Source organism: Mobula birostris, chromosome 5 (assembly GCF_030028105.1).
Source record: "Mobula birostris isolate sMobBir1 chromosome 5, sMobBir1.hap1, whole genome shotgun sequence".
Taxonomy (NCBI): domain Eukaryota; kingdom Metazoa; phylum Chordata; class Chondrichthyes; order Myliobatiformes; family Myliobatidae; genus Mobula; species Mobula birostris.
The window spans coordinates 31781852-31926030 of NC_092374.1; the positions used below are offsets into that span (position 1 = coordinate 31781852).

The following is a 144179-nucleotide window of genomic DNA, read 5'->3' on the forward strand; positions in this document are numbered from 1 at the left end:
CAATCAATGAGAGAGCTGGTAAGAAGCTAAATAGTAAGATATTAGCAATGAAAGTGAGAATGGATGATCCTTTTGCCAGCTTCCATACATCCAGATGGATGCCTTTGAAGCATTTGAATCATCCTTGAATCATCAGCAACCAGCATACAACGTCCACATTACAGAGGCATCTACTTTTTCCATCTGTTTGTTATTGTTTGAAAAGAATCTAATCATACAGAAATTGCTGATACTGGATTTTCTGGACATTTGTGGCTACTGGCTATTCAGTGGAGTTAGTTGCGAAAACCTCTTGTTAACTTTGCTGTAAGCAGCGGTACATGCCAATTGTCAGCATGTCATTTGTGTTACTCAGAGCGTGGTGCCTGTCTGTAAGGGCTGCTTCACTGTGGGGGGATCTGTACATGAAGGTGGTGATCATAATGTTGGTAGCAAATTCCTTCATCCTTCTGAATGTTTTTACTGAAGAAAGATAACTGGTGAAGGACTTATAGATTGATCTGCTAATGCATGATCTCAACAGAAATATGCTGGGACTCTTGCAATTGTTCTTCAATGTTAATTTTAACATTGAAGAGATGATTGGATAGGGAGATAGATGGGAAATGTATGGAGGGCTATAGTCTGGGTACAGGTAGATGGGACATGAAAGAAAGCCAAGCTAGCAGTGACTAGATAGGTTAAAAGACTGTTTCTGTGCTATGGTGCTCTCTGAGTCTATGACTTATCAATAGTAGTCTTCTATGGAGTCAAGATGAGTCCGGTCACAGAGGAACTTCCCTATGATCCCCAAAGAGATTAATTTTGTCATGGTCCTTGACCCCATACTAATTAGGATATTGCTTTGATTGCATAGGTAACTGCCTTCATTTTTCTTCTGGCATTCAATTCTTGAATGAATTTAAGTTTAGAACACAGTGGTGATGATCTATCAAACTGAGTCATTCTAACAGAACTAAACATTAGGAGACAGCTATGTTTAATGTTGGGGGATTTCGCTAACTTTCCTTCATTTTCTCTCACCAATCCAACACAACACAGGCTGATGGCTTTAAAGTCCCTGTGAATGCATATGTAAGAGGTAGTCTTCCGTAAAAAGCAGCAATGAAAGTGAGAATGAGTAATCCTATTGCTGGCCATCCATACAGATGCCTTTGAAGCATTTGGATCAACCTGGTGGCAACCAGCATGCAATGTCCACATTACAGAGGCATTAAGGAAAACCTTGGCTGCATACGTGTCCGCAGTTCCAACTAAGAGATTGTTTCTAAGACATTTAAATCTCCTTCTCTCAGGGTTTTGCTGGGACAGCTCAGTGCCATGAATACTCAAAAAATCCATGATTATTTTATCACACGCATGACAGAATGCGAACTGGCTGGACTGTATGCATCTAACAATTGGGTATTCCTACCTCCAGTTTCCCACTAGCCAGCTGCCCACCGCCTAACATGGTGGTCATGTACTCAAATGGTGGCGCTGTCCCTTTGCATTCAGTGAAAGTGTACCCTTCATTAGTTCCCTCCAATGCCGGTAGAGATAGTTGATAGGAATCACAGCCAGTCGGGAAATACAGTCCACCTCAACTAGTGACTTGGCTGTTTGATATAACGTCATCCTATTGCTGAATGTTACACTTAAAAGGAGCACTAAATTAGGGTTGATTTATGCTAAATGAGGCTACTGAGAGGAAGTATGGTGCAGAAGACACAAGGCAAATTGCTGTAAAATCATCACATTTGCAATGAATTTATTTCCATTCCAACCAAATGTTTTGGCAAGATTTGGTGGTGCATGAGAAGACACAGAGAGGGGTCAGTTTTGATATATTTGTAACAAGAAGGGGAGAAAGAGGCTCAATTGTTCTTGAAATAGGTCAACACAAGGGATATTGTAAGTTCTCATATATTGAACTGATTGTGGTTTTTTTTTCCAGCTAAAAATAACTGCATATCCTCATGATACCCCAGTTGCCATCATAGTTACTTTGCAAGGTGCCCTGAGTTTTCTCATAAAACAAAGGTCTGCAGGATGCTTTAAGAGTATAAATTCAAAACTGAAAACACTCTGTGATAACCCTGTTTCAGATTTCCAAGATATGCAGTTTTTAAAAAAAAGTTTATTTGCTATATTAATGACCAACTGATGTCTTGGAATAATACAAAAACATCTTAAGGACTCCAGGTCATATCAGCTTATTTAGCGGTTGTCTGATTTATAATTGGGAAGGTCTGAAGGCGTGTCCATGGACTAAAATAGCTTTTGGTAAAGAACTTCAGTCAGGCTAATGTGGTAAGTATAGCTTGTGATAATGTATAGGGCCAGGCGGCATCTGTGGAGAGAGAAACAAAGTTAGCATTTCAAGATCATCAAGAGAAGTGCAGTCATTGCGTCATACAATAGTACTGGGCACAACCTGATCACTTTCTCAGCAGCAATGTGAAGAAAACTCTCTTCTGATGCATTCAGGTAGGAGTGGATGTAAAAATCTTGCACCTTCATTTTACTCATACAAGACTTAGGCAGCTAAAGCGATTCCTAATGTCTCCTGAAATATATGTGTTCAGTTATGTAGAAAGTGAAGATCTGTGACGCAGAGGTAACAGGATAAAGATTAAGATAAACTCTGTAAGTCCGTGAGTCTAGGTCATGGACTGGAAGTTGGAGGCTCGATGTCTCTGAGTCTGGGAGTCTGAGGCCAAGGACTGGAGACCTGGGGGTACCTTGTCCTGGGACTGGAGGTCTGTGTGTGTGTGTGGGAGAATGGGAAAGGAGTTTGTTTTGCTGCTATTGTTGCTGCTGCCTGTAATAGTCTAAAACTTTGACAAGTTTTTATAGATGCACTATTGTGAGTATCCTGACTGGTTGCATCACAGCCTGGTATGAAAACACCAATGTCCAGGAATGGAAAAGCCTACAAAAGCGGTGGATACGGCCCAGTTCATCACAGGAAAAGCCCTCCCCACCACTGAGCACATCAACAAGGAGCGCTGCCACAAAAAAGCAGCATCTATCACCATCCAGGCCATTCTCTCTCTCACTGCTGACTGCTGCCATCGGGAAGGAGGCACAGGAGTCTTAGGTTTCACACTACCACATTCAGGAACAGTTGTTACCCTTCAAACATTAGGCTATCGAACCAGCATGGATAATCTCACTCAGCTCAACTCTGAACTGATTCCACAACCTATGGACTTGCCTTTAAGGACTCTACAACTCATGATCTCAGTATTATTTACTTATTATTTATTTTGTATTTGCAGTTTCTCTTCTTTTGCACATTGGTTGTTTGTCAGTCCTTGGAGTTTTTTGTTGATTTTATTGTATTTCTTTGTTCTACTTTGGAGGCTGCAAGAAACTGAAGCTCAAGACACACACCTACTTTGATAACACTTTGATTTACCTTGAATTTACTTACTTTACATTGTGGACGTGCTAAATTGGCACCAGGATATGAAGATGACATTTGCAGGCTGCCCCCGGCACAACCCTTGGATGCATTGGTTGTTAACAGAAACAACGCACTTCACTGTATGTTTCGATGTACGTGGGAAGGTTTAGAGATTTCATTATAGAAGGAGATTTAAGTTCCCATGCACAGAAAAATACTGCATTAACCGGAGGGGCAATGTTATTTTAACCTGCTGACCAGGCCAGCCAGGCACTTTTGGTCTTGTGAACAGCTTGTCATGTGGCAGCTGTAATTGAGATTGCACTCTTAATTCATGCCAGAAACTCAAGGGTTAAGGTGCTGCCTATGTCTCTGGCTGATGATTCAATGTCGAGCAGAGGAAGTGCTGTTTTATAGGGCCCTATCTACCGTCTTCATACCTAAATGGTGTCCTGGCCAGTATTTGTCTTTTAGCCAACAACTTAACACTTACCATCTTCTCATTAATTCATTACCCCTGCTGAAGTTGTTGCCCCCAAGCTGGCTGTTGCTTTTCCATTGTTACAAGGTGTGAGTATGGTTAACACTGGCTGCTAGGCACCTTTGGACTATATTTGGTTGTAAGAGGCACAATATAAGCACAGCTATTTTCTATTTTACAGCTGAGGTGATTATCAGAGCTGGAGGTATGCCCGAAATTGTAAAGTTCAGCACTGGTGCCTCATTATAATGGAGACTTAAAACTGATGAAGTGTGCATATGCCTATAGCGTGGACTTATTCTGTTCCTGTGCCTATAACTCCCTCATCACAAAATTAATTGATGCCTTGTGTCTGTCAGTACTTCAACTTCATACTATCACCAGAGCATTGTAAAAAATCAGTGCTCAGATTTGTAGCTGACATAACAATTTTCTCAAATTTATCTCGCTGAGAATGTATGGGCAACATACATTGTCTCTGTGTTTCACTTCAGGTTCGAGACTTCTGGCACAGCAGCTGCGAGTGATTTTTCATGCACTCAAGTACTGGATTGGAAGGGCTCCATGAACCCCAAAGGTTTTAATTTATTTTTTAAATACTGATTTATGACACATCATCAAATGTCATTCCAAGCTGAAGGAACACAAATCTTCTGTGGCATAAAAAAACCCTGCATAATGAGACAATTGCAAGAAAGAGACTGAAATACTGTGGAGGTCCGGCAGCATCATCACTGCTGATACAAGAAGTCTGGCAGATGCTGGAAATCCAGGGCAACACACACAGAACTCAGCAGGTCAGGCAGCATCTATGGAGCAACTAAACAGTCAACATTTAGGGCTGAGACCCTTTATCAGGAATAATTCATTAGTGATACATAGATAGATTCATATTTAAATAAAGGAAAGGATTGTTTTTAGACTTAGAAATTGGGAATTGGTGTTTTTTTCTGTATTTCTGTACTCCAGATTCAGTTTCGACAATGACAATACACATAATGTTCTGGAGGAGCTCAGCAGGTCAGGCAGCATCTATCGATGGGAATGAACAGTCGAAGTCTCGGGCTGAGACCCTTCAACAGCACACGAAAGGAAGGGGAAAGAGGTCAGAATAAGAAGGTGGGGGAGGGGAGGAAGAAGTACAAGGTGGCAGGTGATAGGCGAAACTGGGAGAGGGGAAAGGTGAAGTAAAGAGCTGGGAAGTTGATTGGTTAAAGGGCTGAAGAAGGGGAAATGTGGTAGGCGAGGACAGAAGACTAAGGAAGAATGGGAAGTGGGGGGAACAACAGAGGAGGTGAGGAGAGAAGGTGTGAGAGAGAATCAAGAATGGGGAATGGTGAAAGAGAGGAGGGGGTTGTAATTACCAGAAGTTTAAGAAATTGATGCTCATACCATCAGGTTGGAGGCTACCGAGACGGAATACAAGTTGTTGCTCCTCCAACGTGAGCATGGCCTTATCACAGTAGTGGAGGAGGCCATGGATTGACATGTTAGAATGGGAATGGGAATGATAAAAATGGCAGGAGCTGCATCTGGTAAACTCAATGAATGTGAAACAAGTTATGCAGTGCAGGCAGGTGGAATGAAAAGCCAATGTCCAACCATCTTTAGATGTTTCTTCAGCGATTTACTTTCCTTGATGTCATTCAGCTCACTATTGTCCAGTAGCACTCGCATCAATGGTGATGAAATGCTTTGAGAGGTTGGTCATAGCTAGAATCAACTCGTGTCTCAGCAAGGACCGGGACCCACTGCAATTTTCCTATTGCCCCAGTAGGTTTACAGTGGGCACAATCTCATTGGCTATTCACGCAGCCTTGTATCATCTAGACAATATAAGTACCTATGTCAGGATGCATACAAGTACTGAAGTCACAAAAACAAAGGAGCTGGTTGCGGACGACAGGAGGAACGGAGACAGGCTAACCCCCTATTGACATTAATGGATCTGGGGTTGAAAGGGTGAACAGCTTTAAGTTCCTCAGCACACACATCACCGAGGATCTCACATGGTCTGTACATACCGGCTGTGTGGTGAAAAAAGCACAATAGCGCCTCTTTCACCTCAGACGGTTGAAGAAATCTGGTATGGGCCCCCAAATTCTAAGAACTTTCTACAGGGGCACAATTGAGAGCATCCTGACGGGCTGTATCACTGCCTGGTATGGGAACTGTATTTCCTTCAGTTGCAGAACTCTGCACAGAGTGGTGCAGACAGCCCAGCGCATCTGTAGATATGAACTTCCCATTATTCAGAACATTTAGACCATAAGACCATAAGACAGAATTAGGCCATCTGGCCCATCGAGTCTGCTCCGCCATTCAATCATGGCTGATCCTTTTTTCTCCCCCTCCTCAACCCCAGTTCCCGGCCTTCTCCCCGTAACCTTTGATGCCACATCCAATCAAGAACCTATCAATCTCTGCCTTATATACACCCAATTACCTGGCCTCCACACCTGCATGTGGCAATAAATTCCACAAATTCACCACCCTTCAGTGAAAGAAATGTCTCCGCATCTCTGTTTTGAAAGGGCGCCCCTCTATCCAGAGGCTGTGCCCTCTTGTCCCAGACTCTCCCACCATGGGAAACATCTTTTCCACATCTACTCTGTCTAGGCTTTTCAACATTCAAAAGGTTTCAATGAGATCCCCCCTCATCCTTCTGAATTCCAATTCCAGAACCATCAAATGTTCCTCGTATGATAACCTTTTCATTCCCGGAATCATCCTTGTGAACCTCCTCTGGACCCCCTCCAATGCCAGCATATTGTTTTAAGATGAGGAGCCCAAAACTGTCACAATACTCAAGGTGAGGCCTCACCAGAGCCTTATGAAGCCTCAGCATCACATCCCTGTTCTTGTATTCAACACCTCTTGAAATGAATGCTAACATGGCATTTGTCTTCTTCACCACCGACTCGACCTGCAAGTTAACCTTTAGGGTTTTCTGCACAAGGACTCCCAAGCCCCCTTGCATCTCAGATTTTTGGATTTTCTTCCTGTTTATAAATAGTCCGCACATTTATTTCTTTACCAAAGTGCATGACCATGCATTTTCCAACATTGTATTTGATGTGTCACTTTCTCGCCCATTATCCTAATTTGTCTAATTCCTTCTGCATCCTACCTGTTTCCTCAACACTATATGCCCCTTCCCCAATCTTCGTATCATTTATAAACTTGGCAACAAAGCCATCTATTCCATCATCTAAATCATTTATATACAGCACAAAAAGAAGTGGTCCCGACACCGACCCCTGCGGAACACTACTAGTCGCTGGCAGCCAACCAGAAAAGAATCCTTTTATTCCCACTCACTGCCTTCTACCAATCAGACAATGCTCTAACCATGCCAGTGACTTTCTTGTAATCCAATGGGCTCTTAACTTGGTAAGCAGCCTCATGTGAAGCACCTTGTCAAAGGCCTTCTGAAAGTCCAAATATACAACATCCACTGCATCCCCTTTATCTATTCTATTTGTAATCTCCTCAAAGAATTCCAACAGGTTCGTCAGGCAGGATTTTCCCTGAAGGAAACTATGCTGACTTTGTATTACCTTGTCCTTTGTCACCAAGTACTCCACCACCTCATCCTTGACAATTGACTCTAACATCTCCCCAACCACTAAGGTCAGGCTAACTGGTTTATAATTTCCTTTCTGCTGCCTTTCTCCTTTCTTAAAGAGTGGAGTGACATTTGCAATTTTCCGGTCCTCTGGCACCATGCCAGAGTCCAATGGTTTTTGAAAGATCATTTCTAATGCCACCACAATCTCTAATGCTATCTCTTTCAGAACCTGAGGGTGCAGTTCATCTGGTCCGGGTGACTTATGTACCTTTAGGTCTTTCAGCTTTTTGAACCTTCTCCTTTGTCTTAGTAACTGTACCCACTTCTCTTCCTTCACACACTATAACATCAGGCCTACTGCCAGTGTCTTCCAGTGAAGACTGATGCAAAATACTAATTTAGTTCATCTGCCATCTCCTTGTCCCCCATTATTATTTCTCCTGCCCCATTTTCTTTCGGCCTTATATCCACTCTCATTTCTCTTTTATTTTTAACATACCTGAAAAAAACTTTTACTATCCACTTTGATATTATTTGCTAGCTTGCTTTCATTTTTCATCTTTTCCCCTCTAATGATTCTTTTAGTTGCTCTCTGTAGGTTTTTAAAAACTTCCCAATCCTCGTCTTCCCACTAATTTTTGCTTTGTTGTATGCCCTCTCTTTTGCTTTTCCAATAGCTTTGACTTCCCTTGTCAGCCACAATTATACTATTTTACCATTTGAGTATTTCTTCATTTTTGGAATACATATATCCTGCACCTTCCTCATTTTTCCCAGAAATGCAAACCTTTACTACTCTGCTGACATCCCTGCCAGCAGCTCCTTCCAATTTTTTTTGACCAACTCCTCTCTCATATCTCATACCACTGTAATTTCCCTTACTCTACTGAAATACTGCTACATCAGACTTTACTTTCTCCCTATCAAATTTCAAGTTGAACTCTATCATATTTACAAAGACAGGTGGGTAAAAAGGGCCCAAAGGATCATTGGGGACCTGAGTCACCCCAACCACAAACTGGTCCAGCTGCTACCATCCGGGAAACGGTCCTGCAGCATAAAAGCCAGGACCAACAGGATCTGGGACAGCTTCTTCCACCAAGCCATCAGACTGATTAATTCATGCTGATACAATTGTATTTATATGTTATATTGCCTGTCCTGTTGTACACACTATTTATTATAAATTACTATAAATTCACATTGCACATTTAGACAGAGATGTAACGTAAAGATTTTTTACTCCTCGTTTATGTGATGGATGGAAGAAATAAAGTCAATTCAATTCAATGCTGTTGACAGACCACAGCTCAGTGTTTAACACCATTGTTCCTACAGTCCTGATTGAAAAGCTCCAGAACCTAGGCCTCTGTACCTCTTTCTGCAACTGGATCCTTGACTTCCTAACCGGAAGTCCACAATTTGTGCAGACTGGAAATAACATCCCCACCTTGCTGACAACTACCTCAGGGGTGTGTGCTTAGCCCACTGCTCTACTCTCTCTACACCCATAAATTTGTGGCTAGGCACGGCTCAGATGGCATCTATAAGTTTGCTGACGATACAACCATTGTTGGCAGAATCTCAGATGGTGACAAGAGAGTGTACTGGAGTGAGATATACCAGGTAGTTAAGTGGTTTTACAGCCACAGCCTTGCAGTCAACATCAGTAAGGCCAAAGAACTGATTGTGGACTTCACAAAGGGTAAGATGAGGGAACACACACCAGTCCTCATAGAGGGATCAGAGGTGGAAAGAGTGAGCAGTTTCAAGTTCCTGGGTGTTAATTCTCTGAGGACCTAACCTAGACTCAATATATAGATGCAGCCATAAAGAAGACAAGACAGAAGCTATATTTCATTAGGAGTTTGAGGAGATTAGTTATGTCACAAAAAACACTCGCATACTTCTACAGATGTACTATGGAGAACATTCTAACTGGCTGCATCACTGTTTAGTATGGGTGGCGGGTGGGGCGCTACTATACAGGATCAGTCCATCTTTAAAGTTCCCCACCACCCAGGTCATGCCCTCTTCTCATTGCCACCATCAGGAAGGAGGTACAGAAGCCTGAAGGCCCACATTCAGTGATTCAAGAACAGCTTCTTCCCCTCTGCCATCAGGTTTCTGAATGAACTTTGAACCCATGAATACTACCTATTTTTTAATTTCCTATTTTTTGCACTGCTTATTTAATGATTTTATATCTATATATTGTAATTCTGATTTTTTTTCCCTCTATTATTATATATTGCACTCTACTGTTAACAAATTTCACGACATATGCGGGTAATAGTAAACCTGATTCTGATTCTGCTTGGTACTACATCCATCACCCTAAGTATTTGTTCCATCTATTAGAAGCGCACTGTGGTTACAACGTGTGCCAACTATAATATCACCATGATCATCATTCACTATGTGCCATGTTGTATGACATGGGCAATCATGGCCCACGACCATATTTGTTCTAGGCAAATTCTACAGAAGTGGTTTGTCGTTGCCGCCTTCTGGGCAGTGTCTTTACAAAACGGGTGACCCCAGCCATTATCCATACTCTTCAGAGGTTGGCCGCTTGGCATCAGTAGTCACTTAACCAGGATTGTGATATGCACCAGCTGTTCATATGACCATCTACCACCTGCTCCCATGGCTTCATGTGACCCTGATCTGGAGATTAAGCATGTGCTACACCTTGCCCAAGGGTGACCTGCAGGCTAGTGGAGGGAAGGAGCTCCTTACACCTCCTTTTGTAGAGACATAACTCCACCCTACCACCCAAACCACAAAATGCAGAGTGATAACTCATGTAGGCTACCTTGACAGTACCTCAAAAGCCTGAACCTTTACTACCGAGAAGGACGAGGGCTTCTGATACCTCAGGACATCACCACTTGCCCTCCCTCCTTCAAATCAAACTCAATACTGGAACTATATCAACACTTCTTATTGGTTGCTGGGTCTACAGCATTGTGGTTCTCATTCACCAGAGGTTCTACAAGATGGCTAACCCCCACCAACCATAGGACAATAGAGGGTAGGAAAGAAATATTGTGCCCATCAGTGATACCAAACTCTCAGCAAAGTATCTCCATGCATTCAAATGGACTGGCCAGGTGATACAGCCAGTAGAGCTGTTACCTTCAAACCTTAGCAACTCGGGTTCAATCCTCTGTCTGCGTAAAGTTTGCATATTCTCCCTGAGATCGTCTCGGTCAGGTGCTCTGGTTTCATCCCGTATCCTGAAGTTGTGCAGATACTAGAAACGGCAGATACTTGAATCAGGAGCAAAGAAGCCGTTGGAGGAATTCAGTAGGGCAGTTCAAAGATGTGCAGCTTGGCTGAATAATCGGCCACTCTTAATTGCCCCAAGTGTGTAGGCGAGCGCGAGAATCTAGAGGAAGTTGATGGACAGTAGTACAAATTCTGAGGAGAATGAAACTTCTCTGAGTCAGCATAGATTTAATGGGCTAAAATGATTCTTTCTATATTGTAAGGTAGTATGAAAATGAGAAAAAGAAATCTCCCGGCCATTTTCATTCTTTCTATATATTGAACTTCTCTTGGTAAGAAATTTGTAGACTTATCAGCTGATGAACTTTTTTCTGGTCACCATGTTGAATGTTTTTTTTCCAATTCAGGATCAATTAGATATGGGGAGTGAACTCTAAATCTCTCTGACTGTCCGCAGAGTGCGGCACAAAACTCTGCTGGTCCTGGAATGCTGTAGCAAGGCTGGTTGTAATGAGAGAAGGGGACAGAGTGAAAACAAAAATCCGCCCTTTGTAAATTGTTTTCAGTACGTGGGACTCTCTATTGTGTGTCTATTAGGCAAGTCATGGTAACCCATTAAACCTGAATTCTGCCTGCTCCAAAATGTTTACCAATCATTCTCTACTTGCATGGCCGTTCCCCAGTTGTATAAATGCTCACTCTTTTTTACACAACAATCTAGGCAACACACAAAATGCTGCAGAAGGAAACTTTAAGCTCTTTTGAGTAATAATGTTTTGGCAAAGATTTTACCAAGCTTAAAACTTATTCTTCTGTTAGGGTTCTTTCCTAACAAGTTGTTAGATTGGTAAAATGATCAATTTGAATTGATAAGTTAATCTATCACATGTACTGAGGAAAGTTTGGATAGTTTTGTTTTGCATGCTGTCCATACAGATCATTTCATCCCATTAAGGGAATACAAGGGAAAAGCATTAGCAGAATGCAGAATAAATATTGCAGTTGTGTTACAGCTACAGAAAGTGCAGTGCAAGCAGACAATAAGATGCAAGGACATGGCGGGGTAGATTGTAAGGCTGCAAGTTCATCTTTATTGTGGAGGGGGATCATTTAAGAGTACTGCTCAAGAGTTAACCATTGCCCACTCCTTCTTGTTGCAGGTTTTCAGTCATTTCACAAATTGCTTTTTCACCTGCAGCTTGTTTTCTGCTTGCTGGCTTTGTCTTTTGTGTGAACAGTGATCTTCAGTGCTGATGTACCCTTCTGAGACTGTGCCTGGGTTACTGATGCTCTGCAGACTTTGGGTTCCATCCTACCGCTCAACTTCTTTTGACTTACTCATCCTTTCCCTTCAGAAATACTGGTCGATGCAAGGTCCCAGCCTTGTCTCCTTCAAGCACTTCATCCTGTCCTGGTGTATCTTCAAGCCCCTAGCTGATGTTACTTTGGACCAGCCACGGATGAAGCTCTGGAGTGTGCTTCCTGCTGATGTCACTGACTCGAGTACTATACTGCCTAAGTTTCTCATAGTTGAAGTCATGCCATGTTGTGTTACCGAAATATCCGTCCTTGAGTGATCTTGTGCCCCCGCTCTCGCTGACTCTGGGGGTATTTTTCTTTTTGTAGTTCTTGTAGCCATCAATGGTTGACCCCTATAATCTACTCAGGCAAGAGGAGTCTACTGCAATGGGTAGCTAGCCCATGGCAATCCCAATGGGGTCTTTCCCTCCTGTCATCTGTCTTTCCAAGATGTCACCAGGACTTTCCCTGGTTGTTGGCTGCTTTTTCACATCAGTCACTGTTGAATCAGATTTATAGTTCGAGCTCATAGGACCAGAAGTTTCAATCCCTTTGATAAGCAGATCCTAGCTTGGGTCATAGCGTCAAGATCTTGAGGTGGGTGGTAGATGCTTCCCAGGGTCATTGGGGGACACCCTCCTTCTTATGCGTTTTTGTCAATTTAAGCCCACTGCATTTCCAGAGGGCTCAACAGTGCAACCCGGTGTCCCAAGAGCACCGCCTTCACATCTGGCTGCCCATGGGTCCTTTTAGGGCCCAGCTACCATCTCTCCTCTTCATCCATAACCAGATGGATAGAAGCAGTCCTTGAGCATGTTAGCACATGCTTTTAGGCTTTTGTATGCTTGAAGGGAGGGAGGAGAAGGAGAACGTTTGGGTTAGTGCCATTGGCCAAATATATAGATGAAACAAAGGGTATGTATAATAGATGTCATCTTAATATATGGGAGCTAATGACAAAACAAGAATAGAACTGTGTCTGTTATAAAAGGCATTCCAAAGCCTTGGTGCTGACATTAATAGTAAAAGGATCGTTAAAGATATAGTGACAAGGGAACAAACTATCTGAGGAAGCAAAATTCTTTAGTGAAGTGCAGTGTGAATTGTATTTATCCAAGTTGATCACCACTGATTAAGTACATTGTTAAGATTAACTTCACAGGCCAGTATTGTGAACATCATTAAGACAAGGCCAGCACAAGGAGAAAATGTTCACCCCAATTGATCTCATACTTCCACTGTCTTCTAATTAACACAACTGCCTCTTTCTTGAATGAACCTACTATCCTGGACTTGAGCTTATTCCAGGCAAACTTTTACAGCTGCTGTACTTGCATGTATCTGTGCAAAGAAATACTTCTTGGCATTTCTCCTAAATTTGGTCTTCAGGACATTAAACCCATCCTCTGCAGTCCAAAGACAGGTAAAATATTGTTCCAGATTTGCATGAACCTGAACTAATGTTGGGAATATGCCCAATTTCATCCAATGTGGGGTGAACCTTTAAATTTGCCACCTAATGAGGATAATAGATCATCAAACAATTGCAGATTAGAACCATTGCTGATCAGGAAATTCTCCAGAAGATTAAAATTTTAAAAAATACTAAAAATAAAGTTATAAAAATACAGATAATTTCAATTTTTATGTTTGGTGTTTCAAATTTTATGAAGTTAAGAGTGGCATAGATAGAGTAGATAGTCAAAATCTCTTTCCAGGTATTTGGGAGTGTAAAACTAGAAGACATAGGTTTAAAACATAGAAGAGCACAGCACAGGAATAGGCCTTGCAGCACACAATATCAGAATCTAAGTCAGAATCAGGTTTAATATCACTGGCATTTATCGTGAAATTAGTTTTGTGGCAAGCATACATTGAATACATAATAATTCTTAAAAGCTATAAATTACAGTAAGAAATTTAAATTAGATGCTGTAAGTCGAGCGAGCTAATGTTCATGGATTCATTGTCCATTCGGAAATCTGATGGCAGAGAGCAAGAAGCTGTTCCTGAAACATTGACTGTGTATTCTCAGGCTCCTGTGCCACCTCCTTGATGGTAGCAACGAGAAGAGGGCATGTTCTGGGTGATGGGAGTCCTTAAGGAAGGATGCCACGTTCTTGAGGCAGTGCTGACCATGATGCCATTTTAAACTGCTTGTGCACAGTACAACAGCACAAGAACAGGCCAGACACATTAAATAGGAATACTGCAGAAAGGCCTATTGACTGCATCTAATTCTCATCATAACACTTCGCAAAGGTCCTCATATCCGCCCTTAGCATCCTGCCCTGTGACATATGGCTACCCAGTCTGTGACCTGGCCAAGATCTTCTTTCAGTTCTGCAGTTGTGACCTCTACTCCCATCCCTGGATGCCCACCATGCACAATTATGAGTAATTTGTATTTGTGGTTTCTCCTACAAGCAAACTACTTTTGTGTCAGGGTCAAAGTTCAGAAGAGCAGTTGTCCTACTTTGCCTGAAACAAGTGGGCTAGATTCTCAGTTTCTGTAATTCCACTTCTGTAGGGGAGAACGATCAATCACCAGATCAAAAGAAGCAGTATGTGTTTAGGATGTTTAGGAAATCTGAAAATATTGCCAATTCCAGCTGAAAGCTTAATGGGTCAATTGGCCTTCTTGTGAGTTGTCACAGTTCTCCGATTCTGTCAATGTAATGTCACAATCACTCAAAGACTGGTGGATTTTTCAGAGTTTGTTGTATTGGACATCACTGTAGCTTCATGACCGAAAAACTCTTGGCATGAACTCAACGTTGATTGGATGGCAAACACCATCTTGAAACCATATTTCATTTTAACTTTGGAAACTCAAATGTTAATTATTTTTTTAAGTTATATTAAATGATGCACTCATAGATTGCCAGAGTTATACAGCATAGAAGCAGGCCCCTTGGCCTAACTCATTCATGCGAAGCATTCAGTAACCATTTACACTAATTCCTATTTATCAGAACTTGGTCTGCAGTTTTCTGTCTCTCAGTGCTTCAAATGCCTGTGTAGATACGACTTAAATGTTGCAATGGTCTTAGTCCCCACCACTCTCTCAGGCAGTGAGCTCCAGATTACAACGACCCTGTAAGTGACCCCCTCTGAACCTTCTAACCTTACTGTAAATCTATGCCCCTAGTTTTAGATATCTCTGTTGTGGGAAAAGTTTCCAATTTCCTGTACACATCCCTCACATTTTACGTACGAGTCAGCTTCCCGCACCGCGCCACCCCCCTTTTCTCCTCTGCTCTAAGTAAAACAAGCCCTGCCTATACAATATTTCCTCATAACTGAAATCTCCACTTTAGGTAAGATTCTGATGAACCTCTGCACCCTCTCCAGTATATCCACATCCATCACACCCATCCACCTTCCCCCTCACCTGGTCCCACCCATCACCTACCAGCATGTACGGTCACACCTTCCCCATCACCTGACAGCACGTACTCCTTCCCCTTCTCCCACCTTCTTATTCTGGCTTTTGCTCCCTTCCTTTCTGGACCTGATGAAGGGCCTCGGCCCGAAATGTTGACTGCTTATCCCCTTTCATAGATGCTGCCTGATCTGCTGGGTTCCTCCAGTATCGTTCCTATAATGTGGCAACCAGGACAGCATAGAGGACTTCAGTTGTGAACTGATCAATATTGTATAAACTTATACCTCCCAAGTGAATATCACAGTATCTTTATAAAAAGGCTTCCTGAAGTCCATGTCAACTGCACTAAGTGTATTGCCTTCCACAATACATATTGTTACCCTCTGAAAATTTCAATTTAATTGATCAGATAGGATCTCCTCTGAAGAAATTTTGACAAACTTTGCCTTTCCAAGTGTATATATTTTTCCTGAAGCTTGCATCAGATGCACAGACCTGTAAAACACCTCACTTATTCCTCACGTCCCCCATGCCGGATGCACTGTCAATAACTCCAAAAGACTGGAAGTAGAGTAAATACTGAAAGGCTTTTATTAGCAGTAAAATGTGACCTCCACCATGCTGAGTGTCTGCCCCTGGACTGTGGGAGGAGCAATGGCGCAATCGCCTTTATTCAGGAAACTGTGGGAGGAGCCACAGGGGCAGTCAGCAGAGGGCCGTGTCCAGACAGTTAACCCAGTTACAACATATATATATATATATATGGATTACCACATTCACCCCTCCTTTTTTTGAAAATAGTCCCGCAGGGTGAAGTGACCGACAATATTTACAAGAAGTATACTTACAGGTCAAGTCTATCAGGCGGTCGAGTCCGTCACTGTGATCTACATAGCACCGGTGGTGATTGCATCGGTGACGGCGGTTGTGCTGGCTCCGGCCTGACTTGAGGTGCCAGCACGTTAGGCGTTGTTAATCCCTCGTGCACGTGGTATGGGAGTGTCATGTGGTGTCTGTGTAGGGCTTGGAGTGTGCGGTGTCTCGTGGGTACATACATAGGTGGGTACGGGGTCAGTAGTCACCACGGAGTGTTCAGGGTAGGGACCTGGTGCTCCTGCGGGCGCCAGGTCGCGGATGGAGACTGTGTCCTCCCGCCCATCAGGTAAAACCACGTAGGCATACTGAGGGTTTACATGAAGTAAGTGAACCCTCTCGACCATCGGAGAGTATTTATTGCTCCTTGCATGTTTCCAGAGCAGCACTGGCCCCAGGGACGTCAGCCAAGATGGTAGGGTGGTTCCAGTGGTCGACTTTCTGGGAAAAGAAAAGAGCCGCTCATGAGGAGTGGCATTGGTGGCCGTGCATAACAGGGAGCGGATGGAGTGGCGTGCCTCGGGAAGGACCTCCTGCCAGTGGGAGACCGGCAGTCCCTTTGACCTGAGGGCTAAGAGTGTGGCTTTCCACACCGTGGCATTCTCCTTCTCCACCTGTCCATTCCCCCGGGGATTATAGCTCGTAGTCCTACTAGTTGCAATTCCCCTAGCCAGTAGGTATTGGCACAGCTCGTCACTCACAAATGAGTACCCTCTGTCACTGTGGATATAGCATGGGTATCCGAACAGAGTGAAGAGCTTGCGCAGGGCTTTTATAACTGACGTGGTAGTGGTGTCGGGGCAGGGGATGGCGAAGGGAAACTGCAAGTACTTGTCGATAACGTTAAGAAAGTACACATTGTGGTCGGTGGAGGGAAGGGGCCCTTAAAGTCAACACTCAGTCGCTCAAAGGGGCGGGTGGCCTTGATGAATTGTGCCTTTTCAGGTCAGTAAAAGTGCGGTTTGCACTCTGCACAGACTTGGCAGTCCCTGGTCATCATCCTGATCTCCTCAAGGGAGTAAGGCAGGTACCGGGCTTTCACGAAGTGGAAAAGCCGGGTGACCCCCGGGTGGCAAAGGTCCACATGTAGGGCGTACAGCCGGTCGATCTGCGCGCTGCTGCACGTTCCCTGGGATAAGGCATCGGAGGGCTCGTTGAGCTTCCCAGGCCTGTACATGATGTCATAGTTGCAGGTGGAGAGTTCGATTCTCCACCTCAGAATTTTATCATTTTTGATTTTGCCCCGCTGTTGGTTACTAAACATGAATGCGACTGAGCGCTGGTCAGTTAGCAGGGTGAACCTTTTGCCGGCGAGTTAGTGCCTCCAGTGCCTAATAGCTTCCACTATGGCCTGGGCCTCTTTCTCCACTGCGGAGTGCCGAATTTCAGGGCCTTGAAGGGTACGGGAGAAGAACGCCACTGGTCTTCCCGCCTGGTTGAGGGTAGCAGCCAGTGTGAAGTTGGAGGCGTCACTCTCTACTTGGAAGGGAATGGCCTCATCCACCGCATGCATTGCTGCTTTGGCAATGTCCCCTTTTATGCGGTTGAAGGCCGCGCGGGCCTCAGCTGAGAGGGGGAATGTGGTGGACTTGACCAGGGGGCGGGCCTTATCTGCGTAGTTAGAGACCCATTGGGCGTAATATGAAGAGAAGCCCAGGCACCTTTTGAGGGCTCTGAGGGTGTTGGAAAGAGGGAGTTCCAACAGGGGGTGCATATGGTCAGGGTCAGGGCCAATGACTCCATTCTCCACGACACACCCAAGGATAGCAAGTCGGGTGGTTCTGAACACACACTTGTCCTTGTTATAGGTGAGACTGAAAGCTTTGGCCACTTGGAAAAACTTTTGGAGATTGTTGTCGTGAACCTGCCAGTCGTGACCCCAGATGGTGATGTTATCCAGATATGGGAACGTGGCCTTCAGTTGGCACTGGTCTACCATCCGGTCCATCGCCCTCTGGAAGACAGATACACCATTCGTGACACCGAAGGGGACACGCAGGAATTGATAAAGCCTGCCGTCCACCTCGAAGGCAGTGTAAGGGCGGATCTCCCGGTGGATGGGGAGCTGATGGTAAGCGGATTTTAGGTCTATGGTCGAGTACACCCTGTACTGTGCTATCTGATTGACCATATCCGCGATGCGGGGTAGAGGGTACACGTCGAGCTGTGTGAACCTATTGATGGTCTGGCTATAGTCCATGACCATCCTATTCTTCTCCCCGTTCCAAACAACGACCACCTGCGCCCTCCAAGGCCTTGTGCTTGCCTCAATGACCCCCTCCCTGAACAGCCGCTGCACCTCCGACTTAATGAAAGCTCTGTCCCCCGCACTGTACCTCCTGCTTTTAGTTGCCACAGGTTTACAGTCGGGGGTCAGGTTGGCGAACAGCGGTGGGGCAGGGATCCTGAGGGTGGAGAGGCCGCAAGTGGTGTCAGTAGTGCGGCATTTGGCATGGTGCTGGGTGGGATGTGCGTGTCAGTGTGTGTGTGTGGTCAGTAGTGGGGTATGTGACATATTCCTACAAAACTGAGGATTTCTGACAGTGATTGGTGGGAGGGGCCCATCATACTCCATTGTCACGCTTTTCAGGTGGCTCTGGAAGTCGAGCCCCAATAGCACAGGGGCTCACAGTTCAGGCATGACCGGTAATGTAAAGTCTCGATATTCTCTGCCCTGCACCACTAGCGTCGCTATACAACCCCCCCAGATGTCTGTTGTATGCGACCCGGAAGCCATGGCGATCCTCTGACTTACTGGCTGTATCAACTCAGCATTGTGGAGGTCACATTTTACTGCTAATAAAATTGATGCACTATCAATAACTCCAAAATACTGGCAGTAGAGTAAATACTGAAAGGCTTTTATTAGCAGTAAAATGTGACCTCGACCATGCTGAGTATCTGCCCCTGGACTGAGAAGAGGAGCAGTGGCACAGTCGCCTTTATTCAGGGGTCTGTGGGAGGAGCCACAGGAGCAGTCAGCAGAAGGGCGTGTCCAGACAGGTAACCCAGTTACAACATATATATATATGGTTTAGCACAATGCCCATTATATGTATTCCAATCAGCTAGGAACTCAACTGTAGCCAATTTAAAAACTGTCAGAGTCCTGGCTGTCTCCTCCTTCCCTCACATTCCATAACAGTCTGAGATCCATCTCATCAGATTTACGGCAAATTATCTACTTTGGGTTAAAACATCAAAAGCCTGCTCCTTTTTATTGTTCCAGTATCTTATTGTCACCTTCCCGCAATTCTCCAACCGCAATTTCCTTATCCTTGGAAAACAGGCATGTATTCATTTAAGACCTCTGTGACATTCTTTGGCTCCATGCACAGAATTCCCTTTTGGATCCTAATGGGCCCTACCCTTTCCCTGCTTACCCTCTTGTTTAAAATAGATTTCTGAAGTGCTTTGTGATTTTCCTCAATCCTATGCATGAGGCATGTTTCATGTCCTCTCTTTGTCCACTTAATTTCTGTTTCACGTTGAGTCTCTTCTATTAGCAGTTATCTGTACTTGCCATATGCTTCTTTTTCTTTATAACCAACTCTCACTATCCTATTGCATCCAGGATTCCTTGTGCTTGTTGGATTTACCTTTCATCCTTACAGGAACACCTTGGCACTGAGGTCTGTTCAGTTTTGAATTACTCCCACTTGTCAGATGTAGACTTATCTACAACAGCTGCTGCTAGTAGACTTTTGCCAACTCCTGTCATATGATAATGAAATTGGCCAAAACATTGTCAAAACACATATAGAATTCCATTCAACTCAATGCATGTCCATAAGTTCCAGGACATAATGAGAACCTGGAACTGATTTGTGTCTGTAAGAGAACAATGGCATCAGTAAAATTTGACTTTTGGCTGCAGAAAGTGAAGGTTTATCTACAAGGGAATATTGTGTTGAATTTATAGGCTGAGAATAGGTGCCTGGAATGCACTGCATGTGGCGGTGGTGGTGCAGGGGAATATGATAGAGGGACTTAAGAGGCTCTAAGATAGCCGGATGAATGTGCAGGAAGTGAAAGGATATTGACATTGTGGAGTCAGAAGGCTAGTTTAGTTGGACATTTGATAACTAATTTAATTTGTCCGGCACAACACTGTAGACCAAAGGGTCTCTTCCTGTTATATCACAATCATAAGAAAATCTGCAGATGCTGGAAACCCGAAGCACAGACACGAGACCCCCCGAAGAAGGGTGTCGGCCCGAAACGTCGACTGTTTATTCTTTTCCACAGATGCTGCCTGGCCTGCTGAGCTTGTGGCCGCACTGTTCTATGTTCTTTGCTGTTGTTAGGGTCATGGATTGGTGTGGCTGGGAAGCAAGCTCTTCCATCCACTGAGTCTGCACTGACCATTAACACCACTCCAGCATTAACCCCGTCTTCCCTAGCCATATCATCAACCCCCCTCAGATTATCCCACTCACCTACACACCACGGACAACTTAGAGTGACCATTTAACTGACCAACCTGCACAAGGGGAAACCAGAGCATTGGGGAAAACCCACACGGTCACCAGGAGAATGTCCATACTTCACACAGACATATCAGGGACTGCAAGCCAAAGAGTTATGGGGCAGTACAGCACAGAAACACACAATACTCTATATCAAACAGTTATTCTGCCTAGTCCATCGACCTGCTGTGGGACCATAGCCCTCTGTAACTCTCCCATCCATGTATTTATTCAAACTTCTCTTCAGTGTTCCACTCAAACCTGCATCCACCGCTTCCATCGGCAACTTGTTCCACATTCTCACGACCCTCTGCGTGAAGATGTTTCCCTTTAGGTTCCCTTAAATATTTAACCTTTCACCCTAAGCCTATGACCTCTAGTTCTCGTCTTGCCCAGCCTCAGTGGAAGCAGGCTGCTTTCATTTACCCTGTTTATACCCCTTATAAGTTTGTATATCTCTATTAAGTTTTCCTTCATTTTCCTACGCTCCAGGGAAAAAGTCGCAACCTATTCAACCTTTCCCTGTAGCTCAGGTCTTCAGGTCTTGGAAATATCCTTGTAAATTTTCTCTGTACCCTTTCAAATCAAGTCAAAATCAAACTGAAGTTTAACTGTCATTCAACCATACAGGAGTACAGCCGAATGAGACAGTATTCTTCTACGGTATTATTCTAAGCTGCAAAAACATACACAGCACATGAATCAACATAGCAAGCAAAATAAGAAGAAAAGCGAAAAAACATATATATATATATATCTCTGAAGTCCCTGAGCAACATATCCCACAGATTGATGTTGCAGTTCTGGGCAGTGTGCCGCCATTGCAATTCAGCCAGTCATTCCACTGATCGAAAAGTAGAGGGCAGCACCCAACCCAGCACAGATGCCACGCTACACTGCCTCTGATGACTACTCTCCCGGGCTGCAGCAACAGCTATAACTGAGGCCACACAGCTTCCCTGCCATCTGTCACACCTCCAAACAAGGGTAACAGGCTTGCGGCATCTTACGTTATCACTGTCCCACAGGGTCTTGTGACTGCAAGAGAAACATCCAAGATAATAACCCACGGTTAGGCTGTATACGGCCTTTGTGCACCAAATCTGATGCCTTCCTGTAGCAAGCAGGAACACGGTCTGCACCCAGTCCAGCTCCCCCAATCAATGAGTAGCTCACTGATGGGGCAGACCTGCAGACCCTAAGTTCTTGGAGTCCAGCATTGTCTTGCAATCATTAAAACACCTTTGGATGGCTCCCGAGAAGTTGCTGTGTCTGAATGCGCCATCATCTTACTGGAAGTAATTCAACCTAATTAATATCATTCCCATAGGTAGGTGACCAGAACTGCACACAATACTCCAGATTAGGCCTCACCAACATCTTTTACAACTTCAGCATAATAACAACCCAACTCTGGTACTCCATCTTTGATTTATAACATGACTGCATACAGAGTGGTATGGTCCCATGGTAAAGCAGAAAGGGGTGGGGAGAGGAAGTTGTGGCTAATGGTGGAATCCCATTTTAGCTAGCGGAAATGCTGCAGGGCAACGTGATAGAGCTGGAGGCTAGTAGGGTGAAAAGAGACGACGAAAGGAAACCTTATCTGTCTTGTGGGAGAGAGTGTTGAGAGCTGATGTCTACTATAAGAGATGTGAGAGAGGATTTCTTCAATCACAGTAGAACGGAAGCCACGTTTCCTGAGAAAGAAGGATGTTTCAGAGACAGTACCAGATGTCAGGATCAAATCAGGGTCACTGGAGTTGTGAACAGCAGTTTTTTCCAGATGCACCACTGTGCTGTCTCTTCCCGACTCTTTTCCTAGCTTTTAATCCTATTGGTTAAGGAGGAAAACTGCTGCTTCATCATTTACAGAGGTTGTCTAGTTGTCCTTGCTGTGTCAATTTCAGCTTCCACCGCTTTGAAGCCGAAGGGTGCAGGGGAAGATCCAACTAATGAGACCCTGGAAGCAAAATCTAGCAAGAAATAAAATCAGAATCAGGTTTGTTCTCACTGTCTTTTATGGCATTAAATTTGTTTTGCAGAAGCAGTTCAGTGCAAAGACAAAATTACTGTAAATTGCAAAATAAATAAACAAATGGAGGAAGAAGAAAGGAATAATAAGGAAATGTTTATAGACTCTACAGAAATCTGATGGTGGAGGGGAAGAAGCTGCTCCCAAGGCTTTAAGTGTGCATCTTCAGGCTTTTGTACCTCGGTCCTGGTGGTAGTAATGAGAAGGGGGCATGTCCTACATGGTGAGTGCCCTTAATGATGGATGCCACTTTCTTGAGGCACTGCCTCTTCAAGTTCTCCTCGATGGTAGGGAGGCTTGTGTCCATGATGGAGCTGAATGAGCCTACAACCGTCTGCACCCTCTTGCGATCCTCTGCACTGGAGCCTCCATGCCAGGCTGTGATGGATCCAGTCAGTGTACTCTCCACTTTCCATCCATAGAAATTTGCAAGAGTCTTTGTTAACATACCAAATCTCCACAATGTGCCTTCGTAGTACTTGTGTCAATATGTCGGGCTCAGCACAGATCCTCTGAAGTGATGACACCCCGCTGCCTGAAATTGTTCACCCTTTCCACTGCTGACCTCTCGATCACTGCTGTGTGTTCTCTCAACTATCCCTTCCTGGAGCCTACACTCAATTCCCTGGCCTTGTTGTCGTTGCAAAACCATTCAACCAGCTCTGTATCTCATACCTATATGCCTCCTCATTGCCATCTGAGAATTTACCAAAAGCAGTGAAGTAATTGAACATATTTATCAATGGTGTTTGAGCTGTATTTAGCCTCACAGTCATAAGTGAAGAGGGAGTATAGCAGTGGGCTAAGCATGCAAACTTGAGGGATGCCTGAGTTGAATGTGAGCAAGAAGATGTTATAACTAATCTGTACCGGCTGTGGCTCCCAATGAGGAAGTGGAGGATCCAGTTGCAAAGGGAGGTACAGGGGCCCAAGGTTGTGATCCAACCCATTACGAAGTACAAAGTATGATTCATCTCCTTACAGGGACCTGCAAAACAAAGAAACCCAATAGAACCCATTAAACACTATCAAATATCCAATGTGCAGAAAAAAATCAAGCAAAGTCAGCAACTAACATTCAGAACTGAAGGTGACAAAAGTGAGTCCACAGCCATGGAGCCAGTCATCACTGCAGCTGATTCAGGAGCCCATCAGTGCAAGCCACAGCCTCAGTTCAGTTTCAGTGCAGAGATGAGTAAACCTCAAAGATCAATGAGCTGAAATAGTCTTTCCCTCACCTCCGGCCCCGCCATCCTGACCTTTTCAATCCTGCCCCGCACTTAAATCGTTCAAACCTTGGGCCACTCCTTTCTCTCGGACCCAGAGCTCTCAGTTCTTAGGTTTTAGTCACAGCTCTTCGGCTTTTCCCCCCCAAACTATTGTACTTGCTTTTCTGAATATCTCTGTACTTAACAGTGCACAGAATAGATGTTCTTTGCACTTCTAAACTCATCAGTCTCCTGTTGGTTCTGTAGTTCAAACTATTTATGATGACTTATTCCCTCAGCTATATTGGATTGTTTGATCATCAACAGATAACAGTGGGAAGATTTTAATACACCCATATTAACCCAGTGCTCTCATTCCTGATCATTGTCCACAAACTCCTTTGGGATGAGGTGGGAATGGCTCTGCCCATGAATGCTGACTAGCTAAACTTGTATCTGAACAATAAACCTTTTACGTAATATACTAGACGATCGAGAGCAAACTTATTTTGAGTCATGGTTTACAATGAGGAGGGAAATAATAATGGCACAAAATAAAACTTAGGGGAACTAATATTACAGAAAACAGGAACTTTTTACAGCCCAGCATCGAGCACCAATACTTTGATAGAACTTCACACTGAGAATGGCATCAGTTTCACTGAATCAAATGATATGGATATAGTAAAGATCTGCCAGTTTAATACCAGGCAGTATAGGCAGCAGCAGAACTGCATTCCATTGCAGTCTGTAACCGATGGCACTCACCAGCTGTACCTGGGCAGATATCACTGTTCTTCGTTGGAACAAAACTTTAGAACCTGGTACCCTACCTGGTGAAGAGTTCTTTCACCTCACTGCCAATTCACAGTGAAGCAGGCAGCTCACGTTCAGCTTCCCACTAATGTGGCCTGTACTGCTGATTGTCTGTATGCCTCTAAGTGCTGAACTTGCCTGTATTGCTAACATCAGCTTCTATTTAAAATGAAAGTTATCACTTCAAAAAGAAAATTCTACAAATTAGGAGACAAAGTACACCAGAATCAAAATCAGGTTTAATATCAGCTTCCATTTAAAAAGAAAGTTTTCACTTCAAAAAGAAAATTCTATAACAAATTAGGAGACAAGGTACATCAGAATCAAAATCAGGTTTAATATCACTGGCGTATGTTGTGAAATTTGTTAACTTTATGGCAGCAGTACGATTCAATACATGATAACTATAGAAAAAAACTGAATTACAGTAATTATATATATGTATATTAAATAGTAAAGGTAAGTAGTGCAAGAAACAGAAATAAATTTTTAAAAGTACTGAGGTAATACTCATGGGTTCAGTATCTGTTTAGAAATCGGAGGGCAGGGGGGAAGAAACTGTTCCTGAGTTGCTGAGTATGTGCTTTCAGGTTCCTATACCTCCTTCCTGATGGTAACTATGAGAAGAGGGCATGTCCTGGGTGGTAGGCTGGGTGGTACATATCAACTGTAGGTAAGTAAAGACTTGCTATATTATGCCGTGGAATCTTTAAAAGAGAATGTTGCTTATCAGGAAGATTTGATTTTGCTTTTGCTTGCATATCCTGTTCCCATTTTAGTGCTTACCTGCCACAAAACTTGCATGTAATGTGTTACTGAACCCAATAGTCAACAATCCAGTTATTTGGTTAGGGTCATGGGATTCAAGCTAAATTGAAATGAATCAACCAAGCAAGATCTTGGAGCTGAGGCATAGCTATGTTTCTTTGCAAAACTGACCAGAGCTTTTTTTCCACCTTGCAGAAACACTGAATTCACTGTTTTTGTTTTGCTGGTGTGACTGATACATTTTATGAAGTACAACATTCTATTTGAGTAGTGGTGTACTTTTAACTTACTTGTGCTGTATAGAAGGATAAAAGATGCTGATCTAGCTTAATTTTTTTTGTGTGATGCGGGACGTGGTCAGAACTTGGCTGTAGTAAATCCTATCCACTGGCGTCTAAGGGGAAAAGGAATAGATTATCAATTGGTAATGAATCTTTAGAATTCTCTACCCAGGAGGATTGCAGAGACTTGGTTGTTATGTAAATTCAGGGCTGAGGTCAATAGACTTTCTTGGATTATAATCAAGGGAAATGTGGTTATTGGTGGAAAGTGACACAGCGATGAAAAATCAGCCATAACTTTACTGAATAGTGGAGCAGACTCCTGGGGTTGAAGGACCTACTCTTGGTGCATTTTCATATAATCTTATGTTCTTCTGGTGTGTTTCTGTCACCAGTGTACCATTCACCAGGAAATTATCACAGGATCACAACACCAAGACTATGTACCTCTACAGAGACAGATTTAAAGGGGCTGAACTTGAAAGTTTGGGTTTATAGATTTAGAATAAGCTATTTTCTCTTAACTAGGTTTTTGCTGTAGAAATACAGGTAAAAGTCATTTCCTCAGTTTCCAAGCCTTTGCTGCAATTGGACTCCAAGGCTCACACCTTTCACCTCTGTAGAAGTGGGATGTTGCTTCAGTATGTTCGAATCCCCACCAGCACACAAATCAGCCTCTAACTTGCCTGGCCTGCTGGCCATTGAACACTCTGAAGCACTTGCAGAAGGCTCCTCAGCCCTCAGCAAGGTTTGGTGTAGATAACAGCGTATGAGAGCAGTGGAGTTCAAAGTGGCAAAGTGTAGAGTTGTGTTAACACTGAGGGGCTCCGATGACAAGCTAATAAACCAGGTAGGATTCACAGCACAAGTGGGCTGCCAGCTCAGCCATAGACCAGGCAGTGAGCTCCCTGCGACTGAGAGACCTCATTGGCAACCCATGCCTGGGACGGCAAGGCCTTGGCTCTGCACACTTCCAGCGATGGGGGAAGTGCAAGTGCAAAGGCCTGTACTGTACTGTAACGTTCTATGTTGTATGTTCGATCTTTTCTTACAGTGACCTTACTTTCAGCAGTATCTTCTACATTGGAGAATATGTATTGTTGTGGTCACTTGACAAACTGTACTGGGCTGTTTAACCTCCAGCTGAATTGCTGAAGTTTTATCCCAGTAAAATAAAACCACAAATTAGCTTTAACACGGTTTACTTGGCAATGCTGCAAACCTTCAGAATCTTTGAAGGACACTCCCCTGAAGTGAATGCAGCACTTAGTGATAGAAAGAGCTTGCCTTTCTGAAACGACACTTGGAACCATAAGTACCAATGAATTACCTCTGAAATAAGTCCATTGTTGTTTTGTTCTTCAATATAACTCCTAAACTACACTCTCAACCAAACTAATGAGATGAATCACATTGGTGTATGATTTAGGAAAAATCAAAACACTTTACCAATAGGTAGTGTCTATACATAACTGTACGACCAGTTTACATGTTTTGGCATTGATGTAAGAGGTTTTCTCTACCTTGCCTTTTAATGTATTTTCTGAAGCAGTTTCTGTTTTATTATCACAAACAAGAGAAAATCTGCATATACTGGAAATCCAAGCAACACACACAAAATGCTGGAGGAACTCGGCAGGCCAGGCAGCATCGATGGAAAAGAGTACATTCAACGTTTCAGGCCGAGACCCTTCAGCAGGACTGGAGAAAAAACGATGAGGAGTTGATTTAAAAGGTGGGGGGAGGGAGAAACATAAGGTGATGGGTGAAACTGGGAGGGGAAGGGATGAAGTAAAGAGCTGGGAAGTTGGTAGGTGAAAGAGATACAGGGCTGGAGAAGAGGGAATCTGATAGGAGAGGACAGAAGGCCATGGAAGAAAGAAAAGAGGGGAGGAGCACCAGAGGGAGGCGATGGGAAGGCAAGGAGATAAGGTGAGAGTGAAAAGGGGATGGGGAGCGATGGGGGAGGGGTCACTGATTCTTGAGACTTCGGCAAAAACATGTCCCATTAAGAAAAGTGCTAATTTGGAACTAGATGGGTCAATAGTTTAGCTCATGGAGGAGCTGTGGAGCAGGCTCGATGGGCCGAATGGCCTACTTCTGCTCCTTTGTCTTGTGTGATCTTGTGTGATCTAATTCTGTTGAAAATGAATAACATTTTCTTATTTAAAATAATCATGGATGATCATCTGAGGGTCTTTTGCACAAATGCAACATGTTTTCATATGTTTGTTTTTAATTTTATAATTTACATGATTATATGATAGCCCAGTACCCACAAAATCAGTTGTCCTCAGACAAGAGATTATCATTTCAATTTGATAAAAAAGTGTGAAAAATCATTTAAAATGTATAATATATACCAGATGAAAGAGTAGAATGAAAAACCTCTTTAAAACTAAAAACAGCGAATTTTCAACAATATTTAATCTTATTGTGTCCCAAGTTTTTGTCAGCACCGTCAGATATTTATTAAAAAAAACAATAAAATCAGGCAACCACATGGTCAACTATATTCCCGAGGACCCCCTTTCCACCCTGCACATCTGTTAAAAGCAACAAAGTCAAACAAGCTCCTGTAAGTTTGCTATTTTTTCCAATAACTTTTACATATTTATTTATGTTGCGACTCACAACCATGATGTGTCAACACTGTCTCTTTTGTATAGAAAGAATTATTTTAAATTATGACATAAATTTATGCATTTTAAGTAGAGGCCAGAGGCAGCTAGCAACAGAGGGAAAACAAGATGGCTCCTGTATACAACTCATGCACGTCATGTAAAAAAGAGTGTTTTCGTTACCATCGTCAGACAGCAACACCATCAGGTTTTCTGCCTGACGGTGGTGACGCATAGTTTGACAGTGTTGACAAAAACATCCAAATCATCCTCAATGGCTTGAATATAATTTATGATCACAATAAATAGTAATATGGCTTGTGATGCTTCATTAACCTCTATTTATAATATACATAATTTCCCCTTTATTTCTTCCACACACGGGCCTACAATATTTCCTTACTATATGTATCCCCAATGACTAAAACCATAAATGAATTTAGTTGTACCATTTCATAATTATTTTATAAAATTTCACCAAATTAAACATAATTAAATTCATAGTAATTTTGCACAATTTCATAGTAATTCCATTAAATTCTGACCTTCCTTTTATGTATTTTAGGAAGTTGTGGCTAGGCAGCACCTATCAGTGGAGGAGCGAAGGAGAAGAAACAGGGAATACCAAAAAAAAGAGGAGAGAGAAAATATATAGTGAGCCAGAGTTAAAGGAGGAATACCTGAGAAAGGAAAAGCAAAGATGGAAGAAGAGAGTAGAGGGTGGGAAGATAAAAACTATCAGTGATTTGAATGAAAGGGAAAAGAGGAGTAAGAGAAAGGCATGGAAACGTAGACAGCAAGAGTCAAGAGAGCGTAAGAGGAAGGGCCTGGAACTCCCCCAGATAGTCCATTGGATCAGACAGGAGCCAGCTCGCAGTAGGCAGTCTATCGCAGGGGAAAGGGAAAGAAAGAAAACAAGAGCAAGATACTTGAGAGAGATGAAAACTTTGAAACATAAACTTCAAGAAATAATAAAAGATAGGAACAAACTGAAAAAGCGTTGGCGATGAGAGCAAACTAGAAATAAAAAAACACAAGAATCACCAAGAGAAAAAACAGAGCAGATGCTACAGGGAAGCAAACACAAAAACCCCCTCCAACAAGAAAACCCTGTTCTTCCACAACTGTCTCATTCAAGAATTTAATCAAAACAAAAATAATTTACAGTCGCCCTGCAAATCTACTCAAAAAGCACAGAACTTGACTCTGTCAGGCAGGGTTCTAAAGAATTAGGCCTAATGCATCAGACAAAGCAGTTCGGGCTGACATACAACACACTGCGAAAGAGCAGGACTACTGACAAAAAAACCCACTTACATTCCAACAATAACCCAGATGGTTCAGGATTTCTACCATAATGCTGCACGAATGATGATTGACAAACAGGACACGATAACACAGAAGAAAATAAAGCATTGGAGAATGATTCTGACTGACACAACATTCAACCTCCACAGGGAGTTCATCAAAAAGGAACTAACTGTAAAACTCAGTTATTCATCCTTCTGTGCTTTACGTCCATTCTATGTCACACCATCAAAACCACTAGATCGAAAGACATGCCAATGCCAATACCATGAAAATGCGAAGCTGATGTTTGAGGTCCTATGTGCATTTGGTATTGTCAAGTCTAGCAAATTGGAGGATAGTTTTGAACTTGTGTGTTGTTCTCAGACAAGCGAGGCATGTCTCCGTGCTCCTGCACCCAGTGTCTCCACAAGCACACACTTCCCACCCCACAGCAAGAGTTGACTGATGTTGAGTGGCAGCAATGGGAACGAGTTCAGGATCAAACAGCAGATGGAATTCACGACAATACGAGACTTGTGAAGCACAATGGCACACTCATCAGAGCTCATCAAACTGTATGAAGACAAACTAAAGAGTGACACGACAACACATGTGTGCTTGGTTCAGAGCCAGTCCAGGGAATACAGGAACGTGATACAGAACTGCAATGAAAGCACTGTAATTGTGCATGTGGACTTTTCTGAGGCATGGAAATGCAAATATAGTTCCGCAGTACAGTCATGCCATTTTGGTCAGAACCTCCCACAGCTCAATCTGCACATTGGCATGTACTACACAAAAGAAGAGAAAGCAGGATTTTGTACAATATCAGAATCCAAGCGACAGGGTGCTTCTGCCATTTGGACTAATGTGGAACCAGTCCTGAGAGATATTTGTTTAAAATTTCCGAAAGTTGATACCATTCAATTTTGGTCAGATGGCCCCAGCAAGCAGTACAAAACAAGAACTTCTCTCACCTCTGCAATGTCCCTCCAACATTGGGTTTTCAGAAAACAACCTGGAACTTCTTTGCCACTTCACATGGGAAGGGAGTTCTAGATGGCATTGGGGGAACTGTGAAAAGGACTGCAGACAGCCTTGTAGTACGGGGGAATGACATTGTGGATGGCAAGATCTTCCATGAGATGGTTGGGAAAAGCCTTTGCAGTACTCAGCTTTATCATATTGCTGAAGGTGACATGCAGACATATGTTGCACTCCTTTCTCAACCACTAAAACCTGTACCAGCAATGAGGAAAATCTATCAGGTCATACCTTACGAAAACAGCATCAATTGCAGATCATTATCATGTTACTGCAGTGAGCCACAGAAGTGCCAATGTTTCAGCCCAACAACATTTCAGTTGACTGAAAATACACGTGCCAGGGTACAGGCCGAGGAGAATGATGGCCCTACCACAATGGGAAAGAACAGAGGGCCTTTGGCAATGCTGGTGGAGGAAATGGAGCAGGAACCTCAGAGTGGTCCTGATGGGACTACGACAGATATATCTGCTGGTGTCATTAATTGTGGAAATTTGCTTGCAGTCATTTATGACCAAAATTGGTGGTTAGCAAAGGCTGCCACTGTAGATGCTCATAATTAAGATGTTCAAGTGGAGTTTTTCCACCCTCATGGGCCCAACACGTGCTTCCATCCAAAACCAGGTGGAAAGGATATGTGCATCGTACCAGTTGAAGATATTCTGGTCAAACTGATGGAGCCATCATCACCGGGTCATGCAAGCAGGATGAGGGAGATCTACCACCCGTCTGCTGAAGTCATAGACTTCATAGAGAAGGAGCATATTAATCATCTACTTCCTGATAGAGCTGACCGAACGTCTTCAAAGATTTTCAAGCCCAGAAATGGATGGAATTTTTTTTTAGTTCCTGGTGTGTTTTCTGATGTTTATACTTAAACATTGCAGTTGTACTGTAGTTTTTATTTTGCTGTTTACCGTTGTTAATATTTATAGAAGGATAAAATGTACATGACAAATTGTTATTTGTTGTACCAAATTGTTAAATAAAGTTGTTGAGCAAGGAAACATTGACTTGTGAAAAGGTTGGAATTGTTTGTTGTAAATAGGCCACTGCCACCACCGTCGGGTCTCAGTCATCACCGTCAGATGGAACTTTCTTTGTTTTAAATTAATATGTTTACAATCTGTTCCTCCAAAGCAGTTGATATATTAAAGTAATTGTCTCTTTAAAATTAAAAATGTGTTTTTATGTCCAAAATCGTTATTTTGTATATTTAATGCTAATGATAAAAGTTGCATGATGTAAGTTTTTAAAAGGAGTACACATGAAATAGTATAAAAAATGAACAAAAGTGAATATTCAACATTTAACAGCATATATGCATATCTATAGTGTAAACACAATGATTTAAAAGCTCCAAATCTATATAAGACTAAATAAATAGGAATAATTAGCTTTTTATTGTGTCTGACTGTGTTGACAAAAACTAAGTAATGACAGGAAAAACACATATTTTATGAAAAAATTTAAAAAATCAGGAGGTTGCACGGAAATATTACTTGATTGCTGAGACCTTGTTCTATAAACATATAAGTTTAGATTTCTTAACACTTAAAGTTTTTTCTTTTCAAAATTAAAACCTGTTTTATCCAAATTCTCAAGAATCAGTGGGGTGCATCAATGGAAGTTTGAGAAATTGATGTTCATGCCATCAGGTTGGAGGCTATCCAGACAGAATATAAGGTGTTGTTCCTCCAAGCTGAATGTGGCCTTATCGTGACAGTAGAAGAGGCCATGGATAGACATATCGGAATAGAAATGGGAATGGGAAGTGGAATTAAAATGTGTGGTCACTGGATCCTGCTTATTCTTGTAAATGGAGCATAGGTGCTTGGCAAAGTGTTCTCCCAATCTATGTTGGATCTCACCGATATACAAGAGGCCACATTGGGAGCATCAGACTCAGTATATGACTACAACAGTGTCACCTCACCTGGAAGGACTGATTGGAGCCCTAAATGGTAGTGAGGGAGGAGGTGTAGGGGCAGGTGTAGCACTTGTTCTGCTTGCAAGGATAAGTGCCAGGAGGGAGAAAGGTGGGGAGTGATGAATGGTCAAGGGAGTTACATAGGGAGCAATCCCTGCGCAAGCAGAAAGTCGGGGGAGGGAGGGCGAAGGGGAAGATGTGCTTGGTGGTGGGATCCTGTTGGAGATGGCGCAAGTTCCAAAGAATTATGTGCTGGACACAGAGGCTGGTGGGGTTGTAGGTGAGGACAAGAGGAACCCTATCCCTGGTAGGATAGCGGGAGGATGGGGTGAGAGCAGACATGCGTGAAATGGAAGAGATGCGGTCAACAGGATTATTGATGGTGGAAGAAGGGAAGCCCCTGTCTTGGAAAAAGGAGCACATCTCCTTTGTTCTGGAATGAAAAGCCTCATCCTGAGAGTAGATGGGGCAGAGCTGGAGGAACTGGGAGAAGGGCATGGCGTTTGTACAAGTAGCCTCCAACCTGATAGCATGAACATCGATTTCTTGAACTTCTGGTAATGCCCCCCCCCCACTCCTTATCCATTCCCCATCTCCTTTTCCCTCTCTCACTTAATCAACTTTCTTGCCCAGCACCTCCCTCTGGTGCTCCTCTCCTTTTTCTTTCTTCCATGGCCTTCTGTCCTCTCCTATTAGATTCCCCATTCTCCAGCCCTGTATCCCTTTCACCAATCACCTTCCCAGCTCCTTACTTCACCCTTCCTCAGTTTCAGCCATCACCTTGTATTTCTCCCTCCCCTCCCCCCACCGTTTAACTCTACTCCTCATCTTTTTTCTCTTCTGTCCTGCCGAAGGGTCTCGGCCTAAAATGTTGACTGTACCCTTTCCATAGATGCTGCCTGGCCTGCTACGTTCCTCCAGCATTTTTGTGTGTGTTGCTTGAGTTTATTATCCTCTTTTCTACTTTAGCCACCCCTGTTCTTTACACTGAATGGGTCTGGATGAGAATAGCTGACTATAAAGCCTTAGAAAGTGGAAGAAGCATCCATGGAGATGTCAGAATAAATGTATGGGAGAACTGATGAAAGATTGAATGAAAGACTACATCTCAGTGTACTTGAAAAGAATTCTGAAATTGAGAAGCCAGGCCATAATAAGTTTATAAATGAGTAATTAATTATAAACCAAAGTATGTGGAAATACCTCCAGACATCGCGTGCTTATTGGTGCATTGCATATGTTCACAACAGGCAAATCTGAAACAATTGAGTGAAAAAGAAGTGGAAAACTTGCATTTATGTAGTGCCTCTCAGAATTCTTCAGCCAAGTACTTACAAAGTAGGAAGCAAGAGAGCCCATTATTGTGCTGTATTCTCTCAAAACTAGGAAATGTGTTAATGACCCAACAGTATGCTTTACATTATTTGTCTGGGGAGATTCCAGACAAAGAGCGATCCAACTAAGACCTCAGTGGTGGAGCTGGGAGAAGATGATGAGATGTCACAATGGCAGTGAAGGTTAAGGAAGGCTGCAGCAGTGGAGGGTCCCCGGTCATGCTGCATGACACTGGACGCTGACCCAGATTTGTCAAGGCCCATGCAACAGCCTCCCCACGTTAAGCAAAATCATGCATAGGTATTCTCCACTAAGGGAATAACCCCTTGGGAGGACACCATTCCTGACTCGAGTGACCCCTCTGTTACTTCCACCATGTTTCATGGTGTCGATTGAGCAATCTACAGTACTATGCAAAAGTCTTAGGCACAGATACAGCCGGGTGCCTAAGACTTTTGCACAGTACTGTATATTGGTTAAAATAGGAGGGTGATGAGAAACTGAAGAAAGAGTACTTAGCTTTATATTAGCTCAGTAGTGTTATTTGGTAACTGGAAAGGCATAATATACAGTACAGTGCAAAAGTCTTAACCACCCTAATTATATATATATATGGTGCTCAGCACTAAATATTATCTAAGAAACCTCCCCTGTTCTAGGACCTTTATTTCCACTGGAGAGAACAAAATGTGGTGAATTCATTGCCACAGATGGCTGCGAAGGCCAAGTCATTGTGTCTATTTAGAACAGAGTTTGATAATAAAGGTGTCAAAGGTTATGGGGTTGAGGGGGATCATAAATCAGCAGAAGAGACTCGATGAGCCGAACAGCCCAACCCTGCTCATGGGTCTTGGGGTCCAATGGTCTTAAACAGAGTCACAGTGAGATGCCTGATCTCAAAGGCAGCACATTGGACTTTGCAGTACCCCTTCTTTCTGGAGTGAACTTTTCACATGACCACATAGCAATCCACAAATCACTGGTGTGGCTGCTGTGAATTCTGTTCTAGCCTCATTCGGGAATTTTCTGTAGCTGGCGTGCTCTACTATTTTTTTCGTTGTTAATTAAAACCAGCTTCTTTTAAAAAAAGAATCAGATGCCCTCAGGTGTTTGAACGGCTCTATAAAACGCATTGACATTTTGCGATGATTTTCCAGCCATGTCAGCAGCACTTCATGGTGGCTGGGTTGGGTTCTCATGTGCAAGGAGCATATTTTCTAATCTTTCTAAGTGTCCAGTAAGTGCACGTAAATATACTGACAAAAACACAGGTCTCCACACGTGCCAGCCACAGTTGCCTACAGTTTGTGAAAAGCAGAAAAAAAAATTATTTGCTTAACTCAAGTGGTTCAGTCTTGGCCAAAGAGACTGATTGGCAGCTTTTTGCACCAAACCCTGACTGAAGGGCTTACTTTTCCAGCAGGATTAAAGTCATTTCAGTGAAGGGAGTCATCTGCTGTGGTGACTGAAAATTCTGTGGATGTTGCTAGGCAACCCCCCCAACCCCCTCCCCACACCCTCATTAGTACCATTGGAAAGAAATCTTCCTCCCATCCATATCTGCAGCTCCCACGCGAAAATAAAGGCTGCAATTTGGGGTTAATATTCTGCAACCTGGTTACTCAGAGTGAAATAATTAGCATTTCTGGCAGATTTCCTAATGGTTGAAGGAGTCAAGATTTGACTTGGCAAAGCTATGAGAGAGCTTGGCAGCAGGAGGCAAATAGATTACTGACTATCCCTTAAAGTAAACTAATGGAAGAAAAAAGTGGTCAAAGAACAAGTTTTGGGCAAGGTTTAAGCTTTTTTTTTACATTAAAGCAATGAATTGGGATGTCCATAAGCAAAATCTCATTCTCTAGGTATAGCTTCCCTTGAGAGATCGTATACTAGACTAACATTCTGCTTTGTAAAATTGATCAAAATAAAAAAAAACCTGAGATCATGTGAAGGGCGGTGTTTAATCAACAACAGTAGAGTCTTGGGGAATGTATGTGCATCCTAGTGTTAACAAGCAATTGCTGATACATACAGTTCATGGTCTATTTTATAGAATCATTGAGTCTTACAGCAAGTAAAGAGGCCCTTTGGGAAATCAGGTTTCTGCTGACCATCAGTCATTTGCACTAATCCCACTCTATTTTCTACCCATTCCCATCCACTCCCAGATTCTGCCACTTATCTACACATAGGACAATTTGCAGTGACTAACTAAATGGCCAAAATGTTCTATTACATTATCAATAATACATTAATTTATATTACATTATAAACCTTCAACTTCTGGTTATGAAGTGCATTGTTCAATTTAATGAATTTTGAGGCTAATAATTTTCTATTTTGTTGAATGTTCCTTGGGTAGATTACAAGAGGAAGAAGGGGGTTATTGCTGTTTGCCTATCAATGCCAATGTCCTATCATAAAACATCCTATAAAATTCATAGTTCACAGATGCGTCGAATTGTTATGGACCAAATTTTGGTGAGGATTTTCTTATAAACATGGGATAGTATAGAACAATAGTAAAACTTTAGAATAGTTACAGAGCCTCATCTTTTACTTTGCATTCAGAATCATAGGATTCAATGGCACATTCAGACCATGATGCCAGTGTCTGTCAAAAAAGGCTACACCATTACCCTGCTCTTGGTCCATTACTTTGTTGACTGCAGCTCTTCAAGTGTTCAATTATGTGCTTTCTTGAATGCTATCAGAGTCCGTTCTTCCACCGACCTTTCAAACAGTAAGATCCAAACCTACAGGACTACATGGATGGGAAGTTTTTCCTCAGATCTCAAATTCTTCCACTTAATTTAATTTTCTCTTGTTGACAATGGCTCTACCAAAGGATATTGGTTCAACATACCTTGACTTTGCATAAATTTGTATACTTCCATTTAATCTCCTTTCAGTCTCCTTTGGATTAGAAATTCTAAGCATATAACCATATGTTTCCAAACCTAGAAATACCTTTGTAAGCCGCTTCTGCATACACTCTCTCGATAGCAGTCACATCCTTTCTGCTACAGTTGGTGAACAGAACTCTATTTAACATTTCAGTTGTGAAATAAAATTTATTTTAGACCATAAGACCATAACACAAAAGAGAGGAAGTCATCCATCCGGCCCATCGAGTCTGCTCCGCCATTTTATCATGAGCTGATCCATTCTCCCATTTAGTCCCACTCCCCCGCCTTCTCACCATACCTTTGATGCCCTGGCTACTCAGATACCTATCAATCTCTGCCTTAAATACACCCATTCCACAGATTCACCACCCCCTGGCTAAAAAAATTTCTTCGCATCTCTGTTCTGAATGGGCGCCCTTCAATCCTTAAGTCATGCCCTCTCGTACTAGACTCCCCCATAATGGGAAACAACTTTGCCATATCCACTCTGTCCATGCCTTTCAACATTCGAAATGTTTCTATGAGGTCTCCCCTCATTCTTCTAATCTCCAAGGAGTACAGTCCAAGAGCGGCCAAACGTTCCTCATATGTTAACCCTCTCATTCCCGGGATCATTCTAGTGAATCTTCTCTGAGCCCTCTCCAATGTCGGCACATCCTTTCTAAATAAGGAACCCAAAACTGCCCACAGTACTCCAAGTGAGGTCTCACCAGTGCCTTATAGAGCCTCAACATCACATCCCTGCTCCTATACTCTATTCCTCTAGAAATGAATGCCAGCATTGCATTCGCCTTCTTCACCACCGACTCAACCTGGAGATTAACCTTAAGGGTACCCTGTACAAGGACTCCCAGGTCTCGTTGCATCTCAGAACTTTGAATTCTCTCCCCATTTAAATAATAGTCTGCCCGTTTATTTCTTCTACCAAAGTGCATAACCATACACTTTCCAACATTGTGTTTCATTTGCCATTTCTCTGCCCATTCTTCCAATCTATCCAAGTCTCTCTGCAGACTCTGTTTCCTCAGCACTATCAGCCCCTCCACCTATCTTTGTATCATCAGCAAACTTAGCCACAAAGCCATCTATTCCATAATCCAAATCATTGAAGTACAACGTAAAAAGAAGTGGCCCCAACACGGACCCCTGTGGAACACCACTGGTAACTGGCAGCCAACCAGAATGGGATCCCTTTATTCCCACTCTCTGTTTCCTGCCAATCAGCCAATGCTCCATCCACATATGTAACTTTCCCATAATTCCATGGGCTCTTATCTTGTTTAGCAGCCTCATGTGCAGCACCTTGTCAAAGGCCTTCTGAAAATCCAAATACACAACATCCACTGCATCTCCCTTGTCTAGCCCACTTGTAATTTCCTCAAAAAATTGCAATAGGTTTGTCAGGCAGGATTTTCCTTTAAGGAAACCATGCTGAGTTCTGCCTATCTTGTCATGAGCCTGCAGGTACTCTGTAACCTCATCCTTGACGATCAACTCCAACTTCCCAACCACCGATGTCAAACTAACAGGTCTATAATTTCCTTTTTGCCTCTTGGCCCCTTTCTTAAATAGTGGAGTGACATTTGCAATATTCCAGTCCTCTGGAAGCATGCCAGGATCTACTGACTTTTGAAAGATCATTGCTAATGCCTCCACAATCTCCAAAGCCACTTCCTTCAGAACACAAGGGTGCATTCCATCTGGTCTGGGAGATTTATCTACCCCTAGACTATTCAGCTTCCTGAGTACTTTCTTTGTCATAATTATGACTGCGCACACTTCTCTTCCCTGCCACCCTTGAGTGTCCGGTATACTGCTGATGTCTTCCTCAGTGAAGACTGATGCAAAATACTCATTCAGTTCCTCCGCCATCTCCTTATCTCTCATTACAATTTCTCCAGCATCATTTTCTATCGGTCCTATATCTACTCTCACCTGTCTTTTGCTCTTTATGTACTTGAAAAAGCTTTTAGTATCCTCTTTGATATTATTTGCTAGGTTCCTTTCATAGTTCATCTTTTCTCTCCTAATGACCTTCTTAGTTTCCTTTTGTAAGCTTTTAAAAACTTCCCAATCCTCTGCCTTCCCACTAATTTTTGCTTCCTTGTATGTCCTCTCCTTTGCTTTAACTTTGGCTTTGACTTCTCTTGTCAGCCACGTTTGCATCCTTTTTCCATTTGAAAATTTCTTCTTTTTGGAATATACCTGTCTTGCACCTTCCACACTTCTCATATAAATTCCAGCCACTGCTGATCTGCCATCCTTCCTGCTAGTGTCCCTTTCCAGTCAACTTTGGCCAGTTCCTCTCTCATGCCACTGTAATTTCCTTTACTCCACTGAAATAACGACACATCAGATTTCGGCTTCTCTTTCTCAAATTTCACAGTGAACTCAATCGTGTTATGATCACTGCCTCCTAAGGGTTCCTTCACCTCAATCTCTCTAATCACCTCCGGTTCATTACACAATACCCAATCCAGTACAGCCGATCCCCTAGTGGGCTCAACAACAAGCTGTTCTAAAAAGCCATCTCGCAGACATTCTACAAATTCTCTCTCTTGATATCCAGTGCCGACCTGATTTTCCCAATCCACTCGCATGTTAAAAATCCCCCACAATTATCATAACACTGCCCTTCTGACAAGCCTTTTCTATTTCCTGTTGTAATTCGTAGTCCACATCACTGCAGCTGTTTGGAGGCCTGTTTATAACTGCCATCAGGGTCCTTTTACCCCTGCGATTTCTTAGCTCAACCCATAAAGATTCTGCACCTTCCGATCCTATGTCACCTCTTTCTAATGATTTAATATCATTTCTTACCAATAAAGCCACACCTCCCCCTCTGCCTACCTGCCTATCCTTCTGGTACACCGTGTATCCTTGGATGTTCAGCTCACGGAGACATGTATCCTTTAGCCACTCTTTTCAATTTATGCTTATATCTGTAGAGCAGGGTTTCTCAACTGGGGTTCTATGTGAGAGTGTAATAAAAAAAAAATTTTTTTTGAACTTGGCGGGATGCACAATGCTAGTGCTCGCAGTGGTGGGCAGTGAATGGGCAGCCCTGTTAGCGGTCTCCCAGCCCAGTATGGCAGGTCGCAGTAGGGCTGTGTTCATTTGCTTGAGTCCATTCTCAATTTTTGACATGAGATAGGGGAGGCCGTTGATTATTGGTGAGCGCTGTGTTGCACAGAGTGGAGGACGGTAGGCGGATGAGGAGCGTGAAGTGCATTTTCCCAGCCCAAGACTCGCCCAACTTGGGCTGTGATGTCAACCTCTCCCTGTGTAAAATACACAGGTCTCCCTGTGTTTTACAGAGATGCCTGACAGTCCAATGTGGTGATTTTTTGAAGAGGAGGTGTGAGTTGGAAGAGGATAATTTTAGGCCTAGGCCTACAGACAATTCTGATAAGGTTAATCATGAAGAATTACAAACTTCTGAGTCATTTCACTACACTGGTGCAACAAAGGACACAAATAAAGTCTGTCTTTACAATGAAGGCTACTTATCAATGGGTTTTACATGGACTGGTGATCCAAGTTGTCCTTTTCCATTGTGCCTAGTCTGTAGCAAACAACTTACAAATGCAGCAATGGCTCCAGCAAAATTGAAAAGACTCTTAACTACAAATCACAGCCATATGACACGTAAAAGTGCTGATTACTTTAAAAAGCCATTGGAATCTCAAAACAAACAGAGTAAAGTGTTTGTTAATAAACTCAGCCAGTAAAAGGATTTAAGAAGCAAATTATTTAGTAGTAGAACTTATTACCCAGAAGAGGAAAAGTCATACAGTTAGTGAAAACCTAATAATGCCAGCATGTAAAATTATAGTGGGTAAAATGCTTGGACAAGATTCAGTACAAGAAATTGAAAAGGTTTCATTCTCAAACAGTACGATAAGTCGACATATTGTTGCTGAAGAGGTTTCGAGTGATAAACTGAACAACAACAGCTTCTGTATCGAGGTTGATGAGTCCACAGATTTCACCAGTGAATGTCATGTTGTAGCATTTGTAAGATTTGTAAATGATGGTGAAATTCAAGAAATCGTTTTCTGTTGCAATGAGCTGCCTGAAACAAGCAAAGGCCAAGATAAAATTAATGTTTTGTCCACATCTGGAAACAAAAGGTCTGCCTTGGAGGAACTGCATTGGCATCTGTACTGATGGTGACCCATCGATGGTTGGCTCCATGAGGGGTTTCGTTTCTCTTGTAAAAAAAACCCTGACATTGTCACAACACACTGCTTTCCTCACAGAGAGGTGCTGACGTCAAAAGCTCTTGGAGATTAAATGAAAAATGTTCCAGATGATGCTACAAAAAAATGGTAAACGTTATTAAACAAAGACCAGTTCACTCAAGAATGTTTAAAAAAACTGCAAAACCTGGACAAAGATCACACCAATCTCCTGCTACATACAGAAATCCAGTGGCTTAGCAGAAGAATTATTCTCAACAGGATGTATAAGCTGAAAGGTGAATTGCAGGAGTACTTTCAAGAAAATAGTGGGCCAGATTTTGCTGACTGCTTTGAAGATGAAGAACGGCTGCAGAAACCAGCCTACTTAGCGGACATTTTCCATCACATGAACCAGTTGAACAATTCTCTGCAAGGCCCTGGAGAAAATATTTTGACTTCAAGCGACAAAATCCTTGGATTTAAAAGGAAACTGAATCTTTGGAAAAAATTGTGTTGGCAAAAGAAATCTTGAAATCTTTCCACTGCTGCTTGGGCTTGAGAGTGAGGAAGTATATCAGAAAGTCTTGAGTCTTATTGAAAACCTGGAAGAACTGCAGAACAAAATTAAACAGTATTTCTCCTCCCTTTCAACACAAGTGTATGACCGGATGAAGGACACTTTCTCTGAATCTTCTGGTCATGAGAACATGACTTTAAGAGAAGAGGAAGAACTCTGTGAGCTGCAGTCTGATTGTGCACTCAAGGTGAGATTTACTGACCTGCTCCTGCACAAGTTCTCAATTTCTGTGAAAGGAGAGTATCCTGACATTCATAGGAAAGCAATGAACATCTTGCTGCAGTTTTCAACTTCTTACATGTGTGAGCAAGCTTTTTTCTTGTTTAACAAGCATCAAGAGCAAGGATAGAAATTGTCTCATTTCAGTTGAAGGTGAAATCCATGTGTGCTTATCTCAAGTTCGACCCAGAAATGAATACTTGTGCAACAAAAAACAAGCACAGGTTTCACATGCTGGACCTATATTTGAACCCGAGTATAAGAAAATGTTTTTTCAACGTCTTGTATAAAATTGAGTCTTGGGCTATATTTTAATTCATATTGCTTTGGCTTATGGCTTTAGTAACTTTACCATTCAACATTGTCAATAAATTTTCATGTTGTAAATAGCATTAATTAAGATCAGTTTAAAGTATTTATTTAAATTAAATCTGCTGAGCCTACCTTTAGCAAAATTAAATCCCACTTTGACTTAAGCCAGTTATTTAACAAAAATTTATTATGTTTGCCTTATGAATTTTTAAAATTTATGAAAGGGAAAGAAAGAGATTAATTTCAAGAAAGGTAAGCTAAGCTTAACTACTTGTTCTTTTCAAGAAAGGTTGGCTGAAAGTTCATTCTCTATTCAAAAGATCACTGGCAATTATTTTTGGATTATTATATCTACAACTTACTGATCATGCTAATGTACCCTGAGCTGTGCATATAATTATTTTTTACACAGGTGTTCCTTAAGACCTGAAAATTATTTCTACTGTTCCTCCAGGGCAGAAACGTTGAGAAAGGCTGCTGTAGAGAAGTGGTCCCCAACCACCAGGCCGTGGACCGGTACCGGGCCGCAAAGCATGCGCTACTGGGCCGCGAGGAAACAATATAATTTGGCTGCACCTTTCCTCATTCCCTGTCACGCCCACTGTTGGGCTTGAACACTTGCGAGGTCACTACGCACGCGAGGTCATGACCCACACGTCATCCATGGCAGCACAGGAAGATCAACTCCTCGAGCTTGCAAATGACGACGGGCTGAAAAGTATGTTTGACATAACATCTCTGCCGGCATTCTGGATCAAAGTCAAGGCTAAATATCCTGAGATAGCCACAAAAGCACTGAAAATGTTGCTTTCATTTCCAACATTTTTCTGCGAAGCAGAGTTTTCTGGAATGAATGCAACGAAAACTAAATTGCGGAATAGACAGGACACAAGGAACCCCCTTCGAGTATCGCTGTTTCCCGTCACCCCTCGATAGGACCGTCTTGTTGCAGAGAAACAAGCCCAGGGCTCCCACTGATTCAGCAATATTGGTGTGTTGCAATGATTTTATATGTTCATACAGGGTTCATGCTGTGTGTTTAATATCCAAACATTACTTAAAATGTTATGATGCTATTGACTTACTTATATAACCCTATAACAATTACAGCACGGAAACAGGCCATGTCGGCCCTCCTAGTCCGTACTGAATGCTACTCTCACCTAGTCCCACTGACCTGCACACAGCCTCCAGTTCTTTCCTGTCCATATACCTATCCAATTTTTCTTTAAATGATAATATCGAACCTGCCTCTATCACTTCTACTGGAAGTTCGTTCAACACTTACTTCAAGCTCCCCTGTCCTCCCCTGATGATTGACTTATCACTATATTCATGCGAGGAAAATATGCGCTGTGTGTTTAATATTAAATTAGTTAGATAAATCCTTTTAGAAACAAAATTGAGTGTATTAGCCACTTATCACCTATATTCCGGTCGTGATTAACACTGCCCCCCCCCCCGGAACAGAATCGCCAAAAACGATTTGCAGGAAAAGACGGCACGTACATGCATGCGCACTGGTGCCCGCGCAAGGCTTCATGGTCATTGTAGTCTTTGTCGGGGTAAGCTCAACATATTTGACTGCTACTCTTGTGTGTTGGCAACCCTACCCCCGCCCTCCCCTCCCCCGCCCCCCCGGTCGGCCGGTCCGCAAGAATATTGTCAATATTAAACCAGTCCGCAGTGCAAAAAAGGTTGGGGACCCCTGCTGTAGAGGATCTCAGTGCTTGCTTTGATATTATTTATTAGTTTATTTGCATGCATCTCACTTCACATCTTATTCACCTTACCTACCTGTCCTGCCAACCTCAAGGACAAATGGGCATGCCCTCCATTCCCTTCTGTCCTCTATATTTTTAACATTTACTGGGTTCTCTATCACCTTCTTCGTCCTCCTCAAACACATCATCTCACACAAGGTCGGACTGAGTATCATTTGCCACTTTTTGTCCATCTAACCAATCCATTGATATCTTCCTCTTAATTTGAAATCTTTGTCCACCAATAAGTTCCGTATAATTTAGCAAAATTCTTAATCATGTTCCCTAAATTTAGTTCCAAGCCATTAATAACCTCCTCAAAACATTTGGTCGTAAGACTAAATGGCTTTGCTTTAATTAATCCATGCTGACACGTGTGAGGTAATATATTCTTCTCATAATTCTGATTTATGATATCCCTCAGAAATTCCATTAATGTACCCACTACTGATGTCAAATTGTAGCCTTAATTACTTAGTCTCCTTTTTTTAAAGAATCACTACAGAATTATACAATGCAAATATTGGAGCCTTTTTTTTTAATTTCCGAAAGATATTTTTTCCACTTTGCTCTTACCTACGTAAACCTTTCCCTTAAGCGTGGTTTTCCAGTTACGTTACTTCCTTCCTGAGAAATAGTGATTTCAGTGTGGATCAGAGGCAGCTTTTGTTCTACATTGAACTAGCCCCTATCTTGTAGGATGCTCTATATACCTCTTGGTGTTGTAATATCTACAATCATCAGACTCATTGAACTGGGGGGGGGGCGCGTTCTGTAAGCATGTTCGAGAGCGGGGGTTTCCAACCTGGCGTCCATAGGCCCCTTGGTTAGTGGTAGGGGTCCATGGCATCAAAAAAAGGTAGGGAACCCCAGTTCTAGAAGAACATGGTCCAGACTTAAATTAAAGAAAGTTCTGATTCCAGGGATGAAGGGGCTGTCTTACGTGCAAAAAATGAACAGATTAGATGATACTCATGATCATGTTAAAGAATGAGAGATGATTTTTTATTTTTTTATTTGTTTAGCGGTGCATCATGGTAAAACGCCCTGCCAACCCAATGAGCCCGCACTACCCAATTCAAAGGTTCAATGGTTCCATTTAATTATCATATAGTATACAACTTGAAATTACGTCCATGTGACCGATTAACTAACCTATTACCTATATGTCTTTGGGATGTGGGAGGAATTGAGCAACAGCGTTTGCTGGCACTGTAATAGTATTATACTAACCGCTACTCTATTGTGCAGCCCCTAACTGAATGAAGCAGGATCAAGTTTACCACACTGAAAATTGTCATGAAATTCATTGTTTTGTCGCAGCAGTATAGTGCAAGACATAAAGCATTCTTGTAAGTTTCAATCAATCAATAAATAAATTAATAAATATATAGCACAAATGAGGAACAGAGAGATAATGTTCATGAGCTCATAGAGAGACACAGCACAAAATAGGTCCTTGGGTTCATTGAGTCAGTGTGGATCACTGAGCTCCTGTTTTTGCACTAATCCTACCCACAATCCCACCAACTCCAACCAGATTCTACCAATCACCTAGGCACTGGGGGCAATTCACTGTGGCCTATTAACTTACCAATCCACATTTTTTGAGAGGTTTGAGGAAAATAGCGCACCTGGAGGAGACCCACGTGGTCACAGTGTTACATACCTCATGGATATCTTGTGACTGTCTTGGGAGGATGACGTAATGGTCTTGTGGAGGTCACATGATGTAATTTTCCCGCCAATGTGAGGTTACGTGATGACCTGTTCTCACCAGGTATATAAGTGTAGACCCCTGGTGACGCAGTTAGTTTTCAGTTAGATCGTCAGTCAAATACTCCGCTACGCTGCTTATTAATCTCATGACACAGTATAGTTTTAAAACGGAGTTTTACGTTCTACTGTAAGGTACAAAAGTGTTGGGCCGGCAGTTTAACCAATCACTGCCGGGTTTGTTGATGTACCTTTTCGGTAACATTAGAGAGTGAAGACGGGAACCTGAAGGAGTCGTTGGTTGGTTTTAGAGAGAATCGACCATTATTGAATTCGTTCAAGTAAGATTGATATGAGATAACCTCTGCTAAAAGCAGCAGAAAAGGTTGTGCAGTATCTAGTCTATGGAGGAAAAAGGTCAGTGCCTTTAAACTGTTTTATTTCTGTCATTGTGAATCCTGCGGACAAGGCAGGTTCCAGCTGGGATCGACAGTAACGTCGAGTCTTCGAGGAATTCTTTACTTCAGGAAAGTCTCTCCTAATTGACTGTATAAATCTACTGGACTTTCAAATTTACCATTCTAAGAACTGTGTTTGAATTTACCACTTTAAGAACTGTTTTTGCATTTATCGCTTTAAGAACTAGTACTGAGTGGTGGTTTGTTAAATGGCTGCATAGCAGTCTACTTCCGGTTAAGGTTTTTGTTTGTTTCTTCTTTACTAATTTTGAGCAGAGTTTAATAAATGTTTATTTGTTTATAAAACCTGACTCATTTCTATATTCATTGTCGCTGGACACGTGACATAAATTTGGGGGCTCGTGGGATTGTTCCAATTTTTGAGCTTATTTGCTAGTTTAAGTATCAACATGATTTGGAAAAGGGAAACACTCAATTGTTTTTGTTTGATTGGTGTGTGTGTGGTATTCAGCAGCAATGACTATTGATGACTTTATGGAATCGCCAAACCCAGAGATTTTAGCGAAGGCGAATAAGGGTTATGTATCCGAAATTGCTAGAAGGTTGGACCTTAAAGGAATTACGAAGGTTACAACAAAGCCCGTAATTCAGAGAAAAATCACGGAACATTATATACATTTGGGTGCTTTTGATGAAGCGGAGTTAGATAGGTTCCCTGTGAGTAAAGCAGCGATCCAGTTACACCTGGAACAGGTAGCATTAGAAAAACTTAGAGTAGAAGCTGACTTAAAACAGAAACAATTAGAAGCTGACTTGGAATGATGTCGGTTAGAAGCTGCAAATAAACAGAGGGAATTTGAAGAAAGAGAAGCAGATAAAAGGAGGGAGTTTGAGCTACAGATGGAGAAATTAAAATCCAAGAATCAAGCTTCTGGTTCTAAGAAACAGTTTATTGCTAGTCATGAGGTTATTTTGGCTCCTCCATTTAGTGAAGCAGAAGTGGACAAATATTTCCAACATTTTGAAATTGTTGCTCTGAGTTTAGAGTGGCTGAAAGAGAGATGGCCAGTGATGTTACAAAGTGTAATTAAAGGCAAGGCACAAAAAGTTTACACAGCTTTAAATGCTGAACAAGCACTGGATTATGATATTGTCAAACAGCATATATTGAAAGCATATGAGTTGGTTCTGGAAGCGTATAGAGCAAGATTCAGAAATTTGAAGAAATCTGTGGAAAAAAACTTACGTGGAGTTTGCTTACGAGAAATCTGTGTGTTTTGAGAGATGGGTTTCCTCTAAGAATGTGAATGGGGAGTATAATAAATTAAAAGAGTTGATTTTACTGGAGGAATTTAAAAGGAGCATTCCTGTTGAGGTGAGGACATACTTAAGTGAAAGGGACACTGCTACATTGCAGGAGATTGCTAAATTAGCTGATGAGTATGCTTTAATTCATAAGAATAAATTTTCTCCAGGTACGACTTTTAAAAGGAAAAATAGCACAGAGAGTCAGGGTAAACCAGAAATTAAATCTGTAGTTAGTGAGAAAGGTAAGGATGAAGGGAGACATGTGAAGGAAAGACATTTTGGTCTTATTTGTAATTATTGTAAGAAACCTGGATATGTAATAGCTAACTGTTTTCGATTGTAAAAGAAAGAGACGGAAGCAGTCCCAGATGCTTGTGTGCAGCATATTGAAACACCTGTAAATCCACAGAGTTTGAAAAATACAAGTGAAGCTTTGTCAGAGTCTGACCAAGTTAAGAGGAGAATATGAACATTTTATAACCGAAGGATTTGTATCCTTGAAAGAGGGATCCATTCTGATACCAATAAAAATACTTAGAGATACTGGAGCTTCTCAATCACTAATGTTATACAGTGTTCTAAAGTTTAGTGATGAGTCTGACATTGGTGAGGTAACCTATATAAGAGGAGTTGGGAGTGCCCTTATGCCGGTACATTTGCATAGAGTAAATTTAAGGTCAGGGTTAGTTACAGGGCTTGTTAAAGTAGGACTACAACCCAGTTTACCTGTGAATGATGTTTCTCTTTTGGTAGGAAATGACTTAGCAGGTGGACTAGTTTTTCCTGAAGTGCATTTGACAATAAAGCCTAATTCTGAGGAACCACAGAGGGATTCTAACACAGATTCTTCCTGTATTTTAACCCAAGCTATGGCTAAAAAGACTGACCTTACAGGATAATGTTGTTACCCATGACTGTTCAACTCGGGATGTGAATTTTGAGGATGTGTCAGAAACTTTCTTACCTTCATTATTTGATCAGGAATTTGGTAGTAAGTCTGACCATGAAGATTTGTCTTTATCTCAGAAGGAGATGATAGCAGAGCAGGGTAGAGATCCTGAGATAGTTAAATTAAAGGAACAAACTCATCCAGATACTGAAATTAAGAAAGTGGCAGTAGGATATTATTTTGAAAATGGAGCATTAATGAGAAAGTGGAGATCACCTACAATTCCTGCTAGTGAGGAATGGGAAGTTAATCACCAGGTAGTTGTTCCTAAAGTTTATCGAAATGAGATTTTAACTATCGCTCATAGTATGCCTTTGGGTGGTCATTTAGGTGTAAAGAAAACTATAAAGAAGGTTTCTAAGCATTTTATTGGCCTAGTTTAAGAAAAGGTGGGGCGACATTTTGTGGAATGTGTCATACATGTCAAATTGTGGATAAATCTAATCAGGTTACTCCAGTGGCCCCACTGCAACCAATTCCAGTATTTGGTGAGGCATTCTCAAAAATCATTGTAGACTGTGTAAGTCCTTTGCCAAAAACTAAAACTGGACATCAATATTTGTTAACTGTTATGTGCACAGCGTCTAGGTTTCCAGAGGCAGTACCTCTTAGGAATATAACAACCAAAACCGTGACAAAGGCTCTTATAAAATTCTTCACTTATTTTGGGTTGCCTAAGGAAATACAATCGGATCAAGGTAGTAATTTTATGTCTGGATTGTTTCAGCAGATAGTATATAAACTGGAAGCAACACAGATTACCTCATCTGTGTATCATCCAGAATTGCAAGGAGCCTTGGAGAGATTCCATTCTACTGTCATAACTATGATTAGGACATATTTTGTGGAAAACGAAAAAGACTGAGATGAAGCGTACATTTACTACTTTTTGAGTACGAGAGGCAGTACAGGAATCATTAGGTTTTAGTCCTTTTGAACTTGTGTTTGGGCATAGAGTTCGAAGACCTTTGGCCTTGTTGAAAGAACAGTGGGTTAATAAAGAGGTACACACTAATTTGCTGGATTATGTTTTGAAATTTAAAGAAAGATTACATAAAGCTTGTAGCTTGGCCAAGGAAAATTTAAAATTGGCTCAGGAGAAGATGAAAACTTGGTATGATAAGGAAGCTAGAATGAGGTCATCTAAGCCTGGAGATAAGGTATTGGTTCTTTTCCCGGTGCAAATGAACCCATTACAAGCTAAATTTCATGGTCCTTATGAGATTAAATCTAAAGTAAATGATGTGGATTACATGATTAAAACCCCAGATCGAAGAAAGGCAACACAACTGTGTCATATAAATATGATAAAACCGTATTATGAGAGAGAGGCTGCTACCATGGCTGTTGTGGTCAATAATGAGTCTGATCTTTCTAAAAACTTAATGGATGATTCATCTGAAACTCATTTTAAATCCAACATTATTTCTGCCAGGTTACCAAATTCAACAATTCTGGAAAGTATTGATGAGAAATTAGCTCATTTACAGTCAGAGCAGATGAAACAGTTAATTTTTAAATATAGGGATTTATTTCCAGACATTCCTAGAAGAACCACTGTAGCTTCACATGATGTAGATGTTGGAAATACAAAACCCATAAAACAACATCTGTATCGGATGAACAAGGAAAAATGTGAACTTGCTGAACAAGAGATTAAGTATATGTTAGAGAATAATATTATTAGACCTTCTAATTCAAATTGGAGTTCATCGTGTGTTATAGTGTCTAAGCCAGACAATAGTATTAGGTTTTGTACAGATTACAGGAAGGTGAATGCTGTGACAAAAAGTGATGCATATCCAATCCCTAGGATAGATGATTGTGTGGATAAAGTTGGACAAGCAAAGTTCCTTACAAAGATTGATTTATTAAAAGGTTATTGGTGTGTTCCACTGATGGATAGAGATAGAGAGATTTCTGCATTTGTAACCCCATCTGGGTTATATGAATATAATGTTCTTCCATTTGGGATGAAGAATGCACCAGGTACTTTCCAGAGGATGATTATTAGCGTGATTCATGGGTTAAAAGATACAGGTGCCTATACTGATGATTTAGTTATAGGAAATAGTACTTGGAAAGCACATATTACTGTGGTGGAGAAGCTATATGAGAGACTTTCAAAAGCTAACTTAACTATTAACTTAGTTAAAAGCGAATTTGGCCATGCCACAGTGACCTACCTTGATTATGTTGTAGGTCCGGGCTCAGTTAAAGAAAATGGTTAAGGAAATAAATCAAACTCCAATTTGGCAACAAAGTTTAATGTTACAGGAGTATAATATTTTGATCATTCATATTAAAGGTAAAGATAATGTGATCGCTGATTGTCTATCTGATGTTAAACGTACAATGTAAATTTTTTTATGGAGGGATATGTTAACCTTTGTAACACTCCTACTGTATATTAGTTTGCAAAATGCTGTATGATGTTACTGTGTATACTGGGTATGTTGTAAATTTTACACATTTGTATTTTTTTTTGTAAATAGTTAATATTTTGCTCCTAAAAGATCAAAAAATTTTTGGAGGGAGGTGTTACATACCTCATGGATATCTTGTGACTGTCTTGTGAGGATGATGTAATGGTCTTGCAGAGTGTAGACCCCTGGTGACGCAGTTAGTTTTCAGTTAGGTCATTAGTCAAATACTCCGCTACACTGCTTATTAATCTCATGACGCAGTATAGTTTTAAAACGAAGTTTTACGTTCTATTGTAAGGTACAAAAGTGTTGGGCCCGCAGTTTAATCAATCGCTGCCAGGTTTGTTGATGTACCTTTTCAGTAATATTGGAGAGTGAAGACAGGAATCTGAAGGAGTCGTTGGACGGTTTTGGAGAGAATCGACCATTATTGAATTCGTTCAAGTAAGATTGATCTGCATGAGATAACCTCTGCTAAAAGCAGCAGAAAAGGTTGTGCAATATCTAGTCTATGGAGGAAAAAGGTCAGTGCCTTTAAAGCGTTTTATTTCCGTCGTCGTGAATCCTGCGGACAAGGCAGGTTCCGGCTGGGATCGGCAGTAACGTCGAGTCTTCGAGGAATTCTTTACTTCAGGAAAGTCTCTCCTAATTGACTGTATAAATCTCTTGGACTTTCAAATTTACTATTCTGTGTTTGAATTTACCACTTTAAGAACTGTTTTCGCATTTATCGCTTTAAGAACTAGTACTGAGTGGTGGTTTGTTGAATGGCCGCATAGCAGTTTACTTCCGCTTAAGGTTTTCGTTTGTTTCTTTTTTTACTAATTTTGAGCAAAGTTTAATAAATGTTTATTTGTTTATAAAACTTGACTCATTTCTATATTCATTGTTGCTGGTCATATGACAACAGGGAGAATGTTTACAGTCCACGCTGATAAAACCAAGGATAAGGATTGCACTTAGTCCCTGGAACCTGGAGCAGTGAGGCAGCAGCTTGGAAAGTCGTACCACTGTGCCACACATCACATAAGATAGTTTGGTGGCATAAAAGAGTTAATACAGTAAAAACATTTTCCCTAGTAATCTTAAGTTAAGGGGCATAGTCTCAGAGAGTTGTGATTATTTGGAATCCCCTTCTTAGAGAGTTATAGTAACTGAATTATTGAATATACTCAAGACTGAATACAGATATATTTTTGGACTATGGGAAAATCATAGATTGAAAGACAGCAGGAAGCTTTGAGATTATCAATTATCATTTATTACTTGTCATTATTATTTTGCTTTTTTATCTTTGTATTTGCTGTTTGTTGTCTTTGCACATTGGTTGTTTGTCTGTCTTGTGTGCTGTTTTTCACTAATTCTACTTGTTTCTTTGTATTTTCTTCACCATCCTTTGAAGGCAGAGAATTCAGAAATTCACTGCACGAAATGTCTTGCACCTCAGTTTAAAATGACTGTTTCCTTATTTTGTAACTATGACCATAAGACCATAAGACCAAAAGAAAAAGGAGCAGATTAGGCCATTTGGCCCATTAAGTCTGTTCCCCAATTTCATTCTGACTGATTCATTTCCCTCTCAGTCCCAATCTCTTGCATACTCCCCATTTCCCTTGATATCCTGACTAATCAAGAATCTATCAGCCTCTGCCTTAAATATACCCAATGACTTGACCTCCAAAGCCACCTGTGGCAATGAATTCCACAGATTCACCAGTCTCTGGCTAAACCTCCTCATCTCCATTCCAAATGGATGACCCTCTATTCTGAAGCTGTGTCCTCTGGTCTTAGACTCCCCCACTACAGGTAACTTCTTCTCCACGTTCACTCTATCGAGGCCTTTCAACATTTGATAGATTGCAGTGAGATTCTCCTCTCATTCTTCTGAATTCCAATGAGGACAGGCCCAGAACCATCAAATGCTCCTAGTATGATAAGCCTTTCAATCCTGGAATCGTTTTCGTGAACATGCTTTGAACCCTCTCCAATATCAATACATCCCTTCTTAGATAAGGGGTCCAAAACTGCTCACAATACTCCAAGTGAAGCCTCACCAGTGCCTTATAAAGCGTCAGCATTACATCCTTCCATTCATATTCTAGTCCTCTCAAAATGAATGCTAACATTGCATTTGCCTTCCTCGCCACCAACTCAATTTGCAAACTAACCTTTAGGCAATCCAGCACAAGGACTTTTGCACCTCAGAGTTTTGAATTTTATCTCCATTTAGAAAATAGGTTACACTTTTAATTTTTCTACCAAAGCGCATGACCATACACTTCCCGACACTGTATTGCATCTACCACTTCTTTGCCTGAACTCCTTATCTGTTAAATTCTTCTGTAGACTCTTTACTTCCTCAACACTACTAGCCCTCCACCTACCTTCATATTGTCCACAAACTCAGCCACAAAGCCAACAATTCTGTCATCCAAATAATTGACATACTTTGTAAAAAGAAGCGGTTCCAACACCCGACCACTGCAGAACACCTCTAGTCATCGGCAGCCAACCAGAAAAGGTTCCCTTTATTCCCACTCTTTGCCTCCTGCCAATCAGCCAATGCTCTTTACTGTAATACCATGGGCTCTTAACTTGTTAAGCAATTTCATGTGTGGCACTTCGTCAAAGACCTTCTGAAAATCCAAGTACACAATGTCAACTGATTCTCCTTTGTCTATCCTGTTTGTTATTTCTTCAAAGAATTCCAATAGATTAGTCAGGCCACATTTTCCCTTAAGGAAACGATGCTGACTTCAGTCTATTTTATCATGAGCTTCCAAGAACCCCGAAACCCTATCCTTAACAATTGACTCTGACATCTTCCAGTCAGACTGACTGGCCCATAATTTACTTCTTCTGCCTCTCTCCCTACTTGAATGGTGGAATGACATTTTCAATTTTCTAGTTCTCTGGAACCATGCCAGAATCTATTGATTGTTGAACAATCATTACTAATGCTTCCACGACCTCTTCTGCCACATCTTTCAGAATCCTGGCGCATAGACTATCTGTTCCAGGTGACTTATCTACCTCCAGACCTTTAGTCTCTCAAGAACCGTCCCTCTAATAATGGGAATTTCACTCACTACTGCCCCTGACGCTCTTGGACTTCCACCATACTGCTAGTGTCTTCCATAGTGAAAACTGATGCAGACTTATTCAGTTCATCTGTCATTTCCTTGCCCCCCCATTGTTACCTCTCCAGCATTATTTTCCAGTGGTCTGATATCTACTCTTACCTTTCTATACACTTTATGTGCCTGAAGAAACTTTTGGAATCCTCTTTAATGCTATTGGCTAGCTTACTTTTGTATTCCACCTTTTCCTTCTTTATGACTTTATTAGTTGCCTTCTGTTGGTTCCCAATCCTCTACTTTCCCACTAATTTTTGCTCTATTATGTGCCCTCCTTGACTTTTATGTTGGCTTTGATATGTTTGTCAGCCACAGTTGCTTCATACTGCCTTAAGAATACTTCTTTGTGAAGTATCTATCCTGTCCCTTCCAAACTGGTCTCAGAAATTCCAGCCAATGCTGCTCTGCCATTATCTCTGCTAGTGTCCCCTTACAATCAACTTTGGCCAGCTCCTCTCTCATGCTGCTGTAATTCCCTTTAGGCCACTGTAAAAGGGCATAAAGGAAGTATGTCTGTGAGACCAGTTTTCTGAACTGGGTGTTAGATGTGGGATGTCCAGGAGACTCCCAGTCTCCCGGATTGCCACATCTGCGCCAGCTGAGTCGAGCTGCAGCTCCTTAGGGACTGGGTTAGGGAAATGGAGATGCAGCTCGATAACCTTCGTCTGGTCAGGGAAAGTGAGAAGGTGATAGAGAGGAGCTATAAGCAGGTAGTCACACCGGGGCCTTGGGAGACCGATAAGTGGGTAATGGTCAGGAAAGGGAAGGGCAAGAGTCAGATACTGGAGAGTACCCCTGTGGCTGTCCCCTTTAACAATTAGTACTCCTGTTTGAGTACCGTTGGGGGGGAACGACCTACCTGGGGGAAGCAACAGTGGCCACGCCTCTGGCACAGAGTCTGGCGCTGTGGCTCAGAAGGGTAGGGAAAGGAAGAAGGCAGTAGTGATAGGGAACTCTATAGTTAGGGGGTCAGACAGGTGATTCTGTGGATGCAGGAAAGAAATGGGGATGGTAGTTTGCCTCCCAGGTGCCAGGGTCTAGGATGTTTCTGATCATGTCCACGATATCCTGAAGTGAGAAGGTGAACAACAAGAGGTACAGGGATGTCAGGGGTAAGTTTTTTACTCAGGGAATGGTGAGTGCGTGGAATGGGCTGCTGGTGACAGTGGTGGAGGTGGATACGATAGGGTCTTTTAAGAGACTCCTGGATAGGTACATGGAGCTTAGAAAAATAGAGGGCTTAATATAAGAGTAATAACGAGATAGTTTATCTTTGGACATATGAGCCCTGTGCACTACTTTAAACTGTATCAACCTATGCTTAGCACATACAGAGGATGAATTCACCAACTGAAGAATTTTTTCCCATTTTTCAGTCGGTATATTAATCTCAAGTTCTCTTTCCCAGTCAGCTTTAATTTTATTAGAAGTATCAGGACATAAATTCATAATTATATTATATATAATTGCTACTACACTTTTCTGAGAGATTTAAATCTAAGATTTTTTCTAAAGTGTCCATTGGATATGGGTGTGGAAAATTAGGGGAGACAGTAATTAAGAAGTTTCTAATCTGTAGATATCTAAAAAAGTGAGATCTGGGTAAGTTATATTTATTAGAAAGTTGATCAAAAGACATAAAACAATTATCCAAAAATAAATCGCGAAAAGATATTACACCTTTGATCATTTCCAAACTTGTTTTATCTCTCTGTACTGTTGTTGGAGGGGAATGGAGTCGTTGACACTAAGGTTTTCTTCTTTTCCATTTTTAAATTGTTAAGTTGGTTAATTTTGTTTTTCCTTGGGGATGGGGTTTGCTTTTTTTTGTTTTGTTTTTTTTTCTTTTTCATGATTTTTTTTTCCAGTTTTTTTTTGCTTTGTATTATCTGTGGTTAGTTCTACATGATTGGAAGCTTTGTTAATTTACACTATTTGATTTTGCAATTATTTTTCTTAAGTGTAAAAATATATCTCCTACTATTTGTATTATTGCTATGTTTCGTTTCTATATTTTGAAATTAATAAAAAGATTGAAAAAGAAAAGAAAAATAGAGGGCTATGGGTAACCCAAGGTAATTTCTGAAGTAAGTACATGTTCGGCACAGCATTGTGGGCCAAAGGGCCTGTATTGTGCTGTAGGTTTTCTATGTTTCTAATACTGATGCATCTTACTTTAGCTTCTCCTTCTTAAATTGCAGGGTGAATTCTATCACATTATGATCACATTAAGGTTTCCTTCACTTTAAGCTCTCTAATCAGTTCTGGTTCATTGCACATCCGCCGATCTAGAATAGCTGATACCATATGGCCTCAACCACGAGCTGCTCTAAAAAGCCATCTCATAAACATTCTACAAATTCCCCCTCTGGGGATCCAGCAACAACCTACCTGTATATTGCAAACACCATGACTATTGTAAAATTGCTCTTTTGATATGCATTTTCTGCCTCGCGTTTGTAGACCACATCTTTGCTACCGCTTGGAGGTTGTATATAACTCAGGACTTTTTACCTTTGCAGTTCATTAGCTCTACCCACAACAATTCCACACCTTCCGCTATTACTAAGAATTTGATTTCAAAAGCCTGCCCACGTGTAACCTGTCCATTTTGTACAGGTTGTACCATCCCCAGCAAACATCCCAATGATCCAGTAATCTGAACCCCTGCCCCCTGCACCAGTTACTCAGCCATGCATTCACCTGTCAAATCTTCCTATTCCTACCCTCGCTGGCATGTGACACAGGTTGCAATCCCAAGATTACTACCCTGAGGGTCCAGTTTCTCAGCTCTCGACCTAGTTCTCTAAAATCTCTCTTCAGAGATGTTCCCTTATTCATGAAATGTTTTGAAATATATGCCAAATCCTAGCTTGAGTCCCTCTCAGTGCATCTGATAACTCATAAATAGAATGGCAACAGATGCTCTCGGATAAAAAAATAAACATATATATTCACATGACTTACAAAAAGAACTATTTCATTAAACAAATTCCTATTCCCTTTATTTCAGAAAACATAAAGGCAACCTGACTGACGATGGTCAAATTGACCTAGAACATTGAAAGCTCAGGCAGTGCCAAATTACCAAGGTCTCTGATTTTCTTTTTGATCTGAACGAGGATCTTATTACACAATACCATGCCTTTATATTAGTCAGTACAGTCACAGATCCACTGAGTTATTATCTGCTGGCCTACAGCCAGGAAGACATCATACCTTCTCATTATGTTTAGCTCAGCCAAGGTGGCCAGACACAGTCTACACTGCCTCTGGATTACAGTCTGTTGGATTAGAGTCTAAATAGTTATCTTTCTAGTAGTTTAACTTTCTTTATGCTTGCTTGTAATCACCTGTTTGCCTGGAATTGTTTGTTGAATTTTCAGTAATTGTAGTACAGATAGTTCTGTACGAGGTAACATAGCAGTTTGCATTACGCTTTACAGCGCCAGCTGTAAGATCGGGGTTCAGTTCCCGGCGCTTTCTATAAACAGTTGGTATGTTCTCTCCGTGATCAGGTAGGTTTTCTCTGGGTGCTCCAATTTCATTGACATAAACATAGACTTAGACCAGTACAGCACAAGAACAGGCTCTTCGGCCCACAATGTTGTACTGAACCAATTAAATCAGCAATCAAATGGCCATCTGAACTAATCTCCTCTGCCTACACAATATCCTAATCCTTCCATCTTAATCACATTCATGTGCCTATCCAAATGTCCCTTAAAAGTCCATAATGCCTCTGCCTCTACCGTCACCCCAGGCAGAGCACATTCCAGATGCCCACAACTCCCTGTGTAAAAAATCTGTCCCTCAGATTTCCTTTGAAATTACCCCCTTTCTCCTTAAATGCATGCCCTTTGGTATGAGATATTTCAGCCCTAGGGAAAATAGACTGTCTGTCTACTCTATCTATTCCTCTCATAATCTTATAAACCTCTATCAGATCTCCCCTTAGCCTCTGCCTCACCAGAGAACAAACCCAAGTTTGTCCAACCATGCCCTCTAACCCAGGCAGCATCCTGGTAACCCTCTTCTGCACTCTCTCCAAAGCCTTGACATCATTACTATAATGGGGTGACCAGGACGGGATGCAATTCTACAGATGTGGCCTAACTAGAGTTCTATAAAGCTGCTACGCAACTTGTGGAAGTGGAATGAAAACGAATGGCCACTGGGAGATCCTGCTTGTTCTGGCGGACGGAGCGTAGATACTCAGCGAAGAGGTCTCCCAATCTACGTCAGGTCTTACCAATATACAAGAGGCCACACCAGGAGCACCAGACACAGTATATGATTGTAACAGACTCACAAGTGAAGTATTGCCTCACCTGGAAGGACTGTTTGCGGCCCTGAATGTTACCCGCAAGCCAGTTCTGAATCCAAATCACTAATTCACCATGGATCTTAACGTTCTCTCTTGAGGGGCCTTGCCAATGGCCTTATCAAATACATGTAACCAACATCCACAGCTCTGCCTTCATTAATCACTCTCATAACGGCATCAAAAAACTTTAATCAAGTTAGTAAGACGCAACTTGACCCATACAAACCCATGCTGGCTATCATTAATTAGGCCATGGGTTTTCAAATGCTTAGAAATCCTATCCCAAAAAGTTGCCTCCAGCTACTTCTCTACCAGTGATGTGACACTCACCGCTCTATCGTTTCCAGGAATATCTCTGGTTCCCTTCTTGAACAATAGAAAAACATTAGCTACTCGCCAGTCCCCCAGGATTTCGCCTGTGGCTAGAGAGGACACAGAGATATTGGTCATGTAAGGTTAGGGAATTGTGGGCATGCTATGTTGGTGCTGGAAGCGTAGTGACACTTGCAGGCTGCCCCCAGCACAGTCTTTGGACTGTGTTAGTCATTGATATATTTTTCAATGTCTCGGTGTACATGTGACAAATAAAGCTAATTTTTTTGTAGTTTCTCTGCAGGTTGCTCCTTATCAATGGAATATCTCTTACCTATCTAGTCTGATTCAGTTTTTGGTATAAGACAACCATGACTTCTTTGTTCTTCTTCTTTTCTTTGTTCTTTTGCTTCACCTTCTCTCTTCCTTACAGTAGAGTGAGTTGATTAGTGTTATTTCTTTATTATGAACATGGCTGTGCCACAAGAATAATGCTTCATTCTTAGCTTTTGAAGAAGCTTCTGGATCATATCTCCTTATTTAACGAGTTCATTTGGAATTCATTTCTCAGTTCGACCACACCTGCTGTTACTGGCAAAGGATACTGGCGATGTACCTGATTGACAGACTTGAGTGGAGCACCAGCACAGGGGCTGTGTACAAGAAGGGCCAGAGTTGCCTCTACTTCCTGAGGAGGCTGAGGTCCTTTGGAGTATGCAGGCCTCCCCCTCACAGTCTGTTGTCACCAACACAATCTTCTACGTGTGGTGGTGTGCTGGGGCAATGGCATCAACACGGTTGATCCCAACAGGTTCAATAAACTGATTAGAAAGGCTGGCTCTGTTATAGGAGTCAAACTGGACACATTGGAGGCTGTGGTGGAACAAAGGACCCTACAGAAAATCCTGGCAATTCTGGACAATGCTTCTCACCTTCTGCATGCCACCTTGGCTGAACAGAAGAGCATTTTCAGTAATATACTAAGAAAACTGTGCTGCTCCAAAAAGCGCTATATGAGGTCATTCTTACCCTCGGCCATTAGCTCTTTAATGAGCCAACCTGTAGCCGGGGAAGTGATAACCTCATCCTGTTAGACTGCTTAAAGTTACTTATTTTTACTTATTCCTCTTACTTCTCTTCTATTATTGTATATCTGTGAACTTGTAATGCTGGTGACACTGTAATTTCCTTCAAATCTGTAAAGTATCTATCTATCTAGCTAAAGTTCTGTCTTCACTTTAACCACCAGCTTTGCTCTAGGATTGCAAGGTATACTGCAGCAACTCACCAAAGTTTCAAAATCTGCAGCTCCGCATCCCACAACCTAAATCACCAGGAAGAATGGGGTAGCAGCTGTAAGTGAACACTCCGAAACCCCAGAATTCCTTAGTCTGCGGTAGTCTGGGAATACCTTCACTGCAAAGATTGCTAGAAGCCAGCATGGTGACTCATCACCACCTCCCAAAGAATAATTATGAATACGCATTAAATGTTGGTCTTGACATTGATGTGTAATAAACAAAAATATTGCTGTTTGTTGCCAAAGGCCTAGATAGAGTGGATGTGGAGAGAATGTTTCCTATTGTGGGAAGTGTTGGACAAGAGGCACAGCCTCAGAATAGGAGGACATTCCATTAGAACAGAGATGAGGAGGAGTTTCTTTAGCAACCTGTGGAATTTACTTTACTTTATTGTCGACAAACAAGTGATACTAGAGTGTACGATCATCACAGCGATATTTGATTCTGTGCTTCACACTCCCTGGAGTACAAATCAATAGTAAATAGTAAAAATTTAAATTATAAATCATAAATAGAAAATGGAAAGTAAGGTAGTGCAAAACAACGAAGAGACAGGTCCGGATATTTGGAGGGTATGGCCCAGATCCGGGTCAGGATCTGTTCAGCAGACTTATCATAGTTGGAAAGAAGCTGTTCCCAAATCTGGCCGTGCGAGTCTTCAAGCTCCTGAGCCTTCTCCCAGAGGGAAGAGGGACGAAAAGTGTGTTGGCTGGGTGGGTCGTGTCCTTGATTATCCTGGCAGTGCTGCTCCAACAGCATGGGGTGTAAAGTGAGTCCAAGGATGGAAGATTGGTTTGTGTGATGTGCTGCGCCGTGTTCATGATCTTCTGCAGCTTCTTCCGGTCTTGGACAGGACAACTTCCATACCAGGTTGTGTTGCACCCTAGAAGAATGCTTTCTACAGTGCATCTATAAAAATTAGTGTGGGTTTTAGGGGACAGGCCAAATTTCTTTAGCTTTCTCAGGAAGTAAAGACGCTGGTGGGCCTTCTTGGCAGTGGATTCTGCTTAGTTGGACCAAGTCAGGTCATTTGTGATATTGACCCCGAGGAACTTAAAGCTTTTAACCTGTTCCACTTGCGCACCAGCAATGTAAATGGGGTCGTGCAGTCCGCTACTCCTTCTGAAGTCAACAACCAGTTCCTTCATCTTGCTGACGTTGAGGGATAGGTTATTGTTTTCGCACCATGCCACCAGGTTCTTAATTTCCTCTCTGTACTCAAACTCATCATTACCCGAAATACGGCCTACAATTGTGGTGTCATCAGCAAACTTATATATTGAGTTCAATGGAAACTTGGCTACAACAATCATGGGTGTACAGAGAGTACAGCAGGGGGCTAAGTACTCAGACTTGAGGGGCACCGGTGCTCAGAGTGATTGTAGAGGAGAGCTTGTCCCCTATTTTTACAGCCTGGGTCCTGTCTGTCAGGAAGTTGAAGATCCAGCTGCAGATCTGAGTGCTAAGGCCCAAGTTCCGGAGCTTAGGAATCAATTTATTTGGAATGACGGTATTAAAAGCAGAGCTGTGCACAGACGGCTGTGGAGACCAAGTCATTTGGTGTATTTAAAGTGGCGGTTGATAGTTTCTTGATTAGTCAGGGCATCAAAGATTATGGGGAAAAAGCAGGGGAACGGAGTTGAGAGGGACAATAAATCTGCCATGATGAAATGTCAGAGCAGACTTGATAAGCCAAATGACCAAACTCTGCTCGTACATCTTATGCTTTAACTCTTCCTCCCTGGATCTGCACTTCACCCCATATCCTGAAGATGTCTATTTTATTTGTCAATCTAAAGTCGGACTAACCTGAAAATGGAATCTGAGCACCATTCCGGAAAAATCTGATGCTTGCCGCAACTGGTGGCCTGGGCTTTCCACTCAGTTTGCCAGCGGATGATTTTCTGCCCATTAACTAGTGGGCAGAAACCCACAGCCTGGCGAGAGCAGATGTGGAAAATGTCAAGGGGTTGTTATTCAATGTCACAATTAATCATTTTGAACTTCTTTGAAGCACGTACCCTGTTACTGTTCCTGCCATACGGGCAGTGCTGTATTTTCCAATTGTTAACAGGTGTCAGAAACAAACTGATAGGTCACAGTAAGTCCACCCTCCAACACCTGTCTGCAAATTGAAGTTCAGGGTCTTCATATATTAGTCAAAATTTATTTAGTAATGATAATTATTTGCTTCTGTATTCTATATTATCTAGAAGCTTTAATCTGTGTACAAGTTTGAAATTCACTTTCTGTCATCTAGGGTGGAGATGTCACGTCCTCTCAGGGTTGTATATGGTGACATATACGTATCTCGATAATAAATTTACTTTGAACTTTGATGTTCTGCATTGCCTTCTCTTGCTCTTATTTTCAAAGTTTTTATGCTCAAAGATTCAGTTGGTTCGTTTCACAAACAAGAGAGAAAATTGCAGAGTTTGGAAAACGAAGTATTGAGTTTCCATATTGAGTGGGAAAGCATGTATATAATCTTTGATGGTTATTGGTTTGTAATCAGAAAGAAGCAAGGATCCCACCCCATGCTGATGCCCCCAGTGGGCACTTTAGTAGGTGGGCCTGTACACCTGCTCATTAACATTTAAAGTGGAGTTAAGTAAGATTTTAAAAGAATTGAGGGTCACTGGGAGTTGAGGCCAGCATAGATCAGGATGCATGGTAGTGTACTGGTGAGCACAATGCTTTATGGTTCCATCAGCCTGGGATCAATTCCTACCACTGACTGTAAGGAGCTTGTATGTTCTTTCCATGACCGCTCTGGTTTACTCCCACAGTCCAAAGACATACTTGTTGGTAGGTTAATTGGCTGTTGTAAATTGTCCCGTGATTAGGCTAGGATTAAATCGGAGGTTGTTGGGTGATGCGGCTCAAAGGGCCTATTCCGTGCTGTATCTCAAAAATTAAACCACCATATTGATGGGTAAGGCAGGCCTGAGGGCTGAGTGGCCTACTCCTGTTTACTTGTATTCACTGCTGCAATTCGCCAGCCTACGCCCTCAGGAAGGTAAAGGCAACAGGTGGATGTGAGCATCTTCAAATTCCCTTCCAAGTTATGCATTATCCTGTCTTGAAGATGCATGAAATTCCCTTATCATTGCTGGGTTATCATCCCAGAACAGGTTGGTTGTCGACACTGTTACAGCTTAGGGGATCGAAGTTCGGAGTTCAGCCCTGGCGTCCTTTGCAAGGTGTCTGTACATCCTCCCCATGGAATGCGTGGGTGTCCTCCGGGTTCTCTGGTTTCCTCCCACAGTCCAAAGGCATAACGGGTAGGTTGACTGATCATTGTAAATTGTCTCATGACTGGATTAGGGCTAAATTGGGGTCGCTGGCCAGTGTGGCTCTCAGGGGCCTGTTCCACACTCTATTTCAAATTGAATGATGAAAATATATCCATCTGCCTCTGTTGAGTTGTGCAGATGAGCTGTGGGGTGGGGGGAATGGATTTGCAATGCAGCCCACTGCTCTGAGATGGTGGGTTAAGTTGAATGCTGGTCCAAACCTGGGCTACTTTCATAGTGCCTAACAGTTCAGTGTGTGGCTACATCTCATATACTGTACACCTTTGCAATGTTCGGTAATATTTAACGTACATGAAATATTATAAAACACTTGTATCGTTACGGTAACTTTTAAGATTTCAGGGTACTCAAAGGGCCTGACAATTAACTTTGGAAATGTTACCACCGCGGAACCGGAGGCAAATGGAACCAATTTACTCATCCCTTACCAACAGCACTGAGATAAAGCACCAATCATTTAATGTTGGCCTGGGCTCCGGGAGAATCCGCTTGCTTTCTACATCGGAGCGGGGGATCTTCTGCCGGATTTATTTTCTGCGACACTGTTGCCGTGGGTGTCGGCAGATTTGAATTTCCATTGGTGGAAGACTAGCAAATCCGCTTGCACCTTCCGAAGGGAAGTCTAAACTTTCCGCCTTCGTTCAGTTCAGGGAATTATTTTGAAAGTTTTGCTAAGCTTACTGACGCGAGTGATGGGGTGCATTTTTTTTTAGTGATGCTAATTCTGAAATTAATAGTCTGGTTGATGAAACACGGGGCTGAAACGGTAACGAGATACTCTGGGGGGGGAGTTAATCTTTGTTTCTCCAATAGCCGCCTGATTTTATTTTTAGCCCCCAAACCCCTTTCCTCGGAACATAATTCATCTCCTGAGCTTGTGTTCTTGAAGACGAGATTAAGCCTATTTTTAGTCTCTATTTTTCGTAACAATTCCCGATTTTATTTTTTATTTTCTGCACTGTTTACTAAATAAACTCGGACTGTGCTCAGACCTGCTTCAGATACTCACTCACTCTCTCGTCAAATGGAAAGATCATCAAGTGAAACTATCTCAATAGTTCCCATATGTTCAGGCAAATTGCGTAACCGAAGTAACAGAGCTCAGAAAGAACAAATACGGTGCAGCCAAGTTCGGAAGAGAAACATGCAAATTAATATTCTTCTGGTAAGTGGGGAGGGAGGTGCGGTAAGAACCCGAGCATTAAGTATGTTTGTCAGTCAACTGCGGGGAAAAAAAGCTTGCCATTACCACTTCCCCTCCATATCTCTGCTTTTCCGCAGAACCGACTCGCCGCCATCCTCGCTTCTGATCGCCAGAGAATCGAAGTGGTAAGGTTAGCTCGGCCAAATCCCCATCCGTGTTATTCCATCACCAGCTGGCAGGAGGTGTAGTTGAAGCAGAATTACTGAATCTCGTTCTCCCTCTTTCATCCCCTCCCCACCCTGACATACATTGCGTCCCGAGAGGCGCTTCACCTCGCAGCTTGGCTGAAATGTGTTGAAACATATGCCAAGTGCAGTATGCAGTTGCGAAGGGACACGCAGTCCTAGGATTTTGCGTGTCAATTACAGGTCAGTTTCATAACAGCTCGAATCGTCAATGTTCTCTGCGAGCTAGGGCTCAGTTGGAAGCGAGGATGTCATTGCTGTAATAACATTTATATAGCATTCACATTAAAATAACAAGAAACTCACTGTCCTTGAAATAATTAAGGAAGTTAAAACTATGTTGAAGTGGACATGCTTCAATTTATTTGCAAAGAGGTCCTGCAAAAAGTTGATATATTTCTGCCCTGTTTTAATGGTTCTGCATCCATAGAGAGAAAAAAAAGTTACAGTTCCAACTCCTGTATTTGTGATTCAGATAAGAGAGGGCTAGAGTTCATCCCTCCCCTCTCCTGCTTTCTGCTTTCTCTCCTGACTCCCATTACTGTGTTGGCAGCCTTCCAGTAACCAGAATCAGTGGGTGGAGGAACACAAGTTTAGGTCTCTGTTGAGAAATCTGTTTTTAAAAAAAAATGCATTCGCCATCTTCGGACCTTTAAAATAAGACTACAGAATATAAATGTGGGAAGTTATTTTAAGCATTAGTTGGGCTCCAATTTGCAGGGCTTTGTTCAGTTCCGGGCCATCCTTTAGGAACGAGGGCTTGGCAAGGGTGCAGACACTTGTACACTGGCTTCAGGGTTTAAAGGTCAGGGACTTGCAAAGGCCAGAGGAAATTGGGAAGACCTGTAGTATCACGGTTAGCGTAACGCTATCACAGCGCCATCAACCGGGGATCAATTCTACCACTATCAGTAAGGAGTTTGTACATTCTCCCCATGACCTCATGGGTTTTAGATTAGATTATGAGGACACTCAGTCCTCGTTTATTGTCATTTAGAAATGCATGCATTAAAAAATGATACAACGTTCCTCCAGAATGATATCACAAGAAACACAGGACAAGCCAAGACTAAAACTGACAAAACCACATAATTATAACATATAGTTACAGCAGTGCAAAGCAATACTGTAATTTGATAAAGAGCAGACCATGGGCACAGTAAAAAAAAAAGTCTCAAAGTTACGATAGCCTCATCATCTCACGCAGGCGGCAGAAGGGAGAAACTCTCCCTGCCATGAACCTCCAAGCGCTGCAAACTTGCCAGTGCAGCACCATTGGAAGCACCCGACTGCAGCGGGCTCTGAGTCCGTCCAAAAACTTGGAGCCTCCGACCAGCCCCTCTGACACAGCCTCTCCGAGCACCATCGTCTACCGAGTGCTTCGACCCTGCCCCAGCCGCTGAGCAAGAAGCAAAGCCGAAGGCTTGGGGTCCTTTCCCTCCGGAGATTCTGGACCACACAGTAGCAGCAGCAGCAGCAAAGCAGGCATTTCAGAAGTTTCACCAGATGTTCCTCCGTACTCTCACGTCCATCTCCATCAAATCGAGATTGTGCACGGCACCCTACTTGACAAATAACAGACATCATCACTGGAGTGGCTGCTGTGAGCTGCGTCGCGTCGCCATTTTCTCTGGGTGGCCAGGTTTCCTCCCACATTCCAAAGGCGTATTGGTTAGCAGGTTAATTGGTCATGTGGGCAGCACAGGCTCATTGGCCAGAAAGGCCTCTTACAGTGCTGTATCTCTAAATCTAATAAAAACTAAGATTGCTCTCACAGCAAAGGAGGTTATAGGGGTGGGGCTTGATAAAATGCTCAAATTCATGAAAAAAACACTGCCAGATGCTGGAAATGTGAAATTTAAATAAAAAAACACTGGAAATACTCACCTGGTCAGGTGGTATTTGTGAGAAGGATAACAGGGGTAACGTTTCAGGTCAGAGGCCGTTCTCTGAACTGAGAGAGGAAACAAGGTAGTTTTCTTGCAGAAAGGATGAAGAGGGGTGGATCGAGCAACAGGAAAATATCTGAAAGAGTGAGGCCAGGATTGCTATGGTGATAAGCTGTTGGTGAAATTGATGGACTGATAAAGACAGCTGAAGAGAGAACAAAGAACAGGTTTAAAACAAAAGCTGCAAAATGCAAGACACAGCTGTAGGAACTATCAGCAGATCAGGCAGCATCGGCACTTTCTAAGCATGAGTGCCCCTCACTATCTGTGGTCCACAAAAATCAGGGGATGCAATTCAGGCTACTGTGCATCTTTGACCACCTGTACTGATAAGCACATTGAGTGCTTCGAGGACCCAGAACTCAAAAGACTCTGTGGAGTGCACCTTTAGTTTCTGTGATCTTATCAAACACTTTGTGCTGCAGATATCAAACACTGGAACGGATAGAACTTATCATTATTCCGATCAGGGAGGAGGTACAGAGCCTGAGGATGTACACTCAGTGTTTTTGAAGCAGATTCTTACCCACCACCATCAGATTTCTGCTTGGCCCATAAACACTACCTCACTATTTTGCTGTCTCTTTTTTCACTATTTATTACTTATGGTGTTTTTATGTATTACACGATACTGCTGCCGTAAAACAAAAAGAATTCACAATGTATGTCAGTGATAATAAACCAGATTCTGATTCTGATTCAAGGCCTTTTCCTTCCCTCTCATGTTACTGCCCCCATATTTGAGAGGACTGCTTTGGTGAGCATACTGCAGAAAAGCATTGGGGTTAAAGCTCTGGGGACTCAGGTGGTGGGAGTAGGGTGGGGGATAGCATGGGTACTGGCACAGGGGTGTGGGAACTGGGCCGGTTTGGGTATCTGAGAATTACAGGCAAGTATTGCAATCAGGAGAGATGACTGGACTTGCATTTCTTCCAGATACAGTGATTCTTCCAGTCAGGACAACATTGGAGGCATTTTTTGCAGGGCACTAGAACACTGCATTGCCTTTTACTAAAAAGTGTTTCATGTCCTCCAATGACTGATCAGATGGTTTCAGAATCCCTGGACTGGACACATTTGGAACTTGAGTCACAAGAAGATTCTGTCACCTGTTTTAATGAAACTTCTGGATTTTTTTTTGGTTTTACTTTCTGTCATCAGCTATTGTGGTAATTTATCCACATCCCATATTTCCTCAAGGAGCCACAGAGGTGAGAAGTAGCCCTCACAGCCCATCAAGTCTGACATAGAAGGAGGATATTTCATCCCACGGTGTCTGCTCTGGCTCATCGAGCCTTTCCTTTCCTCACTAATATTCCCTGCAACCTATCTCAGTCAACTCCAGTTTAGACTCTGCACTCGCCAGTGCATCAACGCACGTCCTTTATAAAATAAAGTGAGTAGCACTCGGTGATTGGTGGGTGTTGGGGGAGCTGGGGAGGGTGGCCTCGTTATCACTCTGTACAATTGAAACAATCCAGAATCAGGTTTATTCTTACTGACATGTGTCATGAGATTTATTGATCTGTAGCAACAGTAGAGTGCAATACATTTAAAAATTCTAACAGTTACAGTAAGACATAGAAAAATGTATAAAGAGCAAAATAATGAGGTAGTGTTCATGGGTTCATGAATTGTTCAGAAATCAGATGGCAGAGGGAAAGAAGCTGTTCCTAAACATTGAGTATGCATCTTTGGACTCCTATGCCTCTTCCCTGATGATAGCATGTCCCGGATGGTGTGGGTCCTTAATGAAGGATGCTGCCTTCTTTGGTCACTGCCTTTTGAAGATGGCCTTGATGATGGGGTGGGTGTGCCCACAGTGAAGCTGGCTGAGTCCAGAACCCTCGGCAGACTCTTTTGATGCTTTGTTTTGGAGCCTCCATACTGGGCAGTGATGCAGTTGGTCAGGGTTCTCTCCCTGGTACATCTGTACAATTTACACACCAAATCTCCTCAATTCCTATTGAAATAAAGCCACTGCTGTGCCGTCTTTGTGATTGCATCAATATGTTGGGCTCAGGACAGATTCTCTGAAATGTTGACTCCCGGGAACATGAAGCTGCTCATCTTTCCACTGCTGACCCCTCGATGAGGGGTTCCCTTCCTGAAGTCCGCAATAAATTCCTTGATCTTACTGATGTTGAGTGCGAGGCTGTTGTGGCAACACCGCTCAAGCAGCCACAGTGGATTTAATTTGGCTTTTTTTGACACTGATCAACAGAAAAAGACTATTCCGTGTCAAAGTGAAAACAGATTTCTACAAAGTGATCTAAATTAATTATAAATATAAAACACAAGATAATTGACTGCATAAGTATTCACCCCATTCAAGTCAGTATTTAGTAGATGCAGCTTTGGCAGCAATTATAGCCTTACGTCTGTGTGGATTGGTCTCTATCAGCTTTGCACAACTGGATACTGCAATTTTTCCTCATTCTACTTTACAAAACTGCTCAAGTTCTGTCAGACTGCATGGGGATTGTGAGTGAACTGTCCTTTTCATGTCCAGCCACAAATTTTCAATTGGATTGAGATCTGGACCCTGATTTAGCCACTTCAGGACATTAACTTTGCTGTTTTTAAGCCATTTCTGTGTAGTTTTGTCTTTATGCTTGGTGTCATAGTCTTGCTGGAAAACAAATCTCACAAGTCACAGTTCTCTTGCAGACTGCGTCAAGTGTTCCCTGTATTTCCCTGTATTTTGCTGCATTCATTTTACCCTCTACCTTCTCAAGCCTTCCAGGGCCTGCTGCAGTGAAGCATCCCCACAGCATGATGCAGCCACCACCATGCCTCATGGTAGGGATGGTGTGTTTTTGATCATGTGCATAGCATTTAGTCTGATGGCTAAAAAGCTCAATTTTGGTTTCATTAGACCAATGAACCATTTTCCAGCTAACTTCAGAGCCTCCCACATGCCTTCTGGCAAACTCTAGCAAGATTTCATGTGAGTTTTTTTCAACAGTGGCTTTTTCTTTGCCACTCTCCCATAAAGTTGTAATTGGTGAAGCATCTGGGCAACAGTTGTTCTATGCACAGTCTCTCCCATCTCAGCTGCTGAAGCTTGTAACTACTCCAGAGTTGTCGTAGGTCTCTTGGTGGCCTCTCTCACTGATCCCTTTCTTGCACATCCACTCAGTTTTTGAGGACGGCCTGCTGTAGGCAGATTTACAGCTGTGCCATATTCTTTCTATTTTTCGATGATTGATTTAACTGTACTCCAAGGGATATTCAGTGACCTGGAAATTTTCTTGTATCCATCTCCTGACTTGTGCTTTTCAAAAAAACTTTCCATGGAGTTGCTTAGAGTGTTCTTTTGTCTTCAAGGTACAGTTTTTTGCCAAGATACTGACTTACCAGCAGTTGGACCTTTCAGATACAGGTGTATTTTTGCCAAAATCAATCAAAATACCTTGCCTGCACATGGGTCTCCAAAAACAGATCTCCATTTAACTAATTATGTGTCTTCTAAAACCATTTGGCTGCACCAATGATGATTTGGTGTACCATATTGAGGGGGGGGGGTGAATACTTATGCAATCAATTATTTTGTGTTTTACCTTTGTAATTCATTTAGGTCACTTTGTATAGATCTGTTTTCACTTTGACACAGAAGAGTTTTTTTCTGTTGATCTGTGTCAAAAAATCCAAATTAAATCCACTGTGATTCAATGTTGTAAAACAATGAAACATGAAAATTTCCAAGATGGAGGGGTGAATACTTTTTATAGGCATTGTATCTCACTCCTGTACGCCTCCTTATTGCTGTCGGAAATTCTGCCAACAATAGAAGTGTCATTGGTGAGTTTGTAGATGGCTTTTCAGCTGTGCCTAGCCAAACTGTCATGAATGTAGAGAGAGTGGAGCACACATCCTTAAAGTGCACCTGTGTTGATTATCAGTGAGGAGGAGATGTTGCTTCTGATCCACAATAACTGTAGTCTCCCAATGAGGAAATCAAGGATCCAGTTGCAGAGGGAGGTACTGAGGCCCAGGTTTTGATGCCCAATCCTCCTCTTCTGTATCCATCTGTTTAGAATAAAGCAAGCCTCCCTCTTTCATATCCAGCAGTGGTTTACCTATGGATTCCTTAAGTTCCAGTGCTTGTTACATAAATATAAAGAGTAAATATCAGTGTGTGCCTACAGTTCATGTAAAAATGCAGTTCTAGAACTCCAATCCATGCCTGTAGGAAAACTGAAGTCAAGGGTACATAGGTAATTAGAAAGCTACCCAGAATTATAATATCAGGACAAGAGGTCAGTGAGCATTATCAAGTACAGGGAAAGTAACCGAAGAAGAATGTGATGTGATTAATGTATTTTTTCAATGTCCAGGGACTGAACAGGGAAAAGTTAGAGATTGTTAAAGATAGTTCCATAACTATCCTGTTCTTTAAGATAATTGAATCTTGTATCATCCTATACATCTTTCTTTTCATTATTAGAAGATATTTAGTCTTAACTAAAATACCTCAACAGATTTATGAATTAAACATATATGCTCAGTGTCTACTTTATGAGGTCACCTGTACACCTTGGCAATGCAAATATCTAATCACCAATCATGTGGCAGCAACTCAGTGCATAAAAGCATGCGGACATGGTCAAGAGGTTCAGTTGTTGTTCAGACCAAACATCAGAATGGGGAAGGAGCCCCTCAAGGTTGTGTACTAAGTCCCCTCCTTTACTTCCTGTATACCCGTGACTGTGTCGCCGCCCACAGCTTTAATCTGCTAATTAAATTTGCCGATGACACTCCATTAATTGGCCTAATCTCAAACAATAATGAAGTGGCCTACAGGGAAGAAATCATCTCTCTGACACAGGGGTGTCAAGAAAACAACCTCTCCCTCGATGTCGCAAATACAAAGGAGCTGGTTGTGGATTACAGGAGGAATGGAGACGGGCTAACCCTTATTGACATCAGTGGATCTGGGGTTGGGAGGTTAAACAGCTTTAAGTTCCTTGGCATCCACATCACTAATGACCTCACGTGGTCTGTATCCACCAGCTGTGCAGTGAAAAAGGCACAACAGCACCTCTTTCACCTCAGACAGTTGAGGAAGTTTGATATGGGCCCCCGAATTCTATAAACTTCCTACAGGGGCACAATTGAAAGCACCATGACTGGCTGCATCACTGCCTGGTGTGGGACCTGTACCTCCCTTAATTGCAGGACTCTGCAGAGAGTGGTACGGACAGCCCAGCAATGATTCAGGACATTGACAAAGACGGGTATGAGAAAAGGGTCTGAAGGATCATTGGGGACCCGAGTCACCCCAAACACAATCTATTCCAGCTTCTACCACCTGGGAAACAATACTGCAGCATAAAAGCCAGGACCAAAAGACTTTGGGACAGCTTCTTCCACCGGGCTATCAGGCTGCTTAACTCATGCTGATTTGAATGTATATCTATGTTACATTGACTGTTCTATTTATTATAAATTACTATGACTGCACATTGCACATTTAGATGGAAATGTAATATAAAGATTTTTACTCTTCACGTATGTGAAAGATGTAAAAAATAAAGTCAATTCAATTCAATTCAAAATGTGTTCTGAATGACTTTGATTGTGAAATGATTGTTGGTGCCAGATGGGGTGGTTTGATTATCTCAGGAACTGCTGATCTCCTGGGATTTTCATGCACAACAGTCTCTAAAATTTGCACAGAATGGCGTGAGAAACAAAAAGAAATCTAATGAGGTCAGAGGAGATGGCCTATCTGGTTCAAGATGACAGGAAGACAACAGTAACTCAAATAACCACGTGTTACAATAGTGGTGTGCAGAAAACCATCCCTGAATGCACAACGTATTAAACCTTAAAGTGGGTGGGCTACAGCAGCAGAAGACAATGAAGGTGAGATGAAGATTAGTGGAGAGGGAGGTAGTGTTGCAGAAATGGGAAGGTTGCAGAAGGGGAATGGGCAAGAAAGTGGCAAATGAAATACAATGTTGGAAAATGCATGGTTATGCACTTTAGTAGAAGGAATATATATATATATATATATACAGACTATTTCTAAGTGGGGAGAAAATCCAAAAATCTGAGATGCAAAGGGACTTGGGAGTCCTTGTTCAGATGTTAACTTGCAGGTAGAGTTACTGGTGAGGAAGGCAAATACAATGTTAGCATTCATTTCAAGAGGTGTAGAATATAAGAACAGGGATGTGATGCTGAGGCTTTATAAGGCACCAGTGAGTACTGTATTATGAACAGTTTTGGGCTCCTTATCTCAGAGAAGATGTGCTGGCATTGGAGAGGGTTCAGGGGAGGTTCACCAGGATGATTCTGGGAATGAAAGGGTTATCATACAAGGAACATTTGATGGCTTTGGGCCTGTAGTCACTGGAATTTAGAAGGGTGAGGGGGGAATCTCATTAAAAACTTTCAAATGTTGAAAGGCCTAGGCATAGTAGATGTGGAAAGGATATTTCCCGTGGTGGGAGAATCTAGGACAAGAGGGCACAGCCTTAGTATAGAGGGGGGTCTATTTAAAACAGAGATGTGGAGTAATTTCTTTAGTGAAAGGGTGGTGAATTTGTGGAATTTGTTATCACAGGCAGTTGTGGAGGCCAAGTCATTGGGCGTATTTAAGGCAGAGATGGATAGGTTCTTGATTGGCCATGGCATCAAAGGTTATGGGGAGAAGGCCAGGGAATTGGGCTGAGGAAGGGGAAAAAAAAGATCAACCATGTTTGAAAGGTGGAACAGACTCAGTGGGCCAAATGGCCTAATTCTGCTCCTATACCTTATGGTCTGAGTGGCTACTTTGTTAGGTACAGCAAGTAGCTAATAAAGTGGCCACAGCGTGTAAATTCCCTTTGGCACTGTCAACTGCAAAACTAAAAACAAAATGTGAAATAAAATAGATCATTTGTATTATTTCATAGTTTATGCCAAATGACAATCAACACATTGCATTTAGATGCAAAATACCTAACAGATGTTGCTTTGCATAGGGCAGACAGACTCTAGTATATGATCCTGTCATTTAAAATACTTAGCAGTGGCTTAACCAGGATTATCAATAAAGATACTAAGTCTTTAATCCACCTCAATTTGCTGAACCAATGAAAAATGCAGATGATGACTAGGAATGTACTTAGCTAATTTGAAGTACTGTGTGAGGCATGTTAATTATCTCAGCAGTTGAAGACATCCAGGTCATATGACTGCCAAGTCCGACAAAAATCTACAGCATGTATTTTGCTGAACTTCATAATTGCAGCTTATCAAAGAATCTGTCAGATAAGACTTGGCTCTTTGTGATTACAAAACTGTGAGCTGGAAATTCTTAGATTCTCAGAAAGGTGTGTTAAATAGCCACTACACGGTGCCCAAAGTATAGTTGTTTCACCATTCCCTGCTGTAAAGTTTTATGGTATAAGAATGTGTCTAAAAGCCTTTCCTCCAGTGATGGATGTATGAGAGTCACAGTGGGAACATAGAAGCGTACAGCACAGAAACAGAACCTCTGGCCCACAATGTCTGTGTTGGACACAATGCCAAATTAAACTAATCCCTTCTGCTGCATTTGATCAATATCCCTCCATTCCCTGCACGTCTCATGTCTCTATCTACAGTATGGTGCCAAAGTCTCAGGCACATATACAGTATATCACTAGGGTGCCTAAGATGTTTTCAGAGTATTACATTAATTTCGTGTATTGCACTGTACTGCTGCCACAAAATAAAACTGAATTTCGTGACATATGTTTGTGATAAACCTGATTCTGATCTGGACTGAGAGTGAGAAAGGGGCAAGGAGAGGGGGATCATGGTTGGGAAAAAGGAATGGGAAAGGGGAGGAAGTGGGAAGCACCAGAGGGACATTCTGTAATCAAAATTCGAATATTCAAAGTAAATTTATTTTCAAGGAACATATATGTCATCATATACAAACCTGAGATTCATTGTCTTGTGGGCATACTCAATAAATCCATAGAATAATAACCATAACAGAATCAATGATAGACTGCACCAACATTGGTGTTCAACCAGTGTGCAGTGTGCAACAAACTGCAAATACGAAAAGAAAGGAGTAATAATAATCAAGAATAAGCAATAATTATCAAGACCGTGAGATGACAAGTCCTTGAAAGTGAATCCATAGGTTGTGGGGAAATTTCAATGATGAGGCCAATGAAGTTGAGTGAAATTATCCCCTTTGGTTCAAGAGCCTGATGGTTGAGGGGTAATAACTGTTCCCGAACCTGGTGGTGTGAGTCTTGAGGCTCCTGCACTTTCAGGAAGGGTAAGACGAAAGAACACACACCAATCCTCAAAGAGGGATCAGAAGTGGAGAGAGTGAGCAGCTTCAATTTCGTGGGTGTCAAGATCTCTGAGGATCTAATCTGGTTCCAAGACACTGATGTAGTCATAAAGAAGGCAAGACAGCAGCTATACCTTATTCGGAGTTTGAAGCGATTTGGGATGTCAACAAATACACTTAAAAACTTCTATAGTTGTACTGTAGAGAGCATTCTGACAGGCTGCATCACTGTGTGATATGGAGGGGCTACTGCACAGGACCGAAAGAAGCTGCAGAAGGTTGTAAATCTAGTCAGCTCCATCTTGGGCACTAGCCTACAAAGTACCCAGGACATCTTCAAGGAGCGGTGTCTTAGAAAGGCAGCGTCCATTATTAAAGACCTCCAGCACCCAGGGCATGCCCTTTTCTCACTGTTACCATCAGGTAGGAGGTACAGAAGCCTGAAGGCACACACGCAGCGATTCAGGAACAGCTTCTTCCCCTCTGCCATCCGATTCCTGAATGCACTTTGAAGCTTCGGACACTACCTCACTTTTTTAATACACAGTATTTCTGATTTTGCACATTTTTTTAATAATGTATTCAATATACATAATTGATTTACTTGTTTATTTATTATTATGTTTTACTTATTATTTTTTCTCTCTTTCTGATAGATTATGTATTGCATTGAACTGCTGCTGCTAAGTTAACAAATTTCACATCACATGCCGGTGATAATAAACCTGATTCTGATTCTTCCTAATGGCAGCAACGAGAAGGGAGTACGTCCTGGGTGATGGGGGTCCTTGATGATGGATGCTGCTTTCCTGTGAAAACGCTTTGCGTAGATGTACTCAATGGTGGGGAGGACCTCACCTGTGATGGACTGGGCTGTATCCACTACTCCTTACAGGAATTTCCATTCCAGGGCATTGGTGTTTCCATACCAGCTGTGATGCAGCCGGTCAGTATACTCTGCACTACACATCTATAGAAGTTTTCCAAAGTTCTATCTGTCATGTCGAATCTTCACAACATCCTAAGGAAGCAGGGTCACTGCCATGCTTTCTCTGTAATTGCACTTACATGCTGGGCCCAGGACAAATCCTCAAAATAATAACACTGAGGAATTTAAAGTACCCAACCCTCTGCACCTCTAATCCTCCGATGAGGGCTGGTTTCCTCTTCCTGGAGTCAGTAATCAGCTCCTTGGTCTTAGTGACGTTGAGTGAGAGGTTGTTGTTCTGACACCACTCAGCCATATTTTCAATTTCCCTCCTCTATTCTGATTCATCACCACCTATGATTCAGCCTACAAAGTGGTGTGGTCAGCAAACAGTTCAGGACTGTGCAAAAGTCATAGACCAGCTATATATAGGTGCCTAAGAACATAGAACATAGAATAGTACAGCACAGTACAGGCCCTTCAGCCACAATGTTGTGCCGACCCTCAAACCCTGCCTCCCATATAAGCCCCCACCTTAAATTCCTCCATATACCTGTCTAGTAGTCTCTTAAACTTCACTAGTGTACCTGCCTCCACCACTGACTCAGGCAGAGTCCTGTAAATGTATTTGCTTCTACCACTACCCTTGGCAGTGCTTTTCAGGTACCTATCCCTTTCAGTGTATGTCTTGCCTTGCATATCTCCCTTAAACTTCCTTATATCTGCTCAGCTTCCTTCCCTGAAACTAAATCCTGAATTTGCCCCCTAGTTATCAGGTGTCAGAGCAGGCTATAAAAGAGGCTATAAAAGGTCCCGTGAGCCATCTCTGCCATTCAGAAAGATCATGGCTGATCGTTTCTCTCAGAGCAATTTTATTTCACTAACCCACATCTCTTGGTATCCAAAAGTCTTTGTCATGAAAAGCTCAGCAGATAAGCATTCACGGCCATTCCAGAAAGCAATTCCAAATATTCACTGTTCTCTAAGTGAAGAAATTTCTTCTCAACTTTGTTCTGAATGTCCAACCCATTACTTTTAGACTGTGACCCCTGTGCAAAACCCATAAGTGAAGCATCATCTCTGTAAGCTCTGTCAAGCCCCAAACATTTTAATGTGATTACCTCTCATTCTTTTAAACTCCAGACAGTTTAATTCATCTTTACGTATAGGACAACCACCATTTCCAGGTATCATCCCAATTTCAACCACTCACATTGGGCTGGCTACACACTGGCTAAATATCACATTCAGGTGTAGAACTTCAGGGTCCTCTATAAAATTTACATTGACTGTAGTCGTATGGTAACTGAAATCCAGCAGTGCCAGCAGTGTGGAGGCCAAGTCATTGGGTACATTGAAAGTGGAGGTTCGTAGGTTCTTGTTTAGTAAGGCGTCAAATGTTACTGAGAGAAGGCAGGAAAATGAGATCGAGAGGGGTAATAAATCAGCCATGATGGAATGAAGTAGCAGATTCAATGGGCTGAATGGCCTAATTCTACTTCTATGTCTTATGGCAATTTTGTACTTGTCAGATTTTTTTTAATGTATGTCCAACAGGATGGCAAGGGAATGGGTGGAGTAGCTCTCAAACTTTCCTGTAATTCAAAGTGATCATGACTGATCTATGCTGGGCTCAGCTCTTCTTCAGTACCAGCTCCACATAGTCTTTAATTCCTTGTCTATCTTCATCTTAAGTACTTCTAGTTAACTGACCTCCTCTAGATCATTAATGTAAACAGTAAACAGCTGAGGACCAAGAACTGATCTCTGGCATACTTAAGTAATTACATCCCTTCAGCCTGAAATGGATCCATTTATCCCAACTCTTTACTTTCTACAAGACAGGCAGTTTTCAATCTGTATTAATACATTTTCTGCATTATCTTAATTTATCCACCTGCTTCTTATGCCGCCCCTTTGCCAAGTGCTTTTTTGAAAACTAATTACACTACATCCTGAGCACTAAAAAGAGGACGTTTAGAGATGGAAATAGGGAGGAGCTGAGGGCAATACAGAGGGACCTGAAAGCCAGGATCAGGGAGGCTAAAGACAGGTACAGGAGGAAGCTTGAGTGGAAACTCCAGCAGAACAACATGACAGAGGTCTGGAGGGGGATGAGGACCATCACTGGGCTCCGGCAAACTAGCAACAGAGGAGCTGAAGGCAGTGTGGACAGGGCCAACAAACTTAACCTGTTCTTTAACAGATTTGACATTGTGACCCCTGCCCATCCCCCACATGAGTCATCTGTTGAGAGCCCCTAATCAACACATGTTCCACTCTCCCCTCCTACCCCTCCTCACAGTCCCCCAACCTGCTCTCATGACTATACCCCTTCCCCACACGAAACCACCACGGTCGGCTTCACGGCTGAACAGGTGAGAAGACAGCTGAAACGTCTCAACCCAAGCAAGGCTGCAGGACCAGATGGTGTCAGTATCAGGGTGCTCAAAGCCTGTGCCCTTCAGCTATGTGGAGTACTTTGCCATGTATTCAACCTGAGCCTGAGGCTCCGGAGGGTTCCTGTACTGTGGAAGACGTCCTGCCTCGTCCCTGTGCCGAAGACGCCGCGCCCCAGCGGCCTCAATGACTACAGACTGGTGGCATTGACCTCCCACATCATGAAGACCCTGGAGAGACTTGTTCTGGAGCTGCTCCGGCCTATGGTCAGGCCACACTTAGATCCCCTCCAGTTCGCCTACCAGCCCCGACTAGGAGTTGAGAATGCCATCGTCTACCTGCTGAACCGTGTCTACGCCCACCTGGACAAGCCAGCGAGCACTGTGAGGGTCATGTTTTTTGACTTCTCCAGTGCGTTCAACACCATCTGCACTGCTCTGCTGGGGGAGAAGCTGACAGCGATGCAGGTGGATGCTTTCCTGGTGTCATGGATTCTTGATTACCTGACTGGCAGACCACAGTGCGTGTGCTTGCAACACTGTGTGTCCGACAGAGTGATCAGCAGCACTGGGGCTCCTCAGGGGACTGTCTTGTCTCCCTTTCTCTTCACCATTTACATCTCGGACTTCAACTACTGCGCAGAGTCTTGTCATCTTCAGAAGTTTTCTGATGACTCTGCCATAGTTGGATGCATCAGCAAGGAAGATGAGGTTGAGTACAGGGCTACTGTAGGAAACTTTGTCACATGATGTGAGCAGAATTATCTGCAGCTTAATGTGGAAAAGACTAAGGAGCTGGTGGTAGACCTGAGGAGAGCTAAGGTACCGGTGACCCCTGTTTCCATCCAGGGGGTCAGTGTGGACATGGTGGAGGATTACAAATACCTGGGGATACGAATTGACAATAAACTGGACTGGTCAAAGAATAATGAGGCTGTCTACAAGAAGGGTCAGAGCCGTCTCTACTTCCTGAGGAGACTGAGGTCCTTTAACATCTGACGGACGATGCTGAGGATGTTCTACGAGTCTGTGGTGGCCAGTGCTATCATGTTTGCTGTTGTGTGCTGGGGCAGCAGGCTGAGGATAGGAGACACCAACAGAAGCAACAAACTTATTCGTAAGGCCAGTGATGTTGTGGGGATGGAACTGGACTCTCTCACGGTGGTGTCTGAAAAGAGGATGCTGTCTAAGTTGCATGCCATCTTGGTCAATGTCTCCCATCCACTACATAATGTACTGGGTGGGCACAGGAGTACATCCAGCCAGAGACTCATTCCTCCAAGATGCAGCACAGAGCGTCATAGGATGTCATTCCTGCCTGTGGCCATCAAACTTTACACCCCCTCCCTTTGAGGGTCAGACACCCTGTGCCGATAGGCTGGTCCTGGACTTATTTCATAATTTACTGGCGTAATTTATATATTACTATTTATGGTTCTATGACTATTTATATTTATGGTGCAACTGTAACAAAAACCAATTTCCCCCTGGGATCAATAAATTATGACTATGACTATGACTGTGACTTTCTACAGCTCCCCTCTTTCAACTCTCCCTGTAATGTCAAAAGTCTTTCACAAATTTGTCAAACATGATTCATCTTTAATAAAAACATACTGAGGAGTTTTGAATATATTCTGATTTCCTATAAGATTGGTTATTTCCTCTTAGATAATTGATACTAGCACTTTGCTAACAATAGTCACAGCTCCCAATTTTCTGTCTTCCTCTTTTTGTGATCAAGGGAGTCAAATTGGCTGTTTTCCAGTCTTCTTGTGGTCCCCTTGAAGTTAACAAGTTTTGAAGAATTTCAGCCATGAGTCCACTATCTCTGCAGCCACCTCCATTGTAAGCTACAGGTGCAGGTTATTAGTGATTCCTTTGCTCTGAGCCCATGGGGTCCTTTAATACTTTATCCCTTGCGATTTAGATTTTTACAACTTCCTTCCTGATCATTGAAATTAGCCCATCTGTTATCTTAGGGATATTTGTAGTGTTCTCCCTGCTGAAGACAGATAGAAAAAAAATTGATTTAACATATCTTCCATTTCTTAGGTTCCTGTAATTAATTCACCAGCCTCATTCTCTGGAGGGTCCACACTCCTTAGCTGTCCTCTGCCTACTTATATATCTTTAGAAACACTTCCTGTTTAGATATTACACACAAGCTTTCTCTCAAAATCATGTTCCCCCCTTCTAATGACCTTGTACTCCTTTGCTGCAGGATCCTAAGGACTTCCCAGTGCACTGGGTTATCACCAGACCTTGCAGTTTTGTATGCTGTACTTCTCAATGTAATATCCTTGTCCTCTTTTGCTAGACACAGAATGTGAGTTCTCTGGGATCCCTTTCTAATCGGGATAAACTCACGTTGAGATTTAAGGACCAGTTCTGCGATTATCCACTCCTGTTCATCCACCGACTTGCCTCTTAGCTTACAATCCCGGTCCACTTTAGACTCCTGCACCTTCATATCATTATAATTACTATTATTAAGTTGAAGGCAGTGGTTTTGGTCCTGTGGTGTTCTTTCTCAAACTGAATATAGTGGGGAGTCCAGTGCTGAGTCTGCAGCCCTTTGCAGCCTCTTTCGATCTTGTGCATCGGCGCCTCTGTAGCAGGTGGTGATGCAACCAGTCAGATGGCTCTCCACGCTACATCTGTCCAATTTGCTAGAACCTTTAGTGTTGGGCAGATGGCCAAGTGGTTAAGGTGTTCGTCTAGTGATCTGAAGGTCGCTAGTTCGAGCCTTAGCTGTGGCAGTGTGTTTGCATCCTTGAGCAAGGCACTTAACCACACATTGCTCTAGTGTCTGTGCGAGGAGTGGCACCCCACACAGACTTCCAACTTGCGCCTTGTAAGGCATGAAAATGCCCGACACAGGCCTCTCATGGTCTGAGTCGACGTTCCCTCCCCTTTGGTGACATATCAAATATCCCCGAACTTCTAATAAAGTACATCCACTGGCGTGCTTCCTTTGTGATTGCATCAATATGTAGGGCCCAGGATGTTGATGTCCAGAAACTTGAAGCTGCTCACCTTTCCACTGATGAACCCCCAGTGAGGACTGATTTGTGTTCACCTAATTTCCACTTCCTGACATCCACAATCAATTCCTTGATCTTACTAATGTTGAGTGCAAGGCTTCTGTTGTGACACCATTCGACCAGCCAATCTCTCTCACTCCTGTATGCCTCCTTGTCACCATCTGTTGTGTCATGGGTGGATTTATAGGTGGCATTTGTGTGGTGCCTAACTAGACAGTCATGGGTGTAGATTGAGTAGATCAGTAGGCTAAGCACCCACCCATGAGGTGCACCAGCACTGTCAGCAAGGAGGAGATGTTACTTCTGATCTACACTGACTGTAGTCTCCTAACGAAGAGGTCAAGGATCCGGGTACAGAAGGAGGTACTGTACAGAGGACCAGGTTTTGAAGCTTGTTGATTAGTGCTAAGTTCGTGAGTCAAACTGTGGGTTCAGATCACTTGCCTTCAGCAGTCCCTCAGGCTTGAGAATGGTTTGCTACCACCAGGATCATCCCCTTGAAACTCACTACTAAACTCTAGGACACGAGCCTCAGTACTTCCCTGTACACGTGGATCCTCAATTTCCAAGTGTTTACAGATTGCAAACAATATCCTCTCCACACCCGCCATCAGCACAGGCTCACCACAGGGCCACGTGCTTTGCCCCCTGCCCTACTTGCTTTATATTTAAATTTACTGATGTCACCACTGTTGTTCAGCAAATCAGAGATGGTGACAAATTGGCATTTACGTAGGAAGGAGATTGAAAATCTGATTGACTGGTGCAGCAACAACAACAACTTCTCACCCAATGTCAGCAAAACCTAGGAGATGATTATAGACTCAAGGAGGAAGAAGCTGGATGACCATGAGTTAGTCCTTATTGGGGGAATGGAGGTGGAGGGGGTCAGTGGCTTTAAGTAACTTGGCATTAACACAGCAGAGGATCTGTCCTGGGATCAGCACATAAATATAATCATAAAGAAGGCATGACAACATCTTTGCTTTCTTTGAAGTTTGCATAGATCCAGCACATTCTCAATAACTTTGCCAAACCCTTGTAGATGCACAGTGGACAGTATCCTAACTTGTTACTGGTTGCATCACAGCCTGGTATGGAAAGACCAATGGCCAGGAATGGAAAAGGCTCCAGAAAATGATGGATGCAGCCCAGTCCATCATAGATAAACTGTTGCAACACACAACAAAGTTGCTGGTGAACGCAGCAGGCCAGGCAGCATCTCTAGGAAGAGGTACAGTCCTGACAAAGGGTCTCGGCCTGAAACGTCGACTGTACCTCTTCCTACAGATGCTGCTTGGCCTGCTGTGTTCACCAGCAACTTTGATGTGTGTTGCTTGAATTTCCAGCATCTGCAGGATTCCTGTTGTTTGCATAGATAAACTGTTCCACACCATTGAGTATATTTACATGGAGCCCTACCACAAGAAAACAGCATCTATCATCAAAGATCTCCATCATACTACTGCCTGTTTCTCACTGCCACCATCTGGCAAGAGGTACAGAAGCCTTGTATCTCACACCATCAAGATCAGGAACAATTAGGCTGCTGACCGGTGTGGATAACTTCAGTCACCATTACTCTGAACTGATTCTAGGACCTACAGACTCACTTTCAAGGACTCCTTACAAATAAATCGTGTTCTCAATATTGTTTTAATTTTGACAGTTTGCCCTCATTTGCACATTGTTGTTTGTTATTCTTTGTCTGGTTATGTCACAAACTAGAGAAAATCGCATACACACACACACACACACACACACACACACGGAGTGGATTCCCTCTGAAGGACTGTCGTCTCACTCAGAAAGAACTGTGACTGTATGTTAGGCTGTCTGGGAGTGGGGCACACTGAGGGATGGGATCAGCTCACCAGTGCTGAAGGGGTGCCATATGCTGAGTGTGGCTGCACCAACCTTGTAAACTGTACATCTGGCATTTAGACAACTAGTATTAAGCCTGGTCAAAATCCTGTTTCATTTACTCCCAATCTTTGTTTGCTCTGTCTTTCTAACTCTCTCACTAATTCCTTGACTTCCATTTTGACAGCTTTGCTTTTCTATCCCCCTGCCGACCAGTTGAAACCTTTGCCCAACAGCAACTGCACACCTGTTTATGGGCATACTGACCTGGTCCTATTGAGGAGTAACCCCTGTGGCCCACCAGTACAGGTCCCACCTTGTCCAGTACTGGCTTCATAGACCCAGAAATCAAAAGCCCTTCCTCCTGCACCATCTCCTCAGTGTGCCTTTTTCCCAGATCTGTTCTCATTGCTGCATCACCGGGAGATTATTACCTTTAAGGCCCACTCACCTAACTCCTTAAAGACTTTTGCCAGAACTCATCACTTCATCGATGCTGTTGGCACTAATATGGATAACAACCTTTGGTTGTTTGGCCTACTCTCCAGAATATTTAACAGCAGCTCGGTGATAGCCTTAATGCTAGCATCAGGGACCACCTTGGAAATATGTTTGTAACCACGATCTATATAATCCTTATTACAATTGATCTTTAGTTCTGTAGTTTTTATTTTTTATTTCTTATTTAGAGATTCAGCATGGTAACAGGCCCTTCTGGCCTAGCAAGTCCGCACTGCCTAATTACACCCAATGCGACCAATTAACCTCCTAACTTGTTTGTCTTTGGATTGGTGGATACCGACAGTCCGTCACAGATAAAACCCTCCCTGCCACTGAATACATCTGCAATGAAACTGCAGGTTGGAGAGCTGACATCTCCGAGTCTGGGGTTTGGGTCCTAGGACTGGAGGCTGGGAGGTGACCTGTCCTAGTGTTGGAGGCCTTTGGGTGTGGGTGGGAGGGTAGGAAAGAGGCTTGTTTTGCTGCTGTTTTTTTTTTGTAGTTGTGGCTGCTGCTTGTGTTCATCTAAAACTTCTGTAGATGCACGGTGGAGAGTATCCTGACTGGTTACACCACTGCCTGGTATGGAAACACCAGTGTCCAAGAATGGAAAAGCCGACACACGATGTACATCTCAGTGCATCAAACGCAAAGCCCCCTCAGGGTTGAGCATATCTATGAGGAGGTCTGCCGCATCCATCATCGAGTACCCCAGCATTCAGACCGTGCTCTCTCTTAATGGTGCTGTCGGAAAGGAGATACAGTAACCTCAGGCCCTGCAGCTGCAGGTTCAGGAACAGTTATTACCCTTCGACCATCAGGCTCCTGAAACAGCATGGATAACTTCACTCACTGCAACACTGACCTCATTCCCCAATCACTTCCAAGGACTCTACAACTCATGTTCTCAGTATTACAGTTTCTATCTTTTTATTTATTTTAAACTTTGCACAATTTGTCTTCTCTTGCACATCAGTTGTTTGCCAGTCTTTGTGTGTGGTTCGTTGAGTTTATTGTTTTACGGTGGATGTCTGCAAGAAAATGAATCTCAAAGTAGCATATGGAGATGAAAATGGACTTCGATGATCAATCTGCTTAGAACGTGGAACTTTGTAATGTGGTAGGAAACCAGAGCACTCAGAGGAAACCCAGTGCTAACCTTACAGACAGAGGCAGGGACTGACCCGCGGTCGCTGCCTCTGTAATAGGATTATGCTGACCACTACGCTACCAAGGACATTCTTTACTCTTCCTGTACAGCTGAAGCACTGGGTACTACAGTTTTGGCCCTTGCTGTAGTCCCCAGGAACATAGAACATAGAACAGTATGGCAAAAACACCCAAACACTAATCCCTCCTACTGACACATGTCCATGTGCTTATCCAAACTTCTCTTAAAAAGCCTCTAATGTATTTTCCTCTACCACCTCACCAGGCAGCGCATTCCAGGCATCCACAACTCTCTGAGCAAAAAAACTTACCCCTCACATCCACCTTGAACTATGACCTCTCATCTTCAATGCATGCCCTTTGGTATCAGACATTTCAACCCTGGGAAACAGATACTCTCTGACCACTCTACCTATGCCTCTCATCATCATCTAAACCTCTATCAGATCTCCCCTCAGTCTCCAGTGCTCCAGAGAAAACAGGTCAACTTTATCCAGCCTCTTGTGATAGGACACACCCTCTAAACTGAGCAGCATCCTGGTAGGCCTCTTCTGCAACCTCTCCAAAGCTTCCTATAGTGGGGTGACCAGAACTGTATGCAATTCTCCGGATGTGGCCTGTCCCTTGGCAACATGCAAAAACAAATGCTGGCTTGGGGGCAGGAGTTTCCTGCTTGTTGTTTCTGGAGGCCACCCACTGCCTCTCTCCCTGCATTCTCCTGAGCCGCGAGGCAACCATCTCCTGAAACAAACCATCCATGAAGCACTATATGTCACAGATGGACTTAAATAAGATCTGCTGTTGCTCAAGCTCCAAAACACAGAATCCAAAGCTCGGACAGCTGATAACATTGCCTCCCCTTGCGGTTGACCAGGACACAGGAAGCATCCTGGAGTTCTTACACAGCACAGGAGATGCCCCGGCATATGGCACTGAGCAGCAGTCCACCAACCAGCCACTCCCATGGTGCCTTCATGAAGTTACGGCTTGATTTGTTCTGGGTATTTCCGTTTAGGTCTTGCCCTTTTAGGGCAATAATGATTTCAGCACCAGAAATGGCTTGAAGATGTACTGACCCGTTTTATGTGCCTTCCTCTGTTTAGTAGTGTGGTGGGGATTATGTTGGAATGAATGACTTAAAATAAGCGAAGAATCCAGATCTGGTTCTTCAAAGGCTGAGGAAAAAACATATTGCTCAGAAGTAGGAGACCGTTTGCTTTCGTTATGTTTAAAATAATGAATGTGGCCCTTCAGTGTGTTTTAATATACGACCATTTATGTTTCTCCTCTGCCTTGGATTTCTTCACAATATCCTCTCACATTGATTTTACTGTCCGATCGATGCCAAATTTATAGGATGTTTTGGAATATGTACAATATAAATCTGCTTTACTTCTTAACATTTGAGTAACAATGAATTACACTTTGAAAAACTGAAGCACTGTTGTGGGACTGAATCAGCTGAAGTCAGCTGTTCTGTCAGGTTTTACAGTGTTTAGATTAGCCAGTTTATTTATTTCTCCGTGCAGTTTGGAGCCTATTGATCATTGCATTTGATATCAGAGTCTGGACACTTAAGTACTGTATATGAATGACGTTTTATTTTGTCCATTAAATTTAAATGGATTAATACCGCAGTCAAAATAAATATCAAATTAACATGCCACATGCTGCAGTGCACACAGAATTTGTAGGCTTTTTTTCTCTCACCAATGGGGATGGCCTATTTAATTGGCTCAACACTTGCAGTCATTTTTAACAAATACACTGGCAGGTCATAAAATAACATTTAAATCCACAGCTCAACTACACTCACATGTAAGTCCAACGTGCCTCCTGCTATTAAACAAAAAGATAAGATACATTACTGTAAAAATTTTCTTACTGTAACCCTGTGAATTACAATTTTTTTACATTTCCTCGAAGTGTGTACTGAGCTTCACTCATGAAATTATTAGCAACTTACACTTGAAAAGTAGGTCACTCGGCAGACTTTGAAAGGATTTTTTTGTATGCAGACATTTTAAAGCAGCAGACAGGTTTTTCATTTTTCTTTAAATCCGGTATTAATTTGTCTGCAGGATTTGTACAAAACAGATGTATGTTGGATTGGTTTTAAAGGTCTCACTACCAGGAATACTTACTTCCAAATTTTATATTCGTTTCATTTTAGCAAGAATATTCCCGGAAAATCTGACAAACTCCTTTAAAAGAGAATCCCGCTGTGTGAGAGAAAAAACATGCAATAGTCGCACGCAAATGTAATTACAACTGAAATGTTAAACATAATTTGCCATTGATTTTTGACTTGACTTCTGTAAATAAAAGATTTCCTTTGCCAAGCACGCCATTCATTAGTGGTTTTTGGATTACAAGCCTCCCTTACTTTAACAGATATTTTCCTGGGAACATTCTGTAAATGCGAATGACTTTTGTCTTTACCACATCAGCACCTCCCCCAGCAGACAGTGCAGCTGTGCTAAATGCAGCAGCCCAGATTTCATGAGAGCACAATGCTGTCTCAATGTGCATTACATAAGCAGCATAAAACATATCTTTACAACGAAAGATGGCAACTGTCTGTCAGTCTCATTGAATTCAAGGATTAATAGCATTTTCAGATTTCTGTGCAGAATAAACATGGTTTCTCCATGCACAGTTAATGCTTAACTGTCCAGTTTCGCAGATTAATTTTCAATCCACAGTCACAGAATAAGTAGGCCGCAGTCCAAGTACTTTCATGATTTGGGTGGTGTGCCAAAATTCTCTTCATGAAAGTACTACATTTTCCAGCAGACTATATATAATCAATGCTCATACTTAAAAAAAAGAATAGGAACAAGAAATCTGAAGTTTTGGTGGTTTATTTGAACCAAGGAACTTACAATTTATTTTAGCATAGTTGGTTCTGTACTTAAAACATCGCTGTACAATGTCTTCATTGAAAGATTTTCCTCACCACCAGTTTGTGCTAGAAATTGCTTGAAGTCTGAGCTTCTCTCAGTAATGTGTTCCAGATGTATGCAGTGTAGGCCAAGTCTGTGACTGAAGCACAACCAATGTCCATTGGTCACGCTCTGTGCACTTGTAGCAAGCCAGCTTACACAGAGGCTCAGCACTAAGGTAATCTTAAATAAAAGAAATCTGTTTTTATTTTAAATCCCCTTTCATAATTATCGTCATTTACATTTAGATCCAATTAAAAGAATTAAAGGCGTTCCGTCACTTGTATACAAAGTGATTCCAAATAGCACTGAACTTTCAACCCATTGATAAATTTCCCTAAGTGACGTCCCTCAAAGGAACTCATTGATGCCTCCACATGATAATGAGACCCTGGCATGTTTTCGCACCATAAGAAATAGTTGATAGAAATAGAGGAATATCAAAGCAATGTTGAATATCCATGTATGCAAGTTAAGAAAATCAAAATATACCAAGGATATATGTGAAAATATTAAAATCAAAGGCAATGATTTGGTACAGAAAGACGTCAGATGGTTTCATGATGTGGAAATATACAAAGCTGTTAGGAAGGAAAAGCTTGTCTGGTCCATTGAGCCTGTCTCACGCAGTTGTGATGTCTGAAGTATCACAGCTGGATACTTTTACACACCACAAGCATGTTACAAAGAACATAGAACATTACAGCACAGTTACAGGCCCTTCAGCCCACGATGTTGTGGCAACTTTCTAACTTACTCTAAGATCAATCTCACCCTTCCCTCCCGCATAAGCTTCCATTTTCTAGCATCCATGCACCTATCTAAAGAGTTTCTTGAATGGTCCTAATGCAGTGTTTCTCAACCAGGGTTTCGTGAGAGCCCCTCACTAGGGGTTCCGCGAGAGATCATGATTAAAATGAACATAGTTTTTTTGAACTTTGCGTGACACACAATGCTAGTACTTGCAGTGTGGGCAATGACTGAGCGGACTGTTAGCATCTCATTAGAGGTCTTTCAGCCCAGTGTGTCAGTGTGCAGTAGGACCACGTTTATTTGGCTGAGTTCTTTATCTCCCGAAATACCTTTCCCAACTTCCAAAATCAATTTGCAACCCTTACTTAAAAATCCATTCTCTATTCAAAAGAGCATTGACAATTATTTTTGGATTATTATATCTACAACTTACTGATCATACTGCAGATATAATCATTTTCACTCAGGGGATCCCTGAGACCTGAGGGAGGCAATGGGCAGGCAAGGAGATAAGGTGAGAGTGTGGCCACATTTGGTTTGGAGAAACTACACCTTATATTCCGCAAACAACAACTCCGCCTCCCACTTTCAAATCTCTTACTAACTCTTCCTTCAGTTAGTCCTGACAAAGGGTCTCGGCCTGAAACGTCGACTGCACCTCTTTCTAGAGATGCTGCCTGGCCTGCTGCATTCACCAGCAACTTTGATGTGTGTTGCTTATATTCCGTCCGGGTAGCTTCCAACCTGATACCATGAACACCAACTTCTTGAACTTCTGGTAATGCCCCCGCCCCTCTCCTTCACCATTCCCCATCCCCTTTGCCCTCTCTCACCTTATCTCATTGCCTGCTCATCACCTCCCTCTGGTGCTCCTTCCCCCTTTTATTTCTTCCATGGCCTTCTGTCCTCTCCTATCAGATTCCCCCTTTTCCAGCCCTGTATCTCTTTCAGCAATCAACTTCCCAGCTCTTTACTTCATCCCTCCCCCTCTTGGTTTCACCTATCACCTTCTGTTTCTCTCTCCCCTTCCTCCACCTTTTAAATCAACTCCTCATCTTATTTTCCCTCCAGTCCTGATGAAGGGTTTCAGCCCGAAACATCTACTGTACTTTTTTCATCGATGCTGCCTGGCCTACTGAGTTCCTCCAGCATTTTGTGTGTGTTGCTTGGACTTCCAGCATCTGCAGATTTCCTCTTGTTTGTGACAGGGTATGATGGAGTTGCTTTTGTGATTGGAAACCTGTAACCAGCGGTGTATTGCAGGGAATACTGCTGGGACCCTTGCTGTTAATCACATACACTATGGGAAGGAAGTGGCTGCACTAGAGAGAAGCCATGGAAGATTTAGAATCAGGTTGAATATCACTGCCATATGTCATGAAATTTAATGTTCATCAGGAATCCTGGGATAAAATGTTATGAGGAGAGATTGGATGATTAATAACGTTGTCAGGCATGATTACTACATTTCCAGATGACACAAAAAGCCAGTGGTGCTGTAGATAGTGAGAAAGATAGTCTTAGCTATTTGAATGATGTTGAACAGCTGGTAAATTGGGCAGGGCAATGGCAGATGGAATTTAATCCTGATAGTATAAGGTAATGCATTGTTTGAGGTGCAAACAGGAAACAACATATTCCATTTTTGGAAGGGCAAAATGGAATATTGTGGAAGAAAGTGACCTTGGAGTACAAGTGCAAAATGCTTGACTGTGTCAGCACGGGGAGGTTGTATAGTAAAGAAGGCATATGGCGTGCTTGACATCATTAGCTGAGGCCTAGAGTATAACAGCAGGAAGGTTTTGGTACAACTCATGGCACCAGAGACCCGGGTTCAATCCTGAACTCTGGCACTGTCTGAGACCATAAAACCATAAGAAATAGGAGCAGAATTAGGCCATTTGGCCCATCCAGTCTTTTCTGCCATCCAATCATGGTTGATTTATTTCCCTCTCAACCTCATTTTCCCAGTGAGAGATGAAAGTTTAAAGGAGGTTTACAGGGGAAGTTTTTTTTAATGGAGGGAGTGTTAGGTGCCTGGAGCACGCTGCCAGGGCTGGTGGAAGTGAAAACATATGTCATGTTTAAAAAGCTTTTCAGAAAGGCACAGGAATATGTTATCATGTACAGGCAGAAAGGACTAGTTTAATTTGGCTTCATCTTTGTCACAGACGACATGTGGGCCGAAGGGCTTGTTTCTGTTCAGTTTGATTCTAACCATTCAGAACACAATAGCTTTCAATATTTCAATAAATAGCTGCCATTACCAGCTTTCCATTATTTAGTCTTAGTACTAACACTACCATTCAACAGAGGATTTGTTCTTCCAAAGTATACTGTTACACTCTGGCAGATTATAATGTTGTTTAATTTAGTTTTACTGGAAACCTATAAATTAAAATCAGAGCTTAAATACTAGTAACAAAAGTTCAAAGACCTTTTATAATAGTAATCATGAATGGAAAAGTACAGATTGAGGGATCTGCTGTGCATTCCTTTACAAAATCTTCTCCAATTACAGCCAAATCTCCTCCCCAACAGTCAGAAAGTATCGTCCACATCAACCTCAATGTGCGGTTAAAGACTTCTGGCATTGCGAGGGGCGGACTGCGGAGTAGAACACGTTCCTGCGAGAAGTTTCAAATCTGGTGGAGGAGAATGGCTGACATTTGACAAATGGACCTCAATCTGGAAAAGTGTCATGCATTGGATTTGTATGGGATTAGTACTGAGCAGTCTTCGTTTGGAATTGAACTGAAATAAATTGAGAGAGGGGATTGTGAGTCACGGTTTATATTTCTCCAAGATTTTTGGACAATTCCGTGAATTCAGAACCAAAGCAAATAAAGGATTAGATTGTTGTGATAGGTGCTTCTGGTCCAATGTGCTCCATTCTGTCCTTGCCCAAGGTTTTAGTTAGACCAAATCTGGAATATTACTTAAGTTTTATTTCCTCCAGTCTTTAAATTCCTTAACAGAATGTTCAGTGGAGAATGTAGAATCTAGATTTTTGGAAAAGGAACAGAGAAAGTCCACCAGAGTGATTCCCAGCATGAAGCACCTTAGTTTCTCACACAGATTTAAAATGATATGTCGATTTAGAAGCAAAGTGAAGATAGCACACTGCAGTGGTTTCAGGGAATTGGTGTGAGTGTGGATCTTAAGAGGAGAGTTATAGCAGAATAGGTCCAGTAACCTGACAGAACAGCCCTTAAATATTAGAGCTATATAGTCTTAGACACATTGAAGAAACAGTCTTTTCAGCCACCATGCTGACCATCAATGTACCAATCCATCCGAGTCCAATTTGCCTGCACACGTTCCATGGAACATTATGTCTTGCTGATTCAAGTGCCTTTCTAGATTCTTACTAAATCTGTAGGAGCTCCTGCCTCCAACACCTTTCAGTGCATTCCAAGTTCCAACCGCCCTATGGGCGAAAGAATTTCACCTCATATCCCCTTTAAGTTGCCCCCTCTTCCTCACTGTAAACCAATGCCCTCTGATCTTAGTTGCCTTTGCCATTGGGAAATGTTTCCTACTATCTACCCCGCCTCTGTCTCTCACACCTTTGTATACCCGTGTCAATTCCCGGCTCTGCTCGAGAGGGAACTGTCCGAGCTTACACACCTTCTTCTCAGAGCTCAAAGTTCAATGTAAATGTATTATTAAAGTATGTATATACTACCTTGAGATTCACAGGCATTTACAGTAGAACACAGAAATATAACGGAATCAAATATAGTAGATATAATAGAATAGAGAAACAATGCCTTTAAAAAGTATTCACCCCCTTGGAAGTTTTCATGTTTTATTATTTTACAACACTGAATCACAGTGGATTTAACTTGGCTTTTTTTTTTGCTCTGATCAACAGAAAAAGGCTTTCTTACTAAAGTGAAAACAGATCTCTACAAAGTGATCTAAATTAATTACAGATATAAAATATAAAATAATTGATTGCTTAAGTATTCACCCCCCCCCCCTTTAATGTAACACACCAAATCATCGCTGGTGCAGCCAATAGGTTTTAGAGGTCAGATAACTAATTAAATGGAGATCTGTATTTGGAGACCTGTGTGCAGTCAAGGTGCTTCAACTGATTATAGTAAAAATTATACCTGTATCTGGAAGGTCCAACTGCTGGTAAGTCAGTATCCTGGCAAAAGCTACAACCATGAAGACAAAAGAACAGTCCAAACAACTCCACAAAAAGATTATTGAAAAGCACAATTCAGGAGATGGATGCAAGAACATTTCCAAGTCACTAAATGCACTCTTGGAATACAATTAAGTCAACTATCAAGAAATGGAAAGAATATGGCACAGCTGTAAATCTGCCTACAACAGGCTGTCCTCAAAAACTGAGTGACTGTGCAAGAAGGGGACTAGTGAGGGAGGCCACCACGAGACCTATGACAACTCTGGAGGAGTTACAAGCTTCAGTGGCTGAGATGGGAGAGACTGTGCATACAACTGTTGCCCGGGTGCTTCACCAGTCACAGCTTTATGGGGGAGTGGCAAAGAGAAAGCCACTGTTGTAAAAAAGCTCACATGAAATCTCAGCTGGAATTTGCCAGAAGGCATGTGGGAGACTCTGAAGTCAGCTGGAAGAAGGTTCTATAGTCTGATGAAACCAAAATTGAGATTTTTAACCATCAGACTAAATGAAGCATGGTGGTGGTTGTATCAGGCTGTGGGGATGTTTCACTGTAGCAGGCCCTGGGAGGCTTGAGAAGGTAGAGGATAAAACAGATGCAGCATAATACAGGGAAATTCTGATGCATTCTGCAAGAGAGCTGTGACTTGGGAGATTTGTTTTCCAGCAAAACAATAACCCCAAGCTTAAAGCCAAAGCTACACAGAAGAGGCTTAAAAACAGCCAAGTTAATGTCCTGGAGTGGCCAAGTCAGAGTCCAGATCTTAATCCAATTGAGAATTTGTGGCTGGACATGAAAAGGGCCATTCACTCATGATCCCCATGCATTCTGACAGAGCTTGAGCAGTTTTGAAAAGTAGAATGGGGAAAAATTGCAGTGTCCAGATGTGCAAAGCTGATAGAGACCTATCCACACAGACTCAAGGCTGTAATTACTGCCAAAGGTGCATCTACTAAATACTGACTTGAAGGGGCTGAATACTTTTGCAATCAATTATTTTGTGTTTTATATTTGTAATTAATTTAAATCACTTTGTAGAAATCTGTTTTCACTTTGACATGAAAGACCCTTCTTCTGTTGTCCGATGTCACAAAAGCCAAATTAAGTCTGCTGTGATTCAATGCTGTAAAGCAATAAAACATGAAAACTTCCAAGGGGGTGGGCTGAATACTTTTTATAGGCACTGTATATAGAAACTATACAGTAAGACTGGCAGCCATTGTGCAAAAGAATACAATTTATGCGAATGAAATAATAATAAAAATAATAACAATAATAGATAGATAAAATAAATAATGAAAAATACCTCATAGCATTTTATCCCAGGTCTCCCGATTAATCCTCCCCATTTTCTCTCCAGTGTAACCACATCCTTCCCATGGTTTGGTGACTACAACTGCACAGTTGTGATTTAAGCAATATTTTATAAACCTATAGTATCAGGTAGAGATAGAACATGGACACAGGTCTTTAGGCCAATCAAGTCCATACCAATCACCAATATCCCATTTTTGACTAATCCTATTTTTTATTTCGCCCCACATGCTCTTCAACTCTCCCCGGATTCTGCCTCTCACCTACACACTACGGGAAATTTACAGAGTTTACTGGGGTAAAATGTTACAAAGCATAATTCATTATTTGTTTATTTATCTATCTATTTAACTTACCAACTGGACATCTTTGGGAGAAAACCGGCACACCCAGAGGAAACCCATACAGTCGCAAGGAGCACGCGCAAACTCCTTATCCGAGAAACGATGTCCTGGGGCTGGAGAGGGTCCAGAGGAGATTCACGAGAATAATCCCAGGAATGAAAGGCTTAACATATGAAGAGAGTTTGATGGTTCTGGGCCTGTACTTGCTGGAGTTTAGAAGAATAAGGCGGGATCTCATCGAAACCTATCGAATGTTGAAAGGCTTAGATAAAGTCGATATGGAGAGGATGTTTCCTACAGTGGAGGAGCCTAGGACCAGAGGGCACAGACTCAGAATATAAGCATGTCCCTTTAGAACAGAGATGAGGAGGAATTTATTCAGCAAGAAGGTACTGAATCTGTGGAATTTATTGCCACAGAGGGCTGTGGAGGCCAAGTCATTGGGTAGATTTAAAGCAGAGGCAACAGACACAAGATACTGGAGGAATTCGTCTGGTGAGGAATTCGTCTGGTCAGGCTTCATTGATGGAAATGATTAAGCAGTCAACATTTCGGGCAAAGACCTGTCTTCAGGACAGAGAAAGAAGGGGGATAATGCCAGAATAAAAAGGTTGGGGAGGGGAAGGAGACTAGGTGGGTGAAGCCAGGTTAGTGGGAAAGACCAAGGGCTGGGGAAGGAATCTGATAGGAGAAGAGAATGTACCATGGGAGAAGTAGAAAGAAGAGGGGTCCCAGGGGAAAGTAATATGCAGGGAAGAAGAGGTAAAAGGTCAGGGTGGGGAATAGAGGAGGGGAGGCGGCAATTTTTTTACCTGAAGGAGAATCAATATTCATGCCATCAGGTTGGAGGCTATCTGGATGGAATATAAGGTGTTGCTCTCCACTCTGAGGGTGACTTCATCCTGACACATGAGGAGCCCATGGACCACCACTTTGGAACGGGAATGCAAATCGGAATTAAAATGCTTATCCACCAGGAAGTTCACTTGTGGCGGCTGGAGTGGATGTGTTCGACAAAATGGTTCCCCGATTTACAACAGGCCTCACCGATGTAGAGGAGGCTGCATCAGGAGCACAGGACGCAATAGAAGGACCCCAGTGGATTTTCAGGTGAAGTGCTGCCTCACTGAAGGACTGCTTGGGACCCTGAACGGAGGTGTACGGGCAGGTGTGGCACTTAGGCCACTTGCAGGGGTAAATGCCGGGAGGGAGATTAGTGGGGAGGGACGAACGGATGAGGGAATCACGGAAGAAGCAATCCCCGCAGAAAGCGGAGAGTGGAGGAGAGGTAAAGATATGCTTAGTGGTAGGATCCCTTTGGAGATGGTGGAAGTTGTGGAGAGTGATGTGTTCGATTTGGAGGGTGATGGGGTGGCAAGTAAGCACAAGAGGAACTCTATTAAGGCGGCAGGAAGATGGGGTGAGCGTGGATGTACTGAAGTGTCCTCTGATGCCAGCAGAAGGGCAGGTGTGCTAACCTGAGTTACACCTGAAAGTACTCAATCCAATTTTGTGATTGGTGTGATTTCACCCAGAATTAATTGCTCCTGTGAATCTTGTTCTGATTATAACTTCTAGGCCATTACTTCTACCTCTCCACAGACTCCAATAACCATCTCCATTTGAGTGAATGTTGGATATTTGAGGCAATTCAAAAGCTGATGGATATCTGAAATAAAAGTGGAACATGATGGAACTGTTCAACAGGTTGTACATTAAGTCATAAGTCAAGCAACAGAGAAACTGGCCCTTTGGCTCACTGAGTCTGCTCCGATCATCAAGCACTCACTTACTGCAAATCTGTCTGACACTAATGCTAGTTTAGTTTTCCCCCATTCCTGTCAATGTCCTACAAATTTTATCACTTACCTACGCACCCTTGACAATAGTTGCCAATTAACCAACTGACTTGAAGAGCTTTGGATGTGGGAGTGAACTGGTGCACAAAGCACACATGGGGACAGAGGGAGAACATGCAAACTCCGCACAAGTGGCAGCTAAGGTCAGGTTTGATTCCAGATCATCAGCACTGTGAGATGTTAGCAATATCAGTTGCGCCAGTGTGTGAAGAGAAGTAGATTTCACATTTCAGATCATCAAAACTGGGAAAATGAGCAAAATGGGAGTCTTGTGTTAGATTGCAGAGAAAGTAGGAGGGAATGGACTATCGCTGGGAGGGTGAAGTCAGGATTGTCCAGGTCATCCTAATATTCCTGAACAGTTTGATTAGCAGACTAATAAGAGTAGTTATATATATTCAACCTTTATCGGAGTTGTTGCTGGAACCAGACACCATCTCAAGAAGTATTGAAATCACCTGAATCACTGTGTCTTCAAAATGGAACTGATATTCCCTTTGTCCTATCCATTTCTCTGCAACTTAGCGCAAACTAGTTTTCCAGTGCTGATGACGCATCTTCCCTGAAATGACATTCATTCCCTTTTCCGACATATTTTTGAATTGGTTCCAAGGTACCAGGGATAAGGGTAGGTTTAGCTGTCAAAAATTGCACAATGGTAAACCTGGAGTTAAGGTTAAATCCTGATAAACTGGTATTTGGCTCACTCATTAGTCTGGAACTTGATCTATAGATCCAGAGCATAAGCAAGGAGTGTGGTCCCTGATCTGGAGATTCAGACTGAGCTGGGCTCAGGGTCCAGATCTGGAACACCAGGGATGAAGCAGACAAATCAGTTTGCGGGAAGAGCCAGGACCCGGAAAGCTTATCTATTTTCTGCACCCTTTAAGCCCACTGGGTTCACTGGAAATTTTTTATACCTTTGTGTAACAAATAAAAGAAGTGAAATAAGATTATGTTTTGGACAGTAATGGGATTAGCATACAATTATCTGGAAAACCTGATAGTCTGCCACCAGCAGACTGTTTTTGGAGTTTAACTTTAGGTGTGTGCAATGTTTAATTTTGATGGTATGCTGGCGAATACCAGTAAGTTGGAATATTTCAGAGGAATGTTATAATGATGAAGTAACTAACAGATGGCAATGCCATCTGACTTGTTTGGAAGAGCAAACCTTTGCATTGTCCTAATTGGCATTGAAGCACACACCCCGAAGGTAGAATTTTAATTTGCTGATGATGGCAAGATTTTACTTCCAGAGGCATATGAAAATCTTATTACTGGCAATGGCAGTACAATTGCTTCTGTTACGTCTGGTTAGTGAGAGCGGATCTGATCCTACACCTAGTTGACACTTTATTAGGTACCTCCTATACCTCATAAAGTGGCTGCTGTGTGTAGGTTCATGGTATTCTGCTGCTGTAGCCCATCCACTTCAAAGTTTGACATGTTGTGCATTCAGAGATGCTGCTCTGCACACCCCTGTTGTAATACGTGGTTACTTGGGTCACTGTCGCCTTCCTGTCAGCTTGAACCAGTCTGCCATTCTCCCCTGACCTCTCTCATTAACAAGGTGCTTTATCACACACAGCTGCAGATCACTGAATGTTTTTTCATTTCCTGGGCCAACATTATCTCTGTAAACTCTGGAAAACCCCAAGCGATCAACAGTTTCTGAGATACTCAAAGGACTCCATCTGGCATGAACAAACTTCCCCATTCTGATGTTCGGTGTGAACAACAACTCAACCTGTTGACCATGTCTGTGTGCTTTTATGCACTGATTTGCTGCTACGTGATCGGTAGATTAGATATTTGCTTTAACAAGCTCGTGTGTGAGTGTACCTAATAAAGTGGCCACTCCAAGTTGGGACATGCCTGGTTACAAAAATTTGACTTATGCACGATCAAGTCTCTTTCCTTTATACACAGAAATCCACTTGGGCTGTAGAAGTCTGGAAGTCTCTAATCTAAAGAGCCATTGAGAACCGTCTGATTGAAAATCCTAAAACTGAGATTGCAAGATGTTTGTGAGTTTGAGATGTTATGAGTCATATGTCTGGAAATTTAGTTATGCTATATAGTAGCTCCATATAGTAACTTCAGTACATTGTTCTCTGCCTTTGAGTGCATTCTGTTGAAATTCTCTCATCCTGTTTATTGGAGATAAGTTAGATCTTGGGAAGGCAAATGAATTTATGATTCAAAACAGCAATGTCCTAGTTGGATAACAGTACTGGCTTGAGGGGCTGAATAGTCCACTTCTCCTCCTTTGTCCCAGTACGACTAACCTTTGTCTAAAAAATAAGCTTTTTGTGTCAAGTGGAATCAAATTATCTGACATATTACATATACTTAGGATCATAGATATAAGCCCCTTCTAAAGAGATGCTAACTGGTTGGTGTGTACGTTCTAATTAGATGAACAAGCTTCAGGTGTATACATTGAGAACTGTATGAAGGAGATATTGTAAAGTATAAAACCACATTTGGGTGGCAAAATGTACAAAATAATTAATTGTTTTAAAATTATGACATGAATAACTGCATATGCATGGCACATGAAATTTCTGTACAGCGTGTGCCACTTTGTCATTTAGGACTATAGTTCCGTTGTCCTGGCTACACAAGAAAAAATAGCAATGACTATACTATACCAGTGATCCTTCCCTCCCTGGCATTCTAATCAACTTTTATGCCACACTTTGAGGCATGCAACACAATGCCACCCCCTTCCCAGGTGAGCAGTGACTGTCTGCAACAGCAGCAGATGTGAGAAGGACTCTGCAGAGAGTGAATCCCTGTAAAGCGTCAGGCTGGACAACAGCTCAGGCTGAGTACTCAAGCTCACTGATATCTTCACGGATAACTTCAATACTTCACTAATCTGGGCTGCTATCCCCGCAGGCTTCAAGTCAGCCACCCATCATTCCTGTACCAAAGAACTCTACACCTCCAGAAATAAACTTCTATCAGCCATAGCACTGATGCCAATCATCATGAAGTGCTTTGAACAGCTGGAAATGACACATATTAAAAACGCCATTCCTGCCACATTGGATACTCACCAATGTGTTTGCTGAAAGAAGCTCACAATGACAGATGCCATAGCATGTAACTGGGCCTGACACACATCGAAATAAGGAAACTTATGTCAGAATGATGATTCTGGATTTCAGTTGGGCATTTCAGCACCAACAATGATGAAACGGCAGGCAGAGAGGAGTTGAAAGAGCCTGAGCCCTGCTGCCGGGTAACTAACCTCTTACTCAGTATCAACAAGACAAAGGAGATGGTTATTGACTTCAGGATCACTTGTACCACTCACACAGCTCTTTACATCGGTGGCACTGCAGTGGAAATTGTGAGCAGTTTCAAACACCTGGGAGCGCAAAACTTGCACAACCTCTCATGATCCCAAGACATATTGTCCGACCGAGCTTGGTGAACAAACTCCTACCCCTCAGTCTAAGTACACCACTGTGCTACTAGGGTTGGACTTCCTGACCAATGGACTTCAGATACTGAGGATGCACAACACCTTCTCCCTCCTCATCACCCGCAAAATGGTTCCCCCCCCCCCCACACCCCAGGGACGTGTGCTGAGCCCATTGCTGTACACTCTGCTGACACATGACTGCATGGCCAAACATCTGAGTAATCATGGTTCACTGGTGACATGACAGTGGTGGAGCTCAGCACCAACAATGATGAAACGGCAGGCAGAGAGGAGTTGAAAGAGCCTGAGCCCTGCTGCCGGGTAACTAACCTCTTACTCAGTATCAACAAGACAAAGGAGATGGTTATTGACTTCAGGATCACTTGTACCACTCACACAGCTCTTTACATCGGTGGCACTGCAGTGGAAATTGTGAGCAGTTTCAAACACCTGGGAGCGCAAAACTTGCACAACCTCTCATGATCCCAAGACATATTGCACACAGTCAGGAAAGCTCACCAACAGCTCTACTTTCCGAGGAGGCTGTAGGAGCTGAACTGTGCACACTTATTCTCACCTCATTCTACAGAGAGCATCCTAACAAGTTGGATCTCTGCATGGCACGGAAACTGCACAGCGGCGGACAGGTCAGAGCTGCCCGGAGCATCACTGACACCAACCTACCAGCGTCAAGAGCATATAAAGGGAAAGGTGCCAGAAAAGGGTGAGCACCGTCATGAAGGATCCCAACTACCCTGCTCCTGGACTGTTTGTCTCACTCCCATCAGGGTAGCGTTTATGCTAGGACCACCAGACTCAAAAACAATTATTTTCCCCAAGTAGTAGAGCTGATCAACACCTCCATAGCCCCAACCATCACTACTTTGTCATTTCCTGTCAGTCACCGTATGTACAGACACTCCTGTGCCTAGCGTCACTTTATGGACGTATAATCAATCTATCCATATAAGCTGTCTTACGTATTTATATTTATTATGTCTTTAAAGATATTATTATGTTCTTTATCTTTTTTGTGCTGCATCAGATCTGGAGCAACAATAAATTCATTCTCCTTTACACTTGCATACTGGAAATGACACTTGGAAAAAACAATCTTGTTTCTTGAATCTTACCAACAGTTTGAGTGGTCAGTTTCAAGTTCAAGTTTATAGTTAGTCAATGCACACGTGTATAATGCCAAATGGAACACGGTTCCTGTGGACCAAGGTGCACAACACAGAACACCTAACCAACCTGAGAAAGTCTGCAGCTACCGGAAATCCAGAACGACACACAGAAAATGCTGGAGCAACTCAGCACAATGGAAATGAATAAACAGTCGATGTTTTGGCCGAGACCCTTCTTCAGTTGCATGTACTTCTTATAGTACATATAACTCACAACACGTAAAGTAATATTACCACAAATAAATTAAGAAACAACATATTTTCCAGAAGATTGACATTTAGCATAAGCTGCATTTAGGCACAAGTCAGAAATTAAACAGTATAATGCCATGGGCACTTCATAAGTGACATAACCTCGGTGCTGGCACACAGTTCAGTAGTCTTATGGTCTGGAGAACGACGCTGTTTCCCAGCCTAACATTCCTTGTCCTAATACAGGGGTGCTGCCTGCCTGAAGGTAGTAGGGGTTGGGTCAAAGAGGTTGTTGGATGGGAGGGATCCTTGATAATCCCTGAGTACACACGGCTCCTGATAAATGTCTCAGATGGGCAGAAGAGAGACCCCAATGAGCCTCTTAGCAGTCCTCATAATCCTTTTAGGATCTTGCTGTAAATGTTCAGATGTAATGTTTGCTGAAAATAATTTTTTTTTCATTTAAACCAAAGCACCATACAACAAAATCTGAGAAATAACACAAGACACCAGCAAATGGATGATAATCTTGAAATATATAAAGCAGAGGTTTTACTTTAAGTCCTTTGGCACAAGAAACACCACTGCAGACCTCCCAGCAACTGCCTGAGAAGCAGGCCCAGAAAAGCCCGCAGTTTACACGAACTGGTAGAAACCTGAATGAGATTCAGTGGTTTTGCAGCCAGGAATTTCACTGGAAATTTCAGGGTTCATTTTGATTAATGTTATCCAGCTGAAGGCTTGGTATCTTCAAATCAAAATATTAACCGCATTCATGTGCATTGCAAAATTTAAAGAAAAGCTATCTACTGATCAGATAAAGCACGACTTGTGGAAGTATAAAGACTGTTCGTGCATTCTTTGCTTTTACATGACAGGTCTATTTGAATAGATAATCATGATTCAAAATGCCTTCCTTTATCTGCCTTTGTTATTGCATGTGGGCAGTATTGATCATTGGGTATCTCAAAGGATAAGGAGGATCGAATGAAAAGAATGCTGAGATGGACATGCTCCACTGGAAAAATCTGAAAACAGCTATTAAACTGTGCATATTTCTGCATTATGCTCTGCTACTTTTTCAGTGTTGTGGTGAGTAATGCAACCTAATCCCCTTGTTGTTTGTCTTTGTCATGTGGCTGAATGTACGACCCAAAGAGAGTAGCATTAAACAAGTTTTTTATATATCAGAAAAAAATACCATTGGCAGGATTATCATACGTATGCAATAGTTATTTTTATAATAAAATATATTTATTAAGTTGAATGCAATGTATAAACATAAATTGAGAAGACTCTTATGCTGCGTTTGCATTTTTGTTCAAAAACGGTAAAAAAAAATCTAGTTTGTGAGACAGCTAACTATATCCGTTCAAAAACAGAAGAGAATCAGCAGATGCTGGAAATCCAGAGCAACGCACATAAAATGGTGGAGGATCTGAGCAGATTAGGCAGCATGTATGGAGAGGAATGAACAGTTTAGATCAACCTATTTGTTTCAAGTTCAAGTTATTGACATTGAGCCATACACATGTATACAGCTTTACATGTTCTTTAGGGACCAAGGTGAAAAACACAGTACATATACAGTCCCTAAACAAAGTATTCACCCCCGCCTTGGAAGTTTTTGTGTTTTACTGTTTTACAACATTGAATCACAGTGGATTTAATTTGGTGTTTTTGACACTGATCAAGAGAACAAAGACTCTTCTGTGTCAAAGTGAAACAGATTTCTACAGAGTGATCTAAATTAATTATAAATATAAAACACAAAATAATCAATAGTGTGAATATTCACCCCCTTCAAGTCGGTATTTAGTAGATACACCTTTGGAAGCAATTATAGCCCTGAGTCTGTGTGTATAGGTCTTTATCAGCTTTGCAATTTTTACCATTCTTCTTTACAAAACTGCTCAAGCTCTGTCAGATTGCATGGGGATTGTGAGTGAACAGCCCTTTTCAAGTCCAGCCACAAATTCTCTATTGGATTGAAGTCTGCATTCTGACTTGGCCACTCCAGGACATTAACTTTGCTATATTTAAGCCACTCCTGTGTAAGTTTGGCTTTATGTATGGGGTCATTGACTTGCTGGAAAACAAATCTGCTCCCAAGGATTTCCTCCAGGCTTTCCCTGTATTTTGATGCATTCATCTTACCCTCTACCTTCACAAGCTTTCCAGGGCCTGCTGCAGTGAAGCATCCCCACAGCATGATGCAGCCAAGCTTCACGGTAGGGATGGTGTGTTTTCAATGATGTGTGGTGTTTGGCTTATGCCAAATATAGCTTTTTGCTGTTGGCCAAAAAGCTAAATTTTGGTTTCATTAGACCATAAAACCTTCTTCCAGCTGATTTCAGGGTCTCCCACATGTCTACTGGCAAACTCTAGCTGAGATTTCATAACAGAGACCTCGAGGAGCAGATAGGGAGGCAGATTCTAGAAAGGAGTAACAATAACAGGGTTGTCATGGTGGGAGATTTAAATTTCCCAAATATCAATTGGCATGTCCCTAGAGTGAGGAGTTTAGATGGGGTGGACTTTGTTAGGTGTGCTCAAGAAGGTTTCTTGACACAATATGTAAATAAGCCTACAAGAGTAGAGGCTGTACTTGATCTGGTATTGGGAAATTAACCTGCTCAGATGTCAGATCTCTCAGTGGGAGAGCATTTTAGAGATCGTGATAACAATTCTATCTCTTTTACCGTAACATTGGAGAGGGATAGTAACAGACAAGTTAGGAAAGCATTTAATTGGAGTAAGGGGAAATATATGTCATGGTCCAGTCCGTAAAGTTGCATTCCCATTCACAGTCCAGTCCATCAATCCGTATTCCAGGTTTTCCGATCTTCCCTTGTCCTGTTGTGTGCCTTAATTGAGGCACATGATTCTGATTTTGGGCTGGCTACATAAATAGCTCCTGGGTTCAGCTTCAGTTGCTGGACTGTTCCCTTCCCTTTCCTCCTGTAACCAGTGTCTGGAGCCTTGCCTGCAACCTGTGTCTGGAGCCTTGCCTGTGACCTTGTCAAGTTCAACCACCCTGCTGTGTCAAGGTAAGGGACTGTCTATCATTGTTTGGAACTGTCTCTTTGTGTCTTCGCCTTTGCTAGGTAGGTCTGCCCACTTGCCGCTACCTTGTGTTGGGAACCATCTCTGTGTCCACGCCTTCGCTAGGTAGGTCTGGCTGCTTGCCGCTACCTTGTGTTGGGAACCGTCTCTTTATGCCCTCATCTCCGCTGGGTAGGTCTGGCTGCTTGCTGCTACCTTGACTGGAGATCTGTCTCTCAGTGTTCTGTGTGTGAATCCTGGCCCTACATCCTGCTCCCTAAGAGGGGTCCTGTCTCTGTGTTGAGCCCGGGCCCCAAGTCCTGTTCCCAAGGAGGGGTCCTGGCTCTGTGTTCCTGGTCTCTCACGACCAAGGCTCTGTGTTCCTGGTCTCTCACGATCAAGACTCTGCGTTCCTGTTCCTATCGTCCCAAGTCCAAGGCTTGGCTGTTCCTGAGTACCAAGTATCCTGCCATTTACTTTGTACTCTGCCTTGGAGTTTGTCATTCCAAAGTGTACCACCTCACGCTTCTCTGGGTTGAACTCCATCTGCCACTTCTCAGCCAACTTCTGCATCCTATCAATGTCTCTCTGCAATCTTCGACAATCCTCTACACTATCTACAACACCACCAACCTTTGTGTCGTCTGCAAACTTGCCAACCCACCTTTTTACCCCCACATCCAGGTCGTTAATAAAAATCACAAAAAAGTAGAGTTCCCAGAACCAATTCTTGTGGGAGACCACTCGTCACAATCCTCCAATCCGAATGTACTCCCTCCACCACAACCCTCTGCTTTCTGCAGGCAAGCCAGTTCTGAATCCACCTGGCCAAACTTTCCTGGATCCCATGCCTTCTGACTTCCTGAATAAGCCCACCGTGTGGTACAAGGAGCTTAGGAAAATAGAGGGCTATGGGTAACCCTCGGTAATTTCTCAGGTAAGGACATGTTCGGCACAGCTTTGTGGGCCAAAGGGCCTGTATGGTGCTGAAGGTTTTCTATGTTTCTATGATTTCATGTGATTTTTTTTTTTCAACAGTGGCTTTCTCTTTGCCTCTTTCCCATGAAGCTGCACCTGAAGCACCTGGACAACAGGTGTTGTGTGCATAATCTCTCCCATCTCAGCCACTGAAGCTTGTGGGGCAGATGAGAGGGGTCTTGACCATGTAGAGGGCTCTGCGAACATAGCACTCCTGGTATATAGTATGTCCCTAGATGGGGAGGGGGAGGTGGAAGAGAGAGACCCCAGTGATTCTCTCAGCAATCCTCTTCATCTGTTGCAGGGTCTTCTGGTCAAATACCTTGCAATTCCCATACCGGACAGTGATTAAGACACACTCAATGGTGTTCTGGTAGAATGTGGTTAGAATGGGGTGTGGGGAGTCTCACTGGCCTCAATCTCCTCAAGTAGTAGAGGTGTTGCTGTGCTTTCTTGACTAAAGAGGTAGTGTTGAGTGATCAGGTGAGATTGTCCATGATGGGCACTTCAAGAAACTTGGTGCTGCTGACTTCCCCAGTGGAGGAGGTGTTGATGTGCAGTGGTCAGTCTGCAACTTCCTGAAGTCCTCAATCATCTCATTGGTCTCGTCCACATTGAGACTCAAGCTGATGAGTTTGCACTGGTGCCCATGAGCCGCTCTATCTTCTCTCTGTATGCCGAATCATAATTGTCGCTGATGAGGCCAGCCACTGGTGATTAGTTAAAGATGTTGCTGCCAGCACGTTCTGTCTGAGGCCTCTCCAGAAGTCCAAGATCCAGTTACAGAGCAACAAAAAGGACAGTTTACCCACCAGCTTCTGAGGAATGCCTAAGTGAAATTGATGAACTGTATTCTGACGTAGGAGACATCATCCTCCAGGCAGGACAGGACTGAGTAGAGGGCTGAGGCTGTTGCATCATTGGTTGCTCTGATTTGGGCGATATGCCAATGGCGTGGGAAGGCAAATTTTCATGCAAGATTTGAATATAACCAGTTGAATTTACAGGATAAGGTTGAGACCTAGAAAGATTAATATTTTCCTGCATCATCCAGTTACACAAATTCTATTATCAGCTCTAGTCAAAGGTAAACACTTGGTCGTGGGAATTCACTTTTGCTACTGTTTTCCCAAATCAATGCTTCTAGCAACGTATAAAAAAGACAAGAATATCTTTACCTCCATTCATATGATTTTAAAAAATTACACCTTGTAAAGAATTTTTGAAGTGTCACGAATAATCCCATTTCCTGGTGATGGAACAACTGCTATGGAATTCCAAGGAATCATCATGGTAGGAGCTGCTGGGTTGTGCTGGAGAATTATCCGTGTATTTCAGTGGTGACCAAGTTTCATCCAGTATTAATGCCCCACACAGAGACGCACCAGCTAGCTGTTGATTTAGGATGTTTGCACACAGAGTACACTGTTCACTCTTGCATTTTGGAATGTGATTTAATGCTGATAAGGTTAGTAGTCATCTTCACACCCTAAACTGAGGCTATCCGGGGTATATCCTCAAAAATACTTTTCAGAGGTTTGTGATTGGTGAGAATCATAAAGTTCCATCCATACATGTGGAATTTTATTACCTCATAGATGACCACTAAATTTCCTATTGGCCACCAAAAGAAATGTTGATACAAAACAGGTTGATTACTTATTTCCATTCTCCACAAATTAGTCAAGTTACACCAGTGTCATGAGGTAATGCATCACCTGACAACAGAAACGCCTTTGCTGGCTCATAATGAACTGCCTGCTCAGCAGCAACAGCTTCGTCTCCTGAAATACAGCTTCTTCTTTCCTTGCCCACTTCTATGTTGTCTTGTGAATTAGCAATTCATCTCGAGGTTAAGAGTAAAAGATTAAATATTTAAGGGGAATATGAGGGAGGACTTCTTCACTCAGGGGGTGGTGAAAATGTGGAAAGAGTTGCCCGTGGAATTGGTGGATGCAGCTTTGATTTCAACGTTTAAGGAAAGTTTGGATAAGTGCATGGATGGGAGGGCTATGGAGGACTATGGTCCTGGTACATTTCAATAGGACTAGGCAGAATAATAGTCTGGCATGGACTAGATGGATTGAATGGCATATTTCAATGCTGTAGCACTCTCCGACTCTAAGGCAAGAACCATTTACAATATTTGAGGGGTTTCAAGTAAGCCTGTTAGATGGACTAGGTACATCCAACACAACCTAGAACTTTTCTGCAGCTGGTGGAGTCCTTCAATATAACAAACATGAATCAGTTTTGAGGAAACAAAAACATACTTGTCTTCCATTTTCAGCTGCACAGTACCGTCTGGCCAATGTCATTTAATCTCTCCTCGCACATCACTAATACTGTGCATTCTCTTCATTACCTTTTGATAATTGGAAAGATTCAATGGACATGTGACATGAAGACTGCACCATGAAGCAGTCATCTAGGTGAACACTTTATTTACCTGATCCTCCCAGTCCATCGTAGGCGAAGCACTCCCCGTCATTGAACACATTTACATGGAGCGCTGCTACAGAAAAGCAACGTCCATCATCAACGACTCTCACTATCCAGGCCATACACTCTTCTCCCCACCACTATGAGGCAGGAGCTACAGAACTCTTTGGTCCCACATCACCAGGTTCAGAAACAGTTATTACCCTACAGCTGACAGTCTTCTGAACCAGCAGAGATAACTTCAATCACCACAACTCTGAACTGATTCTATGACCTACAGACTCATCTTAAGCTTCCAGTTTAAGATGGTGCTGGTCAACCTCAGCGACTACTGGCTGACGAAAACAAGAAAAACAGCTAAATACTTTGATAATCATACTTTCTCTGGCAAATGATCATCACAAGTAATTGGCTGTAACTTCCCTTTGCTCTCGGAGGCAATTTGATGTGGCATAACCAAGACAAGGTGAGGCAGCAGGCCCATCGCGGAGAGCGAGGAAGACCCAGGTTCAATCATGTTAAGTGCCATGCTGAATTGGAGAGGTTGGTTACAGGCCAAATTGACGCAACTCTGTCCAAGCCCCAAAGCCTATCGAGGTGACCGAACTCAATATTTGGATGGAGATTCAGGCATCGGGCCATATTGGAAAAAGTCGAGGTGTCAGAGCACGAGGCGAGGGACAGGCGGTTCAGATCTCTGCTCAACAACTCAGCTCTGTGCTGAACTATGTTGGACTATGGGACTTTTTTTGCAGACTTCAGTTCAGAATGCTATTTACGGTTATTGTTTGCATGATGTCTTTTTTCTCTGCTCATTGTGCCTTTTTTTAATATAGGTTCTTTTGGGTTTCTTTGTTTCATGGCTGCCTGTTAGGAGATGAATCTTAGGGTTGTATAATGTATATATACTTTGAACTTTGAAGGACAATTTTCTCAGATACGCACAGAAAATGTAGAAACTCATCAGGTCATGCAGCGCTGATGGAGAGGAATAAGCAATCGATGTTTTGGGCCAAGGCCCTTCATCTGGATGTTACTATTATGGGAGTTTGGAGGATTTCGTAGAGCAGAAAGGTGGGGAGTGATTCAGGAAGAGGGAGGACTGAGGGTGTGTGGGATAAAAGAGAGGATAAGTGAGGTGGTAGAGGAGGAGGAAATTGAGGGAGAGCCAATGGGTAAAGTCACTTGTACTTGAGCCCATTTGTGTATATATTGGTCCTTCATGTTAAGGACAATCACATTGGAATTCAATTCACGGTCCACACTTTGGCCAAGGCTCTGATGCTGTGTAGAGTCAAACAGTGAAACCCCAACTGTGCATCAAAGTGTTGGTTATTAGTGGATAAGTGGCACTGAATAATACCTTACCGTCCACACTCAGGGGCCTCTTTATAAAGTACAGCTGTACACCTACTTGTTAATGCAATTGTCTTATCAGACAATCATGTGGCAGCAACTCAGTGCATAAAATCACGCAAACACGGTCGAGAGGTTCAGTTGTTGTTCAGACAAATATCAGAATAGAGAAGAAATGTGATTTACGTGACTTTGACCGTGGAATGATTGTTGGTGCCAGATGAGGGGTGATTTGATTATCTCAGAAACTGCTGATCTCCTGGCATTTTCTTGCACTACAGTGTTTAGAGTTTACAGAGAATGGTGCAAAAAACAGAAATACGTTCAGTGAGCAGCAGTTCTGTGGGCCAAGGCACTTTGTTAATGAGGGAGGTCAGAGGAGAGTGCACAGACTGATTCAAGCTGACAGGAAGGTGGCAGTAACTCAAATAACCAAACGTAGCATCATTGAAGAGCATCTCAAAATGCACAATACGTCGTTTCTTGAAGTGGATGCACTGCAGCAGCAGAAGATCATGAACATACACTTACCTTCTGTACCTAATAAAGCAGCCACTGAGTGTATAAATTTGCTGATGAAATGGTCCTAGTAAAAATGTGGATGTGCAAAAATGTTGGCATGGCACGGTGTGTCAAAAGACCCAGTTCTGTGCTCTATGATCCTATGACTTTGCTGAGAGTAGACACTAGGTGGTTAATAGCTAGAAAAGATACGTTTTGCACTTTGTGGATACGACCTTTCTAGAAAACACATGACAAAGTCACAAAACACACCACAGAACTGGGCAATTTTCCACATGGTTGGGTGTTGCAACTATACTGGAAAACCGTGATTGAATCAGAATGGTTTTTACTGCAATCTGCAAGTTTCATGTTTGTCATTACTGATGGCAACTTTAAAAATAAATTCCGAATCATTAACTTAAATTCCACAGCTGCTGTGGCAGGAGTCAAAGCCACGTTTGTTATGATTAGTTTACACTTTATCCTACTAGCCTCCAAGAGGACCACAGCATTGTCGTAGGGTTTGGAGGCTTGCGTGCCTCAATGACCTGGAGAGCTATGTTGGCTGGAGTCGGGGCTTTATGCTTTGGCTCTTGGTAGGGTCATCCATGCCAAATGGGTCAAAGTGTAGAGGACAGACTAAGAGTGGTCCACCGCTCCTCCAGGTTCAGGGGTGCAGCTCAGGGCTATCAACCCTGACTGGTCAAACAAAATTGTTACAGAAACAACAATGAAGAATCCTTCTACATCTGAGCACAACAGTATTCCTGAGTCTCCACCCGGGACTTGCAGGACTGACAGCAGAGAAAACTGGGAGGAAGCTACTGGAGACCCCTGAAGGAACCCTGAACACTACCAGTGATAGAGGACCTTCATTGCTACCCTAATCGCCAGCAGTCAGTGAGTTATCCTACTAGGGTGGAAACCTAACTATTCCATTATTCGAACTTAAAGATAAATTTGTTATCAAGGTACATGTATGTTACCATACACAACTGCGATACAAATGGAAGCAGGTCTCTTGGCCCTGTGTATTCAGCAAATGTGTTGGCTGATCTTTGACCTCTGCCTCACTTCCCTGCTCCAACTCCATATTCCCTGCTTTCTATCATTTCAGAAAAAAAATCTATTGATCTCTATCTTGAATGTACTTGGCAATTGAGCCTCCACAACTAGCCAAGGAAAAGAATTCCATAAACTCACTACCCCCTCTGAGTGAAGAATTATCTTCTCATCGTTCTCCTCAATGGCTTACCACTTACACTCAGTGGGCACTTCGTTTGGTACACCTGCTCGTTAATGCAGATATCTTAGCAGTCAATTAGGTGGCAGCAACTCAATGCATAAAAGCATGCAGGCATGGTCAAGAGGTTCATCTGTTGTTCAGACCAAACATCAGAATAGAGAGGAAATGTGACCTCAGTGACTTTGTTGGTTGCAGATGGGCATGGTTTGAGGATCTCAGAAACAGAGGATCTCTTGGGATCTTCATGCTCAACAGTCTCTGGAATTCCCAGAGAATGATGTGGAAAACAAAAAACATTCAGTGAGTAGCAGTTCTATAGGGGAAAACGGTTTGTTAATGAGAGAGGTCAGAGGAGAATGGCCAGGATAGGCTGCAGCAGTAGAAGACCACGAACATACACTAGGTGTAGTTTGAGACTGGGATACATGGTTGTAGGCAGCCCAGCCAAGAGAAACGTCAATTCTGCATTAAACCTTTTCAAGCCCCATAAGCATTTTATAAGTTTCAATGAGATTATCTTTCATTCCTCCAAACTCCAGAGAGCGTAGGCCCAGTCTGTTTACCTTTTGTCATATGTCAAATGAATCAACCGGGTGAACCTGCATTACACTCTCTCTATTACATTTACCCTCCCCTATGTAGGGATAACAAATCTATGCACAAAATTCCAGATGTGCTCTCACCAGGATCCTCTCTAATTGAAGCAAGGCATTGGCCATTTGGCCGTTTGTGCCTGCTCTTTCATTCAGCAAGATATCATCTGATCTTTAACATCATCTGTTGTCAAATCCTTTGCAGCACGGCCAATGCACAAACTGCCTTTGGAATTGCTTGATTCACCTGCAAATTACTTTAAATAACTTGCGTACCAGGACAGTCAGGTTCTGCTTAACTTCTGTTGAATCCTGCTGACTATTTGAACTTAAAGATAAATTTGTTATCAAGGTACATGTATATGTTACCATACACAACTGAGATTAATTTTCTTATGGGCAATCACAGTAAATACAAGAAACACAATAGAATCAATGAAAGACCTCACCCACTGGGGAGGACAACAACCAATTAACCAACCAACTTTGGACATCTTTGGACTGTGGGAGAAAATCAGAGGAAGCCCACGCGGTCACGGGGAGAAAGTACAAACTCCTTACAGGCAGTGGCGAGAATTGAACCTGAGTCACTGGTACTGCAAAGCATTGTGCTAACCACTATGCTACTGTGCCGTATTATTAAATGTTACACGCACAAAGAACAAACAGAGAAAAATGAGCTGAGAGAACAAAGGAAGGAGCAAAGGGCAAGTAAATGTGGTGCTTCATACTCAGACTAGAGATCACCAAAAATTTCAGTGATAACAATTAACCTATAAGACAGCCAGATTCAAGTGGCATGACACATGCTACAGAAAGCTAAGAAGTTTGTGGAAAAATACAGAAGCAACTGTACCATAATTATAGGAAATTCACTGAACCTAATGAAGAGATCACTCAAGTGTATGTTCATGGTCTTCTGCTCCTGTAGCACATCCACTTCAAGGTTCAAAATGTGCATTCAGAGATGCTTTTCTGCACACCAGTAATGTAACACGTGATTATTTGAGTTACTGTCGCATTCCTGTCATTCTCCTTTGACCTCTCTCATTAACAGTGTTTTTGCCTGCAGAACTGCTGCTCATTGGATGTTTTTTGTTCATCACACAATTCTCTTTAAACTCTAGAGAATGTTGTGCATGAAAACCCCAGGCGATCAGCAGCTCCTGGATCCTCAACTACACCGCTACCCCACCACCCTTTCTGGCACTGACAATCATTCCACAGTCAAAGTCACTTAGATCACATTTCTTCCTTATTCTGATATTTGGTCTGAGCAACAACTGAACCTCTTGACCATGTCTGTATGCTTTTATGCATTGAATTGCTACAGATGATTGGCTGAATAGGTGATCACTGAAAATTGCAAGCAAGCTTAGAAAGGTTAAACTATGGTTCTGGTGACATCATCGTTCAGAATGGCAGCTTAAGACAATAGTTCCTCTGGAAAAACGAATATTTTGCCCCGTTAATCCATCAAATACAAGATCTTTCAAAAATATCTGAATTGATAAAGGGGGCAAGAATAGGGAAAAAGAATATAGATTAAAAAAGCATCACTGTGGAGCCTATGGAAGAGAGAGGTGCAGCGTGCAGCTCTCCTACATGTGCGCGTGGCGGTGAGGCTGACGCGGGGCCTCGTGCAGGCGAAGCAGCAAATATGATAAAGATTCTGGAAGAGATAAGGGAAGTCCAAAAAGATAGAAAACAGCAGCTCAATGATATAAAGTCAGAGCTTGCCAATGTCAATCAGGAAATAGTGGTGGCAGAGACTCGAATTGAGAAGGTGGAAGATCGTGTGCAAAACGTGGAATAGATACTAAGTAAGATGATAAAAATACTAAATCAACAGGAAAGTAAATTGCTTGACCAGGAGGGAAGATCGCAATGGAAAAATAGCAGGATTTATAATGTTCCCGAAGGAGCGGAGGGATTGTCGATAATGGACTTTGTAGACAAGCTGCTGCGGGAAGCGCTGGAGATTCTCCCAACTCAGGAGATTGAAACTGAGAGGATGCATCGCTCGCTCGTCCCGCGGCCCTCCAGAAAGTAAGCCGCGTTCAATAGTACTTAAATTTCTTTGATTCAAGAGCAAGGCAGAGATTCTACGAAGGTCCTGGGGTAAGAAGAGGGTTTTTTTGGAACAGGAAGTTAATATACTTTGATCTCGATTACCCCCCGACGGTCCTACAGAAACGGAAGGAGTATTCTGAAGCGAAACGAATATTAAAGCAAGAAAAGATTAAATTCCAAACCCCGTACCTTGCTAAACTGAGGGTATTTTACCAAGAAGGGATAGAGCTGTATCAGGCAAGAGGCGATTACCAGAAGACTGCCCATTAGCGTGGTCAAACCAAGGGAAAGTCTGGCTGAGCAGTTATCCTGAACTGCTTGGGAAATAGTAAGAGAACGGAAAAAGCAAGGGATGGGAACAGGACGAGAGAAGGATATTAGGAAGAGACTGTGAGTTCTCCGAGGGCAGCCCTCACCTCCTCCAGAAGAGCCATAAGGTTTGGCTAACTTTAAAACTGCTGATAAACTAAATGGAAGCAAGAATAGACAGTGATATACCTATCTCGAGAAATAGGTATTATAATGTGGATTTTATGTTACTCAATTTTTAAAAATTTATTTATTCATTTCTTTTTCCCCACCCAAATGAGAATATATACATGGGAGGAATACACAGGGAAATAATTTCTGTGTAATGGACATAGTTTTTTTTACTTACTTTTATAGGTACCGCAGCCCTCAACCCACAGGTAAGAGGGGCTATCCCCCACAGCTAGACTTTTCTTCTAGCCCAACTCAGGGTCATCTAGAGACCCCAGTCTTTGAATCACACCTTTGTCACCTTTTTTTTATTATTCACATTTCTTGGGTCTTATTTGTTCAGGGAGTAGATCGATTAAGTTATATTCTGCAAATTTCAATGATATACTAACAGATAAATACACATGGCTAAGGACAAAGTAAAATTCATTTCTTTTAATGTCAACGGGCTGTTGAATCCAGTCAAGCGCAGTAAAATTCTATCAAGAATGAAAAAAAAACAAGCCCATGTAGTATATTTACAGGAAACTCACTTAAGTGACAATGAACATGGAAAATTAAGGAGAATGGGCTTCTCTAATTTGTTTTTCTCCTCATATAAATCAGGAAATAGAAGAGGAATTGCTATTCTCATCTCAAGCAAGCTAAATTTTGAAAAAGTATTTGAAATGGGAGATAAGGAGGGCAGATATATTCTGGTAAGGGGGAATATAGATGGAAATCCAGTTACTTTATTGAATATATACGTACCTCTAGGAAGTGATATTAGTTTCTTCCAGCAAATTACTAATATTATGGTAACGGAAACAGAAGGTCTCTTGATATGTGGGGGAGACTTAAATTTACAATTACAACCAAAGTTAGACTCTTCCAATAGAAAAACTTATGAAACGAAGTCCTTACATAAGGAAGTTAACACTCTTTTTGAGGATATTGGGCTAATTGATATATGGAGGGACCTTATTCCTGACAGAAGGAATTACACTCATTATTCTGCCCCCCAATCCGTATATACAAGAATAGACTATTTCATAACATCTGGAAAAGATAGAGACAAAATAATCACCTGTGGAATTGGGACAATAGATGTAAGTGACCATGCACCTATATATTTATCTGTTGATTTTGACCTACAATCAAAGAATACTATTTGGAAACTAAATTCAAGTCTACTCAATGATCCTTATTTTATGGAACAAATTAAAAAAGAAGTTGGTCTTTACTTAGAATTCAATGATAATGGAGAGGTTTCACCTCCCATTCTATGGGATACTCTGAAGGCTGTCTTAAGAGGAAAAATTATAGCGATATCTTCATCATCAGAGGAATTACAAAATAAGCTGAAGGAACTAGAAAAAAAACAAATTGAGTTTGGCACAGGATACACTAAAGGAGATTTTAAAAAAAAAATGAGGAATGAAATAGTTTGGCTACACAAGAAATTAGAAAAAATGTAATTTTTCTGAAATAGAGACACTATGAAAGTGGATCTAAATCTATGAAAATACTAGCGTGGAAACTGGAAAAAAAAGATAGCCAAAAATACAATTCATAGAATAAGGGATCCAAGAATAAAAGTGATTAAAAAAAAAATAAGCTAAGTGAAATTCAAGAAGCTTTTGAAATGTTTTGCAAAACTCTATATTCCAAAGTTCCAGGGGGAAGCATTACCCAAAATGACACCTTCCTGGATTCTCTAGAGTTACTCACTTTAAGCGAAGAACAAAATAGAACGATGACTGCCGACATAACTGATGCTGAACTAAAAACAGCAATTAATAGGCTTAAATTAAGCAAGTCACCAGGATCAGATGGATATATGGCAGAGTGGTATAAAGAGTTTAGAAGTGAGTTAATTCCTGTTTCACGCCCCACATTGAACTGGACCCTAAGAAAGGCTCAAATGCCACCCAGCTGGAAGGAGGTGATAATCTCAGCTACACTGAAAGAAGGCAAGGATAAAATGGCAACACACATCAAAGTTGCCAGTGAACGCAGCAGGCCAGGCAGCATCTGTAGGAAGAGGTGCAGTCGACGTTTCAGGCCGAGACCCTTCGTCAGGACTAACTGAAGGAAGAGTGAGTAAGGGATTTGAAAGTTGGAGGGGGAGGGGGAGATCCAAAATGATAGGAGAAGGCAGGAGGGGGAGGGATGGAGCCAAGAGCTGGACAGGTGACAGGCAAAAGGGATACGAGAGGATCATGGGACAGGAGGTCCGGGAAGAAAGACAAGGTGGGGGGGACCCAGAGGATGGGCAAGAGGTATATTCAGAGGGACAGAGGGAGAAAAAGGAGAGTGAGAGAAAGAATGTGTGCATAAAAATAAGTAACAGAGGGGGTACGAGAAGGAGGTGGGGCCTAGCGGAAGTTAGAGAAGTCGATGTTCATGCCATCAGGTTGGAGGCTACGCAGATGGAATATAAGGTGTTGTTCCTCCAACCTGAATGTGGCTTCATCTTTACAGTAGAGGAGGCCGTGGATAGACATGTCAGAATGGGAATGGGATGTGGAATTAAAACGTGTGGCCACTGGGAGATCCTGCTTTCTCTGGCGGACAGAGCGTAGATGTTCAGCAAAGCAGTCTCCCAGTCTGCATCGGGTCTCGCCAATATATAAAAGGCCACATCGGGAGCACCGGACGCAGTATATCACCCCAGTCGACTCACAGGTGAAGTGTTGCCTCACCTGGAAGGACTGTTTGGGGCCCTGAATGATGGTAAGGGAGGAAGTGTAAGGGCATGTGTAGCACTTGTTCTGCTTACACGGATGAGTGCCCGGAGGGAGATCAGTGGGGAGGGATGGGGGGGACGAATGGACAAGGGAGTTGCGTGGGAGCGATCCCTGCGGAATGCAGAGAGAGGGGGGGAGGGAAAGATGTGTTTAGTGGTGGGATCCCGTTGGAGGTGGCGGAAGTTACGGAGAATAATATGTTGGACCCGGAGGCTGGTGGGGTGGTAGGTGAGGACCAGGGGAACCCTATTCCTAGTGGGGTGGCGGGAGGATGGAGTGAGAGCAGATGTACGTGAAATGGGGGAGATGCGTTTAAGAGCAGAGTTGATAGTGGAGGAAGGGAAGCCCCTTTCTTTAAAAAATGAAGACATCTCCCTCGTCCTAGAATGAAAAGCCTCATCCTGAGAGCAGATGCGGCGGAGATGGAGGAATTGCGAGAAGGGGATGGCGTTTTTGCAAGAGACAGGGTGAGAAGAGGAATAGTCCAGATAGCTGTGAGAGTCAGTAGGCTTATAGTAGACATCAGTGGATAAGCTGTCTCCAGAGACAGAGACAGAAAGATCTAGAAAGGGGAGGGAGGTGTCGGAAATGGACCAGGTAAACTTGAGGGCAGGGTGAAAGTTGGAGGCAAAGTTAATAAAGTCAACGAGTTCTGCATGCGTGCAGGAAGCAGCGCCAATGCAGTCGTCGATGTAGCGAAGGAAAAGTGGGGGACAGATACCAGAATAGGCACGGAACATAGATTGTTCCACAAAGCCAACAAAAAGGCAGGCATAGCTAGGACCCATACGGGTGCCCATAGCTACACCTTTAGTTTGGAGGAAGTGGGAGGAGCCAAAGGAGAAATTATTAAGAGTAAGGACTAATTCCGCTAGACGGAGCAGAGTGGTGGTAGAGGGTAACTGATTAGGTCTGGAATCCAAAAAGAAGCGTAGAGCTTTGAGACCATCCTGATGGGGGATGGAAGTATATAAGGACTGGACATCCATGGTGAAAATAAAGCGGTGAGGGCCAGGGAACTTAAAATCATCGAAAAGTTTAAGAGCGTGAGAAGTGTCATGAACATAGGTCGGAAGGGATTGAACAAGGGGTGATAAAGCAGTGTCGAAGTATGCAGAAATGAGTTCGGTGGGGCAGGAGCAAGCTGAGACAATAGGTCGGCCAGGACAGGCAAGTTTGTGGATCTTGGGTAGGAGGTAGAAACGGGAAGTGCGGGGTGTGGGAACTAAGGTTGGTAGCAGTGGATGGGAGATCCCCTGAGCGGATAAAGTCGGTGATGGTGTGGGAGACAATGGCCTGGTGCTCCTTAGTGGGGTCACGATCGAGGGGTAAATAAGAGGAGGTATTCGCGAGTTGTCGCTGTGCCTCGGCAAGGTAGAGGTCAGTATGCCAGACTACAACAGCACCCCCCTTATCGGCGGGTTTAATAATAAGGTTAGGATTAGTGCGGAGGGAGTGGAGAGCAGAGCGTTCGGAAGGAGTGAGGTTGGAATGGGGACAAGGTGCGGTGAAGTCGAGACGGTTGATGTCCCGTCGGCAATTAGCAATAGAGAGATCCAGAGCAGGCAGAAGACCAGAGCGGGGTGTCCATGAAGAAGAGGAGGGTTGAAGACGGGAGAAGGGGTCATCGGTGGGGGTGGAAGAGTCCTTGCCGAAAAAGTAGGCTCGGAGACGGAGACGGCGGAAGAAAAGTTCCGCATCGTGGCGTACACGGAACTCGCTGAGGTGTGGGCGAAGGGGGACAAAGGTGAGGCCCTTACTGAGGACCGAGCGTTCTGCCTCCGACAGTTGAAGGTCGGAGGGGATGGTAAAGACCCGGCACGGATGAGAGCTGGGATCAGGGGGGGGAGGCTGGGGGTGTCAATGGAGAGGGGAGGGTTGGGGTGAGAGGAAGATGGAGCCTCCGAGGGCCCAGGAGTTGATGGTGGGATCTGAGGAAGACGGGGCTGCGGAGTGGTGGTGGGGGAAGGGGAGACGGGACCGCCAGAGAAAGCAGGATCTCCCAGTGGCCACACATTTTAATTCCACATCCCATTCCCATTCTGACATGTCTATCCACGGCCTCCTCTACTGTAAAGATGAAGCCACACTCAGGTTGGAGGAACAACACCTTATATTCCATCTGCGTAGCCTCCAACCTGATGGCATGAACATCGACTTCTCTAACTTCCGCTAGGCCCCACCTCCTTCTCGTACCCCCTCTGTTACTTATTTTTATGCACACATTCTTTCTCTCACTCTCCTTTTTCTCCCTCTGTCCCTCTGAATATACCTCTTGCCCATCCTCTGGGTCCCCCCCACCTTGTCTTTCTTCCCGGACCTCCTGTCCCATGATCCTCTCGTATCCCTTTTGCCTATCACCTGTCCAGCTCTTGGCTCCATCCCTCCCCCTCCTGCCTTCTCCTATCATTTTGGATCTCCCCCTCCCCCTCCAACTTTCAAATCCCTTACTCACTCTTCCTTCAGTTAGTCCTGACGAAGGGTCTCGGCCTGAAACGTCGACTGCACCTCTTCCTAGAGATGCTGCTTGGCCTGCTGTGTTCACCAGCAACTTTGATGTGTGTTGCTTGAATTTCCAGCATCTGCAGAATTCCTGTTGTTTACAATATATGAAGGACACTTCACATTATGGATCATATTTAAAAAAAAAATGAAATTGAAGCAATAGTGATAAGCGTGGACACTGAAAAGGCATTTGATTCAGTTAATTGGAATTTTCTTTACTTGGTCTACATGACTCAATTATTAAAACGATACAGGCACTATGCAACAATCCTACTGCCAGGATTAAAATCAATGGATATTTATCTAATAGTTTTACCCTAGAAAGGGGCACGAGACAGGGTTGTGCATGGTCACCGCTAGTCTTCATACTATATCTGGAACCATTAGCTCAATACATCAGACAAAATGAAGATATCAGGGGAATTACTATTAAGGGGACAGAGCATAAATTGGCCTGTTATGCGGATGACATTTTGATCTATCTAGGGCAACCAATATACTCTTTAACTAAATTGATGCAATCCTTTGAACAATATGGCCAATTATCAGGATACAAGATCAACATAGATAAAACCCAACTACTTTCATATGACTATAGCCCACCAAGAGAAATTGAAAGTAGATATCCTTGGGCATGGCAAACACAGTCTGTCAAATATTTGGGCATCATTATGCCAGAAGATTTGGCAAAATTATCACAATGCAATTATCAGCCTATATATATAAAAATAATCAAGGATGATATAACAAGATGGAACCTAATTCCTTTTCTTGGTCTCAGTTCAAGGATTGAATCTATTAAAATGAATATACTGCCCAGACTACTATATCTTTCAGACCCTACCAATAGAGATTAACCAAAATCAATTCAATGAATGGAACAAGATGCTATCAAGATATATATGGTAAGGCAAAAGGCCTAGGGTTTGTCTCAAAACTTTGCAATTAGCCAAGGAAAAGGGGGGGGATGGGTCGACCTTCTCTTAGAGATGATTATTTTTCAGCACAGTTGAGAGCCGTGATATGCTAGTGCAACCCATCAAATGGCGCTCAATGGAAAAACATTGAGAAGAGGATACTTTCCATCCCCATACAGACAATTTTGGCTGGTAACAACCTACAAAGTTACATAGATAACATAGATAAGAGTCCATGTGTGAAATGGACTCTGAAAAATATGGAAAATTATTATAAAAGAATATAAACTAGAGAGAGACATTGCAATTCTTAAATGGTGTGCATATGACTCAGATTTTACGCCGAATAAACTGGATGCTAGATTTAAGGAATGGACAGCTAAAGGAATAATAGCTATTTGCAATATAATGAAAGAAGGAACACTGTTCAGTTTTGAAATGCTCAAAGAGAAACACTTATTCGAAAAACAAGACTTTTACCGGTATTTCCACATAGGATGGTTAAAAATGTAACCAAGGCAAGTACATGTCTGATAGAGCTATTTAGAAAAGCATATAATTCAGACAATGGTAGTGGAATAATTTCAAGCATTTATAAGGGTTTGTCAAATCTTAAAACACATTCGACATCATACATTAAAACAAAATGGGAGAAGGAGGGAGGGATAATAATATCTGAGGAAGTCAGAACAATAATATGGAGGTATCAATGGAAGTGTACCAGTTCACAGAAATGGAGGGAGTTCGGGTGGAAAAACTTGATAAGATATTTTATTACACCTTCTCAGCAATCCCATTATAGTAGTAACCCCCTGCTTGCTGGAGAAATTGTGGAAAGGAAAATGCAAACCATTATCATATTTTCTGGGAATGCCCCATTATTAAAGACTATCGGAGTGGGATACATAATGCCCTACAAGACATCTTTAAATGTGAAATACCCTTAGAGAGTAAGACCATATATTTTGGGTATATACCTCAAGAATGGTTGAGAAGAGATAAATATTTAATGAATGTACTGCTGGTGGCTGGTAAAAAGACCCTCACCAGGAAATGGCTATCATAGGAGAGCCCAACTTTACATGTATGGATGGAAATTACAACAGACATTTACAAAATGGAGAAGATAACTGCATCTGTTAATCGTAAGTTGGAACAATTTTATTCATACTGGAAAGATAATGTTTTAACTACATAACACCTCATAGGCCTGATTTTATTCTCACAAGTCAATGAATATGTTTTTTAAAAAAATCACTCCCTACTCTGTATATAGTTTTCTTCTCTCGATTGTTCTTTCTTTCCTCTCCTTTCTTTAAGTGTATACCTCAGATAAATATTATATGGAGATTTGTGACAAATATGATTATATGATATGTATGTACAGTATCTGAAATACATCTTATGGAAATGTTTGTTTGATGATGAAATTCAATAAAAAATAAATTACAAAAAAAAGAAAGGTTAAACTATGAAAAAAGTACAAGAAAAATAACAAGCTTAACACAATGCTGCAGCACACACTGATGAGATAGCAGAAGGGGAATGAGCAATGGGAATTGAAGGCATATAGAAAGGAATGAATTTTCCTCCCCATCATGTTAACATTATTTACTTTTGTTTGCTTCCAGTGAATTCCACATGGGTTCATAGAAGAGCAAGTAAAAAAGTTTTATCAGAAATCTGTGTGTTGGAGGAAAGAAAGCCTGAAAGACATTATTCTTTGGAATTCTGCATTGGTTGGTGAATGAGTAATTTTACAAATATGAGAAAAGTCCATAGGCTCAAGTTCAAAAAAGATAAATTGACTTTCTAAATTTAAATAGATTGCACAAGGTGGTAAATAAATAGAATGGGAATGTGGAGGCAGATTATGTTGCCAAATACTGAGGGAACAGAAGTGGGAAATATTTTTCAAATTTTAAATAAGTAGCTCTGTAATGGGAAAGATGACTTCTGAACACAATGCTCAAAACCATCCAAAGTTCGATAGAAAATTCAGTTATTTCCATCAGAGAAAAATACAATAATCCTTGAAAGATTAATATAGTGAATTGTGGTTATTACAAATGTGCCTCTAGGGCAGTACGTTAAATAATAAAAAAAATTACATTTTTTCATATGCAACACTAAATGCTAAACTTGTCGAGAAATGTAAGCCTTGACATGTTCAGCAAGTGGTATCTTTTCATCATCCTGGGAATGTCAGTGATACTCACTTCTAGTTTCACAGTACTAATGGATTGACTTCCAGATGGTTTAGAAAAAATCTGAACAAGAAAATCCCATCCATTCTTTCTTCTGTGCTGAGTGGGTCAATAAATGATCAATTTCAATTGCCAAGTGAACCCAGTCAAGTGTAATATGGATTTAGGAATTATATCTTGTGGAAATCATATAACTTTCAGATGAGAAATACATTTAATAAGTGATCTTCTAGCTAGTATATTGAGAGATAGATATAAGGTCAGAGGGTAACTTTAAAACATGTCTTCTCACTGTTCCCCAGTGGTCATCTGCCTGAATCCAGTTAGCACTCATCCTTCCTGAGACCCACTGACATTCTTTATCCACTCTGTCATCTTCTGAAATTGTAGCAAGCACTTCAGTGCTTGCTCATCTTAGAAGAAAAGAATCAAAAGTTTCCTTTTGCAACAAGCAACATGCTGGAAGAAGTCAATGGCTGAGGTACCTATCATATCCTAGCATCTGTCACTATTTCCACGCTCTCCTCCCACCTGACTATCACCCTTCCTCATCTGGATCCATCTATCACTTGCTATCTCTTGCTTCACCCCTTCCCTTCACCTTCTATTACTGGCTATCTCTTTTGGGTGGCCAGGTGGAGATACATCTCTACCAAAGGAGATGTAAGGCGCTCCTTCCCTTCGCTAGCCTGCAGGTCACCCTTGGGAAAGGTGTAGCACCTACTTAGCCCCCCTGATCAGGGTCATGTGAAGTCATGGGAGCAGGTGGTGGATGGTCATATGAGCAGCTGGTGCATATCACAAGTCTTTGTTATGTGACCATTGACACCAGGCAGACAATTTCTGAGGAGTATTGATAATGGCTGGCATCACCCATCTTGTAAAGGCACTCTTCAGAAGAAAGCAAACCACTTCTGCGGACAATTTGGCAAGAACACTCATGGTTATGAAGACCATGATCGCCCAAGTCATTACAATCTGGCACATGATGATGATTTTCTCTCCTCTGTTTTTCAGTCCAGATGAATGGTGTGAACCCAAAATATTTTCTGTCTGTTCTCCTCCATCCCTCTGACTTCCTCCAGCTGCTTGTTGTTTGCTATAGATTCTAACATCGCCAGTCTCTTGTGTCTCCAACAGTTTACCCTTTTCCACATAGAACTCATTCTAGGCATTTGTGACCATGAATCAGGATCAATCCATTGACCATGGTCAATGCAACGGAGGAAGGACAAGTAACATAAGGAAGAGAGGGCAGCGGAGTAGCACAGCTAGTAGAGCTGCTGTCCCACAGTGTCAGAGACTCAGGCTCAGTCCGAAACCTGGGTGCTGTCTTTGTGAAGCTTGCATGATCCCTCCATGACGATGAAGGTTCCCGCCAGGTGCACTGGTTTCCTCCACACCCCAAGGATGTCTGTGTTGGTAGGTTAATTGGTCATTGTAAATTGACTCTAGTGTGTTGGTGATTGATATGATCTGTGGGCAGCTGATGGGAACATGAAGAGAATAAACTATCAGATAAATGGGACAATAAAAAAAATTGAAAAATGTAGGAATAGAATAAATGAGTGATTAGTGGTTAGTGAAGACTATTGTAATATAAGGTCTGTTTCTGCACTGTACCTGACTGTTACTCTATAATTCTGTGGTATAAGTCTGCTTGTAATGTAACAAAATCCATAAGATCTAGGAGCAGAATTAGGTCATTCAGTCCATTGAGTCTGCTCTGCCATTCCATCATGGCTGATTTATTATCCTTCTCAACCCCATCTCCTGCCTTCTCCCTGTAACCTTTGATGTTCTGATTAATCAAGAACCTATCAGCCTCTGACTTTAATATACCCAATGACTTGGCCTGCACAGCCGTCTTTGGTAAAGAATTCCACAGATTCACCACCCTCTGGCTAAAGAAATTTTTCCTCATCTCTGTTCTAAATATGTGCCCCTTAATTCTGAGGCTGTGTCCTCTTGTCCTAGAGCCCTCCACTGTAGGAAACATCTGTTCCTGCTCTCCAAATAACCTTTCCCTTCTCTGTACTTTCTTATTACAAATGACTCTTATTAACTGAGAGAAATAATTAATTTTTGGTTGCTATTACACTAAATGTACATGATTATATTACCTTTTTGTATAAGGTCTTGTTTTTGTTCAGTCAGTTCTTTCTCTCTCTTCACTGTGGTATATAATTTATGTTCTGGGAGTTGCCTGTAGCTACAGGTCTGCGATGCTGCTGCAAACAAGCTTTTCATTGTATAGTACCTCCACCTCACCGTACTTGCACACATGACAAAAGACTCGAGCTGACTTGACTTGTGTCCACTTGAATTGCCCTGGAAGCTAATATTATATTGTTGGTAATTAGTGAGATTTCTGCCAAAAGTTCTGCTGGGATGATTCAATTCCATGGATTTTATATCAGATACCATTGATAATTATTTTGTTCTTTCATACCACCTGTACTAGGTCAGTCCTATGGGTATCTTTACGATGTTGCACTGGACTTCATTATTATTTTATTTGTCTCATACGATACTAATCAAGGATTCATGCTTGTGTAACTTTGTACGTCTTGATCCCCAGACTAACTCAGAAACACGTCTCAGAACTTCTGGAATCTTTTAACAGGCCTGGCAGCATCTGCTGAAACCTGTAATGGGCTGAAATGTTAACTGCGATTCTTGCTGCCGGTTAGGGTTAGTGGGTTGTGGGCATGCTATGTTGGAGCTGGAAGCCTGGCAACACCAGTACCATCCTTGCTGACTTAATTTGATGGAAATGACCCATCTCACTGTATGCTTCGATGTGCATGTGACAAGCAAAGCTAATCTTTAAAATCTTTATCTATCTTTGTTTCAAGCATTTTCAACTTTTGTTTTTTGATTTCCAACAGCTACATTTCCTTTTATTCTTCGGAAGCAAATCTCAGTTGCCCGTTAGGTCTCTTGGTAATTGATGTTACACATTTACAGAGGTTGCAGAACTAGGTTGTTCTATTTTAACTTCTTGTTATAATTATTTAATTATTAATATCCTAACATATCCAGAATTTTAAATTCTATTGAAAGGATAAATTTTTAATATTTTTTCAAAGCAAAAAGATGAAGGAAAAAAGTTTAAAAAATTAAAGAAAACCATTTTAAAACGAATGTTTAAGAACTTCAGTTGAAACTTGGAAATTGGACTCCTTTTAATTGTTGTGAAAGCTTCTGTGTTAGGTTATGGAGAGCAGTGCAGGTATGGAGGTGTCTTTGAAGCTGGTCAAGGAAGTGTGTTGACAACTTTTTTTTCATACCTTGAAAATTTATTGCTGGGCCAGGGTTTGATTCTTAAGACTGAAAGATGGTGTGAAAACTTCTGAGGCATTGAACACCTTCCAAACCTTGTTGGATTAAGGAATATAATGCTTGAGCCAATCAGTTCAAGTCATATCTTGATGTTTGTTGGAGATAAAGATCCTTTGCCATTCACCTAAGAGCAAATTAACACAAGGTCATGGGAAGGTCAGTTGTTGTTCTGCCTTTCATCAGGTGGTTTGGTGCCAATGCTTCTGATACAAAGCTGCAGGTTCAGGTCACCTGTGCTGAAAAATCCAACACAGGGAAAGTTAAAAATAAGAGTGCAGAATTAGTGTAGATGGGTGATTGTCAGTGTAGAGTCAGTGGACTGAAAGGTCTGTTCCTATAACGTATCTCTCTCTATGATAACAGAATTAAACTATTATTATTATCACTGGTTTATATAGGGTGAAATTAGTTGCTTGTTTCGGCAGTACAGTGCAAAGACTTGAAGGTGCTATTGGGCACCAGGGTAGTGTAGCAGTTAGTGCGGCACGATTACAGCTGGGGCATTCGGGATTTCAGAGTTCAATTCTGGTGCCGTTCTGTAAGGAACTTGTAGGTCCTCCTCATGGAATGCATGGGTCTTCCCAGGTGCTTCCAGGTGCACAGTCCAAAGACATACCAGGAAAGACCATAAGACATAGGAGCAGAATTAGGCTGCTTGATCAATCATGTCTGCTCTCATCACAGCTGATCTATTTTCCCTCTCAGCCCCAATCTCCTGCCTTCTCCCCGTATCCCTTCATGCCCTGACCAATCAAGAATCTATCAACCTCTGCCTTAAATCTACATACAGTCTTGGCCTCCACAGCTGCCTGTGCCAAAGAATTCCACAGATTCACCACTCCCTGGCTAAAGAAGTTCCTCCTCATTTTCATTCTAAAAGGTTGCCCCTCCATTCTTCGGCTGTGTCCTCTGGCCTTCAACTCTCCAACCATAGGAAACATCCTCTCCACATCCACTCTATCAAGGCCTTTCATCATTCGATAAGTTTTAATGAAGTCACCCCTCATTCTTCTGAATTCCAGTGAATACAGGCACAGAGCCATCAAACACTCTTCATATAACAATTCATTCAAACCTCGAATCATTTTCACGAACCGCCTTTGAACCCTTTCCAGTTTCAGCATATCCTTTCGAAGAGGGGCCAAAACTGCTCACAACACTCCAAGTGAGGCCTCACCAGTGCTCTACGAAGTCTCAACATTACATCCTTGCTTTTATATTCCAGTCCTCTTAAAATGAATGCTAACATCACATTTGCCTTCTCACCACAGACTCAGTCCGCATGTTAACCTTTAGGAAATCCTGCAGAAACACTCCCAAGACCCTTTGTGCCTCAGTTTTTTTTTTGTATTTTCTCTCCCTTTAGAAAATAGTCAAACCTTTCATTTCTTCTACCAAAGTGCATGACCATACATTTCCTGACACTGTACTCCATCTGCCACTTCATTGTCCATTCTCCTAATGTCTAAGTCCTTCTGTAGCCTCTCTACTTCTCAAAACTACCTGCCCCTCCACCTATCTTCGTATTGTCTGCAAACTTTGCAACAAAGCCATCAATTCCTTCATCCAAATCATTAATACATCATGTAAAAAGAATTGGTACCAACACAGACCCCTATGGAACACTGCTAGTCACTGCAGACCAACCAGAAAAGGCTACTATTTTCCAAGCCTACACTGGTGACCATCCGTACTTTTTGTACACTACATCGACAACTGCATTGGTGCTGCTTCCTGCACCTGTGCTGAACTTGTTGACTTCATCCACTTTGCCTCCAACTTCCTCCCTGCCCTCAAATACACTTGGCCCATTTCCGACAGCTCTCTTCCCTGCTCAGTCTCACTCTCTATCTCCAGAGGCAGCTTATCCATCGATGTCTATTACAAACCCACAGACTCTGACAGCTACCTTGACTACACCTCGTCCCACCCTGCTACTTGTAAAAATGCCATCCCTTCTTTCAATTCCTCCGTCTCCACTGCATCTGCTCTCAGGGTGAGGCTTTTCCTTCTAGAGTGAAGGAGATGTCCTCCTTTTTCAAAGAAAGTGTCTTTTCTTCCTCCATCACCAACGCACGTCTGCTCTTACCCTATCCTCCCTCCACCCTACCAGGGATAGAGTTCCTCATCCTCACCTATCACCCCACCAGCCTTCACATCCATCACGTAATTCTCCAAAACTTCTGCCACCTCCAATCGGATCCCACCACCAAGCACGTCTTTCCCTCCCCACACTTTCTGCTTTCTGCAGGGATTGCTCCCTATGCGACTCCCTTGTCCATTCGTCCCTCCCCACTGATCTCCCTCCTGGCACTTATCCTTGCAAGCAAAACAAGTGCTACAACTGCCCCTAAACCTCCTCCCTCAGTACCATTCACAGCCCTGAATAGTCCTTTCAGGTGAGACAATATTTCACCTGTGAGTCTATTGGGGTCACTTACCGTGTTCGGTGCTCCCAGCATGGCCTCCTGTGTGACCCGACGTAGAATGGGAGACTGCTTCACCAAGCATCTACGCTTTCTCTGCTAGAACAAGCAGGATCTCCAAGTAGCCATCCATGTTAATTCCACTTCCTATTCCCATTCCAATATGTCCTTGCAAGTTTTTTGTCCAGTTTGTTTAGAGTAGAGAGAATGCCAGGCAGGATGTTGGAATGCTCCTCTTGCAGGATGTGGGAAGTCAGGGAGCCCTCCAGTGTCCCTGACAACGACACCTGCAAGAAGTGCATCCAGCTGCAGCTCCTAACAAACCGCATTAGGGAACTGGAGCAGGAGCTGGATGACCTGCTGATCATTCGGGAGAATGAGGAGATTATAGATAGTAGCTACAGGGAGGTAGTTACACCAAAGGAGCAGAGGACGGGAAATTGGGTCACTGTCAGGCGGGAGAAGGGGAAAGGGAAGGCAGAGCAGGGTTCCCCTGTGGCCATTCTCCTCAACAACAAGTATACTGCATTGGATACTGTTGGGGGGGATGACTTACCTGGGACAAGCTGCAGTAGCCGGATCTCTGGCACTGAGTCTGGCTCTGCAGTGCAGAAGGGAGGGTGGAGAAAGAGGAGAGCGGTAGTGATAGGGGACTCGATAGTTAGAGGTGCAGATAGGAGGTTCCGTGGTTGTGACAGAGAATCCAGGATGGTTTGTTGCCTCCCGGGTGCCAGGGTCAAGGATGTCTCTGATCGATTGCATGACATTCTGAAGTGGGAGGGTGATCAGCCAGATGTCGTGGTGCACATCGGTACCAAAGACATAGCAAGGAAGAGTGCGGAGATCCTGGAGAGTGAGTACGGAGAGCTTGGTAGGAAGTTGAAAAGCAGGACCTCGAGGGTGGTAATCTCAGGATTGCTAACTGTGCTACGTGCCAGTGAGGGTAAGAATAGGATACTCTGGAGGATGAACAAGTGGCTGAGGAACTGGTGTAGGGGGCAGGGTTTCAGATTTCAGGATCATTGGGACCTCTTCTGGGGCAGGTGGGACCTGTACAAGAGAGACGGGTTACACTTGAACTACAAGGGGACCAATACCCTTTCAGGGAGGTTTGTTAGTGTTGTTGGGGAGGCTTTAAACTAGATTTGCAGGGGGATGGGAACCAGAGTGCCAGAGCTGACAGTGTGGCTGGGGTGAAAATAAATGATGTTAAAAGTTCAAGCAAAGCCGCAAATAGAAAGGTTGTGAGTGGTGGTAAAAATCTTCTGAGGTGTATATATTTCAATGCTAGGAGTATTGCGGGGAAGGCAGACGAGTTGAGGGCGTGGATTGACACGTGGAATTATGATGTTATAGCAATTAGTGAAACTTGGCTACAGGAAGGGCAGGACTGGCAGCTTAATATTCCAGGGTTCCAATGTTTCAGATGTGATCGAGGCAGAGGAATGAAAGGTGGGGGAGTAGCATTGCTTGTTAGGGAAAATATTACAGCAGTGCTCAGGCAGGACAGATTAGAGGGCTTGTCTACTGAGTCCTTATGGGTGGAGCTGAGAAACAGGAAAGGTATGGCCACATTAGTGGGATTGTATTACAGACCACCCAATAGTCAACGAGAATTGGAGGAGCAAATCTGCAGAGAGATAGCAGGCAACTGCAGGAAACATAAAGCTGTGGTGGTAGGGGATTTTAATTTTCCACATATTGATTGGGACTCCCATACTGTTAAGGGTCTAGACGGGTTAGAGTTTGTAAAATGTGTTTAGGAAAATTTTCTAAATCAATATACAGAGGTACCAATTAGAGAGGATGCAATATTAGATCTCCTATTAGAAAACGAGTTAGGACAAGTGACGGAAGTATGCGTAGGGGAGCACTTTGGTTCCAGTGATCATAACACCATTAGTTTCAATTTGATCATGGATAAAGATAGATCTGGTCCTAGGGTTGAGGTTCTAAACTGGAAGAAGGCCAAATTTGAAGAAATGAGAAAGGATCTAAAAAGCGTGGATTGGGACAGGTTGTTCTCTGGCAAGGATGTGATCGGTAAGTGGAAAGCCTTCAAAGGAGAAATTTTGAGAGTGCAGAGCTTGTATGTTCCTGTCAGGATTAAAGGCAAAGTGAATAGGAATAAGGAGCCTTGGTTCTCAAGGGATATTGCAACTCTGATAAAGAAGAAGAGAGAGTTGTATGACATGTATAGGAAACAGGGAGTAAATAAGGTGTTTGAGGAGTATAAAAAGTGCAAGAAAATACTTAAGAAGGAAATCAGGAGGGCTAAAAGAAGACATGAGGTTGCCTTGGCAGTCAAAGTGAAGGATAATCCAAAGAGCTTTTACAGGTATATTAAGAGTAAAAGAATTGTAAGAAATAAAATTGGTCCTCTTGAAGATCAGAGTGGTCGGCTATGTGCGGAACCAAAAGAAATGGGGGAGATCTTAAATGGGTTTTTTTTTTTGCATCTGTATTTACTAAGGAAACTGGCATGAAGTCTGTGGAATTAAGGGAAACAAGTCGTGAGATCATGGAAACTGTACAGATTGAAAAGGAGAAGGTGCTTGCTATCTTGAGGCAAATTAAAGTCAATAAATCCCCAGGATCTGACAGGGTATTCCCTCGGACCTTGAAGGAGACTAGCGTTGAAATTGCAGGGGCCCTGGCAGATATATTTAAAATGTTAGTGTCTACGGGTGAGGTGCCAGAGGATTGGAGAATGGCTCATGTTGTTCCGTTGTTTAAAAAAGGATCGAAAAGTAATCCGGGAAATTATAGGCCGGTTAGTTTGATGTTGGTAGTGGGTAAGTTATTGGAGGGGGTACTAAGAGACAGAATCTACAAGTATTTGGATAGACAGGGACATATTAGGGAGAGTCAACATGGCTTTGTGTGTGGTAGGTCATGTTTGACCAACCTATTGGAGTTTTTCAAGGGGGTTACCAGGAAAGTGGATGAAGGGAAGGCAATGGATGTTGTCTACATGGACTTCAGTAAGGCCTTTGACAAGGTCCCGCATGGGAGGTTAGTTAGGAAAATTCAGTCGCTAGGTATACATGGAGAGGTGGTAAATTGGATTAGACATTGGCTCAATGGAAGAAGCCAGAGAGTGGTAGTAGAGGATTGCTTCTCAGAGTGGAGGCCTGTGACTAGTGGTGTGCCACAGGGATCAGTGCTGGGCCCATTGTTATTTGTCGTCTATATCAATGATCTGGTTGATAATGTGGTAAATTGGATCACCAAATTTGCTCATGATACAAAGATTGGAGGTGTAGTGGACAGTGAGGAAGGTTTTCAAAGCTTGCAGAGGGACTTGGACCAGCTGGAAAAATGGGCTGAAAAATGGCAGATGGAGTTTAATACAGACAAGTGTGAGGTATTGCACTTTGGAAGGACAAACCAAGGTAGAACATACAGGGTAAATGGTAAGGCACTGAAGAGTGCAGTAGAACAGAGGGATCTGGGAATACAGATGCACAATTCCCTAAGAGTGGCGTCACAGGTAGATAGTGTCATAAAGAGAGCTTTTGATACATTGGCCTTTATTAATCAAAGTATTGAGTATAAGAGCTGGAATGTTATGATGAGGTTGTATAAGGCATTGGTGAGGCTGAATCTGGAATATTGTGTTCAGTTTTGGTCACCAAATTACAGGAAGGATATAAATAAGGTTGGAAGAGTGCAGAGAAGGTTTACAAAGATGTTGCCGGGACTTGAGAAACTCAGTTACAGAGAAAGGTTGAATAGGTTGGGACTTTATTCCCTGGAGCGTAGAAGAATGAGGGGAGATTTGATAGAGGTATATAAAATTATGATGGGTATAGATAGAGTGAATGCAAGCAGGCTTTTTCCACTGGAGAAAAAAACCAGAGGACATGGATTAAGGGTGAAGGGGGAAGAGTTTAAAGGGAACATTAGGGGGGGCTTCTTCACACGGAGAGTGGTGGGAGTGAGGAATGAGCTGCCAGATGAGGTGGTAAATGCGGGTTCTTTTTTAACATTTAAGAATAAATTGGACAGATACATGGATGGGAGGTGTATGGAGGGATATGGTCTGTGCACAGATCAGTGGGACTAGGCAGGAAATGGTATGGCACAGTGAAGAAGGGCTAAAAGGCCTGTTGCTGTGCTATAGTTTTTCTATGGTTTCTATGGTTTCTATGTCCATCCATGGCCTCCTACACAGTTGTGATGAGGCCACACTTAGGATGGAGGAACCACACCTTATATTCCTTTTGGGTAGTCTCCAACCTGATGGCATGAACTTTGATTTTTCAAACTTTTGTCAATGCCCCCCCACCATCATTTCCCATCCCCCTTTGCCTCTCTCACCTTATCTTCTTGCCCATTTATCACCTATCGCTTCCTTCTGGTGCTCCTCCCCCATTTTTCTTTCTTCCATGGCCTTCTGTCTCTTTCACCAATCAACTTCCCAGCTCCTTACTTCGTCCCTCACCCTCCAGGTTTCACCTATCAACTGGTGTTTCTCCCTCCCCTCTCCCTCTTTTAAATCTACTCCTCACCTTTTTTTTTGCCAGTCCTGCCAAAGGATTTCGGCCCGAAACGTCAACTGTACTTTTTTCCATAGATGCTATCTGGCCTCCTCAGTTCCTCTAGCATTTTGTGTGTATTTCTCGGATTTCCAGCATCTGCAGATTTTCTCTCATTTGTAACCAGAAAGGGCTCCCTTTATTCCCACTCTTTATCTCCTGCCAATCAGCCACTGCTTTATCCATGTTAGAATTTTCCCTGTAATACCATGAGCTCGTGGTTTGTTAAGCAGCCTCATATATGGCACCTTATCAAAGGCCTTCAAATACACAACATCAACCGATTCTCTTTTGTCTGTCCTGTTTGTTATTTCTTCAAAGAATTCCAACAGATTTGTCAGGCAAGATTTTCCCTTGAGGAAACCTTGCTGACTACGGCCTATTTTATCATGTGCTTCCAAGTAGCCTGAAACCACATCCTTAACAATCGACTCCAACATCTTCTCAACCACCGAGGTCAGACCAACTTGCCTATAATTTCCTTTCTTCTGCCTCTCTCCCTTCTTGAAGAGAGGAGTGACATTTGCAATTTTCTAATCTTCCAGAACCATTCCAGAATCTCATGATTTTTGAAAGACCATTACTAATGCCACCTCTTTCAGAACCCTGGGATATAAGTCCAGGTGACTTAGCTACCTTCAGACCTTTCAGTTTCCCAAGAGCCTTCTCCTGAAGTAATGGTAACTTCACACACTTCATGACTCCTGAGACCTGGAACTTCCACCATACTGCTAGTGTCTTCCACAGTGAAGACTGATTCAAAATATTTATTCAGTTTGTCCGCCATTTCCTTGACCCCTGTTTTTACCTCTCCAGCATTGTTTTCCAGTGGTCCAATATCCATCTTGCCTCTCTTTTACAGATTACGTATCTGAAGAAACTTTTGCAATCCTCTTTAATATTACTTACTAGCTTACTTTTGTATTCCATTTTTACTTTTTAGTCACCTTCTATTGATATTTGAAAGCTTTCCAATCCTCTAACTTCCCACTAATTTTTGCTCTATTATATGCCCTCTCTTTTGATTTTATGTTGCCTTTGGCTTCTCTTGTTATGTCGTCTTTCCTTTAGAATACTTTTTTCTCTTCAGTATGTATATATCCTGTGCCTTCTGAATTGCTTCCAGAAATTCCAGCCATTGCTGCTGTGCCGTCATCCCTGCCAGTGTTCTTTTCCAATCAATTCTGACCAATTCCTCTCTCATGCCTCTACAATTCCCTTTACTCCACTGTAATACTAATAAATCTGACTTTAGCTCCTCCTTAAAATTCAGGGTGAATTCGGTCATATTGCACAATACCCAATCCAGAATAGCTGATACCTGAGTGGGCTGAACCACGAGCTGCTCTAAAAAGTCATCTTGTTGGGATTCTAGAAACTCCCCCACCTGTAATCCAGCACCTGCCTAATTTTCCCAATCTACCTGCATATTGAAATTCCCCCACGATGATTGTAAAATTGCCCTTTTGGCATGCATTTTCCATCTCCCTTTGTAATTTGTAGACTAGATCCTTCCTACAATTTGAGGGTCTGTATGCAACTCCCATCAGGGTCTTTTTACCCTTGCAGTTCCTTAGCTCTACCCGCAATGATTCAACAACTACCGACCCTATGTCACCTCTTTCTAATGATTTGATTTCATATTTTATCAACAGTGCAACACCACCCTTTCTGCCTTCTTACCTGTCCTTTTGATACAAGTGTATTCTTGGACATTAAGCTCCTAGTTATAATCTTCTTTCAGCCATGATTCAGTGATGCCTACAACGTCATACATGCCAACCTGTACCTGTGCTACCTTATTCTATATACTGCACGCATTCAAATATAATACCTTTCGTCCTGTATTCACCCACTTCGATTTTGTCCACCTTTTATGTTGCATCTCGTCCTGTTGACTGCAACATTGCTCTATCTTCAGACTCTCCTTGCTAGAGTCTCGCCACACTTTGCCTCTGTTTGTAAACCAACTACCTTATCTCCAGCACTATTATTCTGGTTCCCATCCCCTGCCAAATTAGTTTAAATCTACCTGAACGGATCGAGCAAACCTGCCCGCAAGGATATTGGATCCCCTCAGGTTCAGCTGCATCCCATCCCTTTTGTTACAGGCCATACGTTCCCCAGAAGAGATTCCAATGATCCATAAATCTGAACCCCTGACCCCTGCACCATTTCCTCAGCCAAGCATTCACCTGCCAAATCATTCTATTCCTATCCTCACTGGCAGGTGTCACAGGCAGCAATCCAGAGATTACTACCCTGAAGGTTGTATTTCTCAGCTTTCTACCTAGCTCCCTAAAATCTCCCTTTAGGATCTCCTCACCTTGTCCACTTACTGTATGTTATTCGTGCCAGTATGCACCAAGACTTGGCTATTCACCATTGACCTTGGGAATGCCATGGACCCAGTCCAAGACATCCCTAATCCTGGCACCAGGGAGGCAACATACCATCCGGATGTCTCTATCGTGCCCACAGAAGCTCGCTTCTGTTCCACTGACTAAGGAATCCCCTATCAACACTGCAGTCCTTTTCACCTCTCTGCTCTTCTGAGCCACAGCACCAGACTCATTGCCAGAGACCCAGTCACTGTGGCTCCTCCCGGTAGATCGTCCCCCTCAGTAGTATCTAAAGCTATGTACTTATTATTGAGGTGAATGGACTCGGGTGTACTCTGCACTGGCTGTGCATTTCCCCCTCCTTCTCCTGATAGTTACCCAATTTCCTGTCTCCTGCAACCTAGGAGTGACTACTTCCCTGTAGCTCCTGCCTATCACCTCCTCATTCTCCTGTATGAGTCAAAGGTCATCCAACTGCAGCTCCAGTTCCTTAATACTTTCTCCCAGGAGCTGCAACTCGGTGCACCTGGTGCAAATGTGTTTATCTTGGAGACTGGACATCTCCCAGATTTCCCACATCCCACACAGAGTGCAAAACACTGACCCTGGAGCCATTCTCACTAATCTACTACAAGAACATAAGAAACAGGAGCAGGAGGAGGTAGAGCCTGCTCTGCCATTCATTGACCTTTCCAATGAATCCTTGCAGATCGGACACTCCTCAAATTGGAAGAACAGCCGCAAAGCTCTGCCTTCAAAATCTCGATCGCCATCCTGATTAAAAAGTAGCTCTTTTCACACACTCCTAATCTGGATCGTCCAACTCAGAGAAAACTGGCTCGAAGCTTTGCTTTTTAAATCTTGAAAGCGGACCTGACTGAAAGGTAGCTCTTTTTACGCACTGACGATGGTGATTGTTGTCTTCTCAAATCAGAAAAACTACCGTGAAACTCTTCAAGCCATCAAAATCCTGATCACCACATTGAATAAAAGGTAGCTCTTTCCACACACCAGTGGTGTGTGGATTGTCCAACTCAGAGGTAGGTTTGTAAAGTATCCCGTGGTTAGGTTAGGGTTAATCAGGTTTGTCGGGAATTGCTGGGGCACTGGGAGGGCCTACTCCACACTATCACTAGAGAAAAATAAATAAACTATATATTACAAAACAAACAAAAATGCAAAATGAAATAATGGTGTGGTGTTCGTTGTTTCACGAAGCATTCAGAAATCTGATGATAGAAGGGAAGGGGCTGTTCCTGTATCATTGATAATGGGTCTTTGGGCTCCTGTATCTTCTCCCTAAAGGAAGTAGCAAGAGGACATGTCCCAGATTGTGAAGGTCTCAGATGAATGTTGCCTACTTGGGGTTTGAAATCTTGAAGGTACACTAGTGAAGTTTAAGAGACTACTATACAGGTATATGGAGGAATCTAAGGTGGGGGCTTATATGGGAGGCAGAGTTTGAGGGTCAGCACAACATTGTGGGCCGAAGGGCCTGTACTGTGCTGTACTGTTCTATGTTCTCAACGAGAGGGTTGTGTCCACGATGAAGCCAGCTGAGCCTACAACACTTTGCAGTCGCTCGCAATGGTGCATTGGAGGCTCCATATCAGGCTGTGACGCAACCAGCCAGAATGCTCTCCACCGTACATCTGTAGAAATTTGTAAGAGCATTTGGTGACACACCAAACCTTCGCAAACTCCTGATGCTGCTGGCGTACCTTCTTCATGACTACGTCAATGTGTTGGGCCCCGGATAGGTCCTCTGAGATGTTGATGCCCAGGAACTTAAAGCTGTTCACCCTTTCCACCCCGACCCCTCTGCTGAGGAATTAAGATTGCTCACATGACTCTTGCTTCCATCTAATCGCCCTTTCCTTGAGGTAGCGGCCAAACACATTTGCTGCTTCACGAATGTCAAGCATCTTAAGATAAAATGCTAAAGAGCTGTTCAAGAGACTAACATACCCCTTTTATGTCTTTTGAGGAGTCTTTTAGTAACACTGCCATGGGGTCCTGTTACACAATTCCTTAAAGTCACCTGGTTTTATTTCGTTTGCAGGGACCAGAATGTACTGAAGGGTAAAATTATGTCAAAATTAACCTTGCTGAAAGGGGACTGGACTCCACTTCAACATTACTGAAGACTTTTTCCACTGCAAAATCCCTGCCAAAAATAATAAGGAACGGAAAGAGTCAAAGACAAGGTCATAAGTAAATACTTAATTCTGGCAGGGTAGCGAAGATAACCACAAGTCCACATGGTTTTTGTCAGTCACCATCAGTTATTGATTCCCCCCGCCCCAAACCAGCATAAAATAGCTTATTTACATTTATGCAAATCTGTGAGCAAATGACAACTGAAGCTGGAAGAGCGGATTTATGTGTCACTTGGAACCCTTTGGCATTTATCAGTTATGAGAGACAATGGGAACTCTGTAGACTGCCCTGGCTGTGACCTCCTTCAAGCCTGAAGTGTGTGCACACTCAGCTCAAAATTCAGGTATAAATATGCGACCATGCAACACCCACGCGTGCATCAGGTTCAGTAAAGCTCTAAAACAGAAGCTCTTTTGGTTTCAGACTTGGTTTGTGTTTTGCCAACTGCTTTGAGTTACTGTGTTTACAAGAGAATGTGCAGCTGTGTGCATGAGAAGTACATTGGTGCCTGTAAATGGAGTAGGAAGGGCAGAGCGTGCAAGCTGGAATCAGGTCACGCCACATGCATGACAGAGAAGATTAAGAACACTGTGAATGGATTTTCTTCAGACTTCTGCGAAGAAGCATACCTTTCAATTTTAGAATTTTAGTCTTAGATCAAGTTAAGCAGAACGTTTTAGGTCCCAAGAATTAGAAGTTATAAACGGATTCATTTCTGTTTTGAATCTTTGCACGTTTCTGTAACCTTTAGTTTAACCTCACACTCCATTAAAATTTTTGCTGCTATTGCAGCTTGACATCCTTTAAGATGTTCGTTCTATTAAATTTGTTTAAAAGCTGATACCATGGATTTTAACTGTTTAACTCCCAGAAGATGGCTTCCTACTCATTCAAGAATACAATGAGGAAACATGGAACCTGTCTACCAGTAGAAAGTCAATGGCCTGATTGACTGGCAGGGTAGTCCCTTGGGAGAGCACCCATTGATTGATTAGGGGCTTGAGAGGATTAGATCAAGGCAGGAATAGCTGGAGATTTTCTGGTGACATCTGGGAGCACACCTGCTCTTCCCGACAAAGCGCATGATGGTGCAAAGCAGGGGGAGGTGGTAATGGGCTAAATTTCACAAAAAGATGGACACAGAGGAGGTGCAGATTGGATTAACAGAATACCCATTGAGTCCAAAGCATGATTTCAATCTTCTGGTTGACTGTCACTCTAATAATCTGTCCCACTCCTCCTGTTCTGTGTCATTAGCTCCTTGCTGTTCCAGTGAAATTCAGTTTGGTGTCAAGAAACATGATGTCACTCTTTGACAAGGCATGCTGAAAAAATATTCTGCTCTCCTTGCTCAGAAAAGGTGGTGAACTTACCTGTATGTTTATATTTCTAACAACATGGAAGGCTATTCAGCCCATCTGAATCTATGCCACTCCCCAGAGTAGTTCCATCAATACCAAGTCGTCAAGTTTGTTGTCATATGCTCAAGTATGATAAGGTACAGGTGCAAAGAAAAACTTCCTAGCAGCAGCACCACAGGCCTGTAGATTCAGACAACAACCTAAAAACACTTCACAAGACAGTGAAAACAAACTGGGCAAAATAAAACATTATTGAAAAAAGATAGATCATGCGTTTAACTTTTATCCGCACAATTTGTCTTCTTTTGCACATTGGTTCTTTGTCATTGTTTATGTATATTTTTCATAAATTATATTGTATTTCTTCATTTTCCTGTGAATATCTGCAAGAAAATGAGTCACAAGGTAGTATGCACGTTGTGGCCACTTTATTAGGTGTACCTGTACACCTGCTCATTGATGCAGTTATCTAATCAGCCAATCATGTAGCAGCAACTGAATGCATAAGAGCATGCAGACACGGTCAATAGGTTTAGTTGTTCAGACCAAACATCAGAATGGGGAAAAATGTGATCCAAGTGACTTTGAATGTGGAATGAATGTTGGTGCTGGACAGGGTGGTTTGAGTATCTCAGAAACTGCCGGTCTCCTGGGGTTTTCACATACATGTCTCTAGGGTTCACAGAGAATACTGTAGTATGAAAAACAAAAAATAAAATCTAGAGAGCAGCAGTTCTGTGGGCAAAAATGCCTTGTTATGAGAGAGGTCAGAGGAGAGTGGCCAGACTGGTTCATGCTGAGAAGAAAGCAACTGTAACTCAACAAACCACACGTTAAAGCAGCGATGTGCTGGAGCATCTCTAAACACACAACACATCGAACCTTGAAGTGGGTGGGCTACAGCAAAAGAAAACTCCACATAAAGAGTATATATGTACTTTGATAATAAATTTACTTTGACTTTGACTAACTCTCAATAACTTGTTCTTTCTCATATGTTCAATGCCACCCTTCTTCATGACCAAAAATGTCAACCATTCCTTTTCGTCACAGATGTTGCCTGACCTGCCAAGTTCCTCCAGTAGTTTGCTTTTCACCAACGGCCGTCTCTGTTTTCCTTATTTACCTCAGTACTCTCCCCTTCAGAGTTCAGAGTAAATTTATTAACAAAGTAATTGTATATCACTATATACAACCCTGAGATTCATCTTCTTGCGTCAAAACTCAATAAGTCCAATAACCATAATACAATCAATGATAGATTGCACCAACAGGGCAGACAACCAATGTGCAAAAGACAACATACTATGCAAATATAAAAAGAAAGAAAAAAAGAAATAATAATAATTATAACAAATAAATAAGCAATAAATATCGAGAACAGGAAGAGTCCGTGAAAGTGAGCCCATAGGTTGAGAGAACAGTTCAGGGCAAGTTCATGTGAAGTTGAGTGAAGTTATTGGCTCCTGTACCTTCTTCCTGATGGCAGCAGTGAGAAGAGGCCATGAAGAGAGCATACTATCTTTTGCATTCCTGGGAATTATGGGTTCTAAATATCTTTATCAAGTGTTGTTGAACTACAAGATTGTATGTGTATGAGAGAGAGAGAGAGAGAGAGAGAGAGAAATTGCCTACTCATTTGGCAAACCTCGTCCTGCCTAAAATGGACAGGCTTCAGTGGTGGTCCCAGTGGAATGGAGACCCTGATTGTCAAATCCAACGTCATAGACTTTCACCAACACACAAACTGCTGGAGGAACTCAGCAGGTAAGGCAGCATCTATGGAAGGAAATCGACAGTCCAGGTTTTGGGTCAAGATCCTTCATCTGGACTTATGTCTAGTCTAAGACTTAAGTAGTCCTAATTAGTTTCATCTGGACTCAGTCCAGATGAAGTGTCTTGACCCGAAGGGTTGTTTGTCCATTTCCCATCATAGATGCTGCCTGACCTGCTGAGTTCCTCTGGCGCTTCGTGTGTTGCTCCAGATCCCAACATCTGCAGTCTCTTGTGTCTCCATCATTGACTTTCAGTCTCACGGAACTAGAATAAGTGCACACAGAGGAAAGAATTCTTTCTTACATTCAAAATGCGCTCAGTAGTAGCTGTACCTCCGTCTAGTCTAAGGCAGGACTGCAAAGGTGTTATCTAGTTTCAATTTTAAGGCTCCTTTAATTGTTCTTTGGCAAGCTACATGCACTAAACATGTGTTTTCCTGTATCTCGCTGGCTTGTAATCACTGGGAAACATCAATTAGCTGCCACAGGGGGACAGGAATGTTAGTGGAGTTCGGTGGGGGAGGGAGAGGAGGAGAGATACGATTAGATCCACAGCTGTCTTGAAGATTTGGTGAGTCTTTTTGAGGTGCTCCTGGAAGTTTAAAATGCCAAGGACAAGTACTGAGAGTGTATCAGAAGGCTGAGAGAGGACACAGCAGAGGTGGTAAGCTGTATAAAACCCTGGTAAAACCACATCAGGTGCTCTGTGAGCAGCTCTGAATATAAAACCAGAGGGCTGCTCAGCAGGTCTAGCAATGCCTGTGGAGAGAGAGAAAAAAAAACAGTGTTAATGTTTCAAGTCAACAACAAATAACCAGAACTACAAGTTTAGATAATTCACTCAGGGCCACTTTATTAGGTACCTCCTGTAACTAATGAAGTAGCTGCTGAGTGTAAGTTTGTGGTCTTCTACCGCATCTTCAGCCCTTACTTTTTCATCTGTCACCTCCCAGCTTCTGACTTCAATTCCACCATCCACCTTCATCCCCAATTTGATTTCACCTATCACCTTCCTGGTTGCTCTCCTTCCCCTCTCCCCACCTTATTCTGGCTTCCTCCCCATTCCTTTCCGGTCCTGATGAAGACACTCAGCCTGAAACATCAACTGTTTATTCCCCTCCATAGATGCTGCCTGATCAGCTGAGTTCCTCCAGTACTTTGTGTGTTTCCCTGTTGAAAGTTCCTTGAATAGCTAGCATCTTCCTATCCCATTCACAGAAACTGAATGATTCTCCTCTCTCCTCTCACCTACCTTGAGGAAACTAAATGGATTCTAGGATGAACTGTTTGGTTACTTCATTGGGAGTTTGAGGAGATTTGGTATATCAGCAAAGACTTGAAAATTTCTCTGGATGTATGGTGGAGAGCTTTCTGACTGGCTGCATCACTACCTGGTGTGGAGCTTTCAACGTTCAGGATCCAGAGAAGCTGCAGAGGGTTGTAGGCTTAATCAGCTCCAACGTGGTCACAACCCTCCTTAACATCGAGAATATCTTCAGATGATAATACCTCTTGTTGGTCCACAGCACAATAGCATTCTTTTTAACTACCCAGCCAGCCATTCGGCTCAATAGGTGATGATGCTGTTGGGATTTGAGTACTGAGAAGTGCAAGGATTTAGGAAAGGGAAGCAGAGCATCTCTGAAGAAGGAAGTCCTGACGTTCAGCAAAACTGGAGTTAGCCTTTTAGACTGCTGGGGTTGGTTTAGTGGAGTAAATCTTGTGGGGGTAGGATAAATAGAAAATTGGGAGATTAGGAGCTCATCTTCAATGAATGTACTGACCATCAAGTGAACTACCCATCACTCACTCACAATTTGTCCTTACTGCCTAAACATTGCACTTGCTTGCCACTGTCAGCATAGGAGGTGAAATATTAAATGCAAATGCAGCAAGTTGGCAATAAAAACAGTGCGACCTGAAATGTATCTAAAAGAGAAAATGAGACTAAAATGTGAGTGCCTGGTGCAGGGTGCTGATACCATCGCTGATTCTGTGGTCCAGAATCCTGCGAGAGATGGAGAGCAGGCTCCATGCCAAATTCCTCATGGCCTGCTATCCCACACCCTTCTATTTTTAGTGAAGCGTCCATTTCCTCTACAAGCCTCATTAAGAGGCTAGTTTTAATGAGCAAATATTTAAATATACACCCAGCGTTAGTCATTTGGGCTTACCCTTGTCTGATTAAACTCTCTGGTCATTTCTTCACTCACAGGGTTCTCTTCGGACTTCAGGTTGGGCAATACTATGATATTAATACAGAAAAATTGTCGCACTGTTACTGAGATATACCTGTGGGGGATCAGTGCCCAGTGGATTTATTCTAATGAAAGTGAAAAGTTATGACGTTTATATACAGGATCACATGAGTAGAACGACAATGAAGATAGAATCAAAACCGTAATATATAAATAGAAGGGAATTAAGAAGAATTAAGTGGGGGAGGGGAGAGAGGAAACACGTTTTATTGGCCAGGGAGGAGAGTAAAATCGCAAGAGGAAATGGGGTTGGAGAACAAAATAAAAGAAGTCCTGGTGAAACCAAAATCAGCAAAAAGATGGAAAAAAGTGTAATTGCGGAAAATGAGTACAATAACTAAAGGAATAAGGAAGGTCTATTTGTGAGAGGATTTGTGCTACAATGCCATAGGTACTTTTGTCCCGATGTGAGATATTCTCATCTGTGCAAATTGTCATGGTTTGTTTTAAATCAGTTCGAACTGGCGCTGGATGAACCTCCACAGCAGGATAGATAGGATATCTTGACAATGGATCTTTCCAAAGGGGAAGCTTGTGCTTCAACAGAGTTTCTAATTCAGCGTGTGTGAAATTCTCCAAGACACAAGGGAGGCATGCTGGCCTGCATGGCTGATTTAAAGATATCCGCTGCGGAGAGGGAGCAGACATTCAGAAACCTGTCGGAATTTCACTGGCTCTTCTTCAAGTAATCTAGTTCCCTTGGCAAACCCTAAAGGTTAATTTCCACGGTTATTAGTCCCTTTTACCATAATTTCCTGTAGGTCTTTTCATTTCTGACATAAAATATAAAATATAAAATAAAATGGGGCCATTAAAACAGCAGAGGAGAGCTGTTCTGTAGCATATGCACATCTTGTGGGACTGACTTTTGTCATGCAATTGTGTTAGCATTGCAGGAGATCCTCACTGTGCAGGTTTAAGAATCTTTCCACGTTTAGTGATTGTGCCATCAATCAGTCAGACCCTAAACTCTGGAATTCCTACCGTGAACCTTACTTCCCTTCTCTAGTATCTTCCTGAAAACTACTGATTTGATTACGCTTTTGATCATCTTCCTTAATATCTTCTGCAATAGCTGATGTCTGCTAGGATTAACTGGATGGTCCAAATGGTCTCCATCTATGTTGTATGGGAGTGTGGAAATCAATTCACAAGAGACTGCAGATGCTGAAATCTGGAGCAGCAAACAATCTGCTAGGAATCTCAATGGGTCGAGCCACATCTATGGGGAGGGAAGAACTGATGTCATTTCAAGTCAAGTCAAATCAAGTCACTTTTTATTGTCATTTCGACCATAATTGCTGGTACAGTACACAGTAAAAATGAGACAACGTTTTTCAGGACCATGGTGCTACATGAAACAATACAAAAACTACAGTGAACTACGTAAAACAACACAAAAACTACACTAAACTACAGACCTACCCAGGACTGCATAAAGTACACAGACCAGTGCAGGCATTGCAATAAATGATAAACAAGACAACAGGCACAGTGGAGGGCAGTAGGTTGGTAGTCCGATGGCTTGAGGGAAAAACTGTTACATAAATAAACAGGATGCAGGGGTTTGCCCCAAAATGTCAACGATTTCTTTCCTACCACCAATGCTGCATGACCTACTGAGATCTTCTAACAGATTGTTGTTTAATATAGAAATTAAGTTCTGTTTGTTAAATCCCTGCAATGTGCTTCAGGTCATTTCCCCATGGAAACGGAAATACGGGTTGTTGTTTTAGTTGGGCTCCCTGTATTTTTTTTTTAATTTAATTTTTTATTTAAAGATGCAGCGTGGAACAGGTCTTTCTGTCCCACTGAGCTGTGCTGCCTAGCAACCCACCAATTTAACCCTAGCCTAATCACAGGACAATCTACAATGACAGATTAACTTACCGACTCTATGTCTTTGGGCTGTGGGGGAATCTGGAGCACCCGGAGGAAGGAACATACAAACTTTCTTATA

General features: G+C 42.5%; 1 long non-coding RNA gene across 1 annotated transcript; it reads right to left on the reverse strand.

Annotated features, from left to right (window-relative positions):
- Positions 1 to 1809: 1809 nt before the first annotated feature.
- On the reverse strand, positions 1810 to 64702 carry LOC140197602 (uncharacterized). Its single transcript, XR_011885971.1, has 3 exons — positions 64460 to 64702; positions 23612 to 23729; positions 1810 to 2332 (listed from the first exon to the last, which is right to left on the reverse strand). It is a non-coding gene; the product is annotated as an uncharacterized lncRNA (long non-coding RNA).
- Between the last annotated feature and the right edge of the window lie 79477 nt (positions 64703 to 144179).